This window comes from Gallinula chloropus (assembly GCF_964237585.1).
Source record: "Gallinula chloropus genome assembly, chromosome: 12".
NCBI classification, from domain to species: domain Eukaryota; kingdom Metazoa; phylum Chordata; class Aves; order Gruiformes; family Rallidae; genus Gallinula; species Gallinula chloropus.
In genome coordinates, this window is record NC_140097.1 from 11,975,936 (window position 1) to 12,100,101 (window position 124,166).

The 124,166-nt window shown below is 50.4% G+C and overlaps 3 protein-coding genes across 5 annotated transcripts; 2 read left to right on the forward strand and 1 right to left on the reverse strand.

Moving 5' to 3' along the window:
- Positions 1-703: 703 nt before the first annotated feature.
- FLNB (filamin B) lies at positions 704-72,647 on the forward strand (the record flags this gene model as incomplete). 3 transcript variants are annotated; one of them, XM_084269719.1, is made up of 47 exons in its annotated part: positions 761-1,052; positions 24,940-25,188; positions 26,142-26,239; positions 27,136-27,283; positions 30,094-30,212; positions 30,954-31,031; positions 31,695-31,857; positions 33,078-33,275; positions 34,979-35,116; positions 36,331-36,457; positions 37,010-37,146; positions 37,515-37,708; positions 38,060-38,173; positions 38,708-38,851; positions 39,208-39,331; positions 39,573-39,733; positions 40,293-40,383; positions 40,620-40,789; positions 42,945-43,062; positions 43,713-43,975; positions 44,577-45,174; positions 45,406-45,579; positions 45,971-46,133; positions 46,481-46,641; positions 48,207-48,374; positions 48,958-49,032; positions 49,842-49,998; positions 50,270-50,426; positions 51,701-51,890; positions 53,729-53,976; positions 55,754-55,828; positions 56,556-56,658; positions 57,557-57,697; positions 59,544-59,672; positions 60,141-60,314; positions 60,457-60,615; positions 60,987-61,190; positions 61,794-61,946; positions 62,235-62,357; positions 62,928-63,194; positions 63,477-63,614; positions 63,704-63,819; positions 65,653-65,785; positions 66,824-67,000; positions 69,442-69,660; positions 70,586-70,789; positions 71,473-72,647. In XM_084269719.1, 47 exons carry the CDS (start codon positions 761-763, stop codon positions 71,658-71,660), a joined length of 7,920 nt encoding a protein of 2,639 aa, XP_084125845.1. In that variant the 3' UTR covers positions 71,661-72,647. The 3 variants fall into 3 exon arrangements, with proteins under 3 accessions (XP_084125846.1, XP_084125847.1, XP_084125845.1); XM_084269720.1 differs by lacking the exon at positions 48,958-49,032 and having other exon boundaries at positions 704-1,052; positions 49,875-49,998; XM_084269721.1 differs by lacking the exons at positions 48,958-49,032; positions 55,754-55,828 and having other exon boundaries at positions 704-1,052; positions 49,875-49,998.
- A 9,154-nt stretch (positions 72,648-81,801) lies between these two features.
- On the reverse strand, positions 81,802-87,526 carry DNASE1L3 (deoxyribonuclease 1L3; the record flags this gene model as incomplete). Its single annotated transcript, XM_084269767.1, has 8 exons — positions 81,802-82,150; positions 82,375-82,471; positions 83,334-83,491; positions 83,866-83,978; positions 84,451-84,563; positions 84,865-84,957; positions 85,561-85,649; positions 87,395-87,526. The coding sequence occupies 8 exons, from the start codon at positions 87,524-87,526 to the stop codon at positions 82,022-82,024; spliced, it is 924 nt and encodes a 307-aa protein (XP_084125893.1). The 3' UTR covers positions 81,802-82,021.
- Positions 87,527-100,637: 13,111 nt separating this feature from the next.
- ABHD6 (abhydrolase domain containing 6, acylglycerol lipase) lies at positions 100,638-110,549 on the forward strand (the record flags this gene model as incomplete). Its single annotated transcript, XM_084269524.1, has 8 exons — positions 100,638-100,756; positions 104,161-104,317; positions 104,736-104,849; positions 105,075-105,207; positions 106,428-106,585; positions 107,430-107,484; positions 107,921-108,021; positions 108,672-110,549. The coding sequence occupies 8 exons, from the start codon at positions 100,638-100,640 to the stop codon at positions 108,846-108,848; spliced, it is 1,014 nt and encodes a 337-aa protein (XP_084125650.1). The 3' UTR covers positions 108,849-110,549.
- Between the last annotated feature and the right edge of the window lie 13,617 nt (positions 110,550-124,166).

The window sequence follows — 124,166 nt, forward strand, 5'->3', positions numbered from 1 at the left end:
AGCCACTGCCCGGGGCGACACGGGGGCTGCGCTCCAGCTGCAGCCTGGGTTTGGGCGGGCGGGGGGCAGTTGTGGTGCGGGGGGGAGGCAGGGGGGCGAGTTGTGGTGCGGGGGGCCAGCAGCCGCGGCTGCGCCAGGTGAGCTGCTCTCCTGCCCGCGCAGTGATACCTCGGGCTGGGCAGCGCCGGGCCGCAGTACTCGCGCTCCTGCCCGCGCCCGGTGCCAGCGCGCCGAACCGCCGGCCGCGCGCCCGGTGCCAGGCGAGTCGCACTCCCGTGCGTGCGGCGGGGCCGCGGCCAGGTGAGGGCCGGCCCAGCTGTGGGCCCCCCCCCGGGGCACCGTCCCCGCCTGGGGTAGGGAAAGCCCGGCGCGCTCCCGGCACCCGCGCACACCCACCGCCCCCCCCCGCGGGGCTGGTACGGTGGAGCGCGGGCGGCTGATGCAGCCGAGGGCGTGCCGCTCCCGGCGGATAAAGGCCGGGCGGAGGCGCGGGGCCGGCGCAGAGCTGGGGAGCGGAGGAGCATCGCGGAGCGGGAGGGCTGAGCTGAGGCGGCGGCGGGACCAGGCGCAGGAGCGGGGCTGTGGTTAGGGCTGAGTGCTGCGCTACCTCCCCGCAGGCGGACGGGCGCGGCCGGGCGGGACGCGGGCGGAGCGGATTGCGGAGGAGGAGGAGGCAGAGGCGGAGCCGCAGCGGGGCCGCGCCATGAGCACGCAGGCGCGGGGCCAGGGCGGGCGCAGAGCGACCGATCCCGACGGCGAGATGCCGGTCACCGAGAAGGACCTGGCGGAGGACGCGCCCTGGAAGCGGATCCAGCAGAACACCTTCACCCGATGGTGCAACGAGCACCTGCGCTGCGTCAACAAGCGCATCGGCAACCTGCAGCATGACCTGAGCGACGGGCTGCGCCTCATCGCCCTCCTGGAGGTGCTCAGCCAGAAGCGCATGTACCGCAAGTACCACCAGCGGCCCACCTTCCGCCAGATGCAGCTGGAGAACGTCTCGGTGGCCCTCGAGTTCCTGGAGCGGGAGAACATCAAGCTGGTCTCCATCGGTGAGTGCGTCTCCGGCGGCTGGTTTAGGGGGTTTTATTACCGCTTTGTGCGTGTGGGTTTTACCCTCTTGCACCGGACCTTGTGTTGCAGAGGGCGGATGGGCTTGAGGCAGTGGGTGGCTGTGGGGTGCTGCTGTCTGGGCTCCCTGGGGCTTGCGGGGTCAAAAGCTGAAGGAATATCTGCTTTTTATTTCTTTGAAGAGCAAGCTTTGGGAGTGTGGGGCAGTGTTGGTCTAAAGCTGGGGGGGGAAGTGCTGTGGGGCTGCCCTGCAGCCTGGCTGTCAGGGCTTTCTGATCCTCTTCAGTTTGCCTCTGTATTTCATAGGTGAGGCTTTGATTTCAGGCCTCTTCCTGAAGAAATCCACTGCCAGAGCATGTCCTCTTCCTGTGCTGCCCATTTCCTTGGGTGCTGGCCCATCCAACAGCCCTGCACAAGATGCAGCTGGGATAATGCTTGACCAAGCTAGTGTCCTGCTGGGAGTACAGGGACTCTGTCAGGGTGCTGGGCCTGGCTTTCCTGGGGTGAGCTGCAAGGAGATACGCACCACCATAAGCAGTAGAGGAGTGTGAGGAGACTTCTCTTGCTTGCTAGAGCCCAGTAGATGATGCCAGTGTTCAGTTTACTGTGGATGCTTGCCTGAGTGCAGCTGTAGCTTTTGAACAGGCTGCACTTTCTCCTTAATCTTTCTGCTATGGTAAAAAATGCCTGAGGACCTCTGTTAATGCCTGCCCTGGCTGGCACTGGGTTTGACTGTCCATACAGGAGGGTGCAATTGCTAGATAACTGGTGGTCTGCTCAGGAAATTAAAGCAGTTGGCATGCACATGAAACTGCGGATGATGCCTCAGGAATGCATGTGGTGACTGTTTTGGGAATAGCTCAGGTGTGGCTGTAACGAAGTCTGTAAAGCAATAATTTGAATGCCTGAGAGATCTCTGGGAAGGAATGTGAATGCCTTTTCTAGCTCTTTGCCAGATAACTGTAATTACTGGGTCCTGATGACTCTGGCCTGATGAATAGCACAACTGAATTTGGGTGAGTGCAGCTCTGCTCAGTTGCAGAAAACTCTTGGCCAAGGTGAAAGCTGTTTCCCTTCAGAGGCTTTAGCTACAATAGCAAGAAAATACAACCCTCTCCCATCTGCAAGAGACCTGTCCCTCTCTGGAAACCCATGACCGGGTGGAGTAGGTGGGTAAGGTGGGTACCCTGTTCCTCTCTTCTAATGTGTAAAAGCGGCTTTGGACAAACAGGGACCATTGGGTCCTGATTAGCTGGCTATCCTCCTAGAGCAAAACAGCTAATGTACTGGCAGCTGGTAACGGAGCTGCTACTAATTATTTACTCAGAGATGCATTCCTGTTGCACACAGTGGGGTTTGAGTTGCAGCTGCTGGCTCCTGGGCTGAGCTTGCATGTGCTACCATCGGAGCTCACCTTTCTGGGAATAGCTCCTTACCAGGCAAGCACTCCCCTCCTATGCTATTGTTTGCCCTAGAAAAAAATGGTGCGGCTTCCAGTTGCCTTCCTATTTGTCTGTGAGACTTCCCGAGGGCTGCGGGTTTGGGAGATCAAGGTTAGTCCGGTCAGGCCTGGCTTCCAGCGACTTCCTTTCTAGAAATGCTGCAGCAGCACAGCTCCTTTACAGGATTAGGCTGAGCTGTGGGGTGGCTGTAATCATTTAAGACATGTCCAACTGTTTCGTGGCTCGCTTGCATTGTGTGGGCTGTTAGAAAACCCAACCAAACAAAACCCCCCACCCAACGAACTAAATGGAAAAAAAAAAAAAAGTCAAAACTCAAAAATACTCCCCCCAAAACCTGTAGTTGAAGCTTTGCAGAAACAAGCTGCTGTTGCTGCTGGTGCCTCTTCCATATCTCAGCCTCAGCATGAAGGGGTCTACAGCTCCATCCATGCTGTGCCACTAGAGCCAAGTGGTAGAGCAGGAGCCCACCTGTATGTACAGTCCTGGGTAAACTAAAGCACTCCTGAAAAAGCATCCAGGACTTGCTTCCCAAAAGAGATGTTCAAAGCAATCCTTGTGGTGCTCTGTTTGGTTGAAGGGCCTGGAGCCCATGTGCCTGTGCCCAGGCGCAGCAGTGGCTGGGATTGCTGTCTGCCTGAGCGTGTTTCTCCTCTGAAGAACTTGGGGCTTTTCTTTTTTTGTCTGGTCTTTACTCTCTTTTGTGTTGTTGAACAAAACTGAGGCCATCATGGGGTCTGGAGCTATGTACCAGTAAAGGCTTTGAGGTAGGGGACTTCTATAACCAGGTTGGTCTTTAGGGCCTGGGGTGTTTAGGGCCAGTTCTGAGCCAAATCAGCTGGGAAAACCTGACAGCTGTGGCTGCTAGGTTTCTGGCATTAATAATGCCATCAGACCTCTGCTAAGTGGATGTGGTGCCTGTTCCAGTTACTGTTTAACTTCCAGGAATGTTTTGGAAGCTGTACTGCTACTGTACTACAACTGCACTTGCAAACTCCTTCAGTAGTGAGCTTTTGGCATCCAGACCTTGCCCATTTAAAATAAGTCTGCCTGTGCACAGAGAGAGGAGTTGAATTTATAGTGTTTGACCCTGTCTGGAGGCACAGTTAGAACTCCAGCCTCTCATGGTGCCACTACTCCTTGTTTGGTCTCTGCTCTGTGTCTTTTGGTAGTCTGAAGATGCTTTTCTTTCAGGCAAGAAGTGCCTTCACTTCAGTGGACATCTGGGTGGACGTGCGTTCTGCTGTGAAAATGGCTGCAAAGTGCTAAGGTGTTCTGTGCCACGCAGCAAAGATGGGATTGAAGGCACTGAAAAAGCTGCTGTGAGGGCAGGTGGCTTCATGGCTTCTGCTCAGCGTGAGGTAGTGCTGCTACTCAAGTGTTAACAAGTGTTAAGTCTAGCTTTTTTGTTTGTTAGCTAGACTGAGATAATTGCGGATTCCTGGGTGCTGAGCAGTGTGCGGCATAACAGCCACTTTGGAGTGGGATGCCAGGAATGCAGAGCACAAGGGCTTTGCTCTTGGCTGAAGGAGCTGATCAACTCTGCAGATGGCTTTGTATGGGAGCCACACAGTACCTCTGTAAAACCCGCAGCAGGTGGCAGGGAAGGAGGAGTAGAAGCCAGCTAGCCCCTGGAAACACTGATTCCAGGCAACAGGAGACAACTGACTTGGGAGTTGACTAGCTTAGAACCAGAGGAGTTCAGTGTCTGCAGCCTGGCAGGTGGTTTTGGGCTGTGACTTACCAAGTGGTAGGTCCTAGCTGCATCTTCTGGTGCTGTTTGGTGCCATTTTGCAGTGTTCTCATGGCTGCAGCTCACCCTGCAGCCCTGTGTTGCTGGCAGAGGCAGGGTGTGTGCTGAGCAGCTGGCTGGTTTTTTTTGGTAAAACTGCAGTCTTAGACTGTCACTGTCAGATTGATCACACTGAAAAATGTGTGGTTTCTGCTTGCTGGGTTGCACTTTCACTGCGTGAGTGAGCTGACCTGGCTTCCCTCCCAACCCAGGGGTGTCATGGCAGTCCCGTGTCAGCTCAGCTACAGTTGTGTGGTTGGGCTTAAGGTTTCTCTTTGGTGGTCCCGAGTCTCAGTGCAGTGCCTGGAGGGACGTGAGCAATGCTGTGAGAGTGATGGTTGAGGAGGGCATGAGGTTATAATTGTGTTCTGTGGGCACTTGCCTTGTGGAGACCTTGGTGGTGTTGGGATGGCCCAGCTGCAGTAGTACTTCAGGAAGGGTGTCTCCTCCTGACTTGCATATCAGGTAGGATGTCTGTTAATGACTGAGCACTTGATGTGTGTGCTATGCTCTCTAATGCAGGCCTCCAGAGAGCATGTTGACCTCTGAGTAATTCTTTGAAATGTTAGCAAAATGGTTGAAAATCAACTTTCTTCTCTAGGTTGTTGATACGCTCATTGAAGGGTGACAAATCAAATCTTCAATTTTAGGAGGTCAATTCATCATTTTCTAAAACTTGGTAAATGCATTGTGCTGTAACACCCAGAGCTAGGGGCTGAAACAGCAAAAAGGAAAACATAGCTTCAGCCTGGACACATGTAGGGTCTCTCTCCAGGTGCTATTAACACATCATAAGACAGCAGGCAAAATACACTTGCATTTTTGTCTGCCACTTACCTGGGACTTCCCTGGAGGCTGTTTTCTGGAAAATATCCAGTGTGTCTTGGAAGCAGGTTTCAGCTTCTTGGAAACATGACACTTGATCCTTCCAATTGAAAATTATTTTTGATAGACTGGCAGTGGGCCCCACTGCTGGAAATGGAGGTGGCTTCAGTTTCTGACAGTCGTTGGTCTCCTCAGGACCTTCTGTTTCAATAGTTGGACTGCCAGGCTAAAGAAAAAGTGGCTTTGTGTGAGCCATTTGCTCCAAGTCACAGGAAATTTTAAGGTAGCTTACACAGACTGTTCTTGCATTCTTTCACATGTGAGCGGAAACTTGTAAAGTGATCAAACTTCACTAAAATTACTTGGGACCAGTTAGACTAATGTGCTAAACAGCTTTTTCATTTAAGGCACTGAATGCTGTGCCAGCTATTCAAGAAGGGCTGAAGTCTTAACTGCTCCATATTCTAATGCCATGTCCTGTATTGACTTACATGGGGATGTTTAAATCTAAATGGATTGGGATAACTATTTTCCGAGCCTACAACTGTAATCTAAGAATGGGGTTAGCCTTGTGTGTGGCCATGCTTCTGCGTTGCCAGTATTGTTCAGCGTCTGCTCCAAGCCATGGGAAGTAAAACCAGGATCTCTGAATTCCCCCAAGCTGCAGAACTGTTTGCTCTCTGCCCCTCAAACAGACTTTGTGCAGCCCTAAGAGAGGTCCTGCCAGGTTTAGGCCCCTAATAGATGCTAAGCAAGAACACCCAAGTGAAATGGTGTGCTGCAGGTAGTGCTGGTGTGAACAGACCTGCTGTACAGTGACACTTGCCAGGTCTCTGCTACCAGCACCCTGTGGACCTGCCTGTGGACCCATCTTCCTCTGCTGCCTGATATGGTGCATGACTTGTGAATGTGGTGCCTGACCTGTAAGTCATTAGAGCAGTGAAGATGCTGGGCTCAGCGACCCAGGACTTGGTGCTGTTGATCCTGACTTTGGCTCTTGGTGGGGTAGTCAGGGTTTCTTTAGAGAACCCTCTAGGTTCCTGTGATCTTTTACTGCTTTTCAGTGCATACCCTGATAGTACTGTGGGTCCTGCTCCACTGTGCCCACCCACAGGGAGAGGAAGTCATCTCTGTGCTGATGCACCAAGGTAGCAATGGACACACATGGTAGATGGAAGTAGGTGAGGAGGTGCTGCTGCAATCTACTTGGACTTGGCAAGAAAACCAGAATTAGATGTTCCAAACATGTCTGTGCTGGAGGAAGGAAATGTTGTGTAGCTAACTGTTAACTGTTGGGGAAAGAATCTGAACCAGAATATGTGTAGAAAAGGGTGAGGGAAGACATTGTCTGCCCTTGTGAAGAGATTTGAGCAGTCATTGCTACAGCCTTCACCATATGGCACTGCTCCTAAGGCTTACTTTGTTGCAGGCTGAATTTGTGCTAACAGGGTTGGGGGGACATGACACAGCCATTTGCCTTTATGTTGTTTGGAGAAATGAGTAGCAGTTTTCATCAAGATACTGTCTGTGAAGCTTGCCCTTGCTGCTTCTATATATGTTCATGACTGCTCCAGTGGTGCATGTGTTGTAGAGATAGATACTCACCCACCCTTCCTGTAACCAACACCCATCTAGGGTGGGCAGAGCTACCCCTCCTGGGAATTTGACCTTGGGCTCAGAGTTGACTCAACTGAGGTCTGAGGTTACCTCTGTAGTGGGCGAAGCAAGCTCTGCCTGTTGATTTGTATTAATGCATTGAAGCTTGAGTGAGGGTTACTCTTAGATCTTGCTTCTGGGAACGTGGTGCAGGTGGGTTTTGCCTAATGAGGAGGGGGAAGTTTCTGTAGCTCACACTCTTCCCTGTGTTCCCCCGAGGAATCTCCTGTCATCTAATAGGGAAGACACTTTCTTCCAGGTCATCATTAGGAGATTAATCCCAGATGCTGTACTAAAAAGCCTTGCAGTGAGTGTGTGCTGTATCATAACCAGATGGTTCTCTGGGCTCTGATGTGGTCTCCTACATGTCTGTGAGCCTTCCACGGCTTCTGTTCCTCCTGCAACTGTCCTTGAGCTTGGGAGGTGTCTACATAATATTTGGTACATCATAGTGAGGATTGGATCTGTGGTGGTGGACTTTGGGTTTAGTTAATGGATTGCAATTTCTTGTCTGCATGTTGTTCTGCTGTAAGCAGTTGAAGTCTGACATCCGTGGTGATGTATGCAATGGCTAGTTCCTACTGTGCTGGTACATGGGAACTGAAATACTTGTGAGCCCTGCAAGAATAAACCAGATTGCTCTTTGTGTTAGGAAAAATGAGCTAGGCCACTTCAAACAGCAGCCAAATGAAGCTTCACACAAGTTCCTGGGGAAGCAAGGGTTGGCTTGCTTGTCCTCCCTTGTGTGGAGGAACACAGCAGACACTGCCTGGGGGTGGGCAGAGGATGGAGCAGCTGAATCCTGTCTCCCCTGCTGTGATGGGCTGGGGTTGTTTGGACCTCCTGCTGATGCTGCCCTTGGAAGAAAGCAGCCATGTCTCTCTCTAATAAACCATCTGAGAAGAATGACCACACATACAGCTGTGCTGTCTGGTTGCTAATGGGATGTTTCCTCTGAGTCAGATAGGTGATGGTCCTCTGCTGTTCCTTACAACTTGCAGAAGTTGATGGCTAATCTGTAGTGGGAAGGAATCAGGAAATACTGAAGACAAGCTCTAACTTTAAAGCATAAATTCATCTGATATTTCAGAGTTGTTTTCCCTGAAATTTAGCAGTCTTTCCTGATCAGGCTGGTTAGTTGGTGGTGGCAGAGCTTTGAATATCCAGGCTGGGGTCTTTCTTGCAGAGCTGCTTTCTCCTAACAGCCACAGCAGGTTGCGTGAACCCTGCTGCCAGTGTTACCAAGTAATAGCACAAAAACGTCTGTGGGCTGCAGTGACATCATGGGCTCCTTCTCCCCTGCTCCAGGGCATGCTGTAAATCATGACGCTTTTATTTGTCAGAGCATTGAATTGCTCCAGCATGAGCTGGCCAGGCTGTGCTGCAGCACAGCTCCCAAACCCTGGTCCTCCGAGGGCGACGTGAGGGCAGACTGACCAACAGACAGACTGCCATGCTGACACGGAGTCTGACTGCTGTGAGGGGAGAAATTGGGCAAGAGCTCTTGCAGCAGCACGTCCCGGCAGCGCCCGGATGCAGGCTAACAGGCAGCGTGTTGCTGCAGATGGTGCTTGCGTGGCGTGGGTGCTGTGCTGAGCAACCGGCCCCAGGCTGTGAGCAACCCTCTGCTCTCACCACCACACTGTTGGGGAGGCTCTTGGGAGGCTCTTGCTGTCTTCTGCAAGCCTGGGTGGAGCGCAGGCATTTATTTGCAACACTGGCCACAGACTTTCTGTGCCACCGCTCCGCAGCAGAGCGGCAGCTGAAAGGATCCACCCTTCCTGTGAGCCCAAGGCCTGTACGTTTCCAAACGCCTTTTCGTGCTAAGTCGGGGGGATGCTCAGATCACCCCGAAGACAAGCTCAGAGCTATTAAATGCTGCTCTGCAATGCCACCTCCTGTGCCTTGCATAGGTGCCTTGAACACATCTGGACCTGAGGGCTGCTCCAGCCTGACCTGGGGGCGGGATGCTGCCAGCCAGCTCTCCTCCACAGCTCAGAGTCCTTGGTGATTTCAAGCTACCCCAGGTGCTTGCAGCTGCCTACTGGTTTTGATTAGTCTGTAACCGCTCTTGTGAGGAGACAATGTATGTGTCTCTGTTTCTGAGCCTATATTGAAGGGTGCTGTTGTCGTTGGTGGGCCTAAAACCAGCGTAGGTGGCAGCCTGTGAGCTGTGTTACGAAAACCATCTCCCAAAGTCCCCTCCGGAGCCCTGGTGCAGAAGGCACAGTGCATGGAGCTGCTCTGAGCAAACACCCATGGTATGTGCATTCGAAGGTTATTCAAACACAGAAGAGGAAATACTGTTCCCCTTGGCTAGATACGAAGGTGCTCTATCTGTGCTTCCTTTAATTGATATAATTAACTAGCTTACATTCGCCTTTCTCACAACAACCTTACAGCAGTAGGTGCAGCAGTTTTACTGGACTTGCCACAGGCAAGTCCTGGTGAGCTAAGTTGTGGAGCAAGTTTAGGTCTCAAGGCCACAGCTGATGAGTATACCTTGGAGGTGACCTTCCCCTTTGTACTGATCCTCCCTTTGTTGTGAGTGGTAGCAGCAGGTCCTTCTGGGCTCAGACCACAGGGGTGAAGAGCTCAAGCTGGAGGGCATGTGCAGGGTCCTGCATTTGTCCCTAGTGTGTCTTTCTGCTGGGAACTAGCAATACAGTGAATACCTTGTGTCTGTCATGGCCTGAGACACAAGTCTTGGATTATTCTAACCACTTTTGATCCTTACTACAGAAGGGGGAACACTGGCTTGCTGAGGAAAGTTGGTGTCTAACTGCCAACTTGATGGTGCAAGATAGCAAGTGTTACTTCACCTTCAGAGTTGGACAGTGAATTTGTGTGGTTTCCTCTTCTCTGCAACGCTTGGGTTAATTGTTTGGTTTCCCTAATAATCCAAATCCCATGCACCCCTGAGCCTCCTGCAACACCTGGCTGCTATACAGCCCTTATGTTTGCTGGTGTCATCCTTGTAACAGTAGCTTTGAGCAGTTGTCACTTGCTTGGATGCTACTTGTTATTGAATTTTGTGGTGGGAGAAGAGTTGGTGCTTGAGCAGACTTAACCTACTGGCTGTGGGAAGATTTAGGATGTTAATTGTGTTGTTTAAGCTTTGTTCTGGCTTTTGATTAACAGTGTGGCTGCATGCAAATATCTGATAGCTTATGTAACAGCTTGAATAAGATCAATGTTCTAATTAAAAGACAAAGAGAAACAGCTTTAGCTGTCTGAGGGTTACTTCTTCTGGTAGCTCTCTTAAGCTTGTGATAAAAATGCTGCTATGAAGAAATAGAAAAACTAGGCTGGTGGCTGCTAGGAAAACTGTTGAAAGAGTGGTGGCTTCCAGTGCCACAGTCTGAGCTCAGCAATACCAGATTCTGTGGCTGTCAGATGCATGAAGACATGGAGACTTTTAACCTGGGACCATGTGACCTTCTGTAATGGTGTCATATTAATGCTCCCAATGCTTTGTGGTTATGTAGCCCAATGGTATCTAGTGCTGGACAGCTGAAGTGAGTTTGGCACTCATGGAGGATGCAGCATGTGTGCTGAACAACTGAACAGGTACATCACCTATGGGCAACCAAAGGGAGGATAACCCACACCCATACAGCTGCCTTTGGAGAAGAGCCTGGCTGGCAGAGGTTGACTCTGTTGATAAATCAACTCCATGACCTCACCTGAGTAGTGAGCAAGAGTAAGGATTGCCAGCTCAATCATGTCAATGAGGACCATATGAGATGTCTGCTTGAGTGGCCACAAAATTGGGCTGCTGAGGCCACCTGCAGATCCTGTGGCCCTGGGCTGCAGCACACCCCAGGGCTCCCCAGAAGCAGGCACATCTCACAGGTAGCCATGTGTATCGGTTTGTGCCCCTAAAAGTTGGAGAAGCCTGAAATCACTTCTGAGTGATTCAGACTCTCTCCCAAAATGTAGGGGTGAAGAAGCACTGATTGAAGTTCTGCACCCAGCTCACTGCTGTGGTAAAACCGCAGCTCAGCCCTGCCCTTGGTGCTGTCACACCACATGATTAGCGGCTGCTAAGTGAGCATTACTGAGCGTGCTAATGACTTGCAGACATCTGCAGTTATAGAGGCAGGAGCATGTGGGACTCCTGGACAAGGGTATTACAAAGACCTTATCCCAGAGAATTAACCACATTGCTGCCAGCATGCTCACTTGAGTATATCCCAGTATACTGCTTCCTGGGAGGAAAAAGTCTGGAGCTACCCTGCAAGATTTATCTCAGAGGTGGTTTGTTCTGCTGTGAAACACCAGGAGCAGCCAGCTCCATTGAGGAGCTGCTAGCTCAGGCCCCCATGAACAGCAGAGAGATCTGGAGTTTCCTTGGTAGAAAACTCTGCTGACAAGCCTCACTCAACTAGCAGAGCTCCTGAAGTTAGTGGCATTAAATCCTACTTCAGTAAGTGTACCTCAAGCTGTGCTGTTCTGTAGCCTAGCTCTGAGTTCAGGGTTTAAAAGTAAAGAAAACCCTCTTCTGATACAGATAAATGAGTAGCTAATAAATAACCTTGTACCTCTAACAGGGCTTTAACTGCAAGGAGGAAAAATGAGCTGCTGCTTCATATGAAGTGCTGCAGCTGTTGGTTGAAAATGCTGCCTAAGGCAGAGGAAGCTTAACTATTTTAATTAACCAGCTTTATTACTTAAACATAAGCTTTAACAAGCAGCAGAATATTCTATACTGTGCCTGTCAGGAAAGTCTCTTAGGCTTCCCAAGCAGTAGCTGGACAACAGAGGTATTCCAGCTCCAGTGCAGCAGCTGAAAGAAGCAGCCCAGTCCTCATCTAGGAGCAGGACAAACACCTCTCTGGTGGAGGTAATAGCATGTTACTAAACAGCTTTCATGGTGAAACAGGGAGATTCATTACAAATGGGGTGGCCTAATGCTGTACCTACCCCAGAGGATAACTAGGAGGGGAGTGGGAGATGGGTCAGAGCAAACAGCTTGCGGTGTAGCTGCTCAAACAAAGCTGTCCCTAGAGCCAGGACTTGTGTGTGTTTGTGGTGTTAGAAATGTGAAATACAGTAGGCTCACAAACGTGAACAGTGTGAGACTGCTGATTAAACATGAGATCGTGCAGCTGGTGAGGATTTGGGTATTTGCCTGCACCCAGCTCCGGCAGCATGTGTGTGGTGCGGTGCTGTCCTGTCCCTCAAGATGGAGAGAGCTGTGAGGTTTGGAAAGGTTTCTGTGAAGCCTTCAGCTGGAACATTGGAAGTCCAGCCTCCAGAGAGGAAGGGGGTATCCCTCTGAGCTGGCATGCAAACACTGTTAGCAGCCAGAACCCATTATGGCCAAGCAGTTCCTGCCGAAATTGGATTGGGGTGATGGTGTCAAGCGAGCAGAGCCTGTGGTGGGAAGAGCAGGAGAACAGCTCTGGAGCAGACCCCATGCCTGGCACAGGACCCGCAGTGTGGGAGGGCAGCTCTGGGGCTGGGACCAGCCAGCCAGCAGTAGCCAGTGTGAACTGGGGTCTCCTGTGCTGCTTGGAGCAATGTGCGACTTGCACATCTGAAGCAGAGCTTCACTGTGCAGCAAATGAGTTTGGGTGGGAGGAGCTGGGTACGTGGTCTGTGCAAGTGTGCATCACACAGCTGCAGTTAATATGAGCTCAAGCTATACCATTAATCCCATATGGCCCCCTTTGGGGTGCTCAGAGACCACCCGTGCAGTCGGTGCCTCTGCAGATGCACTGCTGTGCTCCTGCTCGTGACGGCTCCTCTCAAAAGAGGTCTGTCTGATAGTGGCTGCCACCAGCAGATGAATTATCTGGGCCGCAGGCCAAGCTTCTATTCCTTATGTTAGCGGCTTGTAGCTGAAACTGTACAAACGCAGTGCTGTGCTGTGTGGGATGTTAAACACACCGGGCTGCAGTCCTGACTGTGCAGGGGCGAGCCTTGTGCTCGGGGCAGATGGGAGTGTGTTTACTGCTGGGTTGCACAAGCATATAAAAATATGCTCAAATGACTTCACTCTTTTCTCCAGAAAGAGGGGAAAGCATCTTCCTTTGAGAAGCAGCTGCACAACACTGAATATTTTCACTTAAGGATTTTAAGTGATTCAAGGATTGACCTTCCAGAAGGAAGTAGCCTCCTTCCCCTTTTGGACAGGGATGGGCATGACTTCCAGTGAAAGGAAGGAGAGGTGTCTGCCTGGGAAAGAGCATGAAGAATGCTGGCTCATGCACGAAAGCGCTGAGACATCTTCATAGTGGTCACGGAAAAGCTCCAGTGCCTGCCAGGACCACAGGGATGCACAGTGGGTACACATGTTAGTAGTGACCATGCAGCTGCCCTGAGCATCCTCACTCGGTGCTTGACTATGGACGCAGCCTGGCTCACGCAGGGGTGTCATCGCCCTCCCAGGGGACACTGGTGTGGCAACGCTGTGGCAGTGGCTGGAGCTTGGAGGCAGGACTGCAGCTGACTTCAGGCGGGTTGCACCATCACAGCGGCGCCTGAATTGCAGTGACGTGGTGAGACATGTTCTGGTGGCGGCGGGTGGGTGTAGGGCCGCAGTCGGCGCTGTGTGCTTGTTACAAGTGCCTACTTACGTCTGAATTGCTGAAACGCCTGGATGTTGGAGGGGGATTTTCAAAGTGGCTGTTCCTGTCTGCAGAGGGGGTGCAATTGCGTGTTAGAGATTAATTACCTTCCTTACTGCCTGTCCTAACAGTAAGGAAACTAAGGGAAGTTTCCTTACTGGGAAATAGTAGTACAGGGATAGCTGAAGGTTATGTTATAGAGCATGCTTAAAGGCTTCGAAGAGCCTGTGTGGAGTTGTGCTGGTAGGTGCTCAAAATAAGAGACTATCAGCACGGAGACAAACCACAAATGTTTTGTGTAGCTTGGCAGGGTATTTTCTGACGTGTCACCAACCCCAGACCATGAGGTATGCTCCAGTCCTGAGCGTGGAGAGGAGCTGGGATGAGCCATGCAGGGCTGCATGAATGGGGATTTCCTTCAACAGCCCTGCGTGCAGTGAATCACAGTCAGTGCAGTGATTCTGGTTTCAGATGGAAAAATTGAATCTTAGTGTATGTTGTGGCCAAGGATTTCCCCAAACAGTAATCACTTCTGATAATTTCCAAAGTGTTGGCTTTGGCTTCAGAAACTCAATCCATTAAAGCTTTTGTGCCTGGCGTCTGCTGCACAGAAGACGTTAGACAGCCCTATCTGAATGGGCTCATTTATCTCGGCAGGATTTTACATGCTGTTTCTTATAACTGTCTTGACCTACCCCCAGTGTGAGTAAACATGCTCCTCAATAATGCAGAGGTCACCCTGGCATCTGAAACCCTCTGGATTACTTGTTGCTTTTCAGCATCACCAAGGTAGGGTTTTTTTTTTTTTGCAGCTGCATCTTTTGCACCTCTTCCATCTCTACTGCATGCTGGTGCCTGAGGACGGACTTTCCTGGTGGTCCCTTGCCTTGAAGCTTGGGAACCCTCCTTTAGCAAGATGAAGCAGAGTGCTTAATAGCTTGTCAGCTAATGCCTTTGCCAGTCCCTAAGAGGTGTTTGCAAGAATGAGCCAGGTTTTTAACCTTGGTGCAACCTGAAGTGACCTGGTGAGATTTAGGATTTGGATTACCTTAATCCTGCAGCAATGGCTACAGCACTTTCATGCTTCAAAGCCAGTACTTAGTTGTGCTGTGTTAAATTTGCAGAAATCTGACTCTACAGCTGCTTGTATGGATTCAGCCTCGCTGACCAAGGCTTGGCTTTCTGGTTGTGTAGGCACATGATGTGTTGTGAGGAGGCGCCTTGTTGTTTCCCTGCATCCATGAAACAACCTCCAGTTTATCAGACTCCCAAGCAAGTATTTCTTGCAAAGGTCAGATAACTTCACATTAGGCTAAAATGCTCATGTCTTCAAGAGGAACTTGTTTCCTGTGAATCGAGTAGGGGCGTTGCTGACTTGGGCGTAGCAGCAGGCTGGGATAGGAAAGTGAAGCCCTGCAGTGCTGTGGCAATGAATGTACTGACCTTGGGGGAGTAGAGACCTGGCACAGCATCACCACCCTTTCATGCCTGTCCCATGCTCAGAGGAGGGAGGTGTAGTTTGTGTCATGTCCCTTGGCTTTAGAAGCCGAGCCAAGTATTTCTCAGCAGACCCTGGCAAAGGCAAGACTCCTTTCTCTTCCCCTCCCTCTCTCATTTAACAGAAATCCACTTTCCCAGCATGTTTGCTCCCCGCTGCAGGGACTCTCCTTTGCAAGTCATTCCCAAATGATTAATCAGCACTGGTGACTTATGCTGCCTGTCCCTGTGGCTTCCCGGTACAGGCTTCCCTTCTCCAGTGTTTGACCCTGGGGTAGCGGAGGCGTGCAGCAGTGTGGGTGCAGTCCAGCAGTCCTTTCCATCACCATGTCCCACGCTGCCTGGCCCTTTCCAGGGACTTTCCCAAGGTGGCTGTTACCTGTGGGGTTGATGCACCTGGTCCTTGGGGTGCTGCCAGCCCTGCCATCCTGGAGGATGGGGGCCTACTGTGTCTCACCTCATACTGTTGGGCAGCAGGAACATCCCAACCAGAGCTGGGCTGCCATCTCACAGTGCGGCACAAAGGAGTTGCAAGCCTGTTCCTGCCACCCAGCTGCCTCTCTGCCCTCCCCTGAAACACAGAGCTTGGCAATTGAAGGTGTTGAACTTCAGCTCAGCGGCAGTGCAGGGCGCTTCCACCATTCCCTGCAGAGGAGCTGTGGTGTCCTGGCTGCTCCCAAGGCCGGCTCCAGAGGGGCCGTGGGATGAGCTCAGCAGCAGGGAATGCGCTTTGCTGGGCGCGAGGGGGCCATGCTCACAGGGCCCATTGTTGGAGCGGTTTTGGCAATGATGTCATGGATGGCGGCATGCTGCTGCAAGCCCTGTATGCTCGGGAGGGTGGCCAGAGCCTGCTTCTCCATCAGCAGTATGTGGCTGTAGGGATCTGCAGGTGGGGCACGGGGGCTTTACAAGAGCAGGGAGTGTTATGGTGCCTCCTGTCCCCCAGCCGCCGGCTACTCAGCTGTGCTGGGTAACAACCAGAGCCAGGGTTTTGGGGTGTGAGCACAACGGTGGCATGTTGGCAAGCTGCCCTGTGAAGCTGGCGAGGGGCTCACTCGCTGTGAACAAAGCAGCACTCATGGAAACTTGCTGCTGTACAAAAGCTGAACATTTGGACTGTTCCCCCCGCCCCCAAAAAGGATCTCGAATAATTAGTGCGATGCTCCTGTGTGCGGCCTGGCTGGGTATCTGTACTCCAGTCCTGCTGCTGCAAGCAGGGACCCGCCTGGCAGTGAACAACCAAATCCAAAATAGCTGGAGTGAACGGCAGCTCATTCTTCTGTGTTGCATCCTCGCTCACTGCTAATCCTGTCCCAGCAGCATGGACACTTCTTTGTGCTTGTGGGGCAGATGATCACCAGGAGTACCCAGGATGAGTCGGGTGTGGGCTCACACCTCCTGCCTCAGGCTCTTCTTGAACGTAAGATCAAGGCCTTTACCTTCTCATATCCATGACTTGGTGTATGGCTCTCCAGGCAGCAGAATCCCTAGGTGTATGCAGGCTGAAAGTATTAAGGAATTGGATCATAAGCCACCCGCAGTTTGACTCTTTTTTTTTTTTCCCCACCCACCCTAACAATTCTTAATTTTCAAATTCTTGACTTTTCCTTCCAGCCCCCTTGGGTGTTTTCAGTTTCTCTTGGACAAGCTGGGTTGTTGCTGTTGTTACACTGCTGGCTTAAACTTGCTTCATGTTATGCCTTTCTCTTCTGGATGTGAGACCTAAGTGGTCTCTGGGTGCCCATTAAGAAGTTGGGCAGAGCTATTTTAATCTGTATTTAACTCCTGTGAGCTCCACTAGTTTGATTCTTTTTCTTCTCTTCTACATTAAAAGTCTGTGGGATTTTAGTTTTTCCCTCTTCCTTGTCAAACCTACACTGAAAGTACTGGATTTGAACTTACTTTCACAGTTGCCTGTCCCAACTCAAGAAGTCCTTTCCAGAGGCCATACATGCACCCACAGGCAGTGTGAGGTGATGGATGCAATAGTGGCATGAAGTTCTCTGGTCTGAGTGGCTTATAATTCAGTTAAAGTAGAAGTTATCAAAACCTTCTAAATTGTAATGTTTATTCTCTCAAATCCTAAAATGAATCTCCCAAAGGAATCTTGTATTTATTGTTTTAATAACCAGGCACTCTGGTAAGCACAGAAGAAAAGAGTTTCTAACTCCTTGTGAAAATCTCAAACCAAAATAACCCAGAAACCCTGCAACACTCTTTCCATGGCCCTGCCTGTGCCCAGATCAACACATTGCTGTTGCTATAGCCCTCCAGTGACATAGTGTTGTTTCCCTGAAAAACTCACCTTGTGAAAAAGCTTGATGCATCTTCTGCTTATGTGGTGCATCAGCTTTTTCTGGAGATACACTGACTTGGGTAATGAACATCCTGAGGCTCGTTAGCAGAGCTGACCCCTGGCTGCATCTTGGCAGGGCAGGCAGGAGCTGGGATGGGAGGGCAGGAGCTGAAATTCCCACTGGTGTTCAGGTAAGCTGGGTGCTGGGGAACAGCTCTCCTGTGGGTCACAGCACTGACTGCAAGCCCTGAGAAGCAGAGATGCAGTGGGGCAGGAGCATGTTGCTGTGAAGCTAGTGGGTCACAGCTGGGGTTTTGCAAAACCAGCCTGAGTTTGACTGCCCCAGGGCCAGCTCAGCATTAGGCACAGCCTGGGTGTTAGGCGCAGCCTGGGCTCTCACGTCTACAGGCCGCATGCTGAGCTGTGAGGTGGCCCTGGGCTTAAGGGTCAGTGCAGGAAATGGTTGCAGTATGTTCTTAAAGCACAGAGGAACCTGTGTAATTGATTTAAAGACATATTATCCCTACAGAGGATGTCACTAATGTCTTTAGCAGGCATGGTAAGGCTGTGGACACATACTGTATGCTTCAGCAAAGAATTTCCTTGGCTTGCTTAGCTCTGTCTCATCTGCATTCCTCTGTTTGGCATGTGTGCAGTGGGGAGCAGGGCTCTGGAAGAGCTCAGTTCAATGTGAGTTTTTGCTGTTGCTGAAGATTAAACCCTAATGAGTGCTTAATTTTTCTGTCCCCCAGTTCCTGTAGGTGTTTAACAATAGGTGAGAATAACTAGAGGTGTGAAGGTACTCAAACTTCAAGATACCAGGATTTAAAATTCTTATAGCCTGCATATAAATGATCCAAAACTGAGGTGAAGTTTGTGCATTACACAAAGTTTCTTCTATGTCTGGAAATAAGGAGTAAGGGCTGTTGAGGTGGTGCCTTTACTGTGTGTTTGGGACCACACATTTTGGGGGTTTCCTCCAAATAATGCATCAAACAAAACTGTACATGGGGAGGACATCAGGACTGGAGAGGGTGACCAGTTTACAGTGAAGCTGGATGTGAAGATCAGTGCTGGCAGTACTTCTACACTTCTGAGATGACTTTGCCCAGACTGAATGAGCCATGTTGACTGCAGCCTCAGCCAAGAAACTTAAAAAATACATATATATTCACTACTCAAAAGCTGCTTTTTCAGTCCTTCATTTGCTTCACAAAGACTCTGCACAGTCTGCATTGCTAGCTTGGTTTAGTAAGGAAGCTGTCTGCTGGAGTAGCTTATCTTGTTTCCACTAATTGTCCAACAGAAAATGACTTGCAGCTCTGCTGTAGGGCAGAGTTCAAGGAGCATTGCCAGTTTGTGTAGTGCTTGTGCTTAATCTCAATGCGGAGGAGCCTTGCACATGAGCAAATATCATGGTCACAAAGTTGTTTGTAACAGTGGTGGGTGTTTTAACTATAGAATAATTTCATTTTGCAGAGACCTGATGAAGGTCATAGAGTTCTCAGAGCAGACCCAGCTTGATCAGATTGCTCAAGGATATGTCCAGTTCAATTTGAATATCAATTTGAGCATGGAGATATGGACTCTTTGGGCTTCTGTTCTGGTATGTGACAGCCCTCACGGAGAAGACTTCATCTCTTTTTCCTGAAAATCTGCTTGGAATTTTCCATGTTGCAACTTGGAAGCTCTTCTGAGCAGAGGAGTGAGGGGACTCCCAGTCAGCAAGGTCTTTTTATTTTTTCCTATGGAAACAGTGCTGCTTTTTCCAGTATAGAGCTGACTGAAATAAAAGAGTGTACACCAGGCTGGGGAAGAAAATCCAAGAAAGAGAAGTGAAGCCATTCTGAAGGAGCCTGAGGTCACAGGAATTTATCTTGCAGCACTAGCTATCGGAATCAAGTGATGATGGATTGTCAATCTAATAAATATTCTTACAGCTTGGAGGATGCCTAACACTAAACTGTAACTAATTGTGCTGTTAAAGGCAAAAGATGCTGAATTTGCGTAGTCATGGATATTGTGACTTAAAGGTCCTAAGGCAGCTTTATTTAAAGAGCCAAAACCAACTGAGACCTTAGTGTGCTGCTGGACATGACAATGCTTCAGGTAGACTTGAGGGATCTCCATTGGAGTAGATGAATTTGCAAGTTTTAAATCAAATGCTAGGTTTTGTTTCAGGCATTTGCTCCTGGGGCAGCTGTGAGCATGACCAAGCTTTACTGTGTTGGTAGTTTTCCACTTGGTAGGTTGGGTTGGGAAGTTTTTTGTGTACCAAGCTGTAAAATGAGACACGTTTGCCTAGAGAGGGTCACATTGCTGGTTCATTGGGGTTGGACTCGATCTCTTGAGGTCCCTTCCAACCCCTACAATTCTGTGATTCAGGGTAGTGACGCTGCTGGCTGAAGGTGAGGCACTTTACGTCTGCCTTTGTGCTTTAGGGAGTGTGACATTAACAGTCCAAGTGTAACATATCGTATTAATATTTAGTGTAGAGCAACAATTATAAATCAACTTGAGCAGTGAAAACTTGGTTCCTTTTCAAGACTGAGGCTGGTGGTGTGTACTGCCGGCCTATGGAATCACCATAATCCATTTTTGGGCTGGTTGCCACTTAGCTAATAGGATAATAAAAGGGTAAGAATTACAATCTAGACTCAGAGGTGTGATGGGGGAAGCAAATGAGCTCTGGTTCAGTCTGTTTTCCTCTTCACCCTACCAGGCAGCCACTTAAATCCTAATAGCTGACTAAGAAGCAGGATACTCCTACATAAAACTTAATGTTGTAGGCTATATATAGGCTTTTTTTTTTTTTTACAGACGAGGGAGTGCTTGCTTGTTCAGTGCTGATGTGGATTCTGCAGAACAGCTTAAGTCTCACTGGCGGGTTTTCCCAAGCACTCAGTGTGCAGGTCCCATCGAGCTGTGTCCCAATGCCAGGACCTCTTGGCAGCAGGCTGGCTGCAGCCTGTACCTGCATACAGCTCTTGCCTGCCGGCAGCTGAGCCAGGGCTGCTTCTTGCTGCACAGCTGAAGCTATTTTGCCAACACTGGGTTGCCAGCTGGTACTTCTAGAGGAGGAAAGCAATCTAGAGTTTGGGTAGTTGAAGTGGAAATGCACATGGAACAGTGTAGGTGAGGATCAAGGTTCCTGCTGAAGCCAGACACGAGTGTTTCTGCTCCTTGCTGGTTCTTGTCAGGGTGTCTAGCCATTCTAACTTGTAGGCTGTAAGAGTTGTCATCTAACAGCATTCACAGATGTGGAGTCTGCAGCTGAGTTTCAGCAGGACTTGTATGTAACAGCCCTAAATCTCTTTAGTTCTAAGGGTGGGGATGGGACATGACACCCAAACCAACAAAAACCATACAACCAACAAAAAAACTCTGGACAAGCAAACCCAAACCCAACCCCTAAGCATCCCAACCTCTCACCCTTTGGCTGTGCTAGCTGGTACCTCTAAAATAGGTTGCCTGTGTTTATAGCTGAGCTGAAGTCCTCTTAAATACTGGTCTGGAGCAGGTGGGAAGACCTGTGGCACTCCTGTCTTGGGTTCCTGGTTTATGCCTGGGCTCCCCATAAAAATGTGCCCTTTGAAAGTGGGAGTCAGATGGCCATCAGCAGGTATCAGCTCCAGTGGCGTGACTCAACTCTGTAGGAACTTTGATCTCAAAACATGCATCTCTGACAGGGTGTAGTGAACCAGTGAGCAACTGTGCTCTGGCATGTGTGCAAGTGCAGATGTTAATATAGGTGTAGTAATGTGAATAAAGCAAATTAGGCAGATGACCACACTTTCTCCAAAAAAGATTACATTAAGGCAGCCTACAGTGGTGTTGTAAAGAATTGTTTCCATCCCTGCTGCATTATCTTGGCGGGCGAGATGTGACAGTTTGCTTCCTCCAAGCTGCGGGAAGGCGGGGATTGGTGGCTGTCACTTCCATGGAGGAAGGGGAGTCCCTTAAGCTGCAGAAACTTGTCTGGTGCCATGGAGTAAATTCTCCATTTCAGCTGAAAGCAGGCAATTTGCTCCCATCCAAGCTGCATGCCAAGCATTGCTGGTGGAAGTGCTGGAGGTGGATGTGTATCTGGGGGTGGCTGGGCACTTGTGTTGTCATTCTGAAGCGCTGACCACAAGTGTGCACCTCTGTGTCGTGAATTTGCTGTAACCTCCAGAGGAGTAATTGAGCCACGTGGCTTGAAAGGCTCTGTAAAGCTTCAAAGCATAGATTGTGTGAGTAATAACTATGTCTGAAAGTAATGCTCATAGTAAGAATGCAGCGTTGCAAGATCCTGCTATTCATATCATCTGTTTTCCAGCCTGAGATGGCCAGAAGATGTCTTGAAGCAGACCAGGGCATGGGGGGAACCCAGCAGGACACCAACTGAACTGGGGTGCTCAGCAGCACCTGCAATGATGGCTGTTGGTGTTTAAATGTCAATGGCAACACTTTTTTATTCGCTGTTCCAAAATCTTGGCTGCATTATACTAGCACTGTGTGCTTGGAGCTGGGGCGGGAGGGGTGGGTTACCTGCAAATGTGATTGTATGAAGCATGTTTCAAGTTCCTTTGGGCCAGCTCTGTGTACCTTGCTGCTAAAGGATACTTGTGTCTTAATACCCCAGAGACCTCACAGAGAGTACTCTGATTTCAGCCAGTTAACGAACAAGCACCGAAGCAGAGGCTCTTTCTGAGGCTGAACCCTTGGGTGGAGCTGAGCTTTACAGCAGTACTTGGAAGCCAAGCCTGCTTTGGGACGGACCCATGTCTCTTCTTGAGAGGGTCCTTTTATATTATGATAGACACTGTGAGACCAGGCTGACTAGGTGCTGAGCTGCTGGTGGGATTCCCTGTAGCTGGGAGTGGGGTGCCTAAGGGAAAGGTGTGTGGGTGGCTCTGCTGGGAAAAGATAGTCTCCTGTCATGCCCAGGAGTTCTTCTCCCTCCCTACTCCCCACCCAAATGAAAGCAGACAAGCCCTCCCATAAGCAGACTTGGAAAAAATTACATCATGAGATCCCAATCCCTATCAGGAAGCCTGGGAGGCTGTAAGAGCTTGTTGATTTGCTAACAGTGCAGGAGCAGGGATGACACTAGCCCTGGGGAGGAAGAGCTGTCCCATTCCTGCGGTGACCTTTTCCTGTCATTGGGGCAGCAGTCCCCTGGCCAGCCTCTGTGCATGAGGCTGATAAGTTGGGATATTCTTGCTTTCCATGTAAAGCTGTCTCATGCAGACGTTGAGGTCAAGGACCACGGCCCAGCCATGTCCCTGGAGATGGTGATGGGGTGCTGGAGGAAGCTCTGAGCACACAGCCACTTGCTGCAATAACTATGGCACATCCATGTATAGGTGTTACTTACATGCTGCAAATACAAAATTTGCCGTTCTTTAAGTGCCGCACACGTAGTGATGTGCTGAAAGTGACTGTCCTGCTGGCTTTCCTCCCCAGGAAAGCTGGATGGCTTTCTGAAACAAGTTTACTTGCTTGCAATGTACTAAATCATCCCTGCATCCCCTCTAGTAAAAATGCCAGTGTCGGTATAAATCTAGAACTGAAGCTCAGAGGTGTTTATGACAGGGGAATGCGGTGGCCAGCGGTGTGCTCTGGCATCACAGTGTGAGCAGGTGGTCCTGGTGTGGGGTGGAGGTGCTGCAGATGTGGGGAGCAGGCAGGCAGTGGAGGCTTGCACCAGCAGTTTGGTTTTTGCATGCCTCAGCCTGTAATTGCGGTTTGTGGAGCTCTGGCACTGTGACGAGCCTGCTAGCAGGGTTTGGGGTCTGTCTTACATCTTCCTTCTGCTCTGATGCAATTTCTTTCAAGAAAGCCTTCCTTAATAGATTGTAAGGGAGTATCTGTCCTCCACTGACCAGTTTGCAGCTCAATTGGAATAGAGGGGGGAAATGAGTAACAGCAGGGACTGTCTCCTTGTCCCTAGGGGACAGGCTACTTGTGATAGAGACTTTTACCTTGGAACCTGTAATTAAAACCCAGGGGGTCTAATTCAGCTCATAGCTAGCTGTGGTGTATCTTAGACTTGATGTGAAATCAGCAGTGAGCAGTGGCAGACACTTAAAATCCTGCAAGGTAAGTCAAAAGTAATATTTTTTTTTTAAATCCAATAAAAATAAAATCTGAGTAGATATCAGGCAATTACCTAGAGAGGCCAACCACCATTCAAGGTCTGAAGTTACAGGACATGCCGCCCTGTTGTGAAACCACGTAAATATTAACCATGCTGCCTGAGCTTTGGGTTAAAGGGAATGCCCTGGTGGTTGCTTTCTTCATCACTATTCTGTATCTTGGGAGATCTTTTTGTATTGCTAAGAAGGTTTGAGTTGCTGCTGCAGCCTCTGTGGCTGAAGAGGAACAGCAAGGTGTGTTCAGTGGCTCTCAGGTGTGAGGCTTGGCTTGGAGGGTGTTACCTGTAAACACTGTGAATTTGAACTGGAGAAGGCCAATGAAGTAACAAATGCTTTTTCTTTGCTAGCTAGGATTTGAGATGATTTTGGTGATGTGAAAGGGAGTTAATACTGCTGTAGTTGCCTCTGCTTCAGCACCTGCTCCACAAGCTGGAGAGCAGACGGAGCTTCCAGCTTGCTTGTGACTTGTGTTGCCCAGGCAGGGGGTTCTAGTAGCTCTCATTGCAGTGGAGGAAAGAACAGAAGAACACTCTGCTGTAGACATGTTGCTGTGAGCAGAAGGACTGGTCAGGCTGAGGGTATCTTGTTTCCAGAACAATTTTGGATTGGTTGATCTTTGACAAACTGGAGCTGCTACCAGTACAAAGGGAGTGCACCTGACCTGTGACTTGCTAAAACCAATGTAAATTGCAAGGATATCCACAAAAACATAGAGGTTGTTCCAGAAAGCCAAATTGTGGCAGAAAAAATGTCCTGCTGCTTAGGATCTGTCTGATCCTGATGCCCAGCAGCCGTAAACTCAGCTGCATTGTGTGTCTTACAGCAGATCTCTGGCATGGCCACTGTGGTGATAAACTTTTCTGAGGAGAGTGACATGTTTTTGCTGGACTTGCCTTTTTCTTTTCTTCTCCCTCTGAATTTGTAGCATGAAGGGGTGATGTTTTGGGCAGTTAGGAGTGTGATGGGGGAAAAGGAAGCCTGAGGGGGTCTTCTACTTCCTGCTTTGTCATTTGCACCCAGGTTGTGATATATCCAGACTCTGTTCTACTTCCAAACTCTGGGTTTGCTGGATTTCATCACATAGCACTTTTTTTTGGCTGTTTTTGATGCAAACCGGGGGGGGGGAGGAGGGGGGGGGAGAGGTGTGTTTTTGTATAGAGGTGACATTTCCTAAATGGGGCTTTAGGTATGCCCTGGGGTCTTCTGCCCCGCTGGGATGCTCGTCTTGTTGATTCTATCACGTCCTGCTTAACCTCTGTCATAAGATACAAGTGCCGTTGAAATACCATGTGGCAGTTATCATCCAAATGCAAAATCCTAGAAGTCTTAAACTGGAGATTCTCATAAGCTTAACGTTAGTAAAGCTTCAAGGGCAAGTCATGATGTCCTTGGAGAGCCCTGAGCTCTCAAAACAGCTGGAGAGCACCAAGTCTTTGGATTCCTCTCAGGCTCTGCTTTGGATGGGAGGAAAGAGGAATGGTGTCTCTACCTGAGCAAGTGCTTGTGGTGACCTGGGTCACTTCTTTTGTCCTCAATTACCCTGACAGGGGTGCAAGCACAGTATTTTAACAGCATGCATCTTTCCTTTAGGGAGGAAATAATCAGGTATCTGTCTCTTGTCTTCCAGATAGTAAAGCCATAGTTGATGGAAACTTGAAACTGATCCTTGGCCTGATATGGACCCTTATCCTCCACTACTCCATTTCCATGCCAGTGTGGGAGGATGAAGGTGATGATGATGCAAAGAAGCAGACCCCTAAGCAGCGACTGCTGGGCTGGATCCAGAACAAAATTCCTTACTTGCCAATCACAAACTTCAATCAAAACTGGCAGGATGGTAAAGCCCTGGGGGCTCTTGTTGACAGCTGCGCTCCAGGTAAGTCCTTTGCTCTGATGGTCAACGTTTTTCCTGGCTTGCTGTCCTCAGGACTGCTCTGCTGCTCCAGTGGGAGGAGATTTTCACTGCCGAGCTGGAGTCAGGAGTGAGGCTTTCAAGAAAACCTGAGTCCAGAGAGGCCAGCTGTGGGAAATAGCAAGTTGTAAACGACTTGGCCAAGAGAAATACTGGCCGAAAGCAGAATGTGCGACTCCATTATTGGAGGCGCCACGTCTGAGATCTGTATTGGATGCAGGGGACAAAGGCGCAAAATCTGGCTCCTAAATGCAAGAAAGACTTGTTCCCAGAGCAAGTGCCAACAACCTTTCAACTTCAGGGCGCAGCAGGAGGCTTCATGTGTTCTCTTGAAATAGGATTGCAGAGGGAGCACAGAGCAGCCAGGAGCCGCACACTACCTGAGCCTTCAGCGCGTAGCAAGCTGAGGCTGTGCTCCTTACGGCGAGTAACGTGATGAAGTGTGAAGAAGGCACAGTTTCCTCACCTTCTTGTAAAACAGCCTTGCTAGTGCAACTGTTGGTGTTCACCTAATGCAAGCTGAGGTGCTGTGGCAAGCAGCTGAAACTTTCTTTCCCAAATTTGCTGCAGGAGAGCCAGTAAAAGATAAAGAATGGATAGATGTATTCATGAATGAATTCAGAGGGTGTCTTGGCCAGCTTAAATTTAAAGCAAGCAGCTGTGTGGCTGGCAAAACTATACATTTTTTTTGCTGGTGGGCAAGGTGGGTGGGAGTCTCTGATCTGGCTGTTACCGTAAGGGCCCGTGGAGGTGCTGGTGGTTGTCTCGGAGCGTTTTCAGTGAGCAGCTTGTGCAGCTTGCTCTGCTTGTCTTGCTGTGCAGCAGCGTAATACAAGTGGCTATGGGGTTGTACTTGGTTTCTTCAGCTCGAGAAGCTCATTTGTAGGTAACACCTAACAACTGAAATGTGCTTGCAGGCCTGTGCCCTGACTGGGAGACCTGGGACCCAAAGAAACCTGTTGACAACGCTCGGGAAGCCATGCAGCAGGCTGACGACTGGCTGGGTGTGCCACAGGTAAGAGCCACAGCTCTGGGCTTTGTGCTTGAATTGGCTTGAGGGAAGAAGGTGAAGCTGCTCAGCCGCTTCCAAAAGTTACAGTTTACTCAGGAAATGCCTGAGAGAGGGCAGATTCTGAGGAAACACTCTATTGTATTTAAGACCTCTGAGGACAGCGGGTGTTGCAGCATGCATGTGGGATGGGGGAGAAGTGCATGTGTCGTGGTGCCTGCTTTGTGGGCTTTGTTTTGCTGCATTGAGCCCCACAGGTGAAAAACTCCCTGGCTTCATAAATCACCTGCAAAGCTGACTTCCCAACAGGGAACAATGTGTTTGAAAACCGGATTGTTTCATGTTGATCAAGTTGGACAAAGTGCTGAAGTCTCTGAAGCTGTTGGAGCAGGAGAGACTGATCACAAGTGTTGCTTTGCAAGCACTGTGACTCAGAGCTGTAACACACAGCACTACGAGTTAGAAATTCTTTCAGTTACTACCACATTGCTTTTTGAGGGGAACACAGCTACTGCTGTAGTGCCTTTTTTACTGTTCAGTTTCATGGAATCATCGAATGGTCTGGGTTGGAAGGGACCCCAAGGATCATAGAGTTTCAACCCCTCTGACACAGGCAGGGCCACCAACCTCCAGGCCTGGATCTACACAAGGTTGCCCAGGGCCCCATCTAACCTGAAAACCCCTAATAATCACGGCACAGAAAGCCCCCATACCACATGATAAGCTTCTTGGATTTCTTGCCATGAGATAATGAATGATTTATGTATATCAGAGGGAAGGCAAACATAAGAAATTGCATTAGCATGTGGGAGTTTTGAAATTTATGACTGTGTCATAGCTCTGTTTTTGTGTTGACGTGTGGTAACCAAGCACTGGTACAATATACTTAATTGCTCTTTTAGGTTATTACCCCTGAAGAAATTATCCACCCTGATGTGGATGAGCACTCGGTAATGACTTACCTGTCCCAGTTCCCCAAAGCCAAGCTGAAACCAGGAGCTCCTTTAAAACCCAAACTGAATCCAAAGAAAGCGAGGGCTTACGGCAGAGGTAAGGACTCTGAGCTGAAGCTGCACAGAGAGTTTAACTCTTCAGAAAGCTGGGTGGGGCTTTTTGCTTGTGTTGAACTCCAGACCTACTGTAACTGACTTCAAAGTTTCACTTGTATACTCTTGGTGTGGTGCCTAGTTTCAGAAATACATGGATATAGTCCAAAAGACACTCCTAGTTCTAACATGTAAATTCCCCAGTCTCTGAACCTGTTCTGCAAGCCACCAGCCTTGCCATGGAAGAGGTAGCATGGTAAGGGCTAAACCAGCCTTGGTGTGAAAAGCTAGCAGTACCACTGCTGAGGGCCATTGATCTAGCAGGGAATGCCTCTTGTGACAGAGTACTCCTTTAAAGAGGAAAACCCTCTTTACCATCTGCATGTTTCTGAGCAGACTCTTTGGAGAGGCAGAATCTCATTTCCCAGGCTTGACAGGCAGGTGTGTGTTAGGGTAGGCTAATTCTAAAGAAGGTGTTTGAATTGGTCGGTGGGTGTGATACTTTGCTTGCACGTGCATTAAGGTGGGTTGGTAACCCTTCAGGTGTGGAATAGCAATGGGCTTTTGTAGTAAGAGGCCTGCTGTTAGTCCTTCAGTGTTTTTCAAATTAGCATGTTTCAGAATTGTGTGTACAAGAGGGAAATGGAAAGAAACAAAACTTGCTTTATTTTTTTTCTCTTTTTTTCTTGGTAGCTTTTTAAACTTGATTTTCCATTGAAGCATAGCTAGTGGAATGAATGGATGTGGATGCTATCTGTGCACTGAAGAGCAGTGACTATAGTTCACAAGTGGGTTTAGCACTTGCCCTGCCCAAGGTTTATATCCTTCACTGGTAACTTGCACAGAAAACCACAATACACCAACCCATTTGTCAGACCCCAAATGTACAGACTGCCTGTACTGCACTTACTGTGTAAATGACTGATCAGCCAGCCTTCATCAGTCAAGTCTGGCTTTAGTCATGCTCTTATTCTTTTAAAAACTGGAACAGTTTTGTTGTGTACTCCCATGCATAGTGTTCTGGAGCCATTATAACAGCAATCACAAAGCGTGAGCAGCTCCACTTGAGAGCAGCGTTTTCCCAGAGCAGAGTCACTAAATAGAATTGACAATTCTGGCTGCTGACATAGGTGAGAACCGAAGGGTGATTCCAGTGTCAAGGGACTCGCTGCTGACCTGGGCCAGGGCCTTTTGGACAAATGAGTCTTCATGCTTCCAGGGAAAGGTGATTGTCAAGCGTTGAAGTGGCTCCGTCTTGTTTTATTACTGTTTTTCCATCTAAGTTACTTATCATCTCCCAACACAAGTCTTGGTAGTAGCCCACCGCCCTGGCCACTGCAGTGCTTTGCTCCAGGGCAGCTTTGTGTAGACCTGATGTGAAATGAGCCTGCAGAGGTGCTGCATGGGGTTGTACAGGGGATGCGCTGTGAGTCCTTATCTAACCAGCCACTGCAGATCTCTGGCAAGAGCAAAGCCTGGAAGATGAAACATAGGCTAAGCACGTGCTGTGACTAACACTGTCCTGGCTGAAGCTGTCCTCTGAGGGTAAGCAATCCTTCTCCATGTGCTTGCAGGAGGAGGGATCCCTCAAATACCATATCCTAATGCTCATGTGGTGGGCTGAAGATATGCAGAGTAAATCTGTAGCTGTTTAAACTAGACAATAATCTAGGGCTTAGTCAGAAAGAATGAATATGTCAATTGTTAACACCTTATCAGAATGCTCAGATTTCCTAGTAAAAACATGATCTTCCTTGTGTTGCTCTCAAGTTATTGTTTTCTGAAGACAAACAAGTTCAGGAATTCTGTTGTTCACAACCACTTCCTTTATAATCTATCAGACGTTGCACTTTCCACTAATTGTGCTACGGAGCAGTTGTGCCCACGGTTTTATGAGTAAGCTGAGGAGTAATTCCTTTGAACGGAAGGGTATATATGTTTGGGCTAGTCTGGAACCAGCAATTTTGGGAAGTTCTTCCACCCATTCAGTCTGACACCACCATGACAGGTGTCATGACCTGGGGCTACATATGGGGAGATGATGAAACCCTGCGTGCTGTAGCAGGCCCTGTGCTGAGAAATGAGGAAACTGATCAAACCTTTAAGTGGAAGTGGCACTGAATTACAGGATTTTAGTGGTTTGAAGAGGTTCCTGCATGCTGTTTGTACAGTATTCACTGGCAAAGTAGTTTGAGCATCTTTCAAGGAAAATAAATCTGATTGAAGTCTGTACCGCTGAGTTCTGAAAATGGAGTAAAATGGGATGGTAGCAGTAAGAACTGTCTTGCTTAACTAACTCATTCACCCTTGGCTCTAGGGTAGTGCCTTTAGTTTCCCCAAGATGTCTCTCCCACCTCCCTGTTGCCCTTCCTGCAGTGCAGCACCATTGCAGCGCTAAGCTGTGTGAAGCAGAGCAGGTCTTAAAGATCAAGTAATGCACCAACCACACTCACTGTCAGCATTTGCTGGGCACTCGCCAGCTGTGGGGGTGACTTTTGGTGCCTCACTCAGAGAAATGGGGTAACTGGCTTTTACTGGAAACCAGATGCCAGCTGGGTTCCTGACTCAGCCATGGATCCTGAGATGAGTTGAGTGCCAGTGATGTGACCAATTTTTAAAAATGCTTGTGCTTGTAAGAGTATCGTGGGCATGGTGCTCTGGGGAGCTGGGGAAGTGGTGCTGTGTCTGGTCTGGGGAAGCTGATGCTGGGGGCTTTTGTGGGTGGGTAGGTTGGATGCTTTGTGGGTAGTCTCCAAATTATCTTTTGAGGTTTGTGGCAACAGCTAATGTGCTGCTCTGGGTCTGTCTCCACAGGGATTGAGCCTCATGGGAACATGGTGAAACAGCCTGCTATCTTCACAGTAGACACCATCAGTGCTGGGCAGGGAGACCTGATGGTTTTCGTAGAAGATCCAGAAGGAAACAGAGAGGAGGTATTTATATTAAATATTTTGCATGGAAAAGTAAAGCTGGTCTGAGCGCTGAAGTTTTTGCAGTGATCCTCATCTTTCACAAGTGAGGTCTTAACAGATAAATAACATACAAAGAAGTTGCAAAATACCATCTATTAAAAGTGCAAGCCTCAAGTTTTTCCTCGTAATTGCCTTACTGGATGAACTTGAAAAAATGTCGCTATCTGCAACTAAGCAACACGGCTCCAGTGTCCCATAGTTGCAGTGCTTTAGCTGGACAGGCCAAGTACATTCTGACATGGTCTTAGATAACACAAATCACTGTCTGCCCTTACTCATTCTGCAAGAATGGCTAAAGCAGCTATTTAGATGCCATGAATCATTTTGAGTTAAAATGCTGGTTTTAATGTTTATAGAAATTTCTCATCCAAGTGCTCCACTTGATCATGTTACAGCATTCCAGAAAAATACAGCTCTGTGTTGGACTTAATGTCTCCTCAGTTTTGGCCTGCCTTAGTAGAGCAATTAACAGTGAGGGAACGGGCTGGGGGAAGGTAGCTTGCTTCCCCTCTTGTAAGGACAAAACCAGTATTTCTTTTTTCCATTTGAGAAGAGGAGGTAAGAAGGCTACTTGCTTCTGCAGCAGCACATGTCTGACATCACTAGCTCTGGAAATAGCTTGCAGTATCAAGTGCTACCCGTAAAAGTTTCAGGCTGGTGTGTGTAGGCACAGCTGAACGATGGATTTGTCTTCTCTCCTAGGCGAAAATAACTCCATCCAGTGACAAAAACAAGACCTATTCAGTTCAGTATATGCCAAAGGTTACTGGACCTCACAAGGTAGGTTGTATGACAGTATACAGTATTGTCTTGCTTAACGCGCTGCTCTGCTCGTGTAGTTAGCATGAGCCCCCAAGGATTGCCTGTGTTACCCTTTTGCAGGGAGGAAGGGAGGTTTGTTGGGAGAAAGTATGTGAGTGTTTGGGTATCAGGTGCTACAGCTGGCTCTGCTGTCATGTGGGGCCACCTCTTCCAGTTCACTGAGCCCGTTTTGTGGGTTGTCACAGACGCAGAGGACTGTATCAGTTGTTTCTCTAAGGCGTTTCTTTTGCAGAGAAGGTTCCCCACCCACACCTGTCTCCAGATGCCTGCAGAAGCAGGTTTAGGATGGGTGATCCCATTACTTGGGACTTGCCTCAGTCCCCACAAGTAGCCTGAAAAGATAAATGCAACTTCTGATGCGACTTTGTGCTTGGATGGTGGTCTGTCTCACGTTGGCATACCCAGACTCCAGCATCCCTCCTGGCCTGGCTGACCCCGTGATCAGCAGCACTTTAGGGAGGTGGCTAGCAGTTAAGGCTGCTGCGTGGCCAGGATAAAGGTTGCAGTTGTGATGGTGTCTCACCTCTGAGGCACAGATTGTTCTAGGAGTGCAGGCGCTTAACCCTGTGTGTGATGGTAACACTGAGCTCTGCCCCGTGAGCTGAAGCTGTCTGTCTCTAGGTTTCAGTCCTGTTCGCTGGGCAGCACATCTCAAAGAGTCCATTTGAAGTGAATGTTGACAAAGCCCAGGGAGATGCGAGCAAAGTAACAGCAAAGGGACCAGGACTGGAGGCAACAGGGAACATTGCCAACAAGCCTACCTACTTTGACCTCTACACAGCAGGTAAGCAAAGTGGTTGAGTGCTGAAATCTGGCAGCATCCTCAAATGTGAGGGTAGCCTAAGCCTTGGGGGAATGAACAAACTGAGAAATGAGTGAGGATTTGCATCTCCATCAAGTTCAGAGGAGAAGTCATAACCAGGCTCCTCTGGAGGCTTCAGCTGTGTAGAGAACATTGAAAGTATGGAGCTGAGCTGGGCAGAAAGGTGCTAAATGTTACCCAGAAGTATGCCATGAACTTGCTGAATGGCAAGCAGCAGGCAAGCTGCAGGCTGATTTCTTCCCCAGACTAATTTTAAAGATGAATGTGAAAAGCCCACCTCTGAAAGATGAACTGTGAGTAAATGCTTAACATGTTCTGCATTTAGCTTTACAGGAGTCTGCCACAACGCTGCTTTGAGTTCATACAGAATGATGAACTGGTTTCAACCTTCATTGTAATTATTAGAGGGCTGCTATCTTACATTCATTAGGGCATCTCCATCACATGACTTGTTGCCTGCTATTAGGTCAATGCTGTAGCCTGGAGGAATGAGTCAATAAGATGCTACAAATGCGAATTCATATAGAACAATGCGAAACTACTTAGACCAGTTACTTGAAGTATTTGAACTCTGAAATATGCTGAGTAGAATACTTTAAATCACCTTCTGCCCCAGGGTGCTTAGAAATAAAATTAAATGTGGTTACGGTGAGGGGAAGTGTTATGTTCAGCCTCTAATTGGGAGAAGGAGTGGTCTGAATCATGTCAAGACATGTCTGGCCTCTGAAAGTGTCTGGAAAACTGGTTTTATTCAACTCATCGTGCAACAAAATGTCAGAAGAGCAGGTGTCTGAACAGAAGTGAATACCTGTAGTCCAGCAGAGAAGGATCCCAGTCCAGACCAGCATGTACATTCTCCAAGCTCTTAATCTAAACCACTTTGAAGGTTGAGAGGTTGAACTGAGTAGTAAAGTTGTGGGGTAGTCTGTGATACTGCTACCACCCTGTAGCAGCTCTAGGGTAACTGTTGGGAAACCCTGTGGATTGAGTAGCAGAACCCTGTCAGTTTGGCTTCATGAAGATACCCCCATCCTGTCATGCCCCCTCCCCACTTGAAAACAGAAGCTGCATGTTCCTGCTGTCCCTAGAAATGGCTGCAGAGGACATCTGGCTCTCATCCTAAATGAGGTGCATGGTGCTGTGGGGAAGGCAAGGCTCAGCTGGGCTTGTTTCCTTTGCAGGTGCTGGTGTGGGTGATGTGGATGTGCAAGTGGAGGATCCTCAAGGGAGAAGCCTTGCTGAAGTCACAATAGAAGACAAAGGCAACCAAGTCTATCGTTGCACCTACAAACCTGTTCAAGCTGGTCCTCACATTGTCAAAGTGACTTTTGCTGGGGAGGCAATTCCTAAAACTCCTTGCACTGTTCTCGTGGGAGAAGGTACACTTTCTTTTTTAATTTAAATACACCTAATTGTAGATGGCCACTTTTCTCCTTGGATGTAATCTCAAAATACACTTGGATCTTGCCTTGGACATACTCTGTGCCTTTCAACGTCTTGGACTTGATTCAGAGGGTCACCTGGGAAGTCACAGGATAAAACAGTGCTCTCTAACAGTAATTTGGCTTTTGTTGCTAGAGTTTCCTTTCTGCCTAGACCTCCGAACATTAAGCTGCCATTGGTAATTTTTGAAGTGTCTTATGCAGCTACGCAGTGTCTTGCTGTTTTCCACCCTTATTCCTCAAATGACTATATTTACCGTTTTCCTCCTTAACTGACACTTAACTTGCTTTCTGTTCCATCCTTACGTGCTCCTATGCTTTTAGATCTCTGCTCATCTCTCCTGAGCTACCCTCCATTTGTGGAATTTTGGACTTCACTGCTAATGGCTTCATAGTTGGTAAGAGGTGTGCAGGATGCTCTGTCATGTTTGCTTTTCATAAGCTTCTAGCCTGCAGCTTGTCCTGGCCAAAAAAGGTTTTTGGTTGTGTTGGGGTTGGGGAAGAATTTGCAAGCAAACTGAAGTAGTGTGTGACCCATTCAGTGAAACTGGCTTAACCACAAGCTGCTTGACACAGTTGTGTAAGGGCCTGCGAGCCGTTCCCACTCCACGTTGGGCACGCTCCTGTATGCTCCCACCAAGAGAGCTGGCAGATGGCATGTGATCTTAGCTGACACTGTCCAGTGTGGAACGCGGGGTGGCATTGGCTGCTGCAGGGCTGATGGGTAAAACTCATAAGCTGTTGAAACAAGTCAAACCCTAAGGAGCTGCTTGGCAGAGTTGCACTCCTGCTATAAGCACGGCATATTTGGGGGAAATGCATGTTTGGTTTATACTGCTGGGAAGCTGTGATTATTTGTAAGTCTCTTCAAACCCTTCAAGGTCTCTGGAGTTGAAAACCGTGTGATAACTGAGATTGTGCAACAGAAACTGTTCATAAGTGCATGTTACATACTTATGTAGCCACTCTGCAGGCCTGGAGAAGCACTGGGAGTAAAGGGGTCAAGCGTAAGCTTAAACTGAGCCATGTGTAACCTACTGCCCCTACCCATGGCTGCTTTGGTCTGCAGAGGGCTCAGTGGCTTTGCTTCTGAAAGTGTCAGCAGTGACAAGCAGGGGGTTTTGACATGATGTCTCTTAATGAAGCACGTGCAGAACTTGACTTTGCTAATAGCAGTTATTCCAGTCATGTGCTCCTGACAGAACAGCACAGTAATGCTGCTCACTGGGGTTTATCTGCAAAGGGAAACTTCACCCCAAGCTGCAGGGTGCCTCTCAGTGCAGAAGGCATCAAGATTGTGCCTGGTGTGGTGAATATCTGTGAAAGTTTCGTAGTGACAATTGGAATCAAATTGGAAAGCAACAGGGCTTCAGCATTTGCTTTCATTCTAAGAAATGGCCTTGGTATGGGGTCAGCATTGCCTGGCTGCACTGAGCACCACTGCCCAAATGCCATGGGACACGGACAACTCTAGGCAGAGTCCCATCTGCCTGCCTGAATGCTGTAACGTTAAAACTTGTGCTGAAAGCTGAGCTGCGGTTGCCCTGAGTCAACATTAAGTTTAAGGTTGCTCCAGGCTGAGTAGGGTACATGTAGGTTGGGAATCAAAGGCAGTATTGATGTCTGAAATTCCCTCGCAGCCTGCAATCCGAACGCGTGCCGTGCCACTGGCAGAGGTCTGCAGCCCAAGGGTGTCCGCATGAGGGAGACGGCCGACTTCAAGGTGGATACGAGAGCATCGGGGAGCGGAGATCTTGGAGTGACTATAAAGGGACCGAGTAAGTGTCGGGGTGAAGTTGTGCTGTGGATGTGTTTTGGAGAAGTGGGTGAAACGGGGATGGTGAAAAGGAAGAACCATAAGGAGATGGAGATGGCCTTGTGGCCCTGGTGGGATTTCTGTCACCACAAAATGAAAATTCCGGTTTTCTGGCACTTCATGACTCGTGGGAAGGTTTACCCTGCAGGGCTGGGTAGGATTGCACCTGGGTTTGGGGGGCCTCCATTTTAATACATATTGGTAGGCAAAAGTGACAAGATCCATGCATTTGCATGCTGTGGCCTCCAAGCTTTATATTTTTGCATTGCATCTTCGTTTGATCTGTGGGAGCAGGTCGTGCTCCAGGGGCTCTGGTAGAGTGGAAATCCTGCTCTCCTAAAGCTAGGAATGGCTCGGAGCAGCACTCCTGGCTGCACTGGATTCTCTGGCAGGGGAGGAGAGGGCCAAGGGAACCTCTGATGCGACATGGAGACCTTCTGCCAGGATCTATCCCTGGGACCTTTACGGTGTCCTGAGCTCCAGATGTGGCCCCCCACCCGGACTGCGGCAGGCTGGGGCGATGGGAGCGCTGGCAGCCGCTGTGTCTTGCAGTGGGCTCCCAACGCTGCCAGCAGCAGTGCTCCTGCTGCTGGTCTCAGGGAGCTGCTGTGCTCGTGTTGTACTTGTGAGCTGGTCACCTCCCCCCAGCCAGGACAGTATTAAAAGGTGCATTGTATTGCCTTCTCCTCCTCCACACGCACAGTGCTCTGGCTGTGTGGCTTAATGCGGCTAGAGGGAGGGGGAAAGAAAAGCAACAGACGTATCGATGTAAATTTTAGTGTATTAAGCTTTTCTCCCGAAATTCTTCGTCTTGAAGAAAATGAAAAGTAGGCATTCCCTGCATAGTTGTGGTTGCAAAGTCTGACAAATGTTAAGCTTTTTTGTTTTAACATATGACATGCATCATACTGCAGACTAAGAAAATAAAACACAAGGGAACCTATTAAGTCTGGTAACTTAAAATATTTTCTGCTGTATTTCTTCTGGAAGTGTTTGCTGTCTTTGTCCTAGAGGGCAGCTAGAACTAACTTCCTTTATAACCTGACCTTTTTTTTTTCTGGTGGAAGAAATTTATTCTTGCAAGCTAAAATAAATACTAGAAAACATGAACTTGTCTGAGTAATTGAAGGCAGGATGGAAGCTGTTAAGTTTAATGCTGAACTGATTTTTCAACAGAGGGCTTGGAGGAGCTGGTGAAACAAAAAGGCTTTATGGATGGAGTATATGCATTTGAATATTATCCAGCTACCCCAGGGAAGTATGTTGTCACGATTACATGGGGTGGGCACAATATCCCAAAAAGGTGAGTTAAAAGTAGCTTTTTGGGTGTTTTTGTGCCTTTTGGTGGGTTAAGTAGTTGATGGGCTTTTAAAGCAATGTTGGCATTTGAAGAAGCTCCCAGGGTGGGACAAAGTTAGTGGAAAGCAGTTGCTGTGAGTTTCTCAACAGCCTGTTTTAGGTCTGCAGCAGCTTCTATGGGGGAAGGTTTTGGGGGAGGATTTGTGGCAGTCATGCTAAACCCAAAATTATGAATACAAAAAAAGAACAAAACTTGGGGGATCACACAGCTTGGACTTTGCTGTGAGATTTTGAAGGGATCTGGTATGTTAGTGTCCAGGGCTACAGCAAGCAGTGCTAGCCAAGTATTTGACAGGATTTGTGGTGCAAGATGTTAAGCACGTGATGGGTTGAATGAGCTCTCAGCTAGAAAGTCTGCTGGGCACTGTGCCACCACATGATAACATCTGTTAATTTGGGAAATCCAGTGTAAAAGCTCATTAAAATGCCTGGGGGAAAACATGGTTACTGTATTTGTCCTTACTTCTAATCCCATGCTTTGTTTTTTCTCCTGTAGCCCCTTTGAAGTTCAAGTGGGTCACGAAGCAGGTCCTCAGAAAGTGCGAGCCTGGGGGCCAGGACTGCACGAGGGGATTGTGGGCAAGTCAGCTGACTTCGTGGTGGAGTCCATCGGTACAGAAGTTGGCTCCCTTGGTATGTTCCTTAGTTTCCCTGTAATATTTATATATTGCAACGCTAGCAACGGGCTCATGAGAAACAGTATCTTTCCCAGCAGTAAAAAAACCCCAAAATCTCTAAGATATTTTGGTCTAAACACAAACTTGTATCAGAGTATCGAAGGCAAGTCCTAGAAACGTGAATGTGTGTGATGGAGAGTTTTAATCTGCGGTTTTGTGGGATGAGATCCAGAAGGGAATGATGGATCATTTCCTATATTGCAGAGGAAGGGCGACAGAGAGCATCAGGCGTGGTTATGGCTAATAAAAAGCAGTCTGGGGAAGTGGTGTTAAACTAGCAACCACCACAAACCTACATGGGGAACTTAATTGTTCCTTTTTCAGGCTTTGCAATAGAAGGTCCTTCTCAAGCTAAAATTGAGTGTGATGACAAGAACGATGGCTCATGTGATGTGAAGTATTGGCCCAAAGAGCCTGGTGAATATGCTGTGCACATCATGTGTGACGATGAGGACATAAAAGACAGCCCTTACATGGCCTTCATCCGACCAGCTTCGGGAGACTTCAACCCAGATAAGGTATAAGAGTCCACCCATGGCATAGCACGTGTCTGATAGAACTACAGTAGACATCTTTCTGGAGGCTTCTGGTAGCAGAGTTGACTCTCAAGCTACCTCTGCTTAGAACTCCAAATTTGCCTGGCTGCAGCCAGATATTACTCAGCTTTTTCCTAATAACACTGTTGTGGTTTTGATTTAATGTCATGAAAACTTGCTGAATTAGTCCAAATTCTCCACTTGTACACTAGCCACTGCTTGTATCCCGTGCTTCATGGGTTTTGTGGGAAGGGGAAGGTCTTTAAAAATAAACCATTTAGTTTTACTTCTCTTTCTGAACTGCAAGCTAAGACTCTTGGGGTGTTTGTTTAGGTGAAGGCTTATGGCCCAGGCTTGGAGAAGACTGGCTGTATAGTGAACAATCCTGCTGAGTTCACAGTTGAAACCAAGGACGCTGGGAAAGCACCTCTGAAGATGTATGCACAGGTAAAAAGCCAGGGGCAGCTGTGTGAAACTTTGGCAAAAGGGCTTTAATGCTGTTGAGAAAAATGCCTTTAAGTATTTCTACTCCCTTAAACACCACTTAATTCTGGGTATGTGCAGTTCCCTCAAAGCTCTGCGCTTTGATCTGTGTAATGCAGTCAGGCAACAAACCTAACTCAAGACAAGGTGACTTCTCCCTGATGTATGAAATACGTGGCTTTGCGTCCTTGCTTGGAGTCTCCTCAGCAAAGCAAGCTGTAATTTCCTGGAGCTGTCATTTGGTGGAAGTACCCGAAGTGTCTCTGAGCCTCTGAATTTCAGGCACACTTGTTAAAATATGTGTTGTAGGATGATGTGTTAGGAATGAGCAAGTGTTAGATGAGGAGGAGTTACGGGAGTGTAATTTGAGTGTTGCTTCAGTATTTCTGAGCTGCAGTTCTGGGGGGAAAAAAAAAAAACCCCACATTTTGGAGCAGTCTTGGGCTGTTCAGGCTATACAAACATTTTGAACCTTCTGCTTGTATTACTGCTTTTTAGGATGGAGAAGGAAACCCTATCGATATCCAGATAAAGAGCAAGCCTGATGGTGTGTTTGCCTGTTCCTACACGCCAGTTAAACCCATCAAACATACAATTTCTGTTGTCTGGGGAGGAGCCAACGTGCCCAATAGCCCATTTAGGGTAAGTAGAGAGATGGATATTACTAGTTCTAGCAAACTGGGATATTCATGCTTACAACTACTTGTTATTACAACTGGGATGGTAAAACTCTTCTGTGAGCTTCAAGGAGGTATCTTTTGCTCCCTTCTGCTCCCCTTTCTTTAGTATCTATCCACTTGAAAAAAGCTTTCTGTCCTTACAAGCTAACACATCAGAGGTCTCTTCTCAGTCCAGCTGCAGCCTGGGGGAGTCGGGGCAGTTAGCTCTTACCTTGGTGCTGTTTTCCTCTAGTCTCTGACCAAGCAATGCTCCAACTTGACTGCAACCTCAAGCATGACACAGAAGTGTGTGATTCTGACCCTTATGAATCTGTGCAGGTTCTTATAGGTCAAGGGAGTCATCCTCAGAAAGTGAAAGTATTTGGACCCGGTGTGGAGAGAACTGGCCTGAAAGCGAATGAGCCGACCCACTTCACTGTTGACTGCACGGATGCAGGAGAAGGTAAAAGCAGTCTGGGCTGGGGCTCAGAAGCACAGGTCATGCAAGGGTACTGTTTCATCCTAGTTTTCCTTGCTTCCTGGAAAAAACTTGGCGAAACAGAGCATTGCAGTGAATCACAATGTGATCTGTTACACTAATTAACGTGGTGACTTGAACACCTACTGGAAATGGGAATGCGCTGGCTTTTTGGCTAGCAACGTCTGTGCTGGCCAGTAGAAAAATCCCTGTTTGTTTTTCCTAGGTGATGTCAGTGTTGGAATTAAGTGTGATGCTCGTGTGGTCAGTGATGAGGAAGAAGACATAGATTTTGACATCATCCACAATGCTAATGATACGTTCACAGTGAAATATGCTCCCCCCGCCGCTGGGCGCTACACTATTAAAGTGCTTTTTGCAGGAGAGGTTTGTAATCTTCCTTTTCCAGTCTGATGTTTCCAGAGTCTGTTTATCTGCTCCTTGGTCACCAAGCACGTGTCACTCCACAGCTGGTTGTGGTGGCTTACAGCTGGCTCCTTCCTCTTCACCCCATGTGCACTTGGTCTGGTCACTGTTTCTAAACCCACTTTTTGTACTATTTGAAGGTAGATGAGTGAGAAGGGTTGGCTGGAGATGTTCAAGAAGGTCATCTGTTGAGCTGGCACAATGAATGTGGTCTCAGTGATCGGGCAACACTGCTTGCTAAGGGGTAGAAAACCTTAGTGACTCTCCAAGGAACATGGGAATAAAAATAAATTTTCCATAACAAAAAAAAGAGGCCCCAGCAAACTGTCCAGCTGTTCACTCTGCCCTTGACTTGAAGTGATACTACTCAGTAAGGCAGAGCAGAGTTGTTTAAGTGAAGTGAAATTTTACTCAAGATTGTGCTGGAGTTAAAGCAGAAGTATCTTGAGAGTTATTATTTGCCTAGTTTGGACTAGTGATGAGTGACCTGGTGATGATTAGAGCTGTGATTGTCTTGCAGGAAATTCCTGCCAGCCCATTCAGAGTGAAAGTGGACCCCTCACACGATGCTAGTAAAGTGAAAGCTGAAGGACCTGGTCTGAGCAAAACTGGTGAGAACTGGGATTGAGATGGAGTGGCCAGTTCTGGGGCTGTCACGGGGTGGCCACTGTCTGGCTGAGCATTACTGGGATGAAGTCCTGGATACAGTGGGATGGGGTGCCAGGCAGTTGGAAACTGTTCCATTCCCTTGGCATTTTGCTTGACTGGGCTTTATAGGTACCAAACTTCTCGGGGAGAGTTTCTGTGTGCAAGCTCTGCATAAATTAGAATTGACATTTTTCTTCAGGTGTGGAAAATGGCAAGCCAACACACTTCACTGTGTTCACCAAGGGAGCTGGAAAAGCGCCGCTGGATGTGCAGTTCAGCAGCCCAGTGCCGGGAGAGGCAGTGACAGATCTGGATGTTATTGACAACTATGACTATTCCCACACTGTTCGCTACACTCCGATACAGCAGGTAGGTCCGACTCCTGAACAGCTCATGTTGCTGTAGTGCTGTCACCTCCGTTCCTGGTACCCATGCACAGAGGAATGAGCAGGTAAAACTTGCCAAGCTGTGCTGTTCCCTGGTCCCTAGAGCCTGCAGGACAACTGGGATTGGAAAGCAGCTAGGCAGTCTTCTGGTTGTGTAGTTATTGATAGCTTGTTGCTGTTTTCTGGGAACAAGTGAGATAGTGAAGGGGTAGCAGACAGCTTGTGTTGTCATTCCACAGCTTATCAGTTGAAGAGGAAAGGTGGTGAATCTTCCCAGCATCTTGAAACGGACCTGGCAGCTGTGCCAGCTGCTCTGGCCTGCCAAGGTCCTGCAAAGCCAGGGCTGTGGTGTGCTACCTCTCAGCAAGCTCCTGTCCTCAGAGGAGCTGCAGTGCAAACCAGAGCAGGGACAAAGAGCTCAGTGTTTCGGGGATGGTGCAGCAGTTTCCCAGCAGAAAAGTGACTGAGTTGGTGCTAAGGAGGGAAGCTGCGCTCCAGGTTAAATGCACCAAAGTATTTGTCTGTATTTGAGGTTTGTCTTTGAGTTGGAAAAAAAATCAATCTGTCTCCTTTTGGTTCACAGACAGATGCTTCCTAGCAACGCCGTTAAAGAGCTGAAAGTGGAAGCTGCTAATAACTAGAAGCATTTTTCATTATATTATGCTTGCACATTTATAAACGGCCGCTAAATGCTGGGATGCACAAATCTCATGTATTTCTAAAGATGTAGGTGCTGTAGTGCTGAGATCCAAGATTGCTACTGCTTCTGTTCTGCTGAACAGACACATGAGCTACTTGGTCATCTGCACCAGCTTCCTGGAATGCAGCTGTATAAAAGTGAACTGATATGGAGGACTGCGGCGTTATTTAGTTGATAATGCTGGATTAACGTTCTTGGAAGCACTGTAGAGCCAGCGTTTGTTTTTGGATAAAGCAGTTGCATTACCTCAGGATGTGGCTGGCGTGCCTGTTTGGAGAAGCTTTAGCTTGTTCAGTCAAGGTTTGTATGCTGAAGGGAATGAAGTTGTCTGAACTCTGAGTGTGTGAGCGAGCAGTACCAGATTGCTGTGCTTCATGTGACAAGCGGTGGTGAAACAAGCCAGGGTGCCCAAACCAGGTTTCCCACTTGACTCTCCCACCCGTAGGAGTACTTTGGGTCATGGAGGAGCTGTGGGTGTAGAGGAGGTGCTTGCAGATAGCGGTGGCAGGAAAGCAATGGTTAAAAAGAGGGGATGAGAACAGACTGTGCTGTAATTAGAGTAGCCTTGTTGTCCCTCCAGCCTGTGAGCATGTAGGTCATTCCTGGACCCTGTCTTTCTCAGGTTTGTAAGCAGTGGCTTACAAATGAGACACTGGACTCATCATAGCAGGGGGAGGATGGACTAGGTAGTTAAATTCCTGAGAGGCCGCGTCAGCAGCAAAGGAGCCTTAGTTTAATGCTGTTTACTCAGCCTTATCTCACAGTGTTGCTACAGCTACCCTTGTGTGTGTTTTCTAAAAACAACCAAGAAAATCATGGAAGCTATTCACTAGCTTGCGTGAAGCATCCGTGGTTATTTCACTGGGGAGCTGAACCAGCCAAGAATGAAAAGTAAGCAAACGGTGAATATAGCGAAAATATGGACTGCAGTAGGAGAGAATAAAAGGAGCACACATCGTGGGCTGGAGCTTGCCATGGCCGTGTGGTGTTCCAGCCAAAGTACACAAAAGCATTAATCTTTCTGACTTGTAGAGCTTAAAACCCTGGTATTTCAGATGCTGTAATAACACAGCCTCTTTGCAGGCTTGGCTTTGGCCTGGCCTCTCCATGCAGTAGAAGGGGACACCTGGGCTGGAGCACTGGGACATGTGTTCAGCTGTCAGGTCTGAGCGCTGGGAGGGTGGGAGCCAGCCTTAGCCAGAGGTTTTGCCAGGCAGCTTGAATATAGTCTAATTAAGTGTTGGAAAGAACTGACTTTTTCTCTCTTCCTGCGTTCAATACAAACCATGTAATGCTTTGAAAGGCTGCAGCGGGATGAGAGCTTGAATTTGGCTGAGGTCAGCTAACCTGGATTAGGTGGAGTGGTTACGTACTGCTTGGGTGTTAGTGTGTCTGTCTGACAGGAGGAACTGAGCTAACTTGTAAATTCTCCATCTAGGGTCCAATGAAGGTTTCGGTAACTTACGGTGGTGATCCTATCCCCAAAAGCCCTTTCACTGTGGGCGTTGCTGCTCCGCTAGACCTAAGCAAAGTTAAAGTGAATGGACTCGAAAACAGTAAGTACCTCTGAGCTGGCAGCCCCATGGTCTCCTGAACCTGGGTCCTAGCCACCACATGCTGCTGGAACAGCAGTGGGCAAAACAATTTTCTTTTCAACTTGCTGCAGTTGGAGATCAACCAGCTCCAGCGTTATAGCTTGTCCACTCCTCCTGTGGATTTTTTTATTTTTGCAAAGATTACATAGTGATCTGGACAAAGCATATGTTGGGCTTTAACTCCCTGTGGTAAGCAGAGCTGGGCTCTTCACCAGGCTGGGCACCTGCTCGTGAAATCTAGTTTCCTTGGGGCTAGATGGCTTTTTGTTCAAATATATGTAACTGCTACAGTGCAGAAACATTCGTACGGTCTTTGTTTTCTAAAAGTAGAAGAACTTTGGGCTGTCAAATATTGTTGTGCTCCTGAAATGAGCCTCGGATGCTGTCAGGCCATGTCATACAGGCTTGGTTAGCACTGTAGCTTTGTAGCTCCAATTAGCTAAAGCCATTGTTTATTTTTTTGTTCCATTTGGCAGGTTGCTTGCATGCAGAGGGATGCAGGCCGAGCAGGGCTCTGCTACCGCTTGCTCCCTCAGTGCATGAGAAATTTCTTGAAGTACTCTCTGATGTGAAGTTCTTAATGCAGTAATGTGGGTTTTGTCTTTTTTTAGGAGTGGAAGTAGGGAAGGATCAGGAGTTTGTGATTGACACCAAAGGAGCTGGTGGGCAAGGTAAACTGGATGTTAATATTTCCAGTCCTATGAGGAAAGCTGTGCCGTGTCTGGTGGAACCAGTTCTGGGTAAGGAGTGCAGCACTGCGAAATACATCCCAAGGGAAGAAGGGCTGTACATGGTAGATGTCAGTTACGACGGCAACCCGATCCCAGGGAGCCCCTATACTGTGGAGGCCACGCTACCTCCAGACCCCTCCAAGGTAAGCAAACCGTTTAGTGCTGTAACAACAACTGATACCTGAAGACTGAGTTGTGGGCTGTTGCATGTGAGTTGACTTGGTTTTGGCCAAACTGGACCCAGAGCATCCTGACTCTAAGTGCTAAGCCGTTTCTTCTGCAGGCTCCATGACTCGTGGAAGTCATTCCTGTAATGCTGTACTTGAAAAACAGTGGCCTAATTAAAAATACTGCAAGCATCCTGCCTGGTGTGGCAAAGACAAGTAGTGCTCCTAACTTAATGGAAATTTGCCCTCATGAGCGTATTGACATGCTTCTTTCTAAGGATATAGATTTAAATACAAACATAGAGTAATCGAATGTTTTAACATTCCTACCTTATATATCCCATGGCTATACAAAAATGGCTACAGGGAGAGTATGAATATCCTTGCTTGGAAGTCTCTCTGGAGGAGTGATACCGACTTCACAGCAAAACTGGGAGGAGTGGCAAAGGGGAAATGTTGTGTTCTGTGTATTTTTAAAAGCTTGTTACTAGAGTCCCACATGCAAACAAGTCTAACCAGAGAGTCTGTGCTGGAAATAAAATGAAAAAAAATAGCTCAGCTGCATGTTCTCTTCTAGGTAAAAGCTCATGGTCCAGGTCTTCGAGGGGGCCTCGTTGGAAAACCAGCTCAATTTACGATAGATACCAAAGGGGCAGGAACTGGAGGTTTGGGTTTGACAGTGGAAGGCCCGTGTGAAGCTAAAATTGAATGCTCAGACAACGGCGATGGAACCTGCTCTGTCTCCTACCTGCCCACAAAGCCCGGAGAGTATTTTGTCAACATCCTCTTTGAAGAAGTTCACATCCCTGGCTCACCATTTAAGGCAAACATAGAAATGCCATTTGATGTCTCTAAAGTCATTGCCACGGGCCCGGGTCTGGAACATGGTAAAGTAGGTGAGCCAGGGCTGCTCAACGTTGACTGCACCGAAGCAGGTCCCGGGGACCTGCGGGTGGACATGATGTCAGACACGGGTTCCAAAGCCGAGGTCCAAATCGATGATAACAAGGACGGGACCTACGTCGTAACATACGTCCCGCTCTCGGCTGGCATGTACACAATCAAGATGAGATATGGAGGAGAGCAAGTGCCTAAATTCCCAGCCCGGGTGAAAGTGGAGCCAGCGGTGGACACAAGCAGAGTTAAAGTGTTTGGGCCAGGAGTGGAAGGGAAAGGTGAGAGTAACTCTTGTTATCAGAGTTTGTAGGACTTGCGGTCCTTGATCCTGCGCAGAGCATGCTAAGCATTGAAAGCTGTTACAGCCTTGTGTGTTCCCATAGTGACCCTCAGGCGGGGGTGTTTCGTTATGTTCCCAAATTAGTTGTTTATCATGCCGGTTCACAAAATGTTTTGTCATCGGAAATACATGTGGCTCTTGAAGTGACTCTTCAAAATGTATCTAGCAGATGTCTTCCGAGAAGCCACAACCGAGTTCACTGTGGATGCTCGACCTCTAACGAAGGCTGGTGGTGACCACATCAGGACGCAGATCACAAGCCCATCCGGCTCCCCCACAGACTGTCTCATCCAAGACAACGCTGATGGAACGTATTCAGTGGAGTACACGCCGTTTGAAAAGGGTAACTTCTGGGGGTTTTAGGGTTTTATTTTAGGGTGGGGTTTCTTTGAGAGAGGAAGACCAAGAGCAAGCAGCTCTCCTGACACTTTTATTTGGCAGACTTCTGAGGTTTGCCAGTAACTTGTTGGCATCTTAGCTCCTCTACTAGCAAAAACCTTGCTAATTCTGCAGGAAGTAGCTCTATTTTAGCTTGAACAGACTTTTACAGTAACTTGACTTCAGAAGGGCAGTGTGTAGATGGCATCTCTGTTACAAAACAGCAGTGAAGCCTTGTGAAATGCAGGAGGAAGCTCCTACCCATATACTGACATTTAAGTCTGTAGCATCTTGTAGAAGTGATGTTAAAGAGACTATTTAGGGAATTTGAGCAATGCTTTTGTCCTCTTTAATAGGTCCACACACAGTCAGTGTAACGTACGACAGCGTACCTGTGCCAAACAGTCCCTTCAGAGTGAATGTGACAGAGGGCTGCCATCCATCGCGTGTGAAGGCACAGGGACCTGGACTCAAAGAGGCTTTCACAAATCAGCCAAACGCCTTTTCGGTTGTCACCAGGTAAAGAAGCTTACTTGGTCCTTAAGGAATCTCTGAGGGAGAGAGGAGTGTGATGAGCTGTGTGATGCAGGATGCTAAACCCAGCACAAATATTTATGAAAAGGCCAAACTGTGTCTTTTTGATTACTGTACGTGCTACCTCATCGTGTCCTGAGCACTCTGCAGAGGTTAGGGACTGGTAACAGTTGAGGATAAAATTCTGGGAAGATGTAAGTGACGTTATGCTGAACAGTTTCCCATGGTAGAGCATTTCCACTAAGAGTAAAAATGCAGCAAACCTTGTGAAGGCTACGAAGGCGCTGTTAGCAGCAGATAATTCTAATGAGGTGCACTTCTCTCTTTTGCAGAGGAGCAGGAATTGGTGGCCTTGGAATAACTGTTGAAGGACCTTCAGAGTCTAAAATAAGCTGTAAAGATAACAAGGATGGGAGCTGCAGCGCCGAGTATGTTCCTTATGTTCCAGGAGACTACGATGTTAACATCACATATGGGGGAGAGCATGTTCCTGGTAAGAACTCCGCGGCTTTCAGAGGAGGGAAGGTTCTGTATCTCACTCGTGCTGGGAGATGTTGTGGTTTTAACTTTCTGCTTTTCCTGTGAATTCAGGCAGAAACAGCGGTGCTGTTTGTTCCTCCCAGCTAGCAAGAAAGCATGGAGCGCTACATGCTATGGTGCTGTAGTTTTGAGGAAGGACTGCAGTCTCTTCTCATTTCTGAAATGGCCTCTGTGGGGATGTGGAGGAGCTTCATGAAAACTGTAGCATGAGCTGGGGTGGGAACAAAAGAGTGGGTACAGTTGGGCAGGGTAGGGAAAAGGGCCCTAGCAGGATGAGGAAAAGGGCACCAGCCTTGACAATTGATGCAGCCCATGGGGTTTGTGTTAGTCACATCTCTCCTGCCCCAAGCCATGTGAAATCTGTTAGGCTAAGAAAATAGCCCTTTGGTACGTGGATGCCTTCAAGACTCTGTTTTGTACAATGAGTGAGCTTGTCATGGGGATTGTATTAAACTCTGCAAGTTTTGGTCACCGCAGAAAGAGCGGTGACTGTTCCCTAAACCAATTACTTGCCTGTGCATGGCTGTACTGGATGCTAACCTGGAGTGAGGGAGGTTTAAACCATGTTACAGGTACTTCTGCCATGCAGCAGTCCACAACTAAAAGAAGGATATTCTGCTTGATACCAAGAATTAAATGCCAAACACCTTTTGCCACGATGTTCGAGTTTTTATATGCTGTCATACAGCAAACATCTGGATACTCCTTCCCAGGCACTGAATGAGCTGATTCATTCCCATTTGTCCCATCGTGTTTGTCAGCACATTGAACTTGGTTAAAATCTGAAGGAAACTAGTGCCCACATGCCACTTTGTTTGCACTTATGGGGGGAATTTAGGTATCTTTTTTTTTTCTGAAGTGTGAGAAGCAGATGGAACACAGCTGAATTGTTGAGTACACAGTGAAAATGTAAAAGCTTTGCTGTTATGCTTCTGGCTTTTGCAGAAGCAGAGAAGCGGCGTAGAGGCCGTGGGGTTTGTCATTCCTGTCCGAGGTTGAGCAATAACAATAAACAATCTAAAGGAAAAGTGGGGAAAAAGACCTTTGGTTATATAATCTCCCATGTGCTGGAGTCTTGTCAAATGGTATTGTACAAATCTGCAGCACCTCACCCTTTTGAGGTAGGATGTTAGCAGCTCTGGTGTGCAGTAGTGTTAGAGGGCTCTCTGTGCCTGGGAACAGATCTGCTCCTGCTGATGGCTGCCATCGTTCCTCTCCCTGTGGGGATCTGCCAGCAGCGTGACCCGAGCATGGCAACAGCAGATATATCCAGAATAGCTGCTCTTCCAAAACTGTTCCTGCAAAGATGTTTCTTCAGCTGAGAGCAGATGTGCCAGTTCTGTCCTGAGTTTTTAAAACACCATGAGAAACACCTCTGTGTTGTACTAGTTCCTCTGGGCTGCAGCTGCATGAAAGGTTTAAGGAGGGGCCTGTGGATTTGGCCATTTAGAAGCATTTACCTGGACGTTTTCCTCTGCTAACTAGGTGGTGGTTAACAGTTGCTGTGTTAACTTTCAGGCAGTCCTTTCAAGGTTCCTGTGAAGGATGTTGTGGATCCCAGCAAGGTGAAGGTTGCAGGACCAGGTCTGGGAACAGCTGTTCGAGCCAAAATCCCACAGTCTTTCACTGTAGACGCCAGCAAGGCAGGAGTAGCACCCCTCGAGGTGGTGGTGGCAGGACCCAGAGGTAAGAACCAAAGTGCTCCATCCAGCTGCCCCTGCCCCATCTCTGCATTTGGGTGGGTAATGTGGTCCTGGCCCCAGTCACAAAGGTGGCAATACCGCTTGAATGAGCATTTCCTTCGGCTCCTGTTCATCTGGCACGTGCACCCTGTGAGCTGGCCCATGTGTCAGGCTGTAAGGACTGTGTCCTGGCCAGTGCTGCTTTAGGCAGCGTCTTTGGTTTTATCCTAATCTTCTGAGCCGGGACAAGGTACGTGAGTAGGCATCACTGGTGAACAGTGGTGGCTCAGGTTTAAACATCAAAAGGTAAATCCAGTCTTTCCCTTGACCGGTGACTTAGGGAAACACACGTCACTGGCTTGCAGGAGTCTCTGAAATAGGGTGGAACCCCACAGTGGTCTCCAGAGAGCAGCAAGGCCCTAAAGCGATAGCACTAATGGCATTTACGTTTACCTAGAAAGCTCTGTCTCAGTGACACGGTATCTCAGCAGCAAGTACCTTTTGGCTGCAAGTCTCACCTTGCTGTGAGGTGAGAGCTGCTTCTCCACTGAGTGTCAAGAAGGCTGGTAACCCTCCTTTAATTTTAGTGGATGAGACGGATTCCCAGGGATGGCGCTCCCCATTGAAAGCTGTTTCGGATTTCTTTAAAGGTGCTCCAAAGGGTGGCACTGAGACAGGTTTGAACTCTCGCTAACTGTGGGCAATTTTGGCTCTTGGAAATCCAATTGGCAACAGCAAGAATCATCTGGAGGAGGGAGGGGGATCCAGCGATGTTGCTTTTAGGCTTTGCATGGCAACTATACGTTTCTTTTGCGCTTGCTTTACTGCTAATCCTTTCTGTTTTTTAAAGCCAACTTGTAATTGTAGACTGCTTTGTGTGTTGATCTGAACCAATAGGTCGTGTAATCTGCTGCAGATCTAGCTTAATGTGAATTGAAATAATTGATCCTGCTTCCTTAGGACTTTGGCAGCTTGCAAGGCTCTCCTGCAGAGGCAGTGAGCTTGCCTTTCCCAACACCTGATTGGGAAAGACTCGCTTGGTGAATGCTACACACCAACTGGCTCTAGGGCTCGGTTCTGTGTGGTGAATCCCAGTAGCAGTGTGTAATCATGTAAACAACAGTTCAGGTGATAATAACCATTACGCATTTTCTTTCTCAAAAGATCTTCAGTGGGTTTTGAGCAGTTGCTCTTGGCCTGGCCTGTACAGAAAGGCCGACTTTTCTCCCCTATTTTCATGCTAGCTTTTGTTTACAGCAAGAAGATGGGAGTCCAGAGCGTGGTGGATAATAAATCGATCTCGGGTCAGTGGATCTGGAATACTGATCACTGGAATGTTGATCCACACCCACTGGCTGCATTCAAAAAAATATTAAAAAAACCCTTAAATTGAGCTTGTTGCAAACTGAATGAGCAGCATGTCGTGGAGCTTTGTGCCGTAAATCATTGGTGAGGAGTTGAGTTTTAATAGTGCAGCTGAGAAAATCATCTGTTGCTTCTTTAGGACTTGTGGAGCCCGTTAATGTCGTAGACAACGGAGATGGCACCCACACAGTGGTGTACACCCCTACACAGGAGGGACCCTACATGATCTCTGTGAAATATGCTGATGAAGAGATTCCTCGCAGGTAAGGCGATGGAGATAAGCGTAGATGAACTGAAGATTTAATTACCTGACTCTGCTCTCCCAGAATGTGGGCACCATTTAAGGGCTGGCTGTGGTCCTTTCTGCTTAACCAGTGCTGCTGCTTGCACATCTTCAGGGTTCGGCGGTGGTTTGCGCCTGCTGCACGTACAGCAGAGGTTCCGCAGGGGAGCTGTATCCACTCGCGGTGTGTGCTGCAGTAGCTATTGGCCATTGACTTAGGAGGAGGGAGCAGTAACGGGTTTCCTTTTCAGTCCCTTCAAGGTGAAGGTGCTTCCTACGTATGATGCCAGTAAAGTGACAGCGAGTGGACCAGGTCTCAGTTCCTATGGCATACCAGCCAGCCTGCCTGTGGAGTTTGCTGTGGATGCTAAAGATGCTGGGCAGGGACTTCTGGCTGTACAGATCACTGTAAGTAACTACAAAACCAAGTGGGAGTGGTAGTGCGTAGCTCTCAGTGGGTGTGGGTGGCTCCTGTCTGAAGTGTCCACTTCATATCTGGCTGTATCCTGACATACCTAGTGTCCTGGAGACTGCGCTGCTGGCTGAGCTGAACATTAAGCTCTGGTACAGGAAAGTCTTACACTCTGCATTTTGTGAAGCTCTTGAGGCTGCTTTTATGAGACTTCTGTATTAAAGTCATCACCCATGCTATATTTGGCTCTTGGTTAACCTTGTGGTCTACAGATTCCCAAAATGAGATAAATAGTTTCTTGTAAGATTGTAAAGTGCTGGAATTTTAAATGGAGGCGGCCTTCTAGTATGTTGCTCAGCAAGACCATGAGATAACATCCACACTGAGCATTACATGATGATAAATTAACAAGTCTCCCTCAAGGTTGCCAGAAGTCATAAGCTGCTTAAAGAGATACTAAAGGAATGTTTTTATCTGACTTTATTGTGGCTCATAGTGAAATTTCTGGCATCTGGACTCTGTGGCCTCAGCAAAAAGATCTCTGGTTAGTGGACCATAAAGCATACTTCTCAGCTCTGGCATGCCTAGATCATGGCATGGCTGGTTGTTCGTGCCTTTCTGCATTCCTCCTCCCATGCTGTCCTGCTGTCTGCTCAGGTGTAGCAAAGAAGTTTGCTTTATTCTGGCATGCAGGTGTGCTCTTCAAGGATCCAAAAAGCTTATCAGAGCTCCCAGCCTGGTCATGGCTTTAAATATCAAGTTCCACGAGTCCTGCTTGGGGGGAGTGTGTAGGTGGTCCTCCTCGCAGCATTTGTTTGCTTCTCATTGTGAGCTGCTAAATGTCAAACATTTCACAAGCCTTCCTGAATGAAGGAAGCTCTTCTGTGCTGTACCTAAAATCTGAATTCCTTTGCAGCTTACACTGTACTCCAGGCAGTGTTAAGTTGTAGAATACAAATTGGGGTCAACATGTGGTTCTCTATAAGCGTTAGGCCTGGAAGACTTTCTAAAATGCTTAACACTTTGCATCTTACAAACATTCTCATATCAAACAAAGGGTAGTTAATAATAGCATGTGTTGGTTTATTGTTGTCTGAAACCCTTTTGCTCCTAACAGTCTGTTCTTGGTACTAGTCCTTGAGTGAAATACATTTAACTCTCAAAAAGCTGCTGGTGATCTAAAAACAGATCTAAAACAGATTTGCTGCCCTGCTCAAGAAATTAATAACTAACTTCATAGTGCCTAAATCTTCTGGTTTGCGTTCCTCAGGACCAAGAGGGCAAACCCAAGAGAGTGGACATTCATGACAACAAGGATGGCACTTACACAGTCACCTATGTCCCTGACAAAACAGGCCGCTACACGATTGGCGTGAAGTACGGTGGAGATGATATCCCGTCCTCTCCCTATCGGATCCGGGCATCTCCAGCTGGGGATGCCAGCAAGTGTTTGGCCACGGGTGAGTCTTGGCTCCTCTCCATTGCTGCTGTTTGTACTCTGTGCAAAGCTGCCTCCTGAGCATCTGAATTGATGTAATGGGTGCAGAAGACTCTAGAGACTTGTGTCATTTGGCTGCCCTTACAAGAGGGGTTTTCCTAAAGATGAAGAAGTGTCCAGCCTGTGGGTGAGAAGGAATCTCTTGCAGACTCTAGCAAAACCTTTCAAACTGCCTGGGTTGTTACAAACAGCCAGATGCAAACAAAGTCTGGTGCTTATTTTGGCCTAGATACATCCTGCTGAAAATGTAGTGAGGTTGATGTAAAAATAACATATCTCTGCACGTTCACTGCATCGTGCTCCTTGCACTGCGGGTGTTGGAAGAGGCTTTTAATTCCAAGCAAGAACAGAATTAATTCTGAGGACTTAAATAGCTGGCTGTGTGCTTCTGCACTAGCGAAGGCTGTTCAGCCTGGGTGGTGTTAGTGGAGGTTTTTGCTGCTTTTGTGTCTGGTCAGGGTTGACCAGGGAGGGTCTGATTAGATTTTTGGAAGGTGCAGGTGGAAAGAGAGAATCTAAAGATAAGACATGACTACAACTCAAATCATTGCCTCAAAAATCAGTGCCTTGGTGTAGAGGAGGGACTCTGGATCTAATGCTGTAGGAGCACTCTTATGGTTTGGACCCTTACCCCTTCTCCGGATGGGTGATCATCACATGGCTTTGGGCTGGCACTGCAGGATGCTGCAGCTGGGAGCAGAAGTGACAGGAACCAGGTACAAGAATACCACTGAATGTTAAACATCCTGGTTTTAATAATAAATGAATAAATGAGGCAGGACCAAATTGAAAACGAAAACTTAATTTGTGGTTGTAGACCTGCGAGAACGTCTGGGTTTTGTGCTGACCTGCCTCATGCAGTTAGAGCGTGCCCGGTGCCCGTCCAGCAGCTGGCTGCTTTCAGGCCTGTTTAAACAACAGAAATCTATTCCTGTCACAATGGAAAACGCAGAGTGGCTGGTATCCCCTTTGCTTCAGAATTTGTTTAAGAGGCCTTAATGGCTAAATATGATACTCTTCCAAGTAGCTCCAGTGACTTACTATTCAAAATAACCGTGATGGAGATTGCTCTCAGATGCCAGCTTAAATTTCCCCTTTCCAAGAAATGTCTCCAACTCTCAGCTGTAAAGCTGAAATACAATCACTGTAGGAATAGATGCTGGAATGCTGCCAAAGTATTAAAGCGGCAGGTTCGCTGTCACTTGAAAGCAAGCCATGTACCTGGCAACAAGTGCCAGTCAAAAGCAGGAGTACTAAATACCTACTGCAAATAAGGCTTAGCAGTTCTCATTTAAACACGGTGTTCTTCAGGCTGGATCCAATTGCTACAGTTTGGGCATTGTTTCATGTTTCTGTTTTCTTGGGATGTGTGGCAGAACAGTGGAAAATCACTTGTGGGCAGTGTGGGAGGAAACATGGCCATGGCTGCTGCTGTGCCCTGCAACAGCCGCTTACACGGGGAGGTTTGTGTTGAAGCAGTGACAGCAAAGTGGCTGCCCAGGGCAGAGGATAGTGCCTTCGGCTCTGTGTAAAGGAATGTGGGTTAAGGCATTGTGTTCTTCAAAGTCCATTCTCGTCCAGCCTCTCTGATTGCAAAGGAGAAGGAAAGCGGGTGGCCAGCTCTTGCATGTCGCTGTGCTGACCAGCAGTGCTGATGTTCTTTGGATGTGTGCTCCCAAAAGCTACATCTGGGGTCCCTGGGACTGTCATTTTGGTGCCATGCTTCCCAAGTGCATTGTGGGCAACCTGCCTGTGAAGACTGTGCTCTGAACACCTTCTGTAACAAAAATTGCCTTGTAGGTCCTGGAATTGCACCCACTGTGAAGACTGGTGAGGAGGTTGGTTTTGTGGTAGACGCCAAATCAGCGGGGAAGGGAAAAGTGACGTGCACCGTCCTAACGCCAGATGGGACGGAAGCTGAAGCAGATGTTGTTGAAAATGAGGATGGGACTTACGATATCTTCTACACCGCTGCCAAACCGGGGACCTATGTGATTTATGTCCGCTTTGGTGGGGTGGACATTCCCAACAGTCCTTTCACCGTCATGGTAAGCCAGCTCTGCTCCAGAAATACCTCCCACTCGGATTCCTGCTGCCACGTTTTATTTAGTGATAGGTTAATTCTGTGTGTAAATGTTTGTTTAAGCATTTATTAGACTAGCAGGAGCTAATGAGTCCTTGTTACTTCCAGAGCTTATTTTGAGCAGGCCATATGGTTAAGGGAAGGGGAATAGAAGCCATCAGAGAACGAAGACTTGGCTTCTCTGAACAAATGAATTTTTCATTTCCTGACCATGTAGTTCTTTTTCTAAATGATGTAAGGGTGATTGTAATTGGCTTCTATGACTAATTACTTCAGCCATTGTCAGGCATGGTGCTCTGACTTGTCTGTCTCTGGCTCATTATGATGTTGACCCCAAAATAAAGAATGGTCTGCTGACAGATCCCAGGGAAGCAGGCTGTTGGCTCACACATAAAAATGATTTGCAAGTGCTAGTTAAACTGTTACAGCCAAATCTCCCTCCTTCTAATTATGTTCCTTCCAACGTGCAGTACTTCAGCATGCTCAGGTTTAAAAAGTAAACAAAACCCCAGCCTCTTTGAGGAGCAGACTAGGTGCCTCTCTGGGCTCACAGAAGCCCTTCATGTGAAGAACAGCTCTCAGTGTTGGCAAAACAAGTCGTAGTCTTGTAATCTCAGCCAAGACAGCCTCTGGCACACCTTGGTCAGGGGAACTACGGGGCCATACTAATGCTGAATCTGACCAGAGCCCTTGGGCGAGTCCTCAGGGCTGGGCTCTGGGCTGGGCATGCACACCAGCTCTTCCTACCTGCCACTCTAGCAGTTTGCAACTGGAGTCTCTGAAGTTTTCCACAAGAAAAACTACTGCCTTGGTCACTGCTTAAAGCTCACCACAGGAAATGCCTCCTGAGGTCGGGGAGCCTGCTCCCAGACAGCCATATTTCAAGCTTTCTAGCTGAGCGATACAGTGCATGTTTGACTTGGGTGTCTCAGCAGGGGACAGAGAACAGTGAAACGGCAGTATTTCTGTTTGGCATTGGTTTTCTCAGTGGAGTCTTTCCATGCCTAAGCTTCCAGCGGGTTGTTTTGTTAGGGTGGTTTGCAGTGGTGGAAACGGGCAGGAGGAGCTGGGGTGGCTGAGCCCAGAGGAGCGACGCGGGTGGGTATGAGCCCCAGACGCTCCTGTTGCTTAACGAGGGGAGATGGGAATTTGCAAGTCATCCTCTTGGCATGCCTGGTGGGAAGGGAGGCTGTGCTGGGGAAACACACTGGGTGTCTTGACAACGCTGTCCCAGCTATGAATCAGAAGAATAGCTCTGCAGCAATGGCTGGATGTGGGCTGGGTCATTCACCCCAGTGCATGAGCCGGGAGAAGCCTTCCCACGGCAGCAGGCTCTCCTGCCTCCCAGCTCACACGCTGGGTGCCTGGGGACTTGGGTTTAAACCTTTCACTTCCCTCCCTGCAATAGTCCCATAAAAAAAGCAACTCTGGAATTCAATTCCATCAGTGTTTAGGCACCGCTTTCCAACTTCCTTCCCAAACTCCAATAAACGGCACGTACTGGCTTTGTCCCTTTGCTGTGCCACTGGTGGCTTCCCCTGGTGTCCAGTGCCTGTGGGCAGGGACAATTTCCCAGCTGCCCTGGCTGGATCCCAGGTCCTTGCAATGGCAAGAGGACTGGGAGGGCTGCACGGTGGGAGGAAGGTGATGTGGAGCTGGAAGGAGAAGTGCGCTCTGTACTGTGGAAGGTGGGAATGCCTCCCTGCCAGAATAACACCTAACCTGCCTTTACCCCTGCCCAGGCTGTAGATGCAGATGATGTCGCTGTGCAGTCACAGGAGCCAGTGGGCGCCTCCCCCCCCGGATTCCGCCCTTGGGTACACAATTTTTACATTTTTCAGCTGTTTCCCCCCGTCTGTGTTCCATTTCAGATGACAGCCTGCTTCTTGGGACTGCTTGAATCGCTCTGGTCATTGTGTTCATTCTTTCTGTTTGATCAATTGTTCTTGGGATCCAGACCTTGTTTTTTCTTTGCTGCTTTTGAAGGCAGTGTCCAAATAAACTCTCATTTAAATGAGAAGAGGATCATTACACCTACAGCTTCTACTTCTGCAATGTTCACTGTTGGCAAAAGCAAGCCGAGTGCATCGCTTTGTTTTCTCAGTAAAACAGCCCAGTGTCTTGAGTCCAGAGTCACATTGTGAAACTTGTTTCTTTTGTCCATTATGTGTTGCAATCGCTCTGCCCCACTCAAAAATCACTTTCTCTTCCAGGCCTTAAGCAACTAAATCCTTTCAGATGGAGACACTTTGGGTCTTGTGTGCGCTACGTTGTCTTCCATCCTTTTTGTGTTCCATTTTTACTGCTTTTAACTTTTTTCCAGCATGTCTTCCATTCACACCGTGTTTGATTCGCTCTGCTCCGCGGTGAGGTGGTGTTAGGAAGGAGAGCTTGGCCGGTCACCGCTCTGGTTGAGCCCAGTCCTGTGGCTGGCTGCAGTAATCACCGCACGCTCTCTTCTGCTTGTGCTCACAGTGGAGTTGCTCAGGGCTTGTTTGGGTCTGCTGTCCTTCCTGAAGCATCCCATCTTTTTGCTTCCTTTAGGTCACGGAAGAAGCTTATGTCCCAGTTGGAGACATGAATGGGATGGGATTCAGGCCCTTTGATATGGTTATCCCTTTTGCTGTAAGGAAAGGAGAAATAACAGGTAACTGGAATACATGTAGCCTCTTGGGATGACTTTGCGTTTTGTTTAGTGTGTTCATCCGTTTGCAGCCAACAGTCTGGGTGGTCCAGACCACACTGTGTGTGGGAGGATTGTATCCTGCCAGCAGCTTAGTTGTTTAATTTCGCATCAGACAGCACCCACTGAGGATGAGGAGGATACGCCCTGCTGATGGTTTGAGTTAAATGAGGGGATTCTTGGTGCTGCCATGGTCCTCAGTGCTAGGCTGTGAGCTACTGCAGTGTAGGACCTGTTGCTGCTTTTTCCCCTCTGGAGCAGCTACGTGCATCCTTAATAAGCCCCGTTACTTATTTTGTGCAGATGCTGCATGAGACTCTAATCTGCATTCCCGCCTCATACATTTTCCAAAGCAGGCAACCCCTCTTCTGGGTCTGGCAGCTGAGAGCATCACCCCAGTAGCCCCTCTGTCACACTTAGCTCCTGCACAGAGGGGCCGTGTCCCCTCCTGCTCTCTAGCTTAGCAGTCCCACCCCAAGCCCTGGTCTGTCCCTGCTGAAGGGTCAGTAGATCTTTCCTTTTCCGAAGAGCCACAGTAGAGGCAGCATCTTGCAACGAGGTAGATCGGCGCCTTTTCTGGGGCTTGCTGGGGAAACTTCAGTGGCTGAAGCAAGCAGCCCTGCCTGTCGAGTTTGTAAGGTCACAGGACTGTTTGCCAGATGTCTACTGCTGCGTTGTATTCATGTAGCTTAAGTACAAAACATGTCTGGTTAGTGTTCCCATTAGTCTCCTGTTTGTGCCTGTGGGTAAGGAATTTAACAATTTAAAATGCTCGTTTAAAATGGCTAGACGATTCTTGGTGGGTGGGAGGGGGAAGGCAGGCAGCTTTGCCTTTTGTAACTCCCAGGGTGGCTTTTTGTAGGTGAAGTACACATGCCCTCTGGCAAGATGGATACGCCCGATATCGTGGATAACAAAGACGGCACAGTAACAGTGAGATATGCTCCTACTGAGGTCGGGCTGCACGAAATGCACATTAAATACATGGGAAAGCACATCCCAGGTGAGTCTGGCAAAGCCCGTGACACAGACCTGAGTGCAGTGACTTGCTGATGCATCTGCTCCCTGTTAAGGTTTCTATAGCTTAGTTGTATACATCATAGTAAGAACTGCCTAGGACATCTTACTGTTCAGCAGCAGCTTGTCTGCAAGCAGTCTGGAGAGAAACTAAAGCAAAGGAGTAAGTGCTGGCACGTATGAGCGTCCATTGTGGTTTAATAGTACCAGCCAGGCTTAAAATGGATTTTGGTTTGGGAAACTAGATGTTGTGGCGTTTTATTATGAAGAAGAAACATACAATTTTAAGTACTGTTTTTTTCAGGTTGAAATTTACTGCCATGGTGCTCAGCAAAACTAATGGTTATAGTATATGTTTTTATCCTTAAAACTGCATTGGCATGAAATCTTCAATCTCTGGGGAAGACTAAGTGGCTAAAACACTATAGTTACTCTTTCCATCTCATTGCAATAAAATAAAACACACATGCACAGTGTGCTGTAATCTTTCTTTCTTCCTGGCTGCTTCTTAACAAACAGAAACCGCTGTCTTTCAATCCCTTTCTATTCCCTGCTTTGTCCTTACTTCACCAACTCCCCTGCCAAAGCAACGTATCACTTGGGGGCTGGGGTTACCCCACATTTCTCTGGACATAGCCTGCGTGGGGCTGGGGCAGAAAGGGGCAGATCTGGAGAAGGGTGTGCAGACACCAGACAAAATATTTCCAGCACTGCCTGAACTGAGCTGCTGGTTCAGTTTGGTGTACAGAAACACAGGGTAACTTTGCCTGAAGCAGGGAGCTCAATGTGATGCACCCTGCTACTTCAGTATCTTCAGCACTCTGTATGGATATAGCAGCTCCATAAGTACCAAACCAACATATCTAAGAGCTTGGGAAGACCATTACCCTGCACCTGTGTAGAAGGATTATGCGCCCTAATGTCTCCTCCTTGAAGGCTGCCATGAGTCAAATGTGTTACTCTCAGCTGCAAAATCTAGCTGTGGACTTGAGCTATCTGTGCCTTTTTCTGAGGCTGTTACTGGCTGCTGGTGACTACTTTTTGTTCTTGTGCACCAGCTTAGCTAATCTGAGGCTGGCAAATAATGGGTTTGGATGCGCTTCAAATTTGCTAGTTTAGGTTCGTTGAGTCAGACAATGTGCTGTGCTAGTTCCTAATTCTAAGCTCCCAAAATTCAGGATCTGTGCCTGAATTGAAAGCCTGCTTCTGAGTCATGTTCTGATTAAATGTGCTAAAAATAAAATTGTAATGAATAAGACCCTTTACAGCATCATTGAAGCTTATCTGTGGTAATTTGAGAAATAGTTACTTTGTCATGACTGGATGTGGAACAAATTGTGGTGAAGTATCTTTTAAACATGAAAGGAGAAGCTTATTCATTTTTTATATGTGTTAGTCACATAAAGGTTCTTCAGGTATCAAATAGCAAGAAGGGCATTGAAGAGCAGGGGTATCAGAAAACGTAAGAGTAAGATCCTGTTGAGTTGGAGCAGCTTTAATCATAGAATCACTGGGCTGGAAAAGACCTTTAAGATCATCAAGTCCAACTGTTCCAGTCCTCTACTAAACCATATCTAAGTACCTGATCTACCTGTCTTTTAAACACACCCAGGGTTGGTGACTCAACCCCTTCCCTGGGCAGCCTGTTCCCAACATCTAATTTTTTCCTAACATCTAATCTGAACCTGCCCTGGTGCAGCTTTAGTGCCATTTCCCCTTGTCCCATCACCTGTCACTTGGCTGAAGAAACCATCCCCTCATTGTCTGTCTTATACCTGTAGTCCAGGTCACTCATCCTTAAAAGTATTTGTTTACTTGCTCTTCCCCTTCAGAGAGCCCTCTGCAGTTCTATGTGAATTACCCGAACAGCGGCAGCGTGTCTGCTTATGGGCCTGGCCTCATTTATGGGGTTGCCAATAAACCAGCAACTTTCACCATTGTCACGGAAGATGCAGGAGAGGGTAAGTGTTGTTTAAACCCATCCCACCTTAAAGTAGGAACTTCTTGGGAGTGTAATGTGCATTGGCATTGATTCATCTGTCCAACTGTGAATCACTGGTGCGATACAAATGGCTTGTGCAAATACCAGGCTGTAACTTGCAGTACAAACTGGTTTATTACCCCTTCCTGAGAGCAGTAGGTGTACCTTGTGGTACAGGATGCAAATGATTTGTTTAAAGATAAAACCAAGGCAGCTTAGATTGAGTGGATGATGACTGGATCTGGAATTACTGTTAGGTAAATCTAACAGTCTGAATAGAGTTCTGGGCTTAAGGGATTGGCCTGAGCAGTTTTTGCTGTAGTCCTTTGCAAAACCAGCATCTAAGCTGCTTTTTCAGCACCAAGTACTCAGTGGTCCTCTTTGGACCAAGTCTTTGGACTTGGTGTGCACAGAGGCTTACAGAAGTGCTGTTCTCTTTGTTTCCTAGGTGGCCTGGACTTGGCTATTGAAGGACCCTCAAAAGCAGAGATCAGCTGCATTGATAACAAAGATGGGACGTGCACAGTCACATACCTGCCTACTCTACCTGGGAACTACAGCATCCTGGTTAAGTACAATGACAAGCACATCCCGGGCAGTCCATTCACAGCCAAGATCACAGGTATAAAGCTTAGACTGCTGGAAGCACTTCAAAATGAAAATTAATCCCTGATAGCATGGGGGGGGGAACGTGAAGTCCCCAGACTTGTCCTTCACTTAAACTTGTAAGATTTTCTGACTCATTTCCCTCTCTATATATGCAGATGATAACAGAAGACGATCCCAGGTTAAGCTTGGTTCTGCTGCTGACTTTCTGTTGGACATCACTGAGACTGATCTCAGTCTCCTAACAGCCAGCATTAAAGCCCCATCAGGTCGTGATGAGCCTTGTCTTCTGAAGAGGCTACCCAATAACCACATTGGTAAGTTCTGATTAGCCTTGATCTGAGAGAGTAGTATTGTAGCTTCTACTCTGGTTGGCTTTGCTATGTAAAATGACTGACCTAATGTTCCACTGGGAGGGAGCAGAGGTCAAATCAAGCAGCTGGCCAAGAACAGAAGAGCATGAAGAATGACTGACCACTGGTGTAGCTTGCGTGTGATGTGCCAGGTTGTAACTGAGGTGCTTTTTGTCAGCATATGGGAATGGCTTTATGGCCCATTTAAGAACACTTCAATATGTGTAAAGGGAGTGCTCTTCCAGTATTTAATTTCTTGGTGTGATTAAGGCTTTTTAATCAAGTATAGCATGCATAAAAAGTGAGTAAGCTTGTCGCATTTCTCTGCTTTGTAGGTATCTCATTCATTCCAAGGGAAGTAGGAGAACATCTGGTTAGCATCAAGAAAAATGGGAGCCATGTACCAAACAGCCCTGTTACAATCATGGTGGTCCAGTCTGAGATAGGAGATGCCAGACGAGCGAGAGTGTTTGGACGTGGCTTGGTAGAAGGACGAACCTTTGAAATGTGTGACTTCATTGTAGACACAAGAGATGCAGGTCAGTTCCATTGAAAAGGGACTGGGAGATGCTGGGAGATGTGTGTCCTCTCTAAATGAGTGTTGCCTTCCTTGGTGCAGATGTAACCTGATGTTTTGTGGCTTGTGTCCTGGTGGTCATACCTGCACAGTTGATATTGTCAGTTAACTACACACAATGTTATTAACTCCTAAAATGTTTTGCATTGCATTGTCTTGGCTGTTGTCTTCTGTTACAGCCAACAGGGACTGTTACTGAGCCACCAATGAAGCTTTTCTTTCATTTCATGGTGCTGGTTCCAATATTGTATACAGCCAGAGGGAAATGAGGAAGACATTTTCCTGTTGGTTTAATGTGGGGCCTTGGCCACAGTTGTTGAAGCTAACTTTTCAACATTACTAAAGTAAAAGGGATGTGTTCATAGTGTTTTAGGAGCTGAATGTACAATCTGCCTTGAGTATCTGACTGTTTAGGACTATAGAAACGTCATTAAGACATTGTGCAGCTTCTGTGTGCTCACTCTGATAGGAACCTACTGACTAATTACTGCTATGGGTTTGGATATTATCTGTCAGATTTATAATAGCACTACAGAAATCTGAGGCTGACTGAGCTGTATTGTAGGTTATGGTGGGATCTCACTGGCAGTTGAAGGACCCAGCAAGGTGGACATACAAACTGAAGACCTAGAAGATGGAACTTGCAAAGTTTCCTATTTTCCAACTGTACCTGGTGTGTACATTGTGTCCACTAAATTTGCAGATGAACATATTCCAGGTAAGCAGGGGTGTGTGGCAGCTTCATGATTAGTACAACAGAAGTCTTATGTAGTTGACCAGTTCATGGGAACTGTGGGTGGGCTGTGTGGTTTGGCTTAGTCCCAAAGACTCAAGGAGCTCCAGGTCCTACCAGTACCCTCTAAAAGCAGCAAGCATCCAAAGCTGTTTGGGGTACATGGGTGTATTTCACTTGGACCTGACTGTTAGCTGGCTTTAAAATTTCTCTTGTGATACACTACAAGCAATGAGTGAGTGGAGGAGGAATGACTTGCTGTGCTACTTACAGGCAGCCCATTTACTGTGAAGATAAGTGGTGAGGGAAGAGTTAAGGAGAGCATCACTCGAACAAGGCGGGCTCCCTCTGTTGCAACAGTAGGAAGCATATGTGATCTGAACCTAAAAATTCCAGGTAAGCCACGTCCTTATCCCTGTAACCATAACTTGCATTGGTGCAGTGTGGGTGTACCTGCAGCAGTGGAAAGAGGAACTTTGGTGGTGTTAAGGCACAAGTTTTAAGATAATTTAGGAAACACTGGTAATGTGGTCTTTTGAATGGTTAAAAATAAGCATAACCATGATAAACATATGCAAAAACAAATACCAGGGAGGCCATAATCTGTTTTGTGTACAGCAGGCTGGAGAATGGGCTGTACAGCGCACCCTGTCTCCAGGGTTTTAAGATCATCATCATCATCATCACCTTGGCTCATAGATGTTTGTACTGCTGTCTGGCAAATATAAATCACATAAGCCAGTCTTAGCAGGCTGAGCTTACCCAGCCTCTTCATCTGGTAAGCTGGAACCGAGCAGGCTCACTGTCTGGCAGCACGCTTCTAGTTGAGCATAGAAACTGGCACCTCTGTGCTGCTCCTGCCATTTGTACCGTGAAATCACTTGAGCTCAGGTCCTGCTTCCAAACACAAAACTCCAGAACCTCCTGTCCCTTTCTAATTTGCAATTTTTATTCTCTTCCTGCTAGAAATTGATTGTGGGGATATGACAGCCCAGGTAACTAGTCCCTCTGGAAGGACCTTTGATGCAGAAATCGTTGAAGTTGACAAAAACACCTATTGCGTCCGCTTTGTGCCACAAGAAATGGGGGTCCACACTGTGGATGTCAAGTACAGGGGGCAGCCAGTGCCTGGCAGCCCTTTCCAGTTCACCGTGGGGCCGCTGGGTGAGGGAGGAGCCCATAAAGTGAGAGCTGGAGGCCCGGGGCTGGAGCGTGGAGAGACAGGCATCCCAGGTGAGTCCTCTGCTCTTGCTGGGCTCCACTGTCTGCTGGGCACAGGCCTGGAGCGCAGTGCTTTGGAACGAGTTTGAGGTTGTAGGGTGGGCTGTGCAGGGCTGATAGGCTAATTCAAAGCTGGTAACAGTTTCTCCAAAAGGCTCCCAAGCATTATTACCCAGGATGATGGAACAAGGTACTGTTCCTCATACACATAAGTATGGGGTGCTGTTATAGGAAAAAGCTGAAACTCAGCAGCAGCAAATTTACACTTGTGTGTGCTCTGGTGTGCTTCAACAGCTGAGTTCAGTATATGGACACGAGAAGCTGGAGCTGGAGGACTGTCTATTGCTGTAGAAGGCCCCAGTAAAGCGGAAATTGCCTTTGAGGACCATAAAGATGGATCTTGTGGTGTATCGTACATAGTTCAAGAGCCAGGTATGTACCAAGACCAGTTGTGCTGAAATAACACTGAATGCAGCTTCCAAAGACACTAAGGACACTCACTGTTTCTTTTCTCCTTGCAGGCAACTACGAGGTGTCCATAAAATTCAATGATGAGCACATTCCTGAAAGCCCCTACCTGGTTCCTGTCATCGCCCCCTCTGATGATGCTCGCAGGCTCACTGTCACTAGCCTTCAGGTGAGACATAAGGAAACATCTCCACAACTTGCCACGCAGACTGATTTCGTCCTTGTTCTCAGAGACCAAAAGGGTTGTCCTTTCTTCTTAACAATAGCCATGCCTTGGTTGGTGCTTGTTTTCAAACTCAGCTTGCAGGCAGAGAAAGATTTTTGGCAGCTGGTCCCTCGGTAAGTTGGGCCAGTATTGCTGGCCCAGCTCTGTCTAGCCAGAATTTGAAGGTAGAAGGTTCAACTGAGTTTATTACAGGTAGCAACACTTGGGAATTAAGTGTAAGAGGCTCCAGAGAGAGCACTGGCAGAGCTAAAATTTGGTTTCCACCCCACTAGCTAGGGGAAGGCGAAGAAGTGAAACATGGGTGTGAATCACCCATGACTCTGCTGGTACCCAGCTACTCAGTTGGCAATGTGGACTGAAGAGATGGGTTTCCATGGGCATTAGGCTGTGTAGTTGGGACAGTACTGCAGCCTGCCTGGAGCATTCGCATAGGCAGTTGGAGGGGGCCCTGCCATGATATCAGAGCATAGATTTGTTGTGGCTGATGTCACAAAACAAGGCAGTCACAGCTCAGATGATTCAGGAACAGTAGTGAATCTCAGACCAAATCACAGCTCTGTAGTTTGGTCTGGGCTCATCTGTTGCTCTCACCATGTCATTCTTGTGTGTGTGGTTATGTGCACTGAAACACAAGTAACATTAAAGGCCTGGCTTAAATCTCCAAAGCCAGAAACCTGGACATGAGACTGAGATTCTGTGTCTGAAAATACTGATCTCCAGTCCTCATCGAGTGGTGATACTTCAGTTGAGGTTGTTTGGGTTTTTTTTTTAATATGTCCCAACTGTGGTCCCCAGGAGTTTGCCTGGACTGCAGCACTCCTGCACCTCCACTATGTAAACGAATCTGGACAGCCTGATCCAATGGTATCTCCCCTAACCAGGAGTTACAAGGGCGTTAATTAGTCACTGTGGTATTGATGTTTCTCTTGTGTTTCATTTAAAGACTCGCTGACAGGAATACTCACTTCGACTAAGTCCTGGAGAGGCAGATAAAGCTGAGTATTTGGTAATGGAGCGCAGTGCGCAGCATCAGCCTCTGCTAAACCCTCACCGGGCACTTGCTTTATACATTGTACCTCAGCTCTACTCAGTTGCATTTATTTCCCTCTTCAGGATTTAGTTGAAAACAAAATCAGGTAACGTACACTGGAAAGCTGTGTGGGCTGCTCTGGTTGAGGACCATTGCAGCGTGGATGCTGAGCGGCCTCGCCTTCCTTCGGTGGCCTGACAGCACTGCAACATCTGGTTTCGTGTTTTAAATTGCTTTCTCATGTTAAGACATTGTGTGGTGGCGTTCTAAATGCAGCCTCTTGTGGCAAATATAAACACACATATTACTCTTTCAGACAACTGGATTATCAGAGGCTTTTCCCCTGAATGAATCCGGAGTGAATGAATGGGCTGAAATTGGAGCTATAGCTTAAAACGTCCTTTAAATCAAGTGCCTGAATACTGGGGGTTGACCTCAGTGATAACGGGTGACTAATCTTGTAAATCTGCCTCTGCCTGATGCAGCTGAGTCGTCTGGCTTCCAAAAAATGGTCTGTTACCATGGGGAAAATCAACCTTGCTGCTCTGGGTGACTCCCTAAATCAGCCACCCTGTAAGAGAGAGCGAGCTTCTGACTTGGGTGTTAGTGCAGGTCATGACTTTACACCTTTTGTTGAAATCTTAATTAAAAAGAAATAAAATTATGCTGAAGTACAGTTATTTCCCTGCCTTACACTGTCTGAATGGAGAAGTTTAAATTTGATGATCTGACTGTTGCATTCTCAGGAGTCTGGATTAAAAGTTAATCAGCCGGCATCCTTTGCTATAAGGCTGAACGGGGCAAAGGGCAAGATCGATGCTAAAGTCCACAGCCCCTCCGGAGCTGTAGAAGAGTGCCACGTGTCTGAGCTGGAGCCAGGTGAGCACGGCTTTATGTTGGTCAGAACAAACTGGGTGACCTCAAACGCATTCCCTGCTCCATAGCAAGGGGTTTAGTTCCTTTGGCTTGCCAGCAGCATACTCCAGGGACAAGCACCTTGCTTGGAGAATAGTTTCTTCATGTCAGAACTGGAGTTGTTCGCTCAGGATTATGTCTGTGCTTTTCCTAGCTGGCTCATGAAATGACTGAGCCCTGACTTGTGTAAGATGCAGATACTTAAGTCTCAGCTTGCCAGTGAGGGTATGGTGATACTAGGCACAAATGAAACACGACGTGGTTGTTGAACTTAGGCAGGGAAGTAGTTTATTTTTCGCTGCTTCCATCTTTGGCTAATAGTTTATTTTTAACTCACACTCCTTCATGTGAAATGATGAGGAAGTTGGGCATAAGCAAACACTACAGAAAGCTCCACACCTGCTTCAGCAATGAGCTTTCCTTTTTCGCTTGAAGTCTGAGTGAGTTATGGTTGTACTATGGAGGGACAGCAGCTGTTCGGCTGGGGGGGGATCACTTCCCCCTCTGAGTTAACATGCAATCAAAAATGTTAAATATCAGCAAGTTGCTAAATGACTTTATTAAGTAAAGGTGCACTGCCTGTGGTGTCAGAGTAGTGTGGTCAGCTCGCTGGTGAGATTGGGCTTGTTCATACCAGCTGCTTTTCTTCTCTGCGCTGCTCCTTCAGCTGCTGACAGGTTGGGCTGCGATTAAGCTGTCGTGTTTGGTGCAAGTTTGAGGCAAATAACTCCAAACCTCACCCTGCACACTGGGTGACAGCTGAGATCAGGTCCTAGTAGACAAGGTGAAAATGCAACCTGTGACATTTGTGATAAATATGGCATTTTCTTTCTTAAATATGAGTTTAACAGCTTGTATAGCTGAGTTTGCTTAACCTGGAACCAAAACATGTCAGAAGTGTTACAGAAGCCTGGCTCAGGTTGCTGACCAGCCCTGTGTTGAGTTTAATTGCTGTTTTGCTGTTCTCTCTGATACATCAGCAAAGCCCCTTCTCTCTTGCAGACAAGTACGCCGTTCGGTTCATCCCCCATGAAAATGGCATCCACTCGATCGACGTGAAGTTCAACGGCAGCCACGTGGTGGGCAGCCCCTTCAAAGTGCGTGTCGGCGAGCCAGGGCAGGCGGGCAACCCCGCGCTTGTCACGGCCTACGGATCTGGCCTGGAGAGCGGTACCACGGGTAACTCTTCCTTTACAGCTCTGATACTGACCTGTTTGCACTTGGGCTTTCTGCGAGGGACAGCAGCCGTTCCTGTGCATATCTTTATGTGACTTTCCCTGCTAAGGCAGCTGAACTAACCCACATTCTCTGCCGACTAACCCACCCTCTCTCGGGGCAGGCTAGTTTCGCTTTCTTGCACGCTCCTCAAGCCTTATAACCATCCAACAGTGATGAGCCTTACGCTGAGCCTTAACTAACCTAAAGCCTCTGTAAAGCAGCAACTGCAGCACAAGTTCATTTGAACTAGTTAGCAGCTGAGATACGACTCTGCCAGTTAGCTCAGCTCCACGCCGGTGGTCCCTCAGAGATGCTCTGGCTCCTTTCCACATGTGAACACAATGTCTGCAAAGGCCAGAGGCTTTTGTGCATGCAGACCCCGAGTTGGCTGTCTCGTTGAAGGAGTCTTAAGTTGCATAACATCCCCTTTTAATGACACAAGGACCAGGGTGTACCCAGTTACCTTCTCAGTGCTTGTTGTGTCTAAGGAATTTCAAGTTACATGTAATACAAGGTGTGTGGCGGTTTGTTCTGTTTGCAGTGTGTGATCTGTGCTTCAGATGCAGCAAGAAAGCTGACCCTTCCCAGAAATCTGACGCCCAGCTATCTGTGCGTCTACCCCATCTGATAGCTCTTAGCTCAAGAATGTGGAGTTTAGGGTTTGGGGTTGGTTTTTCTCATTTATATGATTTATGGCCTTAGTAAGAAAGTACAAAAACATTCCAAGATACGCACTTACATTTAATTGTTTGCTTTCTTGGGCCACACACACAGGTGAGCAGTAAAGTAAAACTGCTATTTTTCTTTTCTCCTTTTGATATACAAGGAGATAGCTAGTTCCTCTTACCCTTTTATCCTACCCACTGCAGGCTTTTGTGGATTGCATTTCATACCATTTCTTTTCTCCCTGGAAAATAAGTTACTGCAGTTATTCAGTCAAAGCTTCTGCTGTTCTAAAGCAGCTGGTTTTGGGACCCTGCGGATGTACTGTGTAAAATAACAATGTTGTAACCTGTGCTGCTTTACTAGGTGGAAACAAAAGCACTCATTAATACTAGCCACTGATGCATCAGGGACAGGGGAATTTTTCTCCATCTATAAAGGTGCTTGGGGTTGTTTTTAATCTAAATAGACTGTTTAACTTCAGCAAAGTTACTGTGTGCCCCCTTGTTGAATTCTGGCGGCTGCCAAATGCTCAGTGCCCTGGGAGCTGCTGAGCAGCGTTTCTGAACAATGACCTAGTGTAGAGGTTTCAATAGCCGGTGGCTGAGCACCTGAAACATCCCCCCCGGGAGCGGTGTGCGACTGCAGCCTCCAACAATGCAAGCCTTCATTTGGGGCACGGGGAAAAAGCAGTGACTTCGGAGCAAGAAGTCATCAGTGAGCAACTGTGAAGCTTGCTGGCTTTGGAAGTGAATTTTCCTCTGGGTGAGCAGTGCATGCTGCAAGCTGCCGGCCTTGCCTCCCAGGCAGGCAGTGCCACTGAGATTTACTGCTAAAGCACTGGAAGATGGTAAAATCCTCTGTGGGAGCTGGGGCCTTCCAGCATTGCAACACAGCAGCCTCTTGTGTGAAGAGGCTAGAAACTTCCCCTCGTTTATCACCACACTTGCATGCTTCAGTCGCAGCTGTAGTAACTTTCCCATAACCGTCCTGGTTTTGATTGAGCCTGAGCACTTTATTCTTCCTCAGTAGTGTCTCATACAACAGCCCAAAGACCATAAATATTTGAAGCTGGAGTTTGGCAGTAAATTACTTGGGGGCTGAAAGCCTTGCTGTTCCCGTGTTGCTGGCATTGTGTCCTTGGCTTAGTATTAGCTGCAATAATTCAGCGGCATTAACCAGACGCTGTAGTTAAACAAGCTTTTGTTTCCACAAACTGCTCAGAGTGCCGTTGCCCGGCAGTTCAGACACCCCTCTCCTCCAGGAGATCTGCCCCTTATATTCCATTGCTTTCTTATGGGCTCCTCGCTGCTGGAGTTATGGTTCAGGCTGTGAGATGGCTCCCAGCTTTCCTGAGCTTAGCCGTGCAGGAGGTTGTGTCCGCACGGGCTCTCAGGCCAAGCAGAAAGGCTCTTGGTCTAAGAGTTTTCTCTTTAAGCCATTCTTTTGATACCAAATTACTTCCACTTAAGTCCTGAAGGGCTCTCCTGACCCCTTCTCCCACAGTCATGCAGCATGAGCGGAGGAGGGAGCTGCGGTGCCCACAGGGAGGCTGCTGGGGGTGCGGGACCCCCGGTCAGGGTTGACCTGTGCCAGGATGCTGGGGGGGGCGGGGGCATGCTGTCCCTCCCTGTGATTAGCCTTGTCTTGCACCGAATTACTGAGGTTTAATAACTGAGGCTGCTTGTGTGACATGGGGAGTGAGGAAGAGTGTGTCTTACTGTGCTACATCTTTCTAGGGTTGCAGTCGGAGTTTTTCATTAACACGACCAAGGCTGGTCCAGGTACCCTCTCTGTTACAATTGAAGGGCCATCAAAGGTGAAAATGGACTGCCAGGAAACTCCAGAAGGTTACAAAGTCATGTACACACCCATGGCTCCAGGAAACTATTTAATTGGAGTTAAATATGGTGGACCTAATCACATAGTGGGCAGCCCCTTCAAGGCAAAGGTTACAGGTAAAAAGCTAACCAGTATTTACTGTGTACCTGAAGCAGTTTGTGTCACTCAGCAAATATGTCCCTCTGAGATAATGCAGTGTTCGAGTCTAGGTGCCCGAAAACAAGAGAAGTGAAGTGTTTCTCCCCATCCCCTCCAAAGCCGAGATGAGAGATCTCGAGAGGCTGCAGGAGCATTAGTCACCCAGCTCGCCAGCTTGGCTGGGTGGTGAGCCATAAAACAGCTTCATGGGGAATATTAAATCCCGACCTGGTGTTAGGCTGTTCTTAGGGAAATTTGACTTATTTACCCATTTCTACCCTTGCCTCTAAAGCCTGAAGCCTGGTTACGTGTAGCATAAGCGATGTTCCTCTTGGGTTCATTTTGGGGACAGTAATGTCTGGGGAGGCTTTTAGATGATGTGAGGAAGGCTGGTTTAGGAAGAACTTTTTGTCTTTGGTGCTGTGTTTAAGCACAGACTGGAATTCATCCCTGCTACTGCCCCTGAGCTAGCGAACCCTGTCCAGGTCCCCGCAGCACAGTGATGTTCTTGGGAGCGGATGGCAGGGACTGCGCTCCCCTGGGCTGGGACATGCTCTGCTTTCAAAATGTTTTATTGCAAAATTGCACCTGCTTTTCTGCCAACTCAAGTAATTTTTGGCATATGGTGATTGGAGCACATTTAACTCTTCTTAAGTGGCCAGCTTTGCCTAATGAATCCTGAAGTTCCTGTGGTCCTTTAACCACTCAAGGGCTCTGGGATGGGGTTGTTGCCAGCATTGCTGTAAGATGTCAGCTTAAAAACCCAAAAAGGATACTGCTCCTCTCCAAAAATGCATTTTGGATGCAGAATGCATGCTAGTCCTTGAGAGGGTTTCGAAACCTCTTTGTAAGTGCCTTTCAGATGGGGTGAATCTGAATGTGAGAAGTCTCTTCTGTTTCCAGGACAGCGACTGGTTAGCCCAGGCAGCGCCAACGAAACGTCATCCATCCTGGTAGAGTCGGTGACAAGGTCGTCAACTGAGACTTGCTATAGTGCCATTCCCAAATCCGCCTCGGATGCGAGCAAAGTGGTTTCCCGGGGAGCAGGACTCTCAAAGGCTTTTGTGGGTCAGAAAAGCTCCTTCTCTGTGGACTGCAGCAAAGCAGGTACGGGTACAGGAGAACCAGCTGGATATTGGGGTGGTTTAGCTGGATGGGTTTTTCCCTAAACCAACCTGCAAAGTTGGAATTCGGAGCTTGAGGTGATGATGTGATTCTAACAAAAAAAAAAAAACAAACCCTTGAAATGCTACACCAGGCTCACCAAATCAGTCCTGAGAGAGGCTGTAAAGATGCCAGTTCCTCTCCAAATGGCTTTTTCTGAGCCAGGTGCTCCTGGAAGCAACCACAGGCTTGTGGCAGAGCAATGAACAGGTGCTGGACTTCAGCAGCTCTCGTGGTGCATTGCAGCAGGTAATGAGGGTGTCCCCAGGAGCCCTGAGCTGCTCATCATTATCATCCCAGAGCTTTGCAGACCAGCCATCTTCACTGCTCTCTGCCATTAATTTCTAATGAAGTACCTGAAAGGCAGTGCCTGCTTGCCTTCTGGAGTGGTGTTCATGTCTCCTGTGCTCTCAGGTCTGGCAAAATGCAGAAATAAACCCTTGCCTTTATGAAGCCAAAGGCTTTTTTTAAATAAAATTCCTTCTTAAACCAAATTAGTGTAGCCATACCTCAGACTGCCACTCTGGGAACTAAAATAACACAATCCTTGTTTTATGGAGCTTATGGTACAACCACGCTCGTCTGCTCAAGCCTAGGAATGCTAACGGTCTGTTGTTTTGCTGTAGGTTCAAACATGTTGTTGGTTGGTGTCCACGGACCTACTATCCCATGCGAAGAAGTATCCATCAAGCATCTGGGCAGCCATCAGTACAACGTAACGTATGTCGTCAAGGAAAGGGGTGACTATATTCTGGCGGTGAAGTGGGGTGACGAGCACATCCCTGGGAGTCCCTTCCACGTCACCGTTCCTTAAACTCGCCGGGTGTCAGGAGCCCATGGTTGCATTTGCAGTTCAGATGTAGGGTTATGCTGGGTGCAGTCCTGTTGCAAAATGCAGTATCTAGATACACACGGCTCACGTTTCAATACAGCCAGAAGTAAACTCTCTAACTTTATTTTTTACAAGCATTTCACTTCTATCCTACTTACCAACCTAATGTCGATCTATTTAACGTCCTCCTCAAATTGTACCTTTGCAGTACTGTCTGGGTCACTGTTAATGTTTGGAGAATCATCTGGATAACTAGACACTAATTTCCCTTGTGGGTTTTAAAGACTTTAGATGTTAACTGAAAACTGGAATTTGTCTTTGTAATTGGGTATCTTAACTACTGATTTTATTTGACTGGAGACTACATTTTAGTTATGGAATATGACTTGGGCTGTCCCCAGTTCAAATTCTTTTCTGTAAAGAAATGAGGTAAAACTGGTACTATAATAGGTGCCTTTGTATACTTGATCAATTTTTAACGCTTAACATTATGTAAAGCTACCAAAAATGGCTTTACCACTCAAATTTAAAATGTTTTTGAAAATGCTTTGCTAATGGTTTATGTTTAGGAAAAGTTTTTCTTTCATAGCAAACCAAAAGCAGACTGAAAATGACTTCCTGGAAACTTTCAGCCTTTCTGTGTTAACGCTTTGTAAATTGAGACAGGTAGCTTTTTGGCCATGATGCTAGCAACACGGTTTTTAATTTGCTTGGGATTCTGGGTGAAATTCCTGTAACTTTTCAGGTAACTCCTTATGCTCTTTGATTGATTTTAAGAACAGTCCCCCAGTTTGGCTGGGTTTAATAAAGCCCCTGAACTTGCCAAGCCAGGTGTAGCTCTCACCTGTGTGACCCAAAACTGATGCAGGTCAGCACACAGCAGTGTATTGGGAAAAGGACAGGCGGTTTCCCTGGAGGCTGCGGGCCAGGCGAGTGGCTGAGAGGGTGCAAAGCCAGCCTGGGGCTGGGACCCCCCTGTCTGTAGTCGGGCGTGGGGCGGGAGGGAGAGCACGTGCACCAGTCTGCCCATAATATGCAATGAACCAGCAGCCCTAACTGCCATTGGTACAAGTCGGTTTATTATATCCCCGTCCAGGGTCATGCCTGAAGCGTGCCCATCTCTCCTGCAGTTCCCTTTGTGCTGCAGAAGGCATTCCTGCCGTGGGGCAGGGAGCAAAAGCTTCCCCATGTCACTTGTCTCTCTGTCCTGCGTTACTCCACGCTACTTCCCGAGCGAATTTCCAATCTGAATTGCTGTCAGCTCCTGGGGCTTTAGTAAATTCTCCAAATGAGCTTTAACTCTGCGGTTAGGAGAAGGTAGGATCTGTTGAAAACCTGATGAAATGTCACTGTCTGTCACCAGGGAGAAGTTCACACTTAGGGTTCTGTTGCCACATGTGGATGCACAGTCGTTGGGGAAATAAAGCAAGGTTGGGTTGTTTTTTTTTACTGTGCTTTTTTGTGCCTTAATGTGAAATGCTCACTACAGTGTAAACTAGGAAGTAAAAATAAAATAAACTGGAATAAAATGCAGGATTGTAAAATTGTATCTTATAACTTATTAAATAGAAATGTTTGCTTCATTAAAATGTGCATGTTAAAAACAACTCTGGGTTCTTTTCATATGTAGTCAGTGAGGCTCAAACTAAAAGTACAGCATGCAGCAGCTTCAGGCAGGCTGAATAACCCCAGCCTGTGCACTGTGCAAGGAGCTGTGAATAACTTGGGCATAACCTCAGCACCATTCATTTCTTCTTTTATTTTTTCCTAAAACAAGATGTCTGTCAAAAGTTTGAGCCGTGGCACAAACATACCAGACAGTGTGAATGGGGCATGGCATGGCCGTGCTGGTGGTGTTCTGTGTGGACTCCAGGTATGGAGACCATGGGGTGACCTGTCCCTGGCAAGGTTGTAGGTGGGATCCCAGGGTGCTGCCGGCGGTGCCCGCCAGCTCCTCCGGGCTCTGGGGTTGTTTGCAGAAGGTGGTTCCTGGTGTGGTGCTGTACCCGGGCCGGCTCCGGCACATGGCCATGGAAACCAGCAGATGTTTTCCCAAACACGGCTCCCTCTGGAACCACTGCTGAAACCCGAGACACAGCGACTGCCAAGGACTTTCCTGCTCCAGGTTTATCAGATTATTTCCTTTTTATAGTGAACTGTGTTTCATTAGCTTTGTGCTATGTCAGCTCGAACCTTGTATTTAATGTTTTTAGACAAAACAACCTGGATACAGCTGTTGGGTTGAGTAAACCTTGAGAGCCTCACACCAGTGTAATTGCCCAGTAGACCTGCTCTTGTCTGGCCTCCTCTTGCCTGTGACTGCTGGGTTTGTTGGTCTGCTCCCACTAGCTGACATTAAAGGGAGTTCTCTGTGAAGTTGGTAGACCCTGATTGTTACCTTGTCTGTGGTTACCTCCAGCAGAAGCTGAGCTGTGCTTCAGGTGAGCAGTTCTGCCCTGCCTGGGCATGGAGGGCTGTGGGGTGGCCAAAAAAGTTAACTTGCTAAGGACAGCAAGCACCCTGTGGTGCCGAGTAGAGAAGATTTTGGTGACACGTGGCTGCATCTATCTTTGGCAACAACATTCAGCCAGCTCTACCAGGTCTGGCAGCCAAGGACTGATTTTGTGTTGGGCACAAAGCAGTGTTTCAGGGGACCCTGTGCTCTGCTTCTGGTCTTGGGTACCTTGATGAAAGCTTCATTTGCAGTGCCTGCCTTAGCAGACATCCATGGGGCTGGGGTGGCAGTGTACCAGCTTACTGCTGTCCTAGTGCCTCTTGCTGGGGAGACTTGTAACGACATGAGATGCCCTTCTGCAAGGGACCAGCATGGATTTTTTTCCTCTAGCTGTGAATTGGACTCTGTGTTTTGGGTTGGCTTTTTTTCTGCCACTTTGGTTGAAGTTCTTTGCTTATAATCTCTCTCCTTGGTGGTGGTTTGCTGTAGGATTTGGCCACCTTGTACCTCTGTGTCCCACTGAGAACTCGGCTGTCCCCAAGCTGTCCTGTGAGCACTCAGCTAGATCCGGCAGTGCCCTTGGTGGCCAGCTGGACCCTTGCCTGCTGGTGGCCAGTGACCCAGGGCACCACCATGTAGAAAAGCCTGCTGGGGCCCAGTGCACCTTCAGGAAGTTCAGCAGGTATTCTGGTGGGTGATGGAAGGTAAGTCCCTGCAGCACCCCAACCAGCTAGCAATAACTCACAGAAGTATTCTGTTTCCCTGGCTGGTACTGGTGGGTTTTGATGTGGGAAGCATTTTTCATTTCAGTGGGACAGGGAGGAGGGTGTCTTTGGAGGTGGTGTGCTGGAGCTCATCACAACCCGCACACCCAACCTTCCTTTGCCCTGCATGAGCCTGTCCTGCAGCAGTCCCTGTCCACGTGCTGTACCTGCCATAGCCCGGGCTCCCACCCGTGTGTGCTGCCTACTGCTCCTTTGGTTTGGGGACGGGCTGGCTGTTCCCTCTTAAGACCCTCTGAGTATCCCTGGTTTTCCCCCTATCTGGTTCTGATGTGGTCACATCATGACAAATACCTCGTACACTTGGGCATTGCTCAAAGCTGAGAACTGTGTTTGGTCTTGGGCAGCTGCAGTACAGAAGCACAATGGGGAGAGAGTGATCTTCCAACAAGAGCTGGAACTCTCTCTGCCATTTGTCACCTGGTATATTGTTGTTGTTGCAGTACAATAAGCCCCAGAGCGTATGGCTTGGGCTGTGTTTGCTTTATTGATGGGCTGAGCCCTGTGATGTACATGCTGAGGTGTGAGCTCGCAGGGGCTGGGTGAGCGGCAGGGCAGAGCGGGGCTGGCTTTTCCCCTATCAGTGTAAGTGATTATCTTTAATAAATTAGATATGTATATCCTTAAGTTGTTTCAGTAATTTGTTACATCTTTATTTAAAATTTTAAATTAATGTTTGGTTTAGATGTAGATATCTAAAATACATATTTAATATACTAAAGATAACCCAGTATGCTTGATGCTTCTGGGGGTGGTGTTGCAGCAGCCAGTCTCTGGTCCATGCCAGCCTTGGTACTTCTCAGAGTACTTTGGATGTCCCCTCACCCCCCAGGCAGCACAGACCTGCCCTGACATTTACTGGGTGTCTGAGCAATGTGGGTGGGGGGCTCTCACTTTGCAGGACTCTGGTTTGGGTCCCATTATGCAAGCCCTGTAGTCAGTTTTCCCTCAAATTGTCTGGGGGTTGGATTCAATGATCTCCGGAGGTCCCTTCCAGCCCCTACAATGGTGTGATTCTGTGGAAAGCAGAGTGTGAAGTCTCCAATTCAGGACTTGCTTTTTTCTCTACTAAGTTTTAATTTCTAAGTAAGTGTGTTTTAAACTGATTTGATTTTATTTTCCATTTCCTTACCCCCACTTAGAAGCCTACTTGCAGTACAGACAATGCCCCTTTCTTTCCTTCAAAAAAATAAACTACATATTAATGACACCTAAAAGCCTGTCCAAAGTGGTTACATGTAAACAGGCACCACTTGACAGAAACTGGGAGGGAGTTGCACGAAACCCGGTTCAGGGAATGGCACCGTGCTTTTTCACACAGTGAGTTTTGTTTGTTTGAAGAAAGACTTTCCAAAGTGTTTGTTTGCCTGACAGCTGGCTCCACCACGCTCTCCCATGCGCCAAATGAAACTGGTTGCCCAGTTTGGTCTCTGCCAGGTCAGGGACAGCTCTGGACCCATTGGCACAGAGGGCATGGGGTCTTGCAAACCTGCTGTCAGTGGCCCCAGGTGTTTATTCTGTGCTCTGTGCCAGCTGGCTTGGAGCATTTATTTTTCCTTGGCATTTTTCCTTAGCACTTTTCTGTATTAATTTTTCTACATCTCCTGTCCATGTCCACAGTAGCAGAAAGCAGCATCTGAAGTTCTGCCACTGGCAGGAGTGGCGCAGGATGTGCCACTGGAGCACCCAGCCCTGCTGCATTGCTGCAGAGCCAGGAGCAAACCCACCTGGAGCCCTCACCTTTCAACATCCAACTCTCCAAATCCCCTAAGCAAATGTTTATTTTGAAAAACAATTTTGCCCTGTGTTACAGTGGCTTTGAGACATCCCCATCCTGCAGCAAGGTGCCACATCTTCAAACCCCCTGAGCTGGAGAGGAAGCAGCAGGACAAGCTGTGGCATTATTTTCTCTCTGCAGCCTGCAGTAATGGTTAATGTTCAGCAGGTCCCTCTCGCAGAAGGTTATCAAAACAGCCCCGCTGCCAGCTCTCCCTCTTGTACAGGACTGTTTCCCCAAGGCCTCCTGGGAAAATGCTTTTAAATTTCTCAGACTTCCAGAGTTAATTTTCATAGATGTGAATTTATATTGCACACTTAGAAAAGACATCGTCGCTAAATCAGGCTGGATTTATAGCTCATGTCACTATTAATTTGGCCAGGATTTAAAGCATGTTCTTTATATAACACAAGCAAAAGGCTAATATATGTGATTTTTAAAAAAAACCTGATGGGCAGAATATGATTTAGGAGGACCCAGAGGTATGTTTGACAACCCTCTCCTGTGATGAACTGCCTTTCTGCAGGACCTCTGTACTTGCAAATATTTACATCCACGCTCAGCTGGAAGCCTGTGCATCCTTTGAGCCCCATGGAGGAGCCGGCCGTGCTGGGAGGGTATTTCTTTCTGACAGTGATGTCCTGCTGGGGTATTTTATTTGGGGAGGGATGGGGGGCGAGACGGATTTTGCCTCTGACTTCACTGAAAATGGCTGGGGTCAGGCCCTACCCCCATCTGAGCCGCATAGAAAGCTGTCACATCCCAAATGCCAGCATTTGCGGAGCTTTTCTGGGAAGGTTTCTGTTTCCTTTGCCAATATGGTAATTAATTCCTATAAATCTGTCTCCCAGCTAACAGAAAATACCCTGCAAACACTGACAGCTGAGCGACTGTATTTAAAAGGACGCACGAAGCGTTTAACCTTGCTGTTTGTACCAGCTGGAAAACTGGATGGCAAAGAAAAGGCACTCAGTTTTATACCAGGTGATGGGGGGAGGTTGTGTTCTTAACCCTCAGGATTGTGGAGAGGAAGGGACACTGGCTAAACCTGGGCCTGGGGGTTGCAGAAAGAGCCCCTGCTCCAAGCTGCAGCTCCCCCCAGCACCAGAGAAGGGTGTTGGTGGCATCTGCTGCAGGCGGGCACAGGCAGAGTGGGATGGTGGTGCTGGTGATGGAGCAGACTCGCATCTCTCACTGTGCACAAACTACCGAAGAGCAGAAGCAGGAGACACCCTGAGGGGCTGGGAAGGCTGTGATTGCTGCTGGACTGATGCTCTTGGTGTGGGTACTGCAAGGGGCACCAAGGTGTCCCCAGGGTGAATGTGCCCCATAATCACAGTATTGTAGGGGTTGGAAGGGACCTCCAGAGATCGAGTCCAACCCCCCTGACAAATCAGGTTCGCTGGGACAGGTCACACAGGTAGGTGTCCAGACAGGTCTTGAATATCTCCAGAGATGGAGACTCCACAACCTGCCAGTGCCCAGTCCTGGGAGCTGCTGCCAGCAGGTGGGACAGTCCTCCAAAGGCCATCACAACATGTTTCCTAGTCCAATAACCGTGGTAAGGAATGTGTGGGCCTGGAGCCAAAAAAAAGGTGCTACCTTTTTGTTGCAAAACTCATTTACAGAGTGAGAGCAGGGACGCTCGGGGCTCAGCTGCGGGCTGGCTCCAAGCTCTGCACGGGGACACGTACAGGAACATGGGTCTGTGGGCTCCCAGCTGAGGCTGAGCGCGTGCCCTCGCTGCGGCCCGTTTGCAGGCCGTGCAGGGTTGTGGGGACCCAGCCCCGCGGCCCCCGGACACGGGGTGTGTCACAATGCCACCAGAGGGTGCACTGATAATATTTAATGCGCAGTGGCTCCGCATGGCGGGCGGCTGGGGCCCTTGCAGAAGGGAGAGGCCTGTGTTATCCCGGGCGAGGGGTTGGCAGACGTGGTGGAAACGCTTTTAGTGACCCACGGGTGGAGAAAAAAACAACGTGACTTTTCAAATTGTTTTCCTTTTGAATAAAGGCAGGGAAGAGATGGCTGATGTCCTTACCTTCTGCTCTCCATCTCCTTGGCTCACTCGGCAGAGAAAAGCCCCACCAGGGACCACTGAGCACGGTGCTACAGGGAGATTGAGAACACGCTTCCCGTGGGTGCCACGTGAGTTCTGCCCAGGGAGCCCCTGCTCTGCTTTTGGTCCTTTTCTGCAGTGGATGCACCATCAGTGGGTGGCCAAGTCCAGCCTGGGACACTGGGCTGCTCCCTGCAGTCCCTCCAGGCGCTGAGGGAGCTGTGAAGCATCCAGCTGTGGACCTACTGCTGGTTTGGGTAGTCCCACTCCAGTGGGCTCTTTGATTTTTCTGCCTTTGATATCACTGTCAGTCCCACCGTGCCTGCTGTGCCTTGACACGACAAAGGGCTCTCGGGGCTGCAGCTCAATCCCTTGCTGTGCATCTATATGGGGCTGTACATCTGTATGTCCAGACATAGAGTGCATATGGGTCCCAGCACAAACCTCACCAGTGGTGGCTTTGGCACCCGCTTCTGATCGCCCATTGCCCATGTGGTGAGGAAGCAGCAGGGGCTCAGGAGGGCTTGAACTGCTTATGTCTGTCTGTGTTTGCACACCGTTAAACTTTCAGGAAGGCAAAGCAGATGTGGGTGTAAATCCAAATACTAGAGCTGGGGACGCTTGCCATGATGCAGAGAGGGGACTGTCCCCAATCCAGCTGACTCCTGTCCTCCCAGTTCGTTAAGTGGCACACCCCAGCACGCTTGTGTCATTGACAGTGGTTTCCATTGAATTTCTTAATGCTTCCCTAGTGCTGCGTGCTCAGTTGCAGAGTGCACTGTGTTGATCTGTGGGGATATACAGACCCTGAACAAACAAGCTAGGTGGGTCCCCATGGGGTTTGTCTTTCTCCTGTGTCCTCATTGCTGAACGGAGGCAAAAGGAGGTATGTAGAGTACTGCCCAAGGCCAAAGGGTCTCTTGCCCTGCAGCATGGGCAGTGAGGTGTCAGGGCCCTCCAGGGCCAGTGGGGAGTCACTGGTTGGGGGGCAAAGGGGAGGAGGTGATGGGAGGCAGGGAGGCAGTGCAGGGCAGGGTAGTGGTGTCTCATCACTTTTTGTTCAGCTGGTCCCTATCTGCTCTGTGTTCTCACCTGGCCAGGGCTGCTGGAGGAAGCAGAGCTTTCGGCTTCTGAAAAACCCCTTTGTTTCCCTCCCAGCCATGATCTGTCTGGCTCGCATGAGACAAAGCCTCTCACTTCAGTTTGGTCATGTGTAAAGCTCAAGAAGCTTATCTAAAGAGAAACTTTGTTCAGGTGCAGAGTGCATCAAGGCTCCCTCAGGCTGGAGCAACTGAAAAACCCCTTTGCAGCTGGGACAGCTGGGTAATGATCGCTGGTGGGGGAAGTCTAGGGATGGCATGAGCTCTTAAACATTTTAGGATGCAATTGCAATACTGTCTAATTAATGTATGGAATAAACACAGGAATATAGAGACTGATGGTGCTGACTGTATGAGCTTCAGATACCTCCCAGTCCTCCCAACCATTATGAACTGAGCACCGATGCCGTCTGTCTGCTTTGAGTCCCACAAAAGCACATCCCAGCCCTCTGCAGAGGAGCACCATTTTGCACTGGGATGTGTCTCTGCTGGTCAGATGCTCAGCCTCTCTGCAACAGCCTCCCCAGACCGACCGCTGCTAACATCATACCTGTGGCTGCAGCCGCTGCAGCAGCTCTCTCTGGCCACGTGTCTTATCTTCAGATGCCGGGTAAAGGATTATATTTAATGTCACAAATAAGGATAAAGGTTTTTCTCAGTAAAATGTAGTCATAGCTACATATTTTTCCTGACTGAATGTATCCATTACTGCTTTCCTGGAACGTGACTTACTCCTTTGCGTACTGCTTCTTTCCAGAAGCCAAAAGACAGTAAGGACTTATGTAGGGCTAAGACGTAAGACCAGAGACGTAGGCTGATTTCAGCCTTCACATGAACCATTGCTGATGTCAGCCAGACAGTGCCATTTCTATAAAAATCCCAATGTAAATATTTCTCCTACATCAGGCTGTTTTTCTCCTTTTGCCTTGTCTGGAGCACGACCAAGGGAGCTTATGAAATGCTGTGTCGTTTCAAGATTAATTGCTATTGAAAGTTGGGGGGGTGGTTGTCTGCCCTGCATACCCTTCCCCTTGGGATAAAGTCCTCTGGATTTCATTTCTTTCCTCACATTCTTTCTTTCTCCCCAGACAGTGAGTTTCACTAAGGCCAAACTGGTTTCCTCCCCTAAAAGCGTGTATCGTTTCCCAGCTCCTCTGTCCCATCAGCAGACGGATCGGGGGGTGTTGATGAAGGGAGATGAATATTTGCCTCTACTAACAGTTGGATTGTTCCTGTTTTTCAGATGCCATCTGTGTGACAGGGTTTGGTTTGCACTAAATACAGCCTGTGGGCTGAGCTGAGAAAACAGATCGCTGCACCGCTGCGTTAAATAATCAGCGTTAGAGGCTGCTTCACTGGAGAACTTGAGGCTGCCACAGAGGTTTTCTGGGAGAAGAGCTGCAGCTCAATCCCACGTCAGGATGCTGGGAACACATTTTAATTCAGTTTTGCTCACGCTCTCTGTTGGCAGCGCTGTCACCTGGGGTCTGCAGGGCCTGAGGGCAGGGTGATGACAGCTGGCAGGCAGGCAGGGGTGGGAACAGCCACCGCTCTGTCCCTGCTGCTCCCTACCCAGGTTAGAGCACAAGGTGGGCTCTTGCTGCTGCTCCTTCTGCCTTTTCTTTCTCTCTTTCCCCGCTCTTCGATGCTGTGAGCGGGTTCAAACCCGGACAGGGCAAATACTCTTTAAGTTCAGTGACTTTTTACACCAAATCACCAGGCTCAGGCCTGTGTCCCACCGATCATAGCTCTGAAGCATCTGCACACACATGTGATGCAGGAAGGTTCTTCTAACCCTTCTGCCCCTGCAGAGGAATGGCAGAGCTCCAGAGCCCACGCAAACATGGGGGGTCCCTGCCCTCCAGCCCTTGCAGATAAAGCAAATGGAAGTATTTTATCCTTTAAGTAGCTCCTTATGTTTGGGAACAGTACACGAGTCTGGTGTGCTGCTTCTAGATGATTTATTTTTGTGTACAATAAGGAAAATAACCTGAAGGTTTAACTCACCTTGTTACCCAAAATACTGTAAGTTTAATGAAGTATTTGTGATTTGCTTTGTTGGGTTTTTCCCAGTAAATATTGCAGTTGTTATGAGTATATCTACACTAGCCTTACACAAGATCTGTTGGCATCTGTGTATCTCCACACCATGTGAGAGGACTCAGCATGCTCATGACCTTGAGTGGCGGCTCTTTCTTGATCTCCCCCTCCTTGAAAACTTGGATTTCAGCCAGTTGAAGAAGCCACCTTTTGCTTTTAACTCAAACTCTATAGGGAAGTGGTCACTCACCCCCAGTGCCTGCAAGACAACAGCACAGAGGGATCAGAGGCTGACCACCCGTCTTCTTTTCAAGCCCTGCCCCAGGGGTTTCACCGCTGCAGCAGGCAGCTGGATGTGCAGTGGTGGGTGTGGGGTGGTGCAGCACCAGCTTGGGGAGGATGCTACAACTGCCCGAATGCCATTGGCTTTGCGCTCCTTTGTTAGCCTGTGCCCCACTGCTCCAGAGGACACACTGTGCCTACCTGCTCCTCGGTCATCTGAAAATCCTCTTGGAAATCAAAGATGTTGGCAGAGTCTGGCACTACGGACTCGATGAGCTTCTTCCCGCTGACAACAATCCTGCGAGGGAACAGGGTGCTGTTAAGTGGTGCCTGACCAGCAGCAGCCATGCTGCTCTGAGCTGGTGCTGGCCAGAGAGTTGGTCTTGATGGAGTCACAGCTATGGATGGTTTGTCCTTTCCCATGGGCTGCCTAGTCATAGATGCCAGCCCATGTTTTCTGCTGAGATTGGCTCATTGCCTTTCTTGGGAGTGAGACATCTAAATACCTTGCCATGTTCTGGCCTTGGAAGCCAGCTCATATCTAAACCCACCCCGATGGTTCTGCAAAGTTCAAAGCTGTTCTTTGGATACAAAAATCATAGGACACCAATGACAGGACTCTCAGTGAAGTCCCACTGTGATCCAGAAGCTTGTGCTGCAAGAGGTTTAAGTCTTGGCTTAAGCTGATGTATTTACTGGCCTGGCTGCAGGAGCTCTAGGTAGCAGCAGGACTTGCCGTGTGCCTGGCAAAGGTGAGGTGTCCCACCTCCTGAGCAGAGCTGGATTTTGCATTTGTCAATCCATATTATGAATGTCAGAGCAAAAAACATGGTGCAAAGCTGGCACAGAGGAGGCAGCAGTGCCTTCTGCCTGGATGTCAGCAGGGCTCTGACTGCAGATGAGGGGTGCTCCTAATTGCCTGTCATTTGTCTCCACCTATGTCACAGCAATGGCTGGCTCTTGCATGAAATCTTACCCTTTCTGAAAACTTGCTGGTCAAGAAGGCTGCAAAGTGCTTTGTGCTCCTGACTAGAAGTATTCAGATCTCATTTTCCCCTGGATCATGTTTTATCTTTGTAGGCCTCACGCACATTGGCTTTATCTAACAGTCACTGATGTCATTCCATGTATAAACAGGGAACAACTCGTAAAACCTTTACCTGTCATATGGGCAGCTTGTGCTTTTCTTCACTGTTGTGTCATTTTTGTCACCAATCAGCCAGACAAATTCAGAGGAAGTCCTCAGCCGGATGTTCTTCCAATGCTTCTGGGGAACATAGCTACATCCAGCATTAAAGTCCCCCAGGAAGATGAAATTCTGGAATGAAGGAAGGTTTTTAAAAGTAATCATGAGGACAGGTCTTCAAAAGGAACCCAGCAAGGACTGTTAGGGTCAACAAATGTTCCAAATAGCCTCAATACAAATGTTCTCAGTAGCCAGTGAGTGCCTATTGGGTGCAGTGGGGCTTCTTTCTGCCGGGTATGCCATCAAGGTGTGCTTGTAAAACAGCAGTTTTCTTGGGAGGTCAAGTTTACCAATTAAAATATGGTCAACTTGATGAAAATGCATCACAGATACTCAAAATCTGGGGCTTATTTTCAATGGCCTTAATGTTATGAGGCTGTGAGTAGTGAATAGTGTGCCCAGTGACTCGGTACCAAAGGCAGAGTAACAGAGAGGTGTCAACTGACCTCAGTTCTCCAGTGCTGTTTGACGTCTAAATACACATCATAGAGCTCATCGATCTCCCGTACTGCTGTCTCTGGTGTGGTGTGCAGAGGGATGATGGCAAACTCTTTGACAGCTTAAAAACAACACAAGAAACCAGGAAAACCATTTAAACACACAGATAATCACTTGTAAGCAAGTTTTTCTGAAGAAACAGGTTCTGTTCTGGCCGTGGATCAGAGATGTTTGCTGTGGAATTGCACAGTGCTGCCCACCAGCTGCCTGGCTGTGACACGGTAAGGTGCTGGATCAGGACAAGACAAACCCTGCTCGACACCTATGGCAGAAGCTGCTCCTGGGGCTGTGCCAGTGGCAGGGAGTGCATCCACGAGACCACTGCTGGTGGCTGAGCCTTTCCTGGGGATGCCGGCTGTGGTGCGCGCTGAGCTGCGGGTGATGCCAGAGACAGCAGCCCCAAAGGCAAACGCTGCTCTTGTAAGGAAATGCAGCATGGGGTCAGGATGTGGCCCCTTTTTCCTGCCCCCACCACACACTCAGGTCCAGCCGGCACCATCTTGCTCCTTGCATCTGTTTCTAGAATGTCTCACCAGTTTTTGGAGACTGGAACCAGATGACAAAGGGCTCTCTGGAGAAGGCATCCTCGTCCTCAGGCTGGGTGTCAGGGTACTGGTAAGTTTGTTTCACTGATACCAGACGTTGCCTGCAGCAGAACAAACAGGGTAGGGGATGTTGTGCTTGTGGTTCACCAGGATTTGACTAACTCTGAGTCCCTGCTCTGACCCAGACCCTGGGCCGTGGCTCAGGATGGATACAGCCAGGCTGGTGGATGCACCTGGGATGATCCCCACAGCCAGGCACAGCTCATCCCACCTGCACAGCCTGCACATCTCCAGCTCCCTCCAAGAAAAGCCATCACCACCACATCCAGCCCATCTCCACAGGGCTGTGATGAGGGCGGGCAGAGTAAGGGGCTGACTGGCTGGTGAGGGCAGCTCGCTGACCTGTAGATGAAGGCATACTGTTCCTTGTAGCTGTTCCTTCCCAGCCTCTTGCTGATCACGCAGCTGTATCCATCCTCAGGGTCCTTCAGCTGGCTGGAAGGGAAGTGATGTGTCTGAGTTTATTTCTGCATTCACAAAGGGCTGAGGAGGAGATCATTTTGCCTGTGCCCAAGGGTAGGGGGCATTGTCTGCCTGACCTCAGGTGCGGGTGGTAGAAACAAAAGAACTTCCTCAGGACCTGTGGTCTAGAGGAGCCCTATCGTTAGCTCACACCCTCTACATCCTCTCTGTTTATTGCAGGCCCTGTCTCACTTTCAGTGGGTCTCACGTCCAGCCAGGCGTATGCTGCTCTTCCCTCACCCGTCAGTCCAGGCAGGCCACCCCCAATCCAAAGCAGTTCCCATCCCTGTGGATGCCCCCTACTGCAGCATGGCGGGGGCCTGTCCTTCCCTCCTGTTTCCTTTAGAGATCTCACCTTTAACAAAATGAATCTAACTTGGTTATCTTAATTTTAGTGGTCTGGAGCTGGCTTTGCACCTGGCCTTCAGTGAGGCTGCTGGAGCCCTGTCCTTCCTCAGCTGCTGGGACAGAGCCCCAACCCTGAGCTTTTGTCACAGTAAGGTGGTGCTGAGCAGAGCATGGGCTCCTCCCAACCATCTTTCCCAATATTCTCCTCCTTGCCCACAGCCCTCCTACCTGGTGAGCTTCTCCACCAGGAGAGGACAAACCCGGTTCTTGTTCTCTTTTATTTCCATCAGCAACATGATGTCACAGCGAGAAATGATCTGCAAGGGGAAGGAGCAGGAGCAAGTTTGTACACGGTAGCTTTTGGGGGATTAGAAAGAAGTTAGGAAGAAGTGGCTACTGGTGCAGGGGAAGTCCCTTGTGGAAGAAGTCCCTGGGGTCGTGGAATCAGGGCAGCAGCTGGAGCAAAGCCCTTCTGCTTTCAGAGCTGCTTCACACCCACACAGAGCTGCGAGAGGGAACTCAAAGAGCAGAGCGGTTTGGGGCTTGTTGAAGAACTTTTGTGCCCCTGAGGAGGAAGTGTGGAGAGGAAGGGGCAGCAGAGGCTGCTGCTGGGAGCCAGCTCCCTCCCCCCCCCCCCCGCCACTGCTGGGGTGCTGCCCATCCCCCATCCCCCACCATGGTCAGTTGTGCTTTTCTCTCCCCCCATCACAGAGGTTTTCTTCTCTGCTTTGGACTGGCGCTGTGTACGAGCATCCCAACCCACTGGGTGCCCAGGTGGATGTGGCAGGAGGAGCTGGAGGGCACTGAGGTGAGCCTGCTTCGGTCTGTCATCGCCCTGATGCGATGGATTCCATCCTTTTCCCAGTGTACGCACCCTGGAAGGTCCTATCACTAGGAGATGAGCCTTCGGAGAGCTGCGGGTGCTGCCAGCATTCACCTGTCCCAGCCACCTGTTGCAGACCCCTCTGAAACAGCCCACGCAGCCCAAAGTGACCCCCAGGCTGAAAACAGGGTCCCAGCACCCATGGGCTGCAGCGCCTCAGGGTGCTGGGGAGAGAGAGGGGCAGCTGCCTCAGCCTGGATCAGCTCCCGTGCCCAGTGCTGAGATTCCCAGTGGGAAAGCCCAGCTCACCCCACAGCCCAGGGTGCTCAGGGGCTTTTCCCTGCCTTTGGTTTGGCACTCTTTGAACCTCACAAGTGATATTTGGGGGAAAGCAGCCCCTGAAACTTGTAAGAAATTAGTATATTGCCTATAATTCACTGTATACTGCCCATAGTGCTGACAGTGTGGGAAGAAGGAGCCAGAAACGCAAACCCCAGCCAAACCCCTCTGCTCCGACTGTTTGCAAGGGAAGGACTTAAACCCAAGGAAAGGATTTAAACCCAACAAAAGGTTTTAAACCCAAGGAAAGGATTTAAACCCAAGGAAAGGATTTAAACCCAAGGAAAGGCAGGCTTTCCTCACTGCAGCCGTTCGGCACACACAGCCATCCCGCTAGCACCGTGCCCTGCGTCCTCCGTTCCTGTGGCACCTCAGAGGGGACTTGCAAAAGCTCTAAGTCCAAAACATAGTTTGTTTTAAAAGCTGAGTTATCTTCTGCTGCTGGAGGTGGGTTTAAGTACATTAATTAGTAGTCAGACTCTTCAGTCTTGTACCACACTCTAACAGGATACCCTCTGCTGTCCTGAGAATATGTTTCATTAGACAGGAATATTTCAGAATAACACAAGGTAAATAATGTATCACAGAACAAAGCTCCCTGGATTCAAACTGAAAATGATTTTTCCTGTGCCCTGAGGTTTTCCTCCTTTCCTAACTCCATTTCCAAAGGAAACAGTAAATGTTGTTGCTGTTATGTTCCCGTATAGGCTGAGATAACAGCAAACACCCAACTCAACCACTGGCTGATTTTTTACTTTTAAGAGTATAAAATCATCTAAATTAACAATTTATTATCTTTAACTGCAAATTCAACTGTGAAAAAAAGTGAAGTGGCAGATTATGTAACTAAGAAATCCTCGGACAGGTCAATGCCTGCCTCATGTAGGAAAGCAAACATACCTTTACCAGGGCATCGATGACTTCAGGTCTGGCTATTTTTGTTTCTCCAAAAGATCTCACATTGAAGGAGCAGATTTTTAGGCTCAGAGATGAGTAGAAATTGAAGAGCCAAAGCAAGATGAAGAGCAACATCTTCAGGGACTTGGAGAAAATGAGTTGCTGCGAGTGTGGCTATAAATATGTGTGTGTGTGTGTGTGTGTGTGTGTGTGTGTGTGTGTGTGTGTGTGCATCCGTCCCTCTGTGGCCAGTTGGGAGGTCAAACTGAGCAGTCAGCTGTGTCGCTCATGAACATGAACCACCGTTTCCTCCTTTCCCTCACTTTCATCTCTCAGCACTAAGCAATGTGGAGGCTTTGAACTTCTGCCTTTAGGGAAAACGAGCTCTTCTGAGCCAACTTCTCCATCCTGGAGGAGCAACTGCTCTGCCAGACCCCCACACCTCTCCCCACAGGGAGGTACCTTCTGTCATGCCTGGGCATCAATCGGGACCACCCCGGCCAGTACCATGCCAGGGCCACATCTCTGGTGAGATGTCAAAGAGCCTGCAGGACCAGAAGGTAGATGGTGCAGATGGGGAAAGGGCTTGGAATGCAGCAGTGGGGGGAGAGAGGTTTCTGGAGGGCTCTGGGGGTGGGCACAAGAAACCCCAGTGACAGGCAGTGGTGGTAGGATTCCCTGGATGGGGAGGTTTTGACCGTGTCCAAGTTTTGCTCTGCTTTTGTCTTGGTGAGAAAGCCATGCCGTGAGAAAGTCACAAACCATCTGTCACTCCAGGCCACACACTTTATCTGCTTGTCCCCTTGCCCAGAGCTGGGCCGTGCCCTGCTGCAGGACCCCAGCTGCAGAACAGCCCACAGGTAACAGTGCTCACTGCCCCAGCCACCGCAGTGCAGCCGTGGGGAAGGTACAGGATGCACCCAGTGCTGCCCCCCAAACTCCTGGCCAAGGGTCCCCAGCACAGCAGTCTCAGGCTGGTGAACTGAGAGGTGTGCACTTGGGTCTGGCTCATGCCACGTGGTGTAAGGGGACACACAAGTTTAGCCAAGGTGGCATTCAAGTGATGATGCAGCTGGGGAGGCTTTTGCAGGGAATCCATCCCCCTTCCCTCCCTTCCTCTTCCACTCTGAGCCCGCCCTCGGCTGGCAGAGGTGCATTTGTCGGTCCCCAGAGGGATACAGTGGCAGGAGTGTGCTTGCTGGGTGCTTTCACATCCTCTCTCGTTTCTCTGAGAACAGCTGCTAAGGCTGCTTGCTCCCTGCTGCCCTGCCAGCATGGCTGCCCAAGTAGGTCCAGATCCAGAAGCACCAGTGCCTGGCTCCTGACCCTGCCTGAATCGATTCAACTGAGTCAGACAGAGCTGGCACAAAACACAGTGCATGGGGAGGGGGGCTCCCAAAAATGCAGCATGGCTGATCACAGTGAAATCCCAGTCTTGCTGGGGAGACAACTGCAGCTCTCCAGGGTGTGTGCTGTGGCCATGGGAACAGGAACCAGAAATCCCTTTTGGCTGGATGGGGATCTGGAGCAATTGCTCCAAGTGAGGAGCAGGCTGCCGTGCTGCCCATGCTAATGGGCACAGCAACATGGGGAGCAGGCATGTGACCTTCCAAAATAACAGGGGTGGTAGGGTGTTTTGTCTCTGCTGGGTCTCTAATGCACCAGCCTTGGGCAGGACAGGCTCTGGATGAAACTAAGAAAGAGGGAGGGAAGGTGACAGCTTTAGGGGCTGTAAATCTCCTACCTGACCTTGCTAAAACCACAGTGTGAGCCAAGGGCCTGCAACGGCGGCTGCAGCCTCAAGGTCAGAGTCATCAAAATCTGGAGTTCCTACCAAAACCAGGCTTGTTTTGGCTAAAAAGCAATTTATTGTTGTCGTGCCTATGACAGCTTTAACCCTGAACTGCGGGGACCCAACTTCATCAGTGCTGTGTTGGTTCCCAGGACTGCTCACTTATCAGCCTTCCCTTTCCCCTCCACCCCAGATATTATCAGCAGGATGGGCAGCAGTTAGGCAACCTGGGAGGAGGATGTGGGGAGCTCATGCTCCTTTCTGCACCCCTTTATCTCTCTGTTTACTGCACTTTCTGTGCAAGCACTCTTTGCTCCTTATCAAGCCATAAACCCCACTCCATGATAGCTCACAAACCCTGACAGTTCAGGGCTGTCCAGGTCTTGCACAAGAAGGGTGAAGCTGCTGGTGGAACCAGCCTGGGGTGAGTTTTTTGCCCCTACTCTGAATGATGCTGGATGGGAGGCACCACCTCACCTCCAGATGAGCAGCACCTGTGGGGTGTTCCCTGATAAAGCCCCTCCTCAGCCTCTCCCTGCCCCTGGGGAGGGGGAAGAGACAGGTGATGAGGTTGTGTGCAATGCCAAAGCCAGTTTGGGTAAGAGCTTAGAAGAGGAAGAAGGTGCTGCCCAGGTCCTGCCTGCTTCTCCTGAGGGCCTTCCAGCCAAACTTTGCTGAGCACGCTGGGCTTTGGCTGGTGTGTTGCTACTTTTGGAGCAGTGATTCAGCTCTCTGTTGTCTTTCTACTCCTGGGGAGGTGCTGGGGGGTGGATGGGGCTGGATGTATCCCCAAGCTGTGTGCCTGCTTAGGGACTTCATTGGACAGTGGGGGTGTAAGGGTCTGGTGGCAATGTGGGAGTTCCTCCTTTCCCCTCAGGCACAGCTGCTTCCTTCCAGCCCTGGACACTGCCTGGGACACCCACAGCTTTGTTTTTGCTGGCAGAGGTGGGCTGTGAGGATCTCTGACACATCCTGCTCCTCTCTGGGAGGGCTGCAGGGAGCTACTGTGGGTAAGCCCACATCCCCCTCTGCTCTGGGGCTTGAAGGGCAGTGTGACTCATGGGCTGCTCATGGTGGGCAGTACTGGTGGGCTATGAGGTTGCCCTGGGGCTTTGCTTGGTGCCTGAAAACAGCACTGCAGATTTATTTGCCCTCCTGTGGGTACAATGCTGGTCAGGGGGTTAGCACTGCTGGGGACACCAGTGCTGCTGTGCCCCTTCTGCCAAGTGTGCAGAGGCCAGCCCAGCCTGTCTGAGCACTGGCCCCTCAGGGTGTCCCTGCTGCCCCTTGGGCACCCCCTAGGCCTGTTCCCCCAAAAGGGAGTGTGTGTCTCTGGGGAAGCACTGGCAGTGTGGGCAGAGGTGGTGTCAGGGTGCAGGGACCTGTACCTCCAGGCTGGTGTTCCCCAGATGCCACCACAGCTCTGTTTTCCAGCGAGGGGCTCACATGTTCCCCTTCCCACGTGCCAGGCTTTAAGGTATTGAGCATTTCATTATTGTTTTCATTTTTAGTCAGATTGCAGCTCTGTCAACATCCGCTGTGGTGAGGGGAGGTCTGTGGCAGAAGCAGGAAGGGCCAGCCCTGAAGTCGCCAACATCACCACCACAGTAGGTTCCTTTGGGCACATGAAATGACCTTTGGGCTCCCAGTGACCTTGTCACAAGCCCTGGGCAGAGTATTTTATCGCGGTCTCCGGGGGTTTGAAGTTAATAAGTAGCGAAACACACAGGCCATTGTGTATGTTTCATGTGTTCACAGTTGGGCTGCAAACCCAATGTGGCCATTTAGGAAGTGGCTTCGGTGTCCAGCTAATGGTGACATGTGTCCTGGTGTGACCCTCTGGAAATTCAGGATAACTGAGGGTAAAAATATGTGGTGTGCAAGGGAATGCTTTGAATCCAAGGGGTTGGCTTTGATACTTAACTGGTACTTTGAATTCTGGGGGGTGCACATTTTGCTTACTAACATCCTGCCAGGGCATGATTCCTCTGCTGGGACAGGGCTCCCATGGGATTTTCTTTGTCAGCTGAATACGTCAGTAACGTTCCAGCTCGTGGTCTGGAGTGTGAAGGTCTGTCTGCTAAGGCAGGTCAAGGAAAAATGCCTCCTGGTGTTTTCTGTCTCCTGAACAAGGCTGCTCAGTGGAGATGAGGGAGCACAGGCAGTGTTTGGAAATCAAGCCTTTGTTTGACACGTGACAATTAGACGAGGCTCCCGAGTTACCCCTCCATACAGGTACTGCACTTACCAGTAAGGAGGGTATTGTGACAATAAGCACACCCTTATTGTTAGCAAGATGTCATTAAAATGCGTGTAATAGATGCATTTGCTTTGTGTAGGGTTAAGAAATTACGATTTAAAGCTGTGGCCAGGCAAGTAGTTCTTGCTTTGTGGTGTTGTACAAGTCAGGAGCATTTGCTTCTGTGTTTGTCCCAGGTTGTGCAATGAAGCCACGGAAGAGTGATGGGGCAGCTGCCAGAGCTGAGCCTGGAGGCATTAGTTACCCCAGTGCTCACTGAGAGCTGTTTGAAAACAGAGGTGAGATTGTACCTGCCCTGGGGCGTGAGTTTTGGAAGCTGGATGTCGTTAAAGTTGCCCTTGGCTGGGGACATGATGAAGTGTTCCTCACAGCAGGTCCCATGGGTGGGCTGTGGGGCCGGGCTGGGTTTGTGGGGCTCCTGCCTGCCCCAGCACTCTCCCTCGGCTGTGGTCCCAAGGGGATGGCTTGTGGCATTGTGCCATAGGGCCAACACTGCATGTGTGGAAATAAGTGGGGACGAGTCACCCTGGGAAGATGATTCACTTTGCCAGAGTAGCATGCTGTCACTTGTTATGGTTGCAGACAGTCTGGCTGTGCTCACTGGGGATTCATCACCCAGGAGTGGAAAATAACATGGGAACTTTTCATCTGGTGGAACAACACTGCTCCTCAGCTTGGTGAGGTAGAAGCTTCGGTTCTCCATAGCTACCCTGGCCTGAATCTGACCAGAGCTTCCACCTCCTGTGGAAAACAAGACAGTTTATGTGACAGCCTTGCTGCCTCATTTCTGGGGACATAGGACAGGTAATTCTTATTATTTTCAGTTGTGGGGTTGTTTTTTTTCCCCTGTGGCTACTCTGACTTAGAAAGACCTTTTTTTTTTTTTTTTTTTTTTCTTCTAACTGGAGGAGTGATCCTCTGCCCTCCTCACAGCATCCAAGCTGTGCTCTTCTGCCAGTGGGAAGCCTCCTCTCCTGACCTGGGCATCCATAGGGAGGAATTGTCAGCTGAGAGCTGGTACTGCTGGTGCCTGGATCCAAAATGCTGGTGGCCTTGGGGTGTGGGGCAGGGGCGACTTGGTCCTTGCCAGCTCCCACAGCTCTGATGAATTGTGTCTGGGGACTGAGAGGAGAAATGAAATGCAGAGAGCGGGTCAGTGCAGGTGCTGCCTCTTAGCTTGAGCTTGCCATGTGGCAGACCCCCTGAAAATGGCTGTGCAGGGTCCTCAAACTGTGCCCAGGGACCTGCTGGGGCTTCCCCTCAAGTCCAGGCTCATCTGCTGTCTGTGGGGACAGGGAGTTCAGCCATGCCCTGTGCCCCCCACAGCCCCTGCACTACCCGGAGACCCTGAGGTGGGATGGAGGAGCAGCCTTGGTCCCTGCTCAGCAAATTCATCATTCTCCACCTCACTGGGGCTGTGACCTGTTGAAGCCATGGCCTTGTTCGGGCACTGTCTAGCTCAGGAGAACCCTGAAGATCCCTCCTTTCCCCATCACCACCACAGGAGATGTCTGATGACTCTTCCTTGTGGCTGCACGCTGAGGTTGCCAGTTGTGCCATATTTCAACATAAAAGTTGAAATATGGTCCTCAGTTCGTGCCATATTTCAACATAAAAGCACCAAAGGTCTCTGCCTCAGCCTCTCTATTTTAAGAGCCATTGTTCACTGTGACTATTTCCAGGGGCATCCCTACCAGGTGGCCTGGAATAACCACAGGATGGGTAATCTATCCCTGGCATGAGTCAGCGCTGTGCTGCACGTGTCCTGTGGGAGCCTGGGGCCGTGCAGGAGAAAGCTGAACAAACAAATGTGACTGCAAACAACTTTGAAATGCTTGTGAAATACCTTCAGTGCCTGCTTAGGTCATCTCTGTGGAAGCTCAACTTCACTTAGCCCGGCTTGACTAGGGAGCTCTTCAAACAAAGAACCCCAAAAAGCTGCACAAAGCCGTGCCCTGCCTGCACCAGGCCACTCAAACCCCTTGATTTTGGTTATAAATCTCTTTCATCTGCTCACATGACTGAAAGGTTTTGGTTATATTAGTAAACTGTGACCTGGAAAGCCCTTTATGCCAGCTGTTCTCTTCTAGCCTGCCAGACCGAAAGGACATCCTTTGTCAAAGCACAGATGCAGTGAGGATTTGACCCAATTTGCTTGCATTTACTCAGGAGCTGATCTCATTTGCAATTTAATTAAGTTTTCTCATAGTTTTGAGCATGTCTTAAAGGTGCACAGCAAGCTTATACGTGACCCAGGGGAATGAGAGTAAATTTACTTGTAACAAAAGGATTTTGGGGGGCAATTTTAAGAAAACTCAGAGGAGATTTTAAACACAGGACTTGAGAGCAGAAGGTGTCATCTTTTGGGAAGAGAGGTCAGGTAAACAGGCCTGTAACCTAAATGGCAGGCTGAAAAACACCCTTTCAGGTGTAAAAGTATCAGTGTGATGCTCTGATTTCAATGTTTGGTCCTTCACAGGAAGTGTGGCAGAAGTCTGTGCTCCCTGAGCACAGCCCTGTGCGCACACACACACGCTCACACAACACCACACCCCCACCCACCCATCCATCCCTCCCTCCCCAAACTTGCTCCCAGGCCTTGTGTGAGGGGGCTGTGTGGTCTGTGTGTGGGGTATCTCTGGCACCTGCTTTACATCCTTGCTGTAGCCCCTGTTGTATCCACCCTTGTATCTCCTTGTAACTCTGTTGCAGCCATATCACGTGGCCTTTTTCATCCCTGCTGCATTCCCATGGCAACCTCATCATACAACTTTTGTAGCGTCGTTGCACACTCCTTGTATCCCTGCTGTGTCTCCTTTCTGTGCCCCCTTATGTCCCCATTGCAGCTGCATTGCATTCCTCATTGTACCCCCTTGCAAACCCATCCTGCCTCCCCTGTCACTCCCTGTTTCATTGCCTCTTGATCCCTCGCACTCCTGTGGTATCCCCTTTGCAGCCTCTTTACATCCCCGGCCTCCTTCCCATTTCATCTCCCCCTTGCACCACCCCCACCATTGCAGTGAACTGTATCCACCATTGAACCCCATGGAAATCCCATTGTGTCCTGTAATCATACCCTTGTTACATCTGCCTTGTACCCTGCTGCAGCGTTACTGTGTCTCTTCCTTGTACCACCATTGAAGCTCCATCAGATCCCCTTGTTGGGGCTCCCCTGTACACCCCCTTGCACCTTTGCTATACCCCACCTTGTACCCCTATGGAAGCCCTGTTCTGTCCCCTCCTTACATCCCTGTTGCAGCTCCACTGCGGCTCCCCTTGCACCTCCATAGATGTCCCAATATGTGCTTGCAGCTCCTTTATGCTGTGTCCCTCCCTTGCACCCACTGCAGCTCCCCTTCCACCCCTCTCGTGCCCCCAAGAAAGCCCCTTTATGCATCTCTGTTGCAGCCCTATCACATCCCCCCCCTTGCACCCCATGGGGTTCTTATCACATCTCCCCTTACAGCTCCACCACACCCCCACATCGCAGCACCCCTTCCGCCCCTGTCTCACTCCTCCTTGTACCCTCACGGAACCTTCACTACACTACCCGCCCCCCCCTCCAGCCCCCATCCCGCCTTGTGCCCCTGCTGCAACCCCATTGCACCCCCCTTTGCTCCTCCATTGAAATCCCATTGTAACCACCTTGTAGTCCCCTCGCACTCCTCCTGCACACGCACTCCTCCTTGTGCTCCGTGGTACCTCCGCCCCTCTCCTTTCCCCTCTCTTACAACCCAGTCGCATCCCTTCCGCATCCCCCCGCCCCGCACAGCCGCGCCGCCGCGCTCCGCTGCGCCCCCGCGGAGCCGCCCCGGCACGGAGGGAGGGCGCAGCGGAGCCGCCGCGTCTCGCCGCTCAGCGCTGCCATTGCGGCCCGGATCGGCTCGGCACGGTGAGAGGCGGCGGCGGCGGTGCGGGGCTGGCGGTAGCGATGGCAGGGCCGGGGGAAGGGGAGGAGGGGGAGCCCGGGCGTGGGGAGCGGCATCCGGCCCCCGCCCCGGTCCCAACCCTGGCATCGCTGGGGTGGGGAGGGAGCGTGGGAAGGAGATCAGGAGCGAAGCCAAAACGCAAGGAATATTTTCATGTATATATATATTTAAGATTTAATTCATTTTCCTTACGTTCCCCCACTCCCACCCCCAACCCTCCAAATCACCAGAAAAAGGGGCACGGAGGGGAGGAGAGCGGCGCTGCATCTCGCCGCTGCTGTTTGGAGGATGCCGTCATCTTGCTGCTGGAGGATGCTTGCAGGGAGGGTGCTGGGTGCTGGGAAAGGGGACCTGGAGGTAGCCCCCCTGTACCCCAATCCCTCCCCGACTCCTTCCTACCTCCCCCGCCCTCCCCCAGGCAGGGGGCTGAGTCTGGGCGCACTCGTGACATCAGATGTGCTGTGCATCCTCCGCTGCGTGCGTGTGTGACAGGATGGGGATGGCGACGGGGTCCGGAAGGAGGACGGGCACGTTATGAATGTCTAAACCAGCAGCCGGCTGGCAGCATAGCCTGCTCCGGTCGTGGCTTGGCAGCCACCTTGTCCCCGGGCTGGCTGGCAGTGACACGGAGGGCTCATCCCTGCCGGTTCCCAGGGGTGCAGGGGCCAGCCCAGACTCTCTGGCTCACGTTCAGGAGCCGTGCTGCACAGTTACACGTGGGTCAGAGCTGCACGTTTTGTGGAAGGGCGCTGCAGAAATAATGATCTCATTTCTGCTGTCTATAAATAAATGAAGGTGAAAGGGCACATTTCCTACTCTCAGCCCTCAGGAGGCTAGATTGAGATTGAGATTGCGAGCTGGCTGGCTAATTAACGAGATCTTTCAAATATTAATAGGTCTTAAATTATTATTTCACTATGACTGGCATCTAAACCATCCCGTTGCAAAATGAACCCCCGAGTAATCATGGTATTAGCAATGTTGTTGTTATGGTCAGTACAATTTTTCTGGCTGTTGAGGATGCCAGTGGGGAGGCGGTTTCCAAGGGAAATGGTTTGCTTGTGTCTTCTCACACAGTTAGTGGTGTGAGTCAGGGTTTTGGAGGGCCCCATCTTAGCCACTGAGGCCCATCAAAGCCCCCTGTTTCTGCAGGGGGACCTCAAAATTCATCAGTATTTCTTCTTCAGATCTTTAAAAAATACTGACGTGTGCCTAGGTGTGTCTCTTATCTTTCAGCTGGTCAGAGCTTCTCCTTGGGCTGCTCTGGGTGCAGGGAGTGGTGAGGAAACACTGAGTGCAGCCAGCAGCCCTGGTCTTGGAGCCCAGTCCCAATGAGCACAGCCTGGTGCCACCGTTGTGCTTGAGTTTTGGCACATCTGGTCAGTAAGTGCACACATGACATTCCTGTGCTGTGAAAAACCTCCCTAGCCGTGCACAGGGCTGCCCAGCATGTTAGCTGCACCTCTCCCTTTCCTAGCCCAGCCCCTCTGGCTTGTGAAAGCTTTTGTACCACGGCCCCCCTTCTCTTGCCCCATCAGAGGGTGTCTCTGAGACCTGCTCTGCTAGAGATGCTGATCCTGGTGAAGAGCTTCCTGTCTCCCTGGGTAACAATCCTAACTGCTTTTCCATTTCTGGAATGGCTTTATTTATTTATTTATTTTGTTCTAGCTGAATGTAGTTTTTGATCCCGCACACGGGCGTGTGCTGCTCCATCTTCCGCGGGGCTTGGAAAAGTAATCGATATATATACACTTGGGTTGCACTGTTGGATCTTCTCCAGCCTCCCTGCTGTGACCCACCAAGCTTGAAGGAGCAAAAATACTGATGAGGATTCAAACCTTGCTCACAGTAATTTGTTGTCCCTTTGGCTGGTGGCCCTGGTGACTATCATCTACACGGTGTCCTCTGTATCAGCCTGCAGCCCCCTCCTGCCTTTTGGCCCCTCTGTTTGCAGGTGATGAAGCACCTCCTTGAGCTTGGCACAAGGGAGGGATTTGGAGACATCTCAGTGTCTGTCCTTGGTCTATCCATCCGTTACCTGGGTGGCTTGTTTGGCAGGGGGTGTCCTCCCAGGTGGGACGTGCCTGCAGCTCAACTGTCAGCATGGGAACTGGTGCCCCTGGTTTGGCACCCTGTGCCTGCCGGGTGTGCAGCCCACTCCACCTCGTCGCTGCCATGGTCACACAGCATTCATCAGACTTTCTAACTGACGTTTGCAAATTAATTTATGTGGAGATCCTTCCAAGAAGGCCGTAGCAGTGCTTGGGGCCACTGGTCACGTGGCACTTCAAAGTGATGGATGGGCCATGGTCTGAAGGCTTACCGCTCTTACCACAGGGCTTGCTTTTATTTTTAAGTCCATGATGTCTCTCTAGCTGTTAGTGAAAGACGGTGCTGGCATCTGGGGTGATGCTGCCCGCTCCCATCCCCATCCCCAGTGCAGCAGGGTTGGTGATTGTGCCCTGGCAAAGCACCACTGCGTGGCTGTGGGGAGCTGGTGTCCCCACAGTGCAGCTGGTTGCAGGGGTGGCTTTATGGAGCTTGGGGGTGCTGGTGCCTGCCTCTGACTGCAGAGTTGGACCTGCCAGCGTTTTACTTCCCACTGCCTCTATCAGAGGTAGCCATGTAAATCAGTGGTGATGCTCTTCCTATGGGGAGGGAGACCCCGGCACGCTGCAGGGTCCCCGAGCACCCTCCCCACCGGCCACCCGTGGCTGGCTGGGGCCCCGAGTGGGGCTTGCTGGGTGTGTGTGGCCGGCATTGGGCGCCGGGGCTCACGTGGTGAGCAGCAGCTGCTGTGGCCCTGCCGAAACGCTCCGTCACCATGAGGATGGGAGCCCCCTGCGGCACCCCCGGCCAGCAGACATGGCAGGGGGGATCTCTCAGGGAAATTCTGGCACAAAGCAGCCCCCAGTGCTGGTGGAAGGTGGGGGTTGGCGCTCCCACTGAACTTCCAGCTTGCATTTCCATGGCCCAAAGCTGCCGGTGAGTCCAGGCCAGCGTTTTCCTGCCTCTCCAGTAATTTCCTGCGGCTGCGCTACGCTCCAGCCCGTCTCACACAGGGAAGGCTCTGGAGGGCACTGAGAGCGCTTGGAAAATTACATTTAATGCGAAGAGGAAGGGGATGGGAAGCAGCTTAGCTGGCTTTGTTCTAATAGCTGTAATCACCTGAAGCGCAACCTTGAGCCCTGTTTCGCTGGGTGCCGCGCAGCCCTGCCGCGGAGGGGGCTGCTGGCGTCAGCTCTCCCCGCCGTGCCATGCCGGCTTTCGCTTCGTCTCCGATGGCAGCTTGCACTTTGTTCCTGCTTGGAACAAGTGCCCACGTTTGGCTTTGTTGTACGAAAGACTGTATTGACATAAAGAGGGGAAAGGTTGGTCAGAAGGTGAAGATGAGTTGTCTTAAAGGGAAGCCAGTGGCTTAAATAGCCCAAACTCGCTGTCTCGCCTGGCTGCTGAGTCTGAGAGGAGGAGGAGGAGAGAAGAAGAAGCTGGAGTGCAGTTTTAACCTTTTTTTCCCCCTTTTCTGGTAGTGTTTTCAGCCGCTGCTGCCGCTACCCGCTGTGAGCAGGACCTGTGCCGAGAGGAGGAGGGGATCTCTGCAAAGTAAGCTGGCCTTTTAAAAGGCTTTCTCTTCTTGTTTTGCTTTCCAAGAGCGGTGGGGTCACTGGGGAGCACAGGGGGGTCCCACTGCCCTGTGCTTTTCCTGTGCTTTCCCAGGCTGTAACCTTCTCCCGTTACGGGTGGGCGACGGGAGGGCCGGCAATTTTCTGTGTTTAATTTCTTCCTGGTTTTACTGACATTGTGACAGGCAGCCAGCACTCTCAGGTGGGCAGCCAACGCTCTCAGGTGGGCACCTGTACAGCCCTGCTTGCCTGTATGGGGTTTCTCTGCTGCACAAAGCGTTTAGCTGCAGGAAAGCCGAGCAGAGAACAAAGATCTCTGTGCACAATGTCCATCAAACGAATAACAGTGTCTTGTTGAGGCTTGAAGAAAGAAATGAGGTTTAGCTTCATTAAGGAAGTGCCCGGTGGAAATGCTGATGGTATTCCTCAGATTTCTGTTACTCCTCTTTTCTCTGGGGCAAGAGGGCAAGCCTGGCTGCTGCTTCAGAGGTTTTGTAACCCGTTTTACTCGGTCATGTATAACATGGGGTTTGATGTGATCCGGCATGACGGTGTCGGGAGGGGAAGAGGATGTTGGCTGTGGCAATTCGTTTACTGCTTCGCCTACAACACACAGCATAGCGCGTACCGGCGTGAGTCTTGCAGGAAACAGAAATAAACCTGCCCGTGGTGGCACGGAGAAATGTGGTGGTGATGGGGGGGTGGGAATGGCGGGTGGGACAGCAGGCGTTGGAGACATCTCGTTTTAGAAACGTGTGACAAAAGAGCTAGTGCCACGGGAAGGGCAAGGCGTAAGTTGGTTAGAGGCGGGAATTAGAGGAGATGTGTGTGTGTGACAGGGTTTAATCTCTTCATGGGGAAAATATATCCCATCTGCCTGTGGCGGGGCGAGTTCAGGGACGAGCGTGGTGTTGTGTGACGGTTCGTCCTTGTACCCCGTGTCCCCCGCCTGCTGCCCCTGAGATGTGCCCAAAGGATGCTGGGGAGCCGCAAAGGGACCTGTGATTGACAGGCAGTGCAAAATGCCCACGGGGCAGGAGTGAGGACGTGGGGCTAGGAATGAATTTGTCTCAGATAAGGGCTGGTCACCAAAGAGTGCCATGCCAGGTTGTTTCCTTCAGTTCCCAAGCCCATTAATAGGCTCTCTCCCTTGATTAGTCGGTGCCTCTGCGGAGCAGTAATGAGAGCCGGGCTCAAGCCATCAATTCTAGGTCAGTGGTTGTGTGCTGGGGATTTGGGATCGGGCAGGGGGAGGGGAGCTGGGGCTGGATGCCTGCCTCCAAAAAGCATCGAGAAGCCTGCGTTAAGGTAGCCTTGCCTGCACCCATCGGGGGCTGTGCAAATTGCTTCAAGGGCCACGTCGCACCCCATCGCCCCAGACATGGTCCATGACTGTTAGGCTCATTCCTGAGAAGATAACATTGCAATAATTCTATTCATTAAGAAGCCAGAAGAAATAATGGAGTTTTAAACCTGAAAGAGGCTTTACTATGCTCCTGAGCAATATCTTCTGCTTCTCACAGAGCCACTTTCTTCCTGGCAGCAGAGATCTCATTTAGCATCGACTTGTTACCATTTTTGGTGTTTAACCTCTGATCCTTCCCTAAATGTGGGCAGGTGAGGCTGGGTGGTGAAGAGCAGCATGGACCTGGATGTGCTCAACATGTTTGTCATCGCTGGCGGCACCCTGGCCATCCCCATCCTGGCCTTCGTGGCCTCCTTCCTCCTCTGGCCCTCTGCGCTGATCCGTATCTACTACTGGTGAGTTCATCAGCCCGGCTGCTCTCGTTCTAGCGCAAGGGTGGAATTACTGCCAGTCCCCAGCAGGTCCCTGCACCCTCACACACACATTGCTGCAGATACTGAGCTGGTGGGCAGCAAGGTGATGTGGACAGAGGGGGGTTCTCCTGCCTGTGTGGCCACAGGAGCAGGTGCAGTGGGGTTTTCCAGGGGAACACTGGCTGTGTGTAGCTTTAAGCATCCACAGGGGAAGAAAATGGCGTTTTCTTAGTACTTTTTTTCTGCTGAGGCTTATGTCTGTTGGGGCAGCCTCAGCTGGACTGTGGGATGTCTCTGAACCTTTCTGGGTTATTCCCTCCCACCCCAGGCACAGGACTGTGGCTGGGGAAAGCATCACTCCATTGCTGCCTGTCCCCCAGCCTGGCAGCCCCAGCATGCTGGTGCCCTCCTGCCTCACGGATGCAGGCGTCAGCGTGGGTGTCCTCTGCTCTGCGGCGGCTCCTGCCTGTCAGCCTGCTCAGCAGGCAGGGGCTTTTCTCTCTCTAATAGTTACGGACAAGGCTTTTCTTCCCTTCCTCTACTCTGGGCTGGAGCATCCGAGAAGGTGGAGTGATGCTCTCCCTTATCCCCTTGCATCTTGTCCTTTCCAATTAGCGGCAGGCGGGCATTACGTCCTTCAGTCCTCGCCTGTCCCTGGAACTCGGTGATAAGCGCGCTGGTGGCTTCCCCATCGGGGTTTGTTGTGGGGGAGAGGTGCAATAACGCTCCCTGCAGAAGCCAGGGCAGCAGCTCCTCGTCCGGCATGGGCAGCAGCGGGCAGCACGGCGGGCTGTTCTCACGTGCTGCTGGCAGATGGTGGCTCCTGCAGTTTTGCTCACGGGGTGTTTCCAAATCAAAGTGACCTCTTGTGAGAGGAGGAGGACATTAACCCATGCCGGCGCTCAGATGCAGCAGCGTGATGAAGCCTGTTTTCCCAACGGCGCATTTATTAGCGGCTTTTCAATCACCGCATCAGGGGGCTGACTGAGAGGAGGGAGGAGGATGGGCTGAAATCCCCAACAACTGGATCAGCTCGGGAGAGAGTTTATTCCTGTTGTGCTTCGTGTGGGGACCTGCACAGCACAAGCATCGCTCTGCAAAAGGGAGCAGGGAACGTGACAGTGTCCTGTCCTGGGGACGCCAGGAGGGCATGTAGGGGCAGGTCCAGACAGCACCTGCTCTGTCCGCCAAAGGGGTTTTTTTTCCCTTTGGATGTATGAGCGGCTGGTGGAAACCAGGGAAGACCCTGATGGGCTCGGGTTCAGTAGAGGATCAGTGGAGAAACACTCCCGTGCCAAAGCACAGCAAGTGTGTTTGGGGTGAAGCCTTGGAGAGATGCAGGCAGGGGTGTCAGGATGGGGCAAAGAAGGTGAAAGGAGCTGATGCTGGGAAGCTGTGAGGAGCTGGGTTGGGTGGGAGGTAGAGAAGAGCCTGCCTCCTTGTCCTTCAGGGTTGTGAGCCGGAGCGGAGTGAAAACACTCTGTGGGCAGGTCCGTCTGTGTTGGGCTGAGGGAGGGAGCGTGGGAGCGTGAGATCGGCAGCGCTGTTTGCTTTCGAAGGATACGTGCCCCATCTCTCTCCCAGTGTTTCTGGTAGCATTGGCACCTTGCAGGAGTGACTGTGATGCTCTGTCTTTCATAGGTGCCTTGTTTCTTACAGGCAGTGGGTGAGAAGAGTAGATTTGCCCTTTCCTCTTCCTTTCCCATTTCCTTCTTCCCAAGTTGGCTTTTTTTGGGTGCAAAATCATTGTTTCCCCATCAGCAGAGGCAGGTGAGGGGGCAGACGGCACATCATGGTGCCCTCCCCTTTTGACTCCATGAGGTTCCAGCTTCATAGCATCACCCCTGAAAGGTCCTGGGAGGTCCCCAGGGATACTTCTCCTTTCTCCCACCACCCGCTGCCCTGCTCCTCCTCGCTACCAGTCTGCGTGTCCTCAGCTGGTGCGGCCAAGGGTCATGCAGGGCCCCCCTGTCGCCAATGGCCTCACTTCCTCCCCTGCAGTTAATGCGCCTCACTGCCGGGCATGACGTCCAGGGCTGCCCCACTGACCCTGGCCCCAGAGCCAGGCTGCTCTGCCGACGGGGGTTAATCAGTTTAGCCGCTGCCATTAAGCGTGTTTAACACCTTGCGAGGGATCAGTTCAGCTTTGCACAGATTATTTTGCCTTCTACTGAATTGATCCATCAGGATCAGTTGCTAAAAATGTTATCATCTTCCCCATCAGTAGTTTACACCAGTGCCTTTGAGGCGAGGACTCTTAAGACACTTATTCAGGGAGAAATTCACCTCTCCTTGTAGGACCAGCACAGAGCTGAGATGCTGCTTAAGTCCCACTAACTCCCTCCAAAAAGGGATTATGCTAAAAGAGGATTGCACTATACATAAGCTCTGAGTGGGCAGAGAGCTAGGACAGTCTAGGAGGGTTGGTGACCTTGCCCTTGTGTCTCAAATTCAGATGTCACCTATAGAAGTATTTGCCAGCATCTTTGCCATCAGGAGTAGCCTGGTAGCTGTCCTGACAAGGGTTATGTCTGAGCATGGGAGATGCAGAGGAAGCATGCCTGCTTCTCCAGCTTGGCCTGCACGTAGACATCATGTGTCCAAAGTGTCACCGATAATCTCTGCCCAGGTTCCCTCTGGCTGGCAGTTTCACTGCATCCTCTTTGAGCAGGCTGCAAGCGTGCGCTGGCAGGAGCTCTTTGTCTTCTTGCTTTCAGAGGAATAACCCAGATTTCCTTGGGGTTTGCTGCTGTCATCTCTGTCACCTCCACTCCTTCCTCTGTGTGTCAGAGCATTTTCAAAGGCCATCTACTTGGCATATGGGAACCAGGTTTCTGTGCTGCTCCTGGTGACACAGTTGTTTTGACTGGGACTGATATGCATGTCTGTGGGGTGACATTGTCACCTTGCAGGGCTGCAAGGCTGTGCCCAAATAAACCCATGACAGACTCACTGTACCCAGCTGGAACAAGTGCTTCCCTATCCTGCACACAGCCTTGCCAGGTGTTCAGCCTCTGGTCATACCAACACTCAGGTGTTTTCAGTTTGAGAGCTGTTCTTTTGGCCCATTTCCATTGCCAGATTAGTTGTTGGTGGTCTTTTTTGAAGTTTCTCCACAAACCATGTCTCCACAAGCCATCTGCCATGCAGCCATGAGTAGCCAGCCACCAGTACTACACGTGTAAGCGACTACATGTAAGCACAGGGTCTGGTCCAGGGACCAGATGCTCAGAACTAGTCCCAGTTAGGGCCGTGACAGCACCAGTGTGAACCCAAACTAACTGGTGTTAGCAAAAGCTTGCAGCTGAGTTGGGTCATCTGGCTTATGTTGCCTCTGGGCTGTGGTCTTGCCTCGCTCACTGGTAGTGTTTTCTCCTTGTTTCCAGGTACTGGCGCCGAGCCTTGGGTATGCAGGTTAGATATGCCAGCTACGATGACTACCAGTTTTGTTATTCCTATAGAGGGAGACCTGGATACCGCCCGTCCATCCTGATGTTACATGGCTTCTCAGCCCACAAAGACATGTGGCTGTCTATAGTCAAGGTGGGACTCCGTTTCTATCGTGGTGCTACTTAGTGACAGTCAGTGGTACCAGGCTTGAGGGCGGTGTGGGAACCCAACAGTTGCACACGTGGGATGTGATGATCACTTTAACACACTACAAATGCCCTCTTTCACTCCACGCTCGTGGCTCCTTGGATCCCTTTCACCCCTATGACAGGCAGGGGAGCTGCAGGGGAGGAGCCGTATGTACCTGTCTCCTCTCTGGGAAGCAGGTCTTGGCCATGGTTCCTCATTGTGTCATCCTTGGTACTTGGGCTGACTTATTCTGTTGCACAAGAAACCAAGGGCTGCTAGTGGGAGAGTGACCCCCCAGCTCCCACCCACAGTCACCAGTTTCCATCCCTGGGCTTCACAGTGGTTCCCCTGTACTGTAACCACCCCTGGTTTGTTTCTGCAGTTCCTGCCAAAGAACCTGCACTTGGTATGTGTCGACATGCCCGGGCACGAGGGCACAACCCGCTCAGCCTTGGACGATTACTCCATTAGCGGGCAAGCTAAGAGAATACACCAGGTAACACCCCAGCATCACACTGCTTCTACAGAGGGATGCAGGGACACGAGGGATGTGGGGACATGAGGGATGCAAAGCTCTGTAAGCCCTGCCTCGTCTGGCCCCGATTCCTCCCTTCCCAGGCAGCCAGAACCAGCAAGCTCAAGCTTTTGAGTTGAATTTCTCTAATGACCCCGCGCTGTTGCTTCATCTCCCCTAACAATGGTCTTTCTGCTCCCCTGCCAGTTTGTGGAGTGCATCAAGCTGAACAGAAGGCCCTTTCATCTGGTTGGCACTTCCATGGGGGGGAACGTTGCTGGCGTCTATGCTGCTCAGTACCCAGAAGACATTTGCAGCCTGACCCTCATCTGTCCCGCAGGTGGGCAGCGCAGGGGAGGCGAGGGGGCGGGGGGGCAAGCAGAGCCGGGCCAGAAGCCCAGAGCAGCACTGGGAGCAATGCATTTGAAATAATCTGCACGTACAGTCTGAAAGTCTCTGGCGGGGCACGGGAGGAAATCACAGCCTCATCCCGACTGCTCTTCTCCAGGGCTTTGGAGTTGGCCATGCTGTGCTGTAATTAGAGCTGGGACTAGGGCAAATGGGACAAGACCTGCTCTGGAGGAAAATGTGTTCCCCCTTGGGGTGGCAGCCATTCTACACAGCACATCTGTGCCCTTGGTTCTGGAGGAGGAACCCAGGCAGCAGTGGGAACAGCCTTCCCAGTCTCTGCTTGAGAGCTCCAGTGTACCAGAGGTCTGGAGCTGTGGCAGCTGGAGAGCTCTGTCCTCACGCATTTGGGTGCCCCAAGTGGGAAGAGCACTTTGGGGCTGGGTGCAGGTTGGGGAGGGGGGCAGTCCCTGTGCCCACTCAGCACCACCATCCTCTTGGCCAGGGGCTCTGTGGAGCCTGGGCATGACATGCGGCAGGAGGCACGGAGGCTTTGGCAGGGAGCTTCTCTGCCAGGGAGCGCTTTGCTGCATCCCAGTTGTTAAAGCAGCTCCTTCCCCCTCCCACGCCAGGAAAGCGGCTCCCAGATAAGACAGAAGCAATGAAGCCAAGAGAACGTTACCTAGCTACGGGGCTCTGGGGGCGGCAAGGTTCCCGCTCCTCTCTGGGAGTGGTGTCGACTGACTCTCCGGGTGTTTCTGGATGTGGGGCTGCAGGGAGGTTTGGGATTAGGCTGCTGGTGGGATTTGTGCCCACAGCGGTCCATGTGGATGGGGCTTCTGAAACTCTCTGCCCAGCCCTTTTCTGTGGCAGGCTGGGCACGGGCATTGGTCTTTGCATCCGCCGTCCATGGAAAAATAAACATGCCAAAGCGTCCGTCCTTGCCTACAGGGAGCACACCTTGTGTTGGGTCAGCCCGTGGGGTTCAGCGGTGCCAGGCCCTGGAGCAGCAGGAGCCCAGGGTATCTGGGTGCACATTAAGGCTGCTGGATGTACAGCTTCTCATTCTCCCCCTGTATTTTAATTTTTGGCTTAGTGGTTGAGCAAGCAGGAGCCAGAGGCAGGAACGATGGGGGTCAGCACGGTGACGCTCTGTTGTTGTTGAGGTAGTGTCCGGGTTTTTAGCTTGTACCCCCTTCTTGTTTGACCCAGGCCTACCAAGTACCACAGACAGCAAGTTCATCAAGCAGCTCCGGGAGCTGCAAGAGTCCGAACGCATTGACAGGATCCCTTTAATTCCCTCCACTCCCGAGGAGATGGCAGATATGCTGAAGCTTTGCTCCTACGTTCGCTTCAAGGTGCCGCAGCAGGTGAGGAGCCTGAACTGGCTGCAGCGGCTGGGGAAGGGGGACTCAGGGTGGGGGGCAGGTTTGCTTCTCCCTGAGCCTGCGTGGCAGCACCTGAGGCAATGCCAGGAGCAGAGCTGGTGCTGCTATTCCCCCATCACCCAGGCAGGACACCCTCCACCCCACTCCCAGCACCTTGACGGCACTTTCCCTTCAAACCCACTTTTCCCAGCTCCCTCTGGCAGAGCCCACTGGAATTCCTCCTCCCATGAGGCCTCTCACAGTGGGCTGGGATGTCAAAGGAGTTTTTAGTAAATATGGCTGGCAGGAAGCATTAAATAACCAAAGCGGCTGTTGTCTGGGCAGGAGGGGGATTGTTTGTTACTTTATTAAGCAAAAGCCATGGAAATGTTAATCACCTCATTGTCTGGTGAGAGGAACTTGGCGAGGGGCTCCCCATTAAGCTGGTTTTCCTTAGGAAGTCTGAGATGAGTAGATTGGAGAGTAAGGGAAAAAAAAGGTAAGGTAACAGCCAAGACCTTTTTTTGTTGTTGGCAAAGGACAAACGAAGGGAAGAAAAGTGGAGTCATGGCTGAGGCAGCCTGCTGGCCTTGGATAGCTGGCTGGGGGGGAGAAATTTGGGTTTGCATCATAAGAGACTAATACTTGTTGCTGAAATGTGTGTTACTCAAGTGCAGTTACAACAGCCGCCGCGCTTGGGACGGAGCTTGTGCCGGGGCCAGGCTGTGCGGGGCATGTCGAGGCAGTGGGGGTGAGCTCCCAGCCATGCACAGGGTGCCCTCGGGCATGCTCAGCCCCGTGCAGGGTGTGGGTCCCCCCCCAGCAGCTCCCTTTGCTCTCCCTGCAGATCCTCCAGGGCCTCGTTGACGTTCGCATCCCACACAATGATTTTTACCGGAAACGTAAGTGCAGCGGCAGCCCCTCCAGCCCCAGGCTGTGGGGACAGGCTGTCCCCAGCCCCCGTGTCCCCAGCACACCACCGGGCTCCGGCACCCCTCTCCTGCCTTACTGAGGGTGGAAGGGGACAGTGTCATTAACAGTTTTGGGGGGGTGCACACTGGTCACTGGTAGTACTCACTGCCAGCTCCATGGGCAATGGGGTGGCTGCTTCACCCTCAGCCTCCCGGGGGGGGGGGGGGGGGTAGTTAGTACCTGTACCCACAGGGAGATGGGCTGGGAGGAGGGTGTCTCAGCAACGGGGTTTCGGGGCTGCCTGTCACCCCTGCCTGGGTGTCCCAGCAAGGGGATGCTGGCAGGGCTGACCTGCAAAGAACCCTTGCGAGAACAGAAGGCAAAGCATCCCCCTGGTAGGACTGACTCTCCTCTTGCCCTCACCAGTGTTTTTAGAAATCGTGGATGAAAAGTCCAGGCACTCTCTCCATGAGAACATGAGCAAGATCAAAGCGCCGACACAGGTCATCTGGGGAAGGCAGGACCAGGTACGTGGCCCCCTCCACCTCCCCTGGGGACCCCATTTCTGCCCATGGGGGCATGGTATGGGCAGTACTGCTAAGATGGGACACGTGTCCCCATCCCTTGTGGATTTGGACATGGGGGCTGACAGCCAGCGTGGGGCTGGAGGGAGGAGAGGGCAGAGCTGTGGCTGGGGAGGGCAAGGGGGCAGGCACGGGGCAGATGCCAGGGCCGCAGCAGGCGTGGGCCGGGAAGAGGAATGGAATGCCAGCACAGAGAGTTGTCCTGGCAACTGGGAGAGATGTGCTGTTGGTGGGCAGGCGGAAGGCAAAGGCTTCACAGGGCTGGTTACCAAGGGAGGAGGGGGAGGGAGGGGGAGGGAGGGAGGCAAGCTGCAGGCATGCAGAGGGCTCTGTAAATGCACAGGTACACGTGTTTGCTTGCAAAGATCCAAAAAGCAGCCAAGAAAGTTCCCAGCTGCATGCTGATACCAGCACCATGCAGCACCCCTGCCCTATCCCCACGTATGGGTACCACGAGGTACCAAGAACCATGCCCACATCCCTTCCCAGCATCTCACTTGGACTTGCAAAGGCAGCTTCAACAGGGCAAAACACTGTCCAGAAAAACCCCGCTCTGCCCACGGGAGTGACTATTTTTTTCCCTTGCCATCCAGGTCCTGGATGTTTCTGGTGCCAGTGTTTTAGCCAGTGCAATCCCGGACTGCCACATGTACATCCTGGAGAACTGCGGGCACTCGGTGGTGGTGGAGCGGCCCCGCAAGACGGCCAACCTCATCCTGGAGTTCCTGCAGATGCTGCACAGCACGGACAACAACAAGAAGCAGGCGTGAGCGTGGCGGGGAGCCGAGCGCCCCCGCCGGGTCTTCTAAATTGTAAAGTACTGCAGCTTTGATAAGTTCTCAGGGATCTCGTATGAATCGGGGTGAATGTGCCAAAGTCCCTGAGGAAGGCAGAATCATTGATACCTAAACCTATAGCACCGCCGGCACAGCGACCTAGGGGTCATTGAGCAACCTCCATAGATACAGGAATGGAAGCAGAATCTCTCCCTTTTCTACTTAGAGATAAAAGTAGAAACGAGCTGAAATCACCAAGCACTAGCCATGCCGTGTGCTGAAGCTCCTTGCAAGCCACCCATCTTACCCGAGTTACCGGCACGTAGTTGTTAATGATGTTTACCTAAACTAAATAAGAAGCATAGGAGGGAGGACGTGTCCTGGACTTGAGACTTACAATATTTCTACTACTTAGAGTCCGTCGCGTTGCATGCTGCCGTGCTGTAAGAGAAACCCAGTGCTCCAGGCGTCTGCTCGAGTGCTCTTTGTGTAGGTCCTTAACTCGTGATTTATGCAGAAAACTACAGAAAACTTCGTGTGTGGAAGTCCAATGACTGTGTGTGCAAAAATGTTTACACTTTGAGTGGGTTTTTTTTAAATCCCCAAACAGCTCCTGCGTCTATGTAATGCCTTAACGTTGCCCAGGGTACGGCGCCCATGCACAGCCCGCCTTGCCCAGGGGATGGTCCCCCCCCTGAGGGTGAAACCTTGGGGTGTGGATGGCAGCTTGGCCGCTGTTGTTCGAACCGGAGGGGTGGAAACCGCCCGGAGCGATTTGGTCCCCGAGCCCGAATCAGCAATAAGCCCGTGGGGCAGGGTGCGAGTCAGCAACTCGTCTCAGCTCTTCTATCCCGTCGTGCTGCTGAACACGCTGATGTAAATAACGATTCTCTTAATGAATTCCGTGAATTCTGCGAACGCTGGTGTCACTGAAACCAGGCGGTGAGGGGCGGGAGCGGGCTGCCTACGTGAATAGCGCAGGGGACGCGGGCTCCTGGGCTTGCTGGGTGGCGATGAGGGGGACAGCTCCCTTGCGAGGCGCTGGACGGCGGTGTGGAAAGGTACGATACGCTTGCGCAGCCTCTCGACGATTATAACTCCTGACCAAGTGGAATTACAGGTAGAAATGGGCAATGCAGACAAGCTACGCTTCACAGCCCGCAAGGTGATGTGCGGGGAGGGGTCCTGCACCTCCCCAGGTGCCGTTCCTGTCCCAGGGGGAGAGGGCTGGTCCTCACCTCGGGCAGGACCGGCGGCTGCTGGGGGGCAAGGCAGTGTGCGATCCTCTCGAAGGCGAAGCAACAGGCGGCCATCACCCCCAGCCCTCCTCAGGGGATGATGCCAGGTGCTGCTAGAGCCTCCCCCGCCCCCAGACTGGGTGCGCACGCTTGCGGTGCTGACAGCCATCATCTTTCCAAGGTACCCTAATCTGTACAGATATCTGGAACTCCCCCTCACCTTCTCTGCTCTTTTTAAGAGAAGAAACGTTGTTCTTTTAGACAATTAGAAATTTGCTGTTAATTGCTTGGTTATTGTTTCTACTACAGGAGTTGATTTAAAAAATAATAATAATAAATTGCTGATAGTTTTATGTGGTAAAAGCCAGAAAAACTTGTTGGGTATCTATATGGTTTCTCACATGCCACAGATTGCTGTACACAAAGGATTTATATGGCTATTAAAATCTTAGCGATATAAGGAGTCTGCTGTGCAATGGTCATTTATTCCTTTGAGGAAGAAGGGGGCTGCGGTGGGGACTTGCTCTGCTGCTTCTTTCCTCCCCACGTTTCTGGGAGACACAGGTTTTGCCTTGAGGAATATCTGATGTTGTTGTGAGAGATGGTGAAGATCAGGAAGGCTCAAGTCTCTCGAATCTCTTCAAAGACAACACAAAGTTATCTCTTTTCTTTTTATTAAGAGGAGGTGGCCCTAAATGCTCGAGAAGCAAAATGAAACCTCAAGGGGCAGGGGAATTAAGTTTTAAGTGCCGAGATTCCTCTTAAAACTCTTGAAAGCATGTTAAATACTAATTTCAGCTGCAATTACAAGTCTCACTGAATTTATGCAGTGTGTTAGGAGTGGTGGTGTATCAATAACCAGGGAAAAGTATTTGCATTTCTCCTTTCCCTGCGAGGCTGCTGAGGCCCAGCAGCTGCTTTGTCTGACAGAGGAGTTGCAGAGAGGGCTGGGGCGCATCCTCCTGGCACCTCACCCCCTTGCCCGCACCCTGCCATGGCACCCTGGCCCCACTGCTACTGTCATGCACGGGTCAAGGTGACACGGCTGCAGGAAACCTCTCAGTCACTGCAGTGCAGGGGGACGGGAGGGGGCCTCTGGCCAGCAGTCAGGGGATGGGGTGATGCGGGACATCTGCATCACGTGTTGCAGCCTCTCAGTGTTCAGTAACAAAAATCCCCAGGTCAGTTGGGGGGGTGTCTGGGTGCCAGCCCCCAGCTTGCTCCAGCTGGCCCCATGCCCAAGCTGGCCCCGTAGCAGCAGCTGAGCCAGTGAGAGGCTGGGAAGAAAGCTGCCGGCACCTGGGGACACACCTGAGACACATCAGGTACCAGCATGCTCACTGACCCTCATTTCCTGCCAGAAGCCAGAAAAGCCCCAAGCCATGCAAAGGCTGCTTTTGTGGTTTTGGCTGCTACCCTTCAGCACTGAGCCCAGGTCCAGGTAAGGCTGTATTCCCAGGCTGGGAAGGGTCAGAGGCTCCTGCTCCTCCCAGTGTGTTCTGGTGTTCTGTGGGCAGAGCCTGGGGAACTGTTAGGTCCTAGTTGCAGTGAGCTTGGGCATTGGGAACCTGCACATAGCCTGAGAGTCCTGGCATGACAGGAGGGAGGAGGCTGCCTTTGGTTTGTTTGTTGCCTGGTGTTTTAAGTCCTGTTTTCCTCATGGGAATAAGCTGGGGCTCGGCTGGGCTGAGGGGCAAGGCTCTTGGAGGCTGGGGCTGGTGTGAGAGTGGAGCATGGAGTTGGCCCTTGAGTTCTGTGGGTCTTGCCAAGGCTGATTGTCTGCATCCTGAGAGGTTGCAAAGCACAGCTGGGCTGGCTCAATAACAAACCTAATGATGCCTTGAGCGAGCTGTTTGCTGCTGAGCATCCAGGCCTGTGGTGATGCCCCTCACCTTGCTCTTAGGGTATCGGTGTGAGCAGGAGGGACAGAGCTGGTGGCAGCTGGTGGGCACTTGGTCCAGCACAGCTGCTGTTGAAGGGTAAATGTGGGCAGCCAGGGAAAGCTGGGCTAGGTCCTGCTTTGCCCAGCTGCAGCCAGATGCCTGTCTGCAGTGGAGAAGCATCCTTTCCCCATTTCTTCTGCCAAAGGAGAATAACAGCGTCTGCTGCCTCGCAGGGGGGTCTCACCGGCACAGCCCTGAGCAGAGCATCCTCTGACCGGCAGAGCGATGCTCAGGGAGTCTGGCACCGTGGTTTGGGTGTCGCCGTGGGTATCCCCCACCCTGGGAACCCATCAGCTGGCTGACTCAAGGTGTTTCACAATCCTCTCAGACACATCCCATGGTTTTCCCACAGACGCCTGGATAGGAGCGCCCCAGCGCGCAGCCCGGCTCCCCCTCTGTGGGAGGGAGGGGGTACTGCAGCCCCCCCGCACTTGTGTCCCTGCGTACTGGGGTGCAGCGGGGACTCAGGCTCCCTGTTACACCTGCAGCCGTCCCGTGAGGTGGTGGGGGTCCCCTGCCCGCACCCTCCGGCTCGGACTTACGGCGAACGTAGGGAAGCCGTAGGGTATGGCTGGGGCGTTCCGGTTGGTTTTCCTTCTGGGAGAGCTTTTTCCGAGCTCTGGCCTCGGGGGGGCGGTTTGGGATCGCTGGCTGCCCGGGCTGCCAGGGCTCGGTGCCCGCTCCCTGCGCCAGCGCTCCCTGCCCGGCTCCTGCCCGCAGCTCGGGGCGCGGAGCGCAGCCCTGGCCTTCCCCCTTTCGGGAAAACCGTGTCTCTGCCCTTCGCCCATCTCAGCGGGTCACTGCTTTTGCCTTTCCTTCTTTTTTTTTTCTTTTCTTGTTTCTGATGCCCCGCGAAGGGCAGGGGCTGGGACAGGGCACTGGGACAGGGCGCTGTGACAGGGCACTGTGACAAGGGCTGCTGCCTAAGGTCGTATTCCCCGCAGTGGCATCGTGCCACTTCTGAACCCTGTTCTTTCCCAGAAACTTCCATATTGCTCTGGAGAGCAGAGCCCCCCCCCCCTCCCCCCCCGCGCTGGTGTGCTGCTCTGTTAGCTGTTTTCTCGCCCCCCAGGACAGGCTGGGCAGGAGCACTGGGTGAGCCAGTAAATTCCTGGTAACAGCATGGGGATCTCTGTTCCCCTCTGAGTTTTCAGGGCATTTCCTTGGCCTGGGCTCTGGTCTACCTGAGTGGAGATGACCTGCGTTCCTTGGGTGGATAGCACAAAGTCCTTGCAAGGCACAGGAGCCTTCACGTGGGTTTGCTGTGGCCTCTGCCTTTGCCACCCAAGAGTTGAGGAAGGCCAGGAGAGCTCAGGCACCAGGTCAGAGTCTGTGTCTGTGCCTTGAAGAAGCAGCCTGTGCTGCTCCACAAAAGTTTTGTGGGATAGTAATAACTTAGGGTTGGGAGGAACCTTGAGAGATCATCCAGGTCATCCCTAGATCGACTCCTGCATCAGCCCTTGGTCTGGGACATCCCATCACAGCTCCCTGGAAGCTGCTGAGCTCACAGGGCATTCTAATGAGTAGCCTGAATCTCTGCTTACCCATAAGTTTACTGCTCCTATCCCCATCAGATACTGGAGGCCTGTTCATAACTCCCTGCAGCATCCTCTTGCTTGTTCACAGACTTGCTGTGCCCAGAATACAATCCTTTGGGATCTGCCAGCTGCTCCTCCTGTGCCTGGGTGGGTAACACAGGCATCCAGCTAGGCACAAACTCTGGGCTCAGACCTTGCTGTCCGCAAACAGCGGGTATCTTGCTTCACAAGTGTGTTAAGAGCAAACATCCCAGTCAGCTTGGTTTTAAAGTAAATAAGTAGTTATCAACAACAGCCCCCTCTGAGTGACTTTGCTCTGCCTGTGAGTCACCCTTTCCCGCAAGCTTGCTCTCTAGCCTGCCTTTGCACACGGATTATTCATACCTGAGAGCAGAACCCTGTAACAGGCTTTCCAGGATTACATCCTCCTTTCTCCCCCCACCCTTGGTCTATTTGCCAAGATCATCTGCATTCCAGCCTGGCTCTCCAGTACACCCCTTGGGGTGGTCTCAGCTGTGTATTCATTAAGCACCATGTCCTTCAGCTCAATTAGTGAGCTTCTAATGGAACTGTGGATAACAGAGTGTCTCCTTCCCCCAGTAACGCATGAGAATAACTTTGCTGTGTGTTTTGCAGCCACCTTGCAGGCTGAGTTAATCCTGAGATCCCTTATTTCTCCATCGTGAATGGCACAACCTTGCTTGCCACAAACCCTACTAAAGAAATAGTCCCTGCTACTCTCTCTTTGCCTCGATGGCCCGTTAACCTGTTGCACAAGATAACTGATTCGGAGTAATGGGAATAATTCTTGTTAACTACCACCCTGCCCATTTCTGGGTGCTTCACATCCCCGTTCCCAAGCTGTTCTGGAACACCACAGGGACCACCTCCGGATGCGATGCCTGGAACAGCCACCTGCCTTAGGGGAAATAACCCTCCGGTGCCCAGGAGGTTGGGAAATATTTGGAGTCCTGGTTTTGACCCCGTAGGCAGGAGAAAGGTCACTGCTCTGTTGGGAGAACCAGGTCAAGGTTGTCCTTTGGAGGACAAATGCGGCTGCCTGGGGCAATGGGTGTCGAAGATGGGGACCCCGTGGGTACTTAGCATCTGTGAGGTCCCCATCCTCTACATCTGTGGCACCCTTACAAGTGCAGGGCCTCAGCACTTGTGATGAGGTGGCACCAGGTGGCAGCAAGTGACCAGCATGGGAAGGCGCTGCAGCATCCTGCGGGGAGCAGAGGTGAGCCCTTACGCTGCACCCCCCGACTCCAATCTGCTTCCAGCATCCCACTGGAGTCCTGCTTCTTACTTTGGACTGGTGCCTGAGCAGGGTCTGGCTGCTCTCTCCATGGGAGCTGGGTGCTCTATGTGTCCACAACCCCTACGTCGCCTGTCCGGGGGCAAAGCCCAGCATTCCTGTCGGTCTTCAGAGCTCAGTGTTCTCAGGGTCAAATTCTCCCTCCCATAAGGTGTCCAGATCTGAAGTTTAAGGGCAAGTCACCCCTGAAAGGAGTTAAATCATTAACTTGTTTTGCAAGAGCCTTGATTTGTCCTGTGAGCAAACAAAGGCTGTTTCTGAGCTCTGCTTCGGGGGGGGGGAGGATGATGTGAAGGGTGTGAAAGTAGAAAACTGGGAGTGCTGGGCCAGAGCACCGTGCACCCTGTTCCCTGAAGGGGGCTGGAGGAGGTGGGGGTGGTGTATGTGGGGTGAAGACCCCTGCAATGCTGAGAAGTGATGTCAGGCCTCCCCTCGGCACCCCTCCAGCACCCGTTCCCCTGCCAGCGCTCCCCATATGTGCAACCAGAGAGATGTGGCCTGGAGGGCTCTGGCAGATCTCTGAGAGCTGTGAACTCGGATTCGGTTCGTGGGAGACGCACCTGGCCACAGGCTACCTGGCAGTGTTATGTCTCACTGCCTGGCGCTGGGTTTAGCTGTGTCTGAAGCCCGAGCAGGCGGCTCTGGGTGGAGGCGAGTGTGGTGCTGGCACGGAGCAAATGGGATCAACAGCCTCTTCCTGTTGTGCAACTGCTGCACAGCCCACGTAGAGAATTTTTGGGAGATTTGTCAGGGCTTTTGTGTTTCCAGATAATATTTATTTGCTTGTTTCGGGTCTTGTTTTCACAAGCGAGGGGTTTAAACAGCGCAGGCACAAACCTTGCCTGTTCTTCCCTAAAGTGCTGTATCCTGCTCCAGGGGCTGCCTGTACCCACCCCAACACCCCTCACCTGCATGGCCCTGGCTTCCCCCAGGCATGGTTCCCCAGTCCCATTAGCTCTGGAGCTGGGATTCTGGCACAAGCATTATTTACGGTTTCGCCTGGCAGCCCACACGTGTTCTTTGCCTTATGTAATAGTTCAGACCAGGGTACAAGCCTGCTCACCCATCCCCTGCCCATGCCAGGGGTCCTGGGCTTCGGGTACTGACACCCCCACCCCAGACTTTGTGCTGGGGGCAAGGGACAGCTGAACTTATCCTACTTGTGTGCAGGGTCCTGGGTAAGATCTACCCGCGCGGCTTCAGGCTCCTGGCTAGGCAGGGCTGAGATGGGAGCTCCTCTCTGCATGAAACCTGCTGCTTTCCTGCTCCCCAGTTCACAGAATCACAGAATTGTAGGGGTTGGAAGGGGCCTCCAGAGATCATCGAGTCCAACTCCCCAGCCAAAACAGGTTCCCCAGGACAGGTCGCACAGGGAGGTGTCCAGATGGGTCTTGAGTATCTTCAGAGAAGGAGACTCCACACTCCCCTGGGCAGCCTGTCCCAGGGCTCTGTCACCCTCACTGTGAAAAAGTTCTTCCACATATTGGTGTGGAACTTCCTATGCTCCAACTTGAAGCCATGGTCCCTTGTCTTGTCTCCACAGACCACTGAGAAGAGGCTGGCCATTTCCCCCTGTGTCCCACACTTCACTTATCAACATTAATCGCGTCCCCTCTCAGTTGTCTTTTCTCAATGCTGAACAGCCCCAGCTCACTCAGCCTTTCCTTGTAGGGTAGATTCTCTGGGCCTTTAATCATCTTTGTTGCCCTCCACTGGGCTCTTTCCAGGAGATCCCTGTCTTCTTGTTGACCCTGGGGTGTGTAACTGCAGCCCAGAGTAACGTGCAGGGCTGTGTATTCTAACCAGCGCCTTCCAGCAAGAACTGTATTTACTTGATTTCTGGGCATTTTGGCAGTGTGTACCCCAACCCTGTGCTTCTGCTTGTGGCAGGCATGGGGGTGCAGGGTGGCTGGGCTGCGGGCAGCATGTGCCCAGGCATGTGTGGGGGCAGGAGAGCTGGCAGCATCAGGCTCCCTGGGGCGAAGCCACCCCCGATGCGTGGGGGGAAAGGCAGGGAAAAGTTGCAAAACCCAGGGCAGGGGCCAGAGCATGAGGTGTGTGGCTGACACACCATCTGCGGTTCAGGGGGCGTCAGGGCACCCGCAGCGCTCAGGAAAACAAACCCTGAGGAGGCTCCTAATGCTGGTGAGGGCCTGGTGCCTGCTGGTGCCTTGGCCTGTGCAAGATGGCTCCCGCTGCCATTGGCACATGTGCCGTCCCTGGGCCGGGGTGCTCTGTCCGCGGTGGGGTGTGGGGCAGCCCTCTGCCAAAAATCCCTCTGCTTTTGCAGGCTCACCACTACGGCCCCCAGGGTCCAGGTGACCGTGGCCTCAGGCTGGGCATGCTAGAAACCCAACGCTTGTCACTTGACTTCACCGCAGCCCTGGGACGCTGCGCGTGGTGGGTTTGCCTTTAATTGAGCGAGAGAGGCGCCTGCCAGAAGAGCAGCTCGGGGTCAGGCTCCAGCTTTCCTGGGTGTGATCCTGTGCCAGGCACGGGAGGAGGGAGGCCAACTTCTCGCTGACTGAGGGAGGCTGGTGTGCGAAAGGCCACCCAGGGCTGGCAGGCGGCATGCCCAGGCAGCATCCCCTGCCCGCTCTGAGCTGCCCAGGCAGGACTGTGTACTTCAAACCTCATGTGTCAGCATGAGGGTTGTGGGGCTCTGCTGTGGTGGGAAGGTTGTTGGCTGTGCCAGTGGGTTCGTCTGGAGACACTCATGCTGCTCCAGGGAAAGAGGATGAATCTCCCACAGAGACAGCTGCAAACCCCTGGGATGGGAGCACTGCCCAACTGCAGGGAGGGCAAGCACTTAGGAAGACAAGTGTGTGGACATGGGTGGCACTGGGAAGCACCAGCTTCTTGATGGTGGTTCTGGGAAGGACTGGAAGGCTGGCAGAAACTTTTGTACAGTCCCAGCTGCTTTCTCCCCATTACAAAGAATCCAGAAAGCTTTCTTGGTAAGAGCTGCTGGAAATGAAAAGCTGAGCCACAACCAGGAGCTCTCCTGGGATACGCCCTCACATCCCAGAGAGCAGGTATGGGATGTGACACCAGCAATCCTCTGGAGTGTGGTGATGACCAAAACTTGCTCCTGTCACACTCGCACCTCTCCGTGTGCTGGGGCATGTCTGGTGTCCCAGCACCTAATGTCTGGAGGGACAAAGGTTGGGCCTCCCCGTTCCCCTCCCAGACACCTGGACACCTGGAGCAATGCAGTTCTCACAGCAGTTTGTCACAGATTTAGTCATGGGGGGTGGGGGGTCACTCTCCTGGGACTGTTACTGTGGCTGGGGTGATTCTCCCTGGTTTGTTGCAGTGGGAGACCATTCCCCATTTCCAGGCTCTGCACCACTTCCTGTCCTTAATGATCCCCAATCAAGGCAATTGTGGGTCCTGTGCCAGCTCATCCATGGCTGCAGGTGTGCCAGAGCCAAAGGCACCTGAGGACCGGTGCTGGGCCCCCACCCTGCTGCAGCCTGCCCTCAGCACAGAGAAATTTCAGCCATTAAAACCTGTCTGAGCTCTTGCAAGGCAATCTGGCTGCCAAAGGATGGGCTGACCAGCATTGCTTATTTTTAAAATTGCCCTGAAATTCCTTTTTTGGAGCTATTCACAACTGCTTGCTGCTTTCCCCAATCTCAGCAACAGGACTGGCAGTGTATGGGGCTAGTTACCCACCCAAGGTGGGTGAAATTGTTTTAGATGTGGCCAAAAACAGTCCCATCATCATCTCTGCATAATCCAAAAGGAAATACATCATCTAAAAGAAAATATAAGGTATTGCAGGTTCTGGGCCCCTGTGGGATGAGTTGGGGCAGACCTGGCTTGACCCAGGGCATCCTCATACCTCTCCCAGACCTCATCCCACCGGGGCCCTGTGCTCCCAGGGTTCACGCAGGGAGCTGAAGCAAAGGAGAAACACAGCCAGGTGTCTCCTTTCCCTCCAAAGCCCTGTTCCATTGGAGCATTTTGGAGGAGCGCATGGAGGCTCCGTGAAGTATCCAGATGGGAAAAGCCTCCCGGCGCCACTGATTCGGTTTCTGTGGTGGCTTCCTCTGTTAAATGTCTCATTACAGGGTGACTTAGTGTCTTTGGTATTTTTAGATGCTGCTCAGCGCAGCGAACACAAACACTCAGGACTTTATAATTAAAGCAACTGTTTTGGCAGCCAGATGTTGCCAGGCTGGAGCTCTTGGTTGGAAATCTGCTTCCTGCAGAAGGACCTGCAGTGCCAACACCCCACCACGGTAAGGGCACGACTATGCCAGGAGGGAGAGGGTACCTGTGGGTGCCTGCCCACCTTGCTGGGAGGGATGGAGAGCTCAGCAGGCACAGCCGGGGTGGGCTCTGTTTTTTTGAGACCTATGAATCTGAAGCCATGGACTCCCCACACTCCCACTCCCTCAACAGAGGTGGTAGGAGTGGACCCACTGGGCAGGCAGGGTGGCACGACGGGGACCCGTGGGTCTGGGCTTATCCTACTGCATCTGCTGTTCTCTCAGTGCATTTGAGGTGCATCCCCTCTCCCTCCCCATGACCCGAGTCACTTGTTGCAGCACCCAGCCATGCCCCAACAGGTTGGACAGATCCTGCCTGAGCCAGCAAAGCCTCTGTCCCCTCACGGGCTGAGAGGTAAACCTAAAAATAACCTTGTTATCTTCTACTTGATCCAAATCAACACCAGCCCCAGCTATAAATAGCCATGTGTGTGTCTAGGTGGATCGATGTCAGGAGAAGAACTGTCTGCAGAGGCCGTGAGGGTGGGTTGCAGGGGCCAGGGGCTCAGTGGGGTCACTAACCTCTGAGGCATGCTGGCCCCACTGCAGGGGAGTCTCTGCACCACGCTCCAGAGTCACTGCTTTGCCCCCACTGTGGGGCCAAGACACTGGCCATGCTGAGCATGGCTGTGCCCCTAAGGTAACTGCGTGCTGATGGGTGAGGAGGTTCTGTCCCATTGCAAAACAGGTCCCAAAAATAGTCTGGGATGAGCACTGAATAAACACCACCACCACACGCGCCCTTGCTGACACGAGGTCTTGTGCAACCCATTACCTGAAAATCCCCCAGCACCGTTACAGCTACAGGACCCTGCCCGAGGGGCCGCTGTAGGGGTCCTGCCCCATCTCATCCCAAGCTTTGGCTGCCCCCCTGTTGTCTCCCCCCATCAGGGAAGTGTGCCTTCTCCCAACTGCAAACACAGAGGAAGTTTTGGGATGGGGCAGCAAAAGAAACTGTCCCTCCGAGGGGAGAGTAGTGGGGCTGGGAGGGTCGGCAAAGAGGGATGAGTAGCTGGCTGGGGAAATGGGAATAGGAATCCAGGCTGCTCACAGCAGGTTTAGGAGGAATTACTGCACCAGTTAATCCCTGGGAACAGCCAAACTGGGACAAATCCCTGCTTTCATGACCACGTGTAAGTGGTGGGGATGGGCTGCTGTCACCTCGCGCCATGGCCACCCATCCTCATCCTCATCCCCGGGGAGCAGTGTCCAGCTGACGCATTTCACACCCATCCCACAGCGTGGTTCCCTCTGGCCTGGCTGGAGGATGCCTGGCTGTGGCAGCTGCACGCCTGTGGCTCTCCCCAGCTGCTCCGGACTGGGAAACCCCAGCAGTGGCATGCGGGGTGGAGGAAACAATGCAGAGATCTGCAGTGTGACAGTGGGGAGCCTGGCCCTTGTCCTGGCACCGAGCAGGCACAGATGGCAGCAGGGCGAGAGGGACTCGGAGCAGCCTGGCACTGCATCATCCACCATGCCTCCTGCTCACCGGTTTGGAAACTGGTGCTCTGGGGTGGGGAGCACATTTTCCTGGGTGCTGCTGTTGGGGTAAGCCCCCAGCTTTGTGTTGTTTTGGGGCTCAGGGGCACAAGCAGCCCTTCACAGCAGGACTGGGGCTGTGCTGGCTTTGCAGCAGTGCCTGGGCAGGGCGGGAAGCTCACGGCATCCCCGGTGTTTCACGCTGGGCCCCTGCCAGTGCCCTTGCACTTGCTTTTCCAAGCACTGAAAATAGCCAACATCAAAGAAGACCTGGGGAAAAAACCCAAAAAGGTAGAGGCTTTGTTTACCTGAATCAAAAATAATTTGTGACAACGCATCTTCCAAGGCAAACAGAGCAAGAGCCTGTCTGAGCTAATTTGGGAAGCTGCTGAAAGGGAGTTAAATAAAATCACGAACCTCTGACAGGGAACAACCAGTCTCCCGCACTAAAATAGTCGTGTACACTGGTCAGATTCATATATTCACAGAATCAGCTTGAGCTGGGGAAGGGCAGCGAAGGTGGGGTGAAGTCCAGGGCAACAAGAGGGAGGTGCGCCCGCTGTACTCCAGCATCAGGCAATAAATGATAACAGCGCCCCGTGCTGAGCCCTGTACTGGCAGCCAAGGCACGGGGCTGGCTCTGCTCAGCCCCAGCCCCACGGCAGCTTTCCTGCAATTAAAGCATTGCCTGTGGACTCAGGCACTTGCTAACAGCACCCAGCCTCTCCCTTGCACCCTCCTGGGGCACGGGCACAGTCCTGCTCGTGGCACGGGCTGTCAGGAAGACTGATCAACCTGCGGTGATGAGGTGCTGAGGTCTGGGTGCTTAGGGACACAAAATCCCCATGCCAGAAGGGCTGGGAACTGTTTTCCTCCAAAGTTTCTCGTTAATGGTGGAGCTGAGCTTTGCCACAGCAGGGATGGGGGTTCAGCTGGTGGAAGTGCTCTGCTGGGATTTTTAGCAATGTCCAGGGAAAGGATGAACTTCAGCCCTGTGTTTTCAAGCAGAAACATGCTGCCTCACTGGCTGTCTTCTCCCCCACTCAGGCCTTTGTAACTTGGCATGGTTTTGCTTCACCTCCCCACCTGCTCCAAGCAGTGGGGGAGAAAGTCCCATCCAGCAGAAAGGGATTAATGGCACGTTGGTATTTTTAGCCAGCAAAGCCTGAAATTATCTGAAATTGGAGCAAAGGGGACTGTGGTGCCAGGGAGGTCAGGGCTGCAGGGGTAGCTGGCTGAGCTGGGCCCTGGGGTAACACTCCCAGCAGGAGCTGTGGGAGTGAATCCCAAGGAAAACAAGCACGTGGGTACAATCCAAAGCAAACTAAGTCACCCACACCCCTGAGATCCGCACCCCTGCTAATGACGGGGCTGGCTGGCACGTGGGGCAGCCAGCACAGCTCAATGCTCCAAAGAAAATCCTGCACCCATTTGCCCGTGCCAGCTCCTTAAAATCATCACCTCACCCATCATTATGGACCAAGATGTTTTGCAAAGCTGAACTGTGCACACCACTCCAATGGCTGCCTGTGGCACTCCAACTTTCTCACCTGGGGTGAATGTAGGTTGATGCCATTACTAATGCGGGTTCCACCCCCAACCTCCTCCCCCAGGGTATTTCTTTAATTGAAAAATTGGGCTGAGAGACTTCCCACTAAATACAGTTAATTGCTAACAGGAGTAGGGAGCTTGTTTGGTGCCTGTGCTGATGGGTGGAGGGACCCTGAGTAATTCAGCACTCCTTTCTCGACCAGGTAAATTGGTTGCATTTTAAAAAATATTAAAAAATGCTGGCCTCCTTGGAAGGCCTCTTGAAAGCTGGGTCATGGTGGAACTGAGCAGGGAAATGTTACTGCTGGAGGCAGGTACCTAGGGGCGGGATAGTGAGGGGAATGGCAAAGGGGGCTGCAGTAGAAGGGGCTACTGCACCCATGAAATGCTGCTCTGGCACAGGCTGGTCTCCTGCAGGGATGCTCTGGGGCTGTCACTGAGCAGAAGGTGGTGTAACCGAGAGTGGCTGTGGGGTGGTGTGGCTCAGCCCTGCCAGGACAGGGGACCCTGGCGCCAGAGAGTCTCCCAGGGAAGTGGCTAGCTCCAGCTGGGGCGGGAGCATCAGTGCAGGGCTTTTTCCTGGAAAATCGTTAAGCGTTTGACTCAAATCATTCCCTGGGGAAGGCAAGCGCAGCCTGAGCCCTGCTCAGTGGGGAGGTGATGGGGAGCATCCATCACGGTCACCCGCCCACTCTCCCCCCACAGTGTGGGACACTGCTGCTTCCCGTGGCATCAGCACCCAGGGATGCTTTGCAAACCATGATTAAATGGTCCCTGCAGCCTGCTGAGCTCCTGGCACACAGGACCCCATGCCGGGAGGAATTGTGAGTGTGCCCAGCCAGCCAGAAGGAGCTTTGGGTTTTGCTCCCTGCGTCACCAGCCCAGGGGATGACTCCTCTGTGGCTTCTCCTCAGCATGCTGGCAGATGATGGAAAGTTTTGCCTGTTCACTCTGCTGCACCCTGGGTGCTGTAAGGACGGTGGTGGCTGCTGTGGGAGCCCAGGCAAGGAAGGAGAAGGGCCGTCCTGTGCATTGCTGCTCTCTGAGTTCCTCCCTGGGCTGTTTCTCAGAGGGTTAGAGGCTTTGAATTCTGAAACCAGCATGGTCCAACCCAGAGGTCGCTCTGGCCCTGTGGGGCTGTGTGCTGAGGTGAAAACTAGAGTGGGGGCACGGGCAGCTGCCTCCTCCCCCCTGCAAGGGCCCTTGCTGCTGGGCTGGGAAAGGTTCATTTCCTTGGGCGTATTATAATCTATTAATTAGGTAATAGACACTGTTGGTCAAGGTTTGGGTTTCACCTGCCATGATGTCAAATGGAGGTCAGGCTCTTGGCTTGTCCCTTGCCTCGCCCGGACTCATTTAGTGGCCGTGTTCCCCACAGCTGTCACTCGGGCAGCGAAGGCATCTCTGGTGCTGCCCCATGCCCCTGTGCTTGGTGTTGGCGTATGTCAGTATGGCTGTTTGGTGCTTCCTGGGTCTCAGGGATGGGGAAGGCGCATAGAGGGTCTCCAGGACACCCCTCAGGATCTAGGTTCAAGGTACAGGGAACCACGCTAAGGTCAGGGAGCCCTTGTCGTCACCCCAATGCAGGGGTTGTTGCCAGTCAAGGGAGGGAGCGTGTGCATGGCAGCGGGATGGCAGTGCTGGCCATGGCCCATCCCCAGTGCCAGCACATCCACAACTATTTTTACAACCCAGAAACATTGTGCTCCCAACGCCATGGACTAGCAAAGGTACTGGGATGTATCAGATTAACAAGACTGGCTTCCTCATGACCTGGAAAGGTGCAAGGAGCCAAGGGAGGGCTGGGAGGCTTTCAGGACCTCAGGTCTCATTAGCTGTTTGGGGACCAAGAGCCCATACCTGTAGCAAGGGTGCCATGCAGCCAGGTTTTCCCCCCAAATGCACTCCAGTGAAATCCCAGCAGAGGGGACTGGGGAAGGCTCAGGCCAGCCCAGATGAATGAGACAC